At 35.0% G+C, this 144,179-nt stretch overlaps 4 protein-coding genes, 1 non-coding gene and 1 pseudogene across 6 annotated transcripts; 1 reads left to right on the forward strand and 5 right to left on the reverse strand.

Annotated features, from left to right (window-relative positions):
- Positions 1 to 2,173: 2,173 nt before the first annotated feature.
- Positions 2,174 to 26,148, reverse strand: LOC115992952. Its single transcript, XM_031117200.1, has 2 exons — positions 26,098 to 26,148; positions 2,174 to 2,847 (listed from the first exon to the last, which is right to left on the reverse strand). Exon 2 carries the CDS (start codon positions 2,796 to 2,798, stop codon positions 2,208 to 2,210), a length of 591 nt encoding a protein of 196 aa, XP_030973060.1. The 5' UTR covers positions 2,799 to 2,847; positions 26,098 to 26,148; the 3' UTR covers positions 2,174 to 2,207.
- Positions 13,000 to 13,881, reverse strand: LOC115989961. Its single transcript, XM_031113824.1, has one exon. It carries the CDS (start codon positions 13,879 to 13,881, stop codon positions 13,000 to 13,002), a length of 882 nt encoding a protein of 293 aa, XP_030969684.1.
- Positions 26,149 to 54,500: 28,352 nt separating the features above from the next.
- On the reverse strand, positions 54,501 to 95,301 carry LOC115989652 (protein ACCELERATED CELL DEATH 6-like). 2 transcript variants are annotated; one of them, XM_031113454.1, is made up of 5 exons: positions 95,153 to 95,301; positions 92,378 to 92,466; positions 79,210 to 80,018; positions 78,578 to 79,110; positions 54,501 to 55,496 (listed from the first exon to the last, which is right to left on the reverse strand). In XM_031113454.1, exons 3-5 carry the CDS (start codon positions 79,967 to 79,969, stop codon positions 54,768 to 54,770), a joined length of 2,022 nt encoding a protein of 673 aa, XP_030969314.1. In that variant the 5' UTR covers positions 79,970 to 80,018; positions 92,378 to 92,466; positions 95,153 to 95,301; the 3' UTR covers positions 54,501 to 54,767. The 2 variants fall into 2 exon arrangements, with proteins under 2 accessions (XP_030969314.1, XP_030969315.1); XM_031113455.1 differs by having other exon boundaries at positions 55,354 to 55,533.
- On the reverse strand, positions 91,192 to 91,893 carry LOC115989962. Its single transcript, XM_031113825.1, has one exon. It carries the CDS (start codon positions 91,891 to 91,893, stop codon positions 91,192 to 91,194), a length of 702 nt encoding a protein of 233 aa, XP_030969685.1.
- A 43,308-nt stretch (positions 95,302 to 138,609) lies between the features above and the next one.
- On the reverse strand, positions 138,610 to 138,718 carry LOC115993415. Its single transcript, XR_004092955.1, has one exon. It is a non-coding gene; the product is annotated as a small nucleolar RNA R71 (small nucleolar RNA).
- A 58-nt stretch (positions 138,719 to 138,776) lies between these two features.
- LOC115989963 lies at positions 138,777 to 143,609 on the forward strand (annotated as a pseudogene).
- Positions 143,610 to 144,179: the final 570 nt, after the last annotated feature.

Raw genomic sequence — 144,179 nt, forward strand, 5'->3', positions numbered from 1 at the left:
TATATATTACTATATATGAAAAGTATATCATATTTGGTATAGCATTTGGGGAAATGTATGGATTGCTGATCTGGAAAAATGAGCATCTTTTGTTTAATCTTTAATAAGTAAATCATGAACTTTATGGTATATTAGAAAATTCAAAGATGCTTATCTTAGCTTATGTGATTTGGGAATTTGATAGAAATCTCTTGACAAGAATGTAGTTGAAAACTTTACAAACTTTGTAGAAGTTAGATTATTTAAGATTTCTCTAAAACTACCTGGATATAAACTATGTGTTTCAAAGTAATGTAACCTATGAGTTTATGTGGTTTTAACACCATGCCATGTGTGATTACCTAGTGATCACCCAATTTGGTTTCAGTAGTCTTTATGACAACTGAATCAAATTCAGGTCAGTACCCTTTCACTTTGGATGACTCATTCTTTCCTGCTGTCTATGGGGGGAAGAGGTTCCTTGATTGTGTGTGGGTGAGGCTATTGCCCATGGGGCCAAGAGATCACATATAAGAGAGGTTCTATTTGACGCGCTCTCTTTGCTGCTCATGGGGGGAGAGAAAAATTTTAAGGGTATGAGTGAGACTGTTATCCATGGACCAAGAGTCTGCATACCAGAGAGGACAATATTATGCCAGTTGTGAATGGGTGGATCTCCTGACTGGTTTATGTGGTAGTGTGGTATATTTGTGATAATTTACCTTATGTTAGATATTATGGCCTTGGAAATTATATTGTTGATGCTCACAGATTATAGTATATAGTTTCAAGGTATTTACTTTGAGAAACTTTGTGTTTCATTATTTAATCATTCTTGTCATATTATTATTTTGAAGATGAAATTTGCATTTCCCCCACTCCCATTAAATATGTTACTTACTGGGCTCTGTCTTATTCCATTATTTTATAAACTTTTCAGAGTAGGTAACAATCTTTTGAGACAACATTTTGGTGGCTAATAGTAGTTAGATTAACTACTGGTAGAGGATGAACTTTGGTAATGGAGATATTAGATGTTGTATATCTTAGAATAGGCTTGACTCATTTTTTTTGTGTATTATAGTGGTTGTGACTTTATTCCCACTAATGGGATAAGCTGTTGATATGTAATTATTTATTCAGATCTCTATTCTTTTGTGGCCATTAGTCATTGTAATTATTGCTTAGAGCTTTGACTTACTCTGAATGTATATTCAATGGAATTATTATGATAATTCTTGATACTGGTATTGGATATGATTTATGTGGATTGGATTGTCAAAGGAAAGAAAAAAAAAATCTACAAGTACTTTGAGATGTCTTTCTCATGCTTTGGACCCTTTGGGGATTGGGGTGTGACAATTATAGCCAATAGCCTTACTTTATTCTAACATATATATACTCAATGAAATCAGGTACCACTGGTTAGATGCCATACCTGTCTTGCCATTGAATGGGTCTGAATCTGTAAAACAGTATCTCTAGCAGTCAATCCTTGCTTGTTTTTGCGTTTTAAGTCAACTCTCTTATCCCACGTGAGAGAACATAGGACCATGGGATGAAGGTTCATTGACGCTAAATGCAAAGCAGTATTTCCATTCTTGTCTTCAGCGTTTAAAAGCTCCTCAAGCTTTGAGTGTTTCGATATGCTTTTTACCACATTGTTTTTTCCTCTCTCAGCTGCCACATGAAGAATATTCTGACCCTTTTTGTTGAGCAATTCTAATGGATTGGGCCACTATTGTTCAAGCAGCTTCTCGACTATTTTTATGTGGCCTTTTTTGCTTGCAATGTGAATAGGAAAGTCCCCATTTGTACTCCTTTGGAGGGCTTGTTGTCCGAATTTGCTCAACAGGAACTGAAACCATCAGTGTAACCTTTAGATGCTGCAAAATGCAGTGGCGTCCTCCTCTTTTTGTCTCGTATGAGGAATAGTTTTGGACATTTCATGAATATTTCTTCTTCTAAAATATCTAAGTTCAATATATATATATATATATATATTAAAAAGTGAATAAAATGAATGAAACTGATATAATTAAATAGAGTGGAAACAAAATGGACGAAGTTAGGGGCCAGTAGTACCTTTTCTTTTCATTAAGATGGCAGCATAAACAGGCGATTCTTCTTGAGGCCTTCCAATTAACCCATTATATACACCGGGAACTTTGAACAGAAGTTCAAGAATTTCTTTCTTACCAGTTTCAATAGCGAGACGCAGTGGAGATTCACCCTTTCCATTCAAATAGCATGACACTTTTGGATTTGCCAAAAGCAGCCATGACAGCCTCATGCAGGGCAGTATTTCCAATGTGATTTTTCATTTGTGATAAAGTATCAATATCATTAGCAGGACTTAGTTTACAAGACTTATCTACGAGGACTTTGACTACATTCAACTTTCTAGCCTTGGTAGCCACATGAAGTGCAGTATCCCCTAAATTGTTTACCCTGTTAACAAGGAAGGGGAAGTGATCAATGATGAGTTCAGCTATTTCTACACTTCCACAACTTGCTGCCTTGTGAAGCAATGAATTTTCTGATATGGTCATTTGGTTTAAAATGGCATCCAAATTGAGTTCTTTATCCATTGAAACTTTTTCCAACGTATCAATGAAATTATTAACATCATCTTTTGCTACTGCTTCATATAAAGTAACATCCATCAATATATTTGTGTCATAGTCCTCCGTCCCCTGCAACATGGTATTTGTGGATTGGAGGTTTGGGAATTGTTTTGCCTTTAAGATCTCTAACCTCTCGTAGTTTCCTCTCCCTATCTGGGTAGCATAGTCTTCAATGGGTATCTCTAGAGCCATTAGTCCCACAAATGTCTCACCAAAAAATTACTGACCACTTCGAAAAGATCTACAAACAAACAAAGAGAACATCAAGATACTGGCTTATAAAGTTTCATCCCTAGTCCATCAAATTGAATTCCAGAAGCACTGTCGCATCACCGTCTTCCTTAGTTCAAGGTTCAAAGGCTTGTGATTCAGTGATATTGTCCAAGTTTTTTATTGAATAGAATTGGGTTCAAATCCCCACCCTATTTGTTTAAGCATTGAAAAAAAAAAAAAAAAAAAAAATTAAAGAGTTGGTCCCTGGATGTGAGGACCGAAGGTATCGTTACACACATCAAGAGACGGAACTAGCAAGGGGCTGAGGGGGGCCCCCCATTTTTTTTAAATTAAAAATAGTAATAGTATACGCATTTAATGTACAGTTTAACAATTGAGTCCAAAATAATTATTTTTGGCCCCCCTCCTCCCAATAAGTTACAAATTGGTCCATGAAATTGATAAAACCCAATTGGCAAACAACTATACTATAACATCTATGTTTTTGTGTTGGCTGTTTCTTACTCTTTCTTCTTAGATCCAAGCTATTTTTTTATAAGTGATAAGATTTACTATTTGAATTTTCGTGAAAAAGATATGACTATTTTTGCTGAAAAGAAAAAAAAGTGCACAAAGAAAAAAAGAAAAAAGATAGATGAATACAAATTACAAACCAAGTTAATGTACTTGTAGTAAGTGAAAGTGGGGTGGGTGGGTGGCCATTAATCAGTGTGTGGGGTGGGATGGCTATTAATTTTTAACTTAAATTATTGGTTGTTTATTAGTAAATTAGTTTAACTTTACGTGGGGTATTATATAATTGAATAGTTGCGTTGATAAATTGGTGCTAATGTGTAGTGTACCGTCATTAGTATTACAAATTTTATTATATAAATTTTATAAATTCATGTATCATTAATAAAAATAAAACTAGGATTGAAAGGGAGATTGTTGCAAAGTTTAGTACAAAATCAAATTTAGATGATTTTTGTTATTTAAAAGAATGTTGAATTCTATTTTTAAATTATTAATTTAAAATGTATTAATAAACGGTTATTTTGTTTCTCCCCTCTTTTGTTGATATTTTCTTAACATTAAATATATGTTAATTTGTATTTTAAAGATTTTTTTTTATTGAGGTTTTGGCAAATATATGTTACTTTGTATTTTAAAGATTTTTTTTTTTTTTTTTTTAATTGAGGTTTTGGCCCCCCCTAAATTTTGATCCTAGTTCCGTCCCTGCACACATCACGTTGCCCAAACTTGAATACTTGTGTATTTTGGTGCTTTAGAATAATGGTGATAATGTTAGAATGCAAAATGATATTTTTACTGGTTATTGTTTAGTATAAATGAGTTTGAGTTACAATTAATAATGAGTCAATTTCATGTTAACTTTTGTTAATATGCAATTAATCCGAAATGACTCAGTTCTTTATGCGTCAAGGAGTGTAGTATAGTTTTCGACACTTAACCTATGTAAAAAAGTATCATTTTTATCCAACAAATATTTAAATTTAAATATAGAATTAAATTGTAATTAATAGAATTTTAATGGTTGTATTTGTAAATTTTTCATTAAAAATTTAAGTTAACTTAAAATTTTATTGAAATTGTAAGGGTGGTTTTTGAGGCCCAGGCCCAGTAAGTAGGCGGTTCTGGCCCAAGAGACCCTAGACAATAAACTTGTAGAGAGTGGGTTACAGAACTAGGGCTGGACGAGGTGAACGTTAATTAGTTATAGGCCATGCAACAGTCTCAACGTGACAATGTTTCATTTATATTCATGGGATACTGGTCCGAGGAGACATATGAGTGCCTTTCTTGCCCTAATTACAGAATTCTTTAATCTCTCTCCTCTTTTTTTCTCTAAATTTTCTGATCCCCTTTTCAGGGGGACCTTCTTCTCTTATATAGCCCCCTTAAATTGATCAGAACCTTACACTTGTTTACCATCCGGACCTTCACTTGAGTGCCTGTCCCATCGGACACCCCTCTTATCTTTCTGTGAGTTGCATTGGCCAATGTAACACTGTTCGCTTATCTTCTCTATATTAATGCGGCTGGAAAAGTAGCTTCCTTGCATTTAATGCAGCAGTTGTGGTTGCCTCCTGGACGTCTAACATTTTCCCTATGCTTGGGATGGTTCCTCACTGTGGACAGGGCGTACGTTGGACTCCCATTTGGTGTGTCCGAGGAGACACTCCTCCTCGGACGTCCTTGAAATAAGTCTGGCCCAACAGGATTGGGCTGGAAGTCTTCTGGCCCCGTTTTCCCTTTTTGTCATGGCTGGACCCCGCGCGGGGCCCAAGGCCCATTGTTGACTTGTGAATTTTACCCCCACAATAGCCCCTCAAAATTTCGGCTCTTTCTCTTTTGTCCGAGGAGGAAAGACGGGATTTTGATACCCAGAGGATCATTTATTGGGGATTCCTACTTCATCCGTGCGGGGGTATGCTTCCCACGTGCCTCATTAATGCTGGAGGCATTTAATGACTTGGGAGGAGCTATTTGTTGCATTTGGCGTTTTATGCCCTTTTGATCCGACGGTTGGGGACCAGATCAACGGTTGATATTATTTTCTTTTCTCTAGGCAAGAGTGTGTCTGTCCAACTTCCCCTGGGTATATAAGATTTTGAAGGCATTCATTCCTCACTTTTTGACGAACACTCAAGTACTCAGAGCACTTCAACACCTTCTCCTTCAACACGCCCACGCCTTCGCAGTCATTCTCTTGAAGATTCCTGTCGAGTTTCCCACCCGTAAGTGCGCATTTCTTCTCCGTTACTCTCCCTTAAGTAAACCGTCTTCACGTTGTCTAGGATTAGGGGGGATGGGTAAGCTTGAAAAAATGGTAGACTCTCCGGCCAGTATGGCAGGCTTTAGGGCGAAGTATTGTATTCCATCGGAGATAGGTTTAGAGTATTGCTATCAGGAGGAAATTTTGATCAAGAGAAGGACAGGGCAGGTCGCCATTCCAATGATAGCCTTCGTGGAAGGAGGAATGATGATTCCAATGGGGAGAATAACTAGGGATTACCTGCTTGGTCATAGGTTGGCCCCTTACCAGTGCACTGCGAACGTGTTCTGGATCCTAGGATGCACAAACGCCCTGAATGATCAGATGAACCTCGGCCTTTCATGGCACGATATGGTTCATCTATATGAATGCCATAAGCTCGGCGACTCATATTACTTAAAGTCCAGGTCCGACAAGGTGACGTTGATATCCTGCCTTCCCAAGTCCAATAAAGGCTTGAAGGACGACCTTTTGATCGTCTCCGGACCATGGCACGACGGTATTCATTGTCCGACCAGGGCAGGAATGCCAGGTGGGGCATCGTAGAATTAGATTCCGTGGAGGGGACTTTAGTTTTGAGCTTCCCCCCCCCCCCCTTATTTTTTATTGGTTTGGTTTACTTGCCTCCTCGGACTAACGTAACCCCTTCTATGGGCTTTGCAAATAAGGAGCGAATGTCTTCTCGGCTGAGCTTGGTCAACGTCCCGGTGCTAAATTATCTCCTGAGATCTGAGATTTTTGTGAGCGAGGACGGACAATTGCGGGCCGCTCCTTTGATTTTGGACTACGTTCCCCTTTCGTGATCTTTGGTGGACGCTGGTTAAGCCATCAGGGCTGGTAGTTCAAGATTAGCACGCATTGACGTTTCCGTACCGGGATTTCTTGCCTCGAGAGACTTACCTCCCGTCCAGCTGCTTGCTCAGCGTGCCCTTCCTGCAGTAGTTGTCCCTGAGGAGTAGGTTGGTTCCTCGCAATCGTCCTTGGAGGATCAGATAGACCAGTTCCATTTTGCCGATGAGGGAGAGGTGTCGGCCAGGCTAGTAGAGCTCTCAGACTCTGATTCAGATTTAGACTGCGCTTCGACAGCCCCTGATATTGGTTTGGTAATTGCACAAGTCGATACCAGCCAAGAGACCGAGGAGGAAGGAATGGATCTGAAACCAAGGTCTGGTCTCAAGGGCCTCCTATCCAGCAGGAACAAAGGGCAATCCTCCAAGGATGTCCCTAAGGAACAGCCTACCTCTAAGGCTCCTACTCCTTTTCTTCCTTCCACATCGGATGCGGCACTACAGCCTATACCCAATTTGAGGCGAAAAAGGCCTGTAGAAGAATTGGAGGAGGGCGAGGTTGGCCGCAAAAAGGCCAAGCCCCAGAAAAAAGGCAAAGAGACTAAAGAGCCCAGGGAGAAGAGGACCAGGTCCGTCGATAGCCGAGACGAGGTGGCTATTCGGAGGGAACAGCGGACATGGTCGCCATGGCTCGAATTAGACAGTGCCCCAATTTCCTGGGATGCGACCCTGTGGGAATCCCAACGAAGGCAGGCGTCATTCTTAGCTGAGGCCCTGCAGCAGCCTCTTCTTTTACCTCACGATATGGAGGGTCTCCGGAGTACTCGGCAACTAGACCTCTTCATGTCGCTGAAGAGGGACATGGCTATGGTAAGTGGGACCTTCTATCTCGTTCTCTTATTACGTATCTACTTATTCATCATCATCTTTTAATTAGGCCTTTACTTTTCGGGCACAGGTTACTCAACAAATCTATGTTGCTGAGGAATGGGCCAAGAAGGCTCGTGAGGACCTACACAGTGAGGCTCAGTCCCGTTGTGCTGCCGAGAAGACTACTAGCGACCTCAGGCAGGACAATGATCGCCTGAGCAATGAAGTAAAGGAGGCGAAAAAGGGTCGTGTGAGTGCGGAGGCCGGCCTTAAAAACGCCACTAAGCAGGCTGATGATCTGCGCATACAGCTCCGCCGGTCTAAGGAAAAACTCGTGACAGAGGAGCAAGCGGTTTCAGATCTCAAGGCCGAGCTTGCGAAGGTCCAGGACGAGGCCTATCTGGCTAGGGAGGCGGCCGTGAAAGCGGTGGCAACCTCTTACGATCATGGAGTCAGGGACACTAAGATCAGGCTGACCGAGGAGGTGGCCGCTGTATGCAGGGATTACATCACCATGTCTTGGGGTGTAGCCTTGGATCGAGCAGCAGTCCCAACGGACTCCGATCTCTAGAAAGCTGAGAATATCTTTTTTTTGGAGGATATTCGTGAGATCCCTGACGAGGTTGCCCCTGAAGAGCCTCTCCCAACGAAGGCCTTGGCCTCGGATTCCTCCATGCCTGAAGCTGGGGATGCGCAGCCATCCGCGAAGGACAAGTTGCCTGAGGATAGCCTTTCAATCAGTGAGATTGTTACACAGGCTAAGGAGACTATTCCGAGACCCCAGGTAGCAAACTATCAGCCCGTTCCTACTCAGGGTTCAGACTTAGGAAAGTAGTGTAGGATTTTATTTGTTTTACCCTTGATATTTTGTTTTGTTAATGTTTGTAAAAAGGATCGCTTTTGGATTCTAATGAGAAGAGTTGTTTTCCTTTAAATGTCGTTGTTTCTCTCTTCTGTTTTCATCATGAATGGATGTCTATTCCGTCATTAACTGTTGAAAACCAAGCATAAGTGAATGAAAATGATAGTCGATAATTAGACAAAATGGTTGTGAGGTTAATTTCCCCCAAGTCTGTGGTCCGAAGAGCCAGGTAGGACTTAGGTTCTGTTTAACACGTAGCGAAAGTAGCTCCGAGGTTAATTTCCCCCAAGTCTGCGGTCCGAGGAGTCAGGCAATACTTGGGTTCTATTTAACACGTGGTGAAAATAGCGTCGAGATTAATTTCCCCCAAGTTTGTGGTCCAAGGAGCCAGGCAGGACTTGGGTTCTGTTTAACACTTAGTGAAAATAGCATCGAGGTTAATTTCCCCCAAGTCTGTGGTCCGAGGAGCCAGACAGGACTTGGGTTCTATTTAACACTTAGTGAAAGTAGCTTTAGGGTTAATTTCCCCCAAGTCTATGGTTCGAGGAGCCAGGCAGGACTTGGGTTCTGTTTAACACGTGGTGAAAATAGCATCGATGTTAATTTCTCCCAAGTCTGTGGTCCGAGGAGCCAGGCAGGACTTGGGTTCTATTTAACACTTAGTGAAAGCAGCTTCAGGGTTAATTTCCCCCAAGTCTGTGGTTCGAGGAGCCAGGCAGGACTTGGGTTCTGTTTAACACGTGGTGAAAATAGCATCGAGGTTAATTTCCCCCAAGTCTGTGGTTTGAGGAGCCAGGCAGGACTTGGGTTCTGTTTAACACTTAGTGAAAGTAGCTTTAGGGTTAATTTCCCCCAAGTCTGTGGTTCGAGTAGCCAGGCAGGACTTGGGTTCTGTTTAACACGTGGTGAAAATAGCATCGATGTTAATTTCCCCCAAGTCTGTGGTCCGAGGAGCCAGGCAGAACTTGGGTTCTATTTAACACTTAGTGAAAGCAGCTTTAGGGTTAATTTCCCCCAAGTCTGTGGTCTGAAGAGCCAGGCAGGACTTGGGTTCTGTTTAACACTTAGTGAAAGTAGCTTTAGGATTAATTTCCCCCAAGTCTGTGGTCCGAGGAGCCAGGCAGGACTTAGGTTCTGTTTAACACTTAGACCAAGTAGTTTCGAGGTTAATTTCCATCAAGTCTGTGGTCCGAAGAGCCAGGCAGGACTTGAGTTCTGTTTAACACTTAGACCAAGTAGCTTCGAGGTTAATTTCCCCCAAGTCTATAGTCCGAGGAGCCAGGCAGGACTTGGGTTCTGTTTAACACTTAGACCAAGTAGCTGCACAGTAATACGGCGTCAAGAATTATCTCTTTCATTAATAACAGTACCTTTTCAGGTTATTTACATTCCAAGGGCGTGGCACTACATGTTCATCCAAATCTTCCAAAAAGTAGGCTCCTATGCCGGCTACGGAAGTGATACGGTATGGGCCTTCCTAGTTTGGTTCGAGTTTTCCCCATGCAGGGTTCCTCGCGGTGCCCAAGACCTTCCTCAGTACTAGATCCCCTGGCGCCAATGGTCTCGACTTCACCTTGGCGTCGTAATCCTGTTTGAGCTTTTGCTGATAGTACGCTAGATGGACCATTGCACTTTCCCTTCTTTCGTCGATGAGGTCCAAGCTTTTTTCCAGAAGTTTGTCATTAGCAATGGGGCAGAAGGCAGTAGTCCTCTGTGTTAGGAAGTTTACCTCCAGCGGAATGACAGCCTCGGCTCCATAGGTCATTGAAAAGGGGGTTTCTCCCGTGGACCTACGAGGTGTGGTACTGTATGTCCACAAGACATGGGCTAACTCATCAACCCATCTTCCTTTCGTGTCGTCTAACCTCTTTTTCAGCCCATTCACTATGGTTTTATTGATGGCTTCCGCTTGTCCATTACCCTGTGGGTAAGCCGGTGTGGAGTATCGGTTGATAATTCCCAGCTCATTGCAGTATCTTCTGAAGGCTTTGCTGTCAAATTGGAGCCCGTTGTCCGATATCAAGGTGTGTGGGGTCCTGAACCTAGTGACAATATTTTTCCAAACAAACTTCTTGACATCGACGTCTCTAATGTTTGCCAGTGCCTCAGCTTCAACCCACTTCGTGAAGTAGTCGGTGCCAACAAGAAGAAATTTCTTGTTCCTTGCTGCTTTGGGGAATGGCCCTAGTATGTCTAGGCCCCATTGTGTGAATGGCCAGGGGCTAGACAGTGGGTTAAGCTCTCCGCCAGGCTGGTGTATGTTCGGGGCGAACCTTTGGCATTGGTCGCACTTCTTCACATATTCCAAGGCTTCTTTATGCATGCTCGGCCACCAGTAACCCAACGTTATGGCCCTGTGGGACAAGAACCTACCCCCCGTATGACTTCCGCAAATTCCTTCGTGTAACTCCTCCAGGATGAGTTCAGTAGCCTTTGGGTGCATACACAGCAGGTACGGCCCTGAGAACGAGCGTCTATAAAGCTTAGAGTCCTTGGACAACCAAAATTGAGTAGCTTTTCTCCTGATTTTGTTGACCTCAACCTTATCGTCTGGCAAGGTGTCGTGCTTTAAGAACAGCTCCAGAGGATCCATCCAGCTTGGTCCTGCCTTGACGCTATGTACCCAAATTCCGTTGGCCTTCTCCGTTATTGGATGAAAGAGATCTTCTACCAAAATGATCCGAGGAAGGGGCTGAGATGAGGAGGTAGCCAGCGTCGCGAGAGAATCAGCATGAGTGTTTCCACTTCTAGGTACATGCGTCAAACGGAAGTGATGGAAATGGGTCTGCAGGTGCTTAACCCGGACCAGATACTCTTACATTCTTTCATTCTTTGCCTCCAAGTCTCCATTTACTTGTCCCACAATGAGTCTCGAATTCGAGAACATGTTCACGGATTTTCCACCTATTTTCCGGATCATTGACATTCCCTCCAATAACGCCTCATACTCGGCTTCGTTATTCGTGACTGAAAATCCGAGCCTCAATGACTTTTCTATGGTTATCCCTTCGGGTGAGAGCAAAACGAGTCCCCCTGAGCCCTTTGGTTCGCTGCACCATCGATGTGTGCTTTCCACCAAGTGTGTTCATGTTGAGAAATTGTGCTGATTAGTTTCTCATCAACACTTAGTAATCCCAACACTTCCTTTCCTTCTAGTGTGGGCTCCGCAAATTCTGCTACTAGATTGGCGAGGACTTGGCCTTTTACAGCGGTGCGAGGCATGTATCTAATGTCGAAGGCGCCCAGAATCGTTCCCCATTTTGCAATTCTGCCTGTGTAATTGGCGTTGCGGAGGACGGATTTTAAGGGTAGTTGAGTAAGCACAACTACAGTATGTGCTTGAAAGTAGTGGGGGGGCTTTCGTGTGGCCTGTACGATGGCCAAGATAGCCTTCTCGAGGGGGAGATGATGGGTTTTTGCCTCTTGCAGTGATTTTCTCACATAATAGACTGGTCGCTGCGTGCCATTGTCCTCTCGGATTAGCACTAAGCTCACTGCATGAGAGGCTACTGCGATGTAGGTGAACAACACCTCGTCAGCATCGGGGTTGGACATAATTGGCGGTCGGGCGAGGTATTCCTTGAGCTGTTGGAAAGCTAAAGCACACTCCTTAGTCCACTCAAAACCCTTCCACTTGTGTAATAGGAGGAAGAATGGCTTGCATCTGTCTGCTGAGTGCGAGATGAAACGGTTTAAAGCAGCTATCATGCCAATGAGCTTCTGGACCTCTTTCGGATTCCGAGGAGGCTGCAGGCTATAGATGGCTCTTATTTGGTCAGGGTTAACTTCTATACCTTTGTGGGTCACCATATAACCCAAGAATTTTCCTGATCCCACCCCAAATGAACATTTGGACGCGTTCAATTGTAGCTTGTACTTTCTCAGTATTTGAAAAACGTCGTCGAGGTCTTTGATGTGGTCGGCCACCAACTTGCTTTTTACCACCATGTCATCTATATACACTTCAACGCTCTTACCCATCTGCTGTTCAAACATCCTAGTTATCATCCTTTGATAGGTCGACCTGACATTCTTCAAGCCAAAGGGCATCACCTTATAATGATAGTTTCCAACTGGGGTGACAAAGGCAGTCTTTTCTTAGTCTTCGGCAGCCAGGGGTATCTGATGGTAGCCTTGGAAGGTGTCCAAAAAACTCATTCGGGGGTGTCCGACAGTCGAATCTACCAATCGGTCTATCCGTGGCATAGGGAAGGGATCCTTCGAGCAGGCCTTGTTTAGGTTCATGAAGTCTACGCAGACCCGCCATTTCCCGTTCTTCTTTCTTACCACGATCGTGTTGGCTAACCATTCGGGGTAGAAGACCTCTTTGATAGCCCCTGCTTTCTTCAATTTTGCGACCTCTTCTCTCACAGCATCGGTATGTTCTTTTGATGGTTGCCGAGGAGCCTGCTTCTTAGGTGTTATAGCCAAGTTAACATTAAGGTGATGGCAGATGAAATCTGAGTCTTCCCCGGGGGCCTCATAGGAGTCCCAGGCGAATACATCTACATTCTATCGGAGAAAATCAATCAGTGTTGACTTCTCCTGGGTTGGTAATTCTGAACCGACCTGAAAAAACCTCTCAGGGTTTGATCCGATGAGTACTTTCTCTAGATCCTCACAGCTCACCTCCATGGCTGGTCCTCCACCACCTGCAGGTTGGACCGGGTTCATTAATTGCTATGAGCCGTTCTCAGCTGAAGTGGAAGGTTCACTATTTTGTCGTCGTGAGATTGCCGACACCATGCATTGCCTAGCCATTCCTTGGTTCCCTATTATTTCTTTGACTTGACCTCCTAACAGATACTTCACTTTTTGGTGTAGGGTTGATGGCACAGCCTCTAGTGCATGAAGCCACGGTTAGGCCATGATAGCTGTGTAGGGGGAGTACGCATCTACCACAACGAAGTTCACTTCTACCACGTCTGAGTCTATTTGCACAGGCAGTTTAATCATGTCTTTTAGGGTGACGGTTTTTCCTTCAAAGCTGACCAGAGAGGAATCGTACGGTGACAGGTCTTCTGGCTTCAAGTTCAACACCTTATTCAGGTCAGGGTACATTACCTCCACGGCGCTGCCTTGATCAACTAACATGCTTTTCACGTCATAACCTCCAATTCTGAGCGTGACGACTAGGGCATTATTGTGGGGTTGAAGGGTACCTTGCTTGTCCTCCTCTGAGAACCCGATCAACGGCATGGCACTCACTCTAGCTCTCTTGGATTCCCTGTCGTCCGGCTCAGTCAGGAACCTACTCATTGACATTACTTTAAAAGGGCTCGAACCGGTTCTTCCAAGTGCGGCGAGAATGACATTTATTGTGCCAATAGGTGGCTTCAATGTACTTTGTCTAGCTTCAAAATTCGACTGTTCCTGCCATCCTTCAGGGCGATGCAACAGATGCCTCAGCTTCCCTTCTCGAACAAGCCGATCTAAATGGTTTTTCAGATTCCTGCAATTATCGGTGGTGTGACTTGGCTCCTGGTGGTACGCACAATACAGATTCTGATTGCGTTTCGAGGGGTCACCTGCCATCTTGTTCAGCCATTGAAAGAAAGGTTCGCACTTCACCTTCTCTAGGATCTTGTGAAGCGGTTCTCGGAACACAGCATGAACTGCCTGAGCCCCAGTAGATCCTGACTGTTCCGCATAGTCTCTTCTTAGCTTGTTACTGCTGTTAAAGCGGTCCGACTTAAAGTCCCTCCTCTCCTGAGGGACAACCTTCGCTTTACCCTTCCCCATCTACTGGTCCTTCTCGACCCTTTTGTACTTGTCAATCCTATCCATGAGTTGGCGCACACTGGTGACTGGCTTCCCAGTAAGGGACTTTCTTAAGCCATGCTCTGTCGGCAGGCCCCTTTTGAACGAGCTAATGGCGACGTCATCGTAATTTCCTTCTGTCTCATTACACATTTCCCAGTACCTGTCTGAGTAGGCCTTCAGCGTCTCTCCTTCCCGCATGGACAAGGATAGGAGGGCATCTAGGGGCCGAGGGACTCTACTGCTGGTGATGAAGTGGGAACCAAAAGCCTGTGTCAACTGTTTAAAGGAATCTATGGAATTCGGCTGGAGGGCATCAAACCATCTCATCGTTATAGGTCCCAAGCTGGACGGAAACACCTTACACATTAACGCCTCATCCCTGGAATGGACGGCCATCCTCTGATTAAATTGGCTTACATGCTCTACTGGGTCAGTCCGACCATTGTATATGGCAAATGCGGGTTGATGGAACCGCCGAGGTAGCACTGCCCTCTCTATCTTACGCGTGAAAGGCGACTGGGAGATACGATCCAAGGCCTTACTCATGGCATCGTTGGCCAGGCCTTGGTAAGATGGGCTTTTGTGGTCGCGTTTGCGAGGCCGCTATTCTTCGTAGGAAAAAGTCTCGCTCGGAGAGGTTCTTGATCTTCACCTGTATTCGTTATCCTCATCATTGCTAGTATCCGAGCCGGGTGAAGAACGTTTTCGCTGCGCTCGGTGCAACTTCTTCTTTAAATCATCAATCTCTTACTGTAGAGCCATTCGATCGTTTTGCTTATGGGATGCATGACATTTCCCTTTTGAGCGGCTTCTACTCGTGTGAGAGGTGTTCACACTGCCCTCTCGTTGCTTATCTTGGTCCTTCTCTCATTCGAGATTCAAAAAATTGTCTTGCCGTTGGGAATCTGCATGTCCGGTTTGGCGCGGACCTGATCCTTCCATTTCTCACAGTTTCACTTGTCGAGACACAAGTTCTTCCCACAGACGGCGCCAATTATAAGGGCGGTTTTTAGGGCCCAGGCCCAGTAAGTAGGCGGTTCTGGCCCAAGAGACCCTAGACAATGAATTTGTAGAGAGTGGGTTACAGAACTAGGGCTGGACGAAGTGAACGTTAATTAGTTATAGGCCATGCAACAGTCTGAACGTGAGAATGTTTCATTTATATTCATGGGATACTGGTCTGAGGAGACATATGAGTGCCTTTCTTGCCCTAATTACAGAATTCTTTAATCTCTCTCCTCTTTTTTTCTCTAAATTTTCCAATCCCCTCTTCAGGGGGACCTTCTTCTCTTATATAGCCCCCTTAAATTGATCAGAGCCTTACACTTGTTTACCATCCGGACCTTCACTTGAGTGTCTGTCCCATCGAACACCCCTCTTATCTTTCTGTGAGTTGCATTGGCCAATGTAACACTGTTCGCCTGTCTTCTCTACATTAATGCGGCTGGAAAAGTAGCTTCCTTGCATTTAATGCGGCAGTTGTGGTTGCCTCCTGGACGTCTAATATTTTCCCTTTACTTGGGATGGTTCCTCACTGTGGACAGGGCATACGTTGGACTCCCATTTGGTGTGTCCGAGGAGACACTCCTCCTCGGACGTCCTTTAAATAAGTCTAGCCCAACAGGATTGGGCTGGAAGTCTTCTGGCCTTGTTTTCCCTTTTTGTCATGGCTAGACCCCGCGCGGGGCCCAAGGCCCATTGTTGACTTGTGAATTATTCCCCCACATAAGTATTGAAATGTTATTAGGCGGGTTATTTTACTTTTGAGAAAGCTATTAAGTATGGTAAGATGTATTGAATTTTAAGTAAAATGCTGAAGTTGCAATGTCTTATTAAATAGTGTAAAACATGAGTATTATACTTCATTCTTACCAAATTCGGACTTTTTATTTTTATTTTTTTCTATCATGATTGAAAAATAAGGGTTTTCTTTAAATTATATTTTTTTTTTTATTATTATATATATACATCTATATATAATCTTGAGTTGCATATTTTTATACATATAAATTGATTTTTATTATTTAAATTAATTAAAATTTTTATGTTTCATAAATTTTAAAATATTGGTATATAATCATAATTTATTTAATAAAAGCTTCAATCTAAAATGTTTGAAAAGTATTAACTGCAAATCATATAATTAGAAAATTCTAACATATAAGCTATTTTTTTATGTGCTATAATTACTTAATTTAAACACTTATTTAGGATATTTTCTTATTAAATATATATTTTATAATAACATATAACGACCCAAGATTGAAAATTCTTCCATTTATAAACTGACTTAAATTTTTTTAAGGTATATAAATACTAAGTTGATGTAATTATTTTTTTATATAATAATAAGATATATATATATATATATATATACACACAAACACAAGAATAGATTTTTAAATAGCTTTTATTTGAATAGTATGACAACATAAGTACTGAATTCACGTCTCTTTCTTATACTTTCCCTGCCTTTCACCAATACAAATATGCCAATCCAAATCTCTCTTCAGGAATAATTAAAATTTTAAATTTTCAACTCTTCTTAATACGTATTCAAATTTCAAGTTAATAGGTTTTTTTACAATTTATTTTATAAGTAAAATTCTTATTTGTAATTTTAAAATAAAAATTTTAAATATTTAATAAAAAAATCTATTGAGTTGTGTAAAGTTAATTGTACGGTCATGAATGAAAGGCCGGCCCAAGACCATGGCCTGCCCCCTAAAAATCGACCCGGCCCACCTCAATACCACACCGAACATTATTAAGCGTTACCAAGCATGACCTTAAAGTGAACATTGGGGAATGTTACTGAGCAATATCGTGAGCGAGAGATAATCCCTTGGGGTGATCTGCCTACCGAACACATTCCGATTTTTGGTGCAAGTTCTAAGAATGTCATCTCAAGAGTATGCATCGAGTCCCATCTGGTCAGTAATATAGAACAGAGATGGACCTACTAGCTTGGGGCAGGTCACCCCTCATGATGGCGAACCCACTAAGGGAAGGCTATAAAAGGAGAAGGAGGGATATGAAAAGGGGGTTGGAAAATTGGTGAAGAGAAACACGAGAGTAATAAGGAGAAACACGTCCTGGGGAGAAGGACATCCTGTTCGGATTTCATAAAAGCGATCAGTTACACAACTATCATCTTGGTGAGGATAGGATTACGAGAAAGAGAGCCTAAAACCTCTAGTTATTTCCTTCAAAAACCTGCAAAACCATCTTTGGAGCCTTCCATTGTAACACCCCAACCTTACCAAAAAAGAAAAGAAAAAGAAGTGAGGGTCAGATTTTAGACCCACACATGACACCCCCCTCCCCCCCACCTACACACTTATTCTCAACCATAAAATTCCACAAATGTCTCTGTCTTGGTTGGTCATCTAAGCTATCTCCTCTCTTCTTTTATTCTTCATTCTCACATGCCTGAACAAACTCGCACCCATCTCCCAAATGTACATCTCTCTCTCCCGAAGCTCTCTTCTTTCTTTTGGTCTCTAGGCTGCCACTAGATATCTGGTCACCAACTTACTCTACTCCATGATTTGTGCTCTTACCCAACAATAATCTAAGGTAAAATCTCCATGACCCACTTTTATATCCTTGGGGTTTATATCCTATCTTCTTTGGATTGCTCTTGATATTATGAGTTTTATTTTGGGGTTGTTTTATTGTGTTTCTTGAGACATTTAAGACTTGATTGGAGGTTTTTAATTTAATGAAGTGAAATGGGTGTATTGTTTGGCAATCATGTGAGTTGGGTTTCTTGAGAAAGTATGTGGGTTTTTGATTTATACAGGAGATTTGGGTTAATTTTTGAGAGGGTTTCCTTGCATTTTGAAATGACTTTGGCATATATGGGTGTGAGTGTAGTGATAACTATGAATTTATGCAAGTGATGGGTGAGCATGTGCATTTTGCCTATCAAGTGTTTGATAAATGTCTCCATAAGTTATGAGCTTAGGTTTCTTGATTTGTTGTTATGGTTATTGTTTATATGAGATTAAAGGTTTCATTCCTAGTTTTTAATATGCTTTAAGACATGCGGTTTTAATATGACTAAAGTCTCAAAGCATTTGAGTGAGTATTAAAACTCTAGCGATTTTCTTTTGGGATCCTAAAAATGTCATGGACAGATTTGAGTTAATTGCAATGCATGATTTTTAATAAATTATAGAAAAAACGTTTTGACCTGAATTTTTTATGGTATCTACTACACATATAAGAGCTTATCCTTATTTAATTTCAAGTTGATCAAATAAATTTTCTTGGACCAAATGAATTTTACAAAAGGGTTGACCTGCTGTGTAGTGAATCTGAAAGGATGATGAGTATGTTCGGATTTTATGGAATTTATTTGAGACCCTTGTTTAATGGAATGGCTTGTAAATTCATGTGTTTCCTTCGACATGTGTTTTACTTAGTCAATTTTAATAATGGTTTGGTTTAATCATTTGGTGCTCAAAAGGGAAACTCATGAGAGATGTTACCTCAATTTTGAAGTAATGCGTCTTATGTTATGTTTTTATATGCACATTTGCTTGTAGTAGAGAATTAAAATGCTTTAGCTTTGTGTTGTGGGACTATGAGTTCTTGTATGCTTGTTTGGTTCACGCTTGGGAAGGGATACTTGTCTTAGGGCTGACAAGTTGGGCTTTAGGGCCTTTGGTTGATTTTAGGGGATCATTTTGATTTATGGAGATAAGTGTGATGCTTCTTATTATTGATAGGCTTGATCATTGTGTTTCTAGGTTTCGATATTCTTGGTGATGGACCTAGTGACTAGATTGGTCAATTATGTGATGCCTAGTTTAGGTAATATTGGTTGGCCTTCCAAGGTAAGTGACTTCTTAATGATATTTTTGAAAATTTAGCATATTGCATTAAAATGTTGTTTCAGGTTAAACATGTAAAGTTGTAATTTATAACTATGTGTTTTGTTGGCTTTAATTCCGTACCAAATTTGATTATAATTTTATTCAATCTATTGTACCTTGTATTTATTGTGGGATTTAATTGTAAGGGTTGTGAGAAAAAGAGAGAGTGTGTGTGAAGACTCAAGCAATTGAAAACTAAAGAGTTTTTGTGGGTAGCTCGCGACTAAGCATCCCGTGAAATGATGCATGTGCTCTGCATATAACTGGAATGCGAAGAGTTAGGACAGATGGAGACAGTCCTGTTTCACGAGTAGCTCGTGGGTAAGACCTTCCCGCGAAACACTCGCGAAACATTCTGTTTTGCCAGATTGTTCTATTTGATACATACTTTCTATACCAACACTATATATATCCACATTTCCCACAAATGTTGAGGAGTGCTTCTGAGAGAAAAACCTAGCCACAAACCTTGAGAGTTGGAGATTGTTATACCCACATATCTCTACACATTTGCTTGTGGATTTCGTCAACTCCTACCTCTCCATTTCCATACCATTAAGAGGTTGATAGCCTAAACACTTACCACACCCTTTCAGAGTGTCAAGTGAGGATTTGGTGCTACTGCGAAGCATTGGAAGAAGCCAGGTTTTGGTGGATACAATCGGGCGTATTGCGGGATCCAAAGAGCTAGATAAGACACGGTTCTGAGAAACCTTGTTGGAGTAGGAGCTTGGAGGGCTTAAGTACAGTGGGTAGATTAGGCTCGGAGGGTCTTTTGCTAACCCATGTATCCCAACTGATTGTCTAGTGGATCGATTATCGCTTAGAGGACGGTAGAGAGGTTTTTCGTCGAGTTTTTCGGTTTCCTTTTCAATAACACATCGGTGTATTATCTTGTGTTTGCATTCTTCTTCCCTACTCTTTTACCTTCATTTTACTGCTATGTTATTATGAATATGGGTTAGAGTAGCTTGTTTGTTTATCCGCTCGCATTTACTCTTTTCCGCACTTAGTATAAGCTAGAGTAAAATCTATCGAGTTGTAATTTTAATTTGGGGGTCTAAATAGCTGTTGTGTTTTCACACATTTTAGAGCATTCAAAACACATTTTGGGAAATTTTTTATGGAAAGCTCTATCATATTTGATATTGCATATGAGGAAATATATAATTTGTTAGCATGGAAAAGATAAGTATCTTTGATATAATTCTTGGGAATGGATTTTATGGATTTATTGCATTATTTGAAAATTCCAAAGATGTTTTATCTTGACTTGTGATATTTGGGAAATCGATAGACAATCTTATTAACAAGAAATTATTTTGGAAAATTTGAGAACCTTGTGAATATATTGGGTATTTCAAAAGTTTTTGTGAAACTACTTGAAATTGAACCATGTTTTGATTTCATGTAAACTATGAGCTCTTTATATTTTTATCCTTGGGTTGTGATATGTGATTATCCGATGATTATCCAGCTAGATGTCGTAGTCCTGGTGATTACCCAGCCAGATGCTGTAGTCTTTGTGATTGATGTCTTTGTGGTAGAACTAATGTCTTCGTAGCATAACTGATGTCTTCATGGCATAGTTGATGTCTTTGTGACATACCTAACATCTTTATGACGGCTTATCATGTGGCCCTGGGTTGGATTTTCAGGTTTTGGGATATTGTTTTGATAGCTCACAATATATAGTGTGTAGTTTCATGCAGAAATATTTTGAGAAAGCTTTGTAATACATCATTTCAATCATTCTTGTCATTTTATCAATGAAAATGAATTTGCTGGATTTTCATGAAAATTCTCAAATTATAACATGTTTTGTAAAATGTTCATTATCATGAAACTTGCATTTCCCCCACCCCTATTAATTATGCTGCTTACTGGGTTTTAGCTCATCCCACTCTTTCATAGTCTTACAGATTAATTAGCTATACCTTAGGAATTTAGTTTGTCTTATTGGTGATTGTAAAGTTGTAATTTACAACTATGTTTTTGTTGGCTTTATTCTGTACCAAATTTGATTGTAATTATGTTCAACCTTTTATACCCTGTATTTCATGTGGGATTGATTTGTAAGGGTTGTGTGAAAGAGAGGGAGAGTGTGTGAAGACTTAAGGCATTGAAGACTAAAGTGTTTTTGTGGGTAGCTTGCGACTTAGCATCCTGCGAAGTGATGAATGTGTTCTGCACATAACTGAAATGCGAAGAGTCAGGACAGATGGAGACAGCTGTGTTTCGCGAGTGTCTCACAGGTAAAGCCTTCCTGTGAGATAATCACGAAACATTCTGTTTTGCCAGACTATCATTTCTGATACACACTTTTTGTACCTATACTATTTATACCCACATTACCCATATATGTTAAGGTGTGCTTCTAAGAGAAAACCCTAACCACAAACCTTGAGAGTTAGAGATTGTGATACCCACATTTCTCTACACAATTACTTGTGGATTTTCCTCAACTCCTACCTCTCCATTTTCATATCATTGAGAGGTTGATAGCCCAAACACTTACCACACCCTTTCAGAGTACTCAGTGATGTTTTGGTGCTACTCGGAAGTATTGAAAGAAGCCAGGCTTTGGCGGATGTAATCAGGTGGATTGCGAGATCCAAAGAGCTAGACAAGACACAGTTTTGAGAAGCTTTGTTGGAGTAGGAGATTGGAGGGCTTAGGTGCATCATGTAGATTAGGCTTGAAGGGTCTCTTGCTAACCCATGTATCCCAACTGATTGTCTAGTGGATTGATTACCGCTTGGAGGGCGGTAGAGAGGTTTTACACCGAGTACTTCAGTTTCCTCTTCGATAATACATCGGAGTGTTATCTTGTGTTTGCTTTCTTCTTCCCTACTCTTTTAGTTTTCATATTACTGCTTTGTTATATTGATTATGGCTTAGAGTAGTTTATTTGTTTATCCACTCGCATTTATTCTATTCCGCACTTAGTATAAGTTGGAGTAAAATCTATCGAACCGTAAGTTTAAATTGGGGCTCTAAATAGCTCTTGTGTTTTTTAACACATTTTCGAGCTTTCAGTGGTGATTGGAGTTTTATGTTGAATTGGGAAACTTACATAATTAATGGTTAGTGATTTTTTCTAGTTGTTTTTAAGGAAGTAGTGGTTAATTCTATTAGAGGTTAGGCTCTCTTGAGGTTTGTTAGCCCCAGAGTTTTGTTGGGGTTTCATATTTTTAAGCACATTGGAGTTTTATGTTAAATAATTTGGAGTTTGGAATATTCATGTAAATTTTGAAGGCACGTGATTTACAGTTAGTGATTGTTCGTAAATGTGTTATAGAGCTCTAACTTGTAATGTGGAGATTTCAGTATGATTATATATTCTTATTGTGGAAAATAAAAGAAAAGAAAAATCTCTTACAGTATCTCTTTCTTGATGGTTCTTTTCTCATGCTTTGGATCCTTTTGGGTTCGAGGCTTAACACCCATCGTGGGATATTCCTAATCCACAATACAAATAAATTGGAAACCTCAGCCTAAAGCTTTCACTCCATTGAGCTGAGCTACCACAATTGGCGTCATCTGTTAGAATCTCCTACTTAGTTGAAGGCCTAGAGTTGGTGTGGCTGTGTCCTGTATGGAAGGTCCACATGCAAATGAGGAGTTAGTAGGATTAGGGGGAAATTGGTCGAATGGCTCATCTTAGGCCCTCAGGACGAAGAAGGGAGCAAGATCTCAAGTAGGAAGGGCACAAGACTTGTCTAGATTTGGACGAAGCTTTCTCCCAAGGAGAAAAAACTATTTCGTATGTATCGAGCCTTCATACCATAGTGATTGTGACTAGGAGATAGAGAGTCTACGGAGGCAAGTTAGAGAATTAGAGCTGGAGATGAGAGGTCAACACTAAAGAAGGGACTACGAGGAATCATCCCACGATCACGAATCTATGAGTAACCACACAGAAAGGTCTTCTCACTAGAGCCATTCCCATTTGTTGAGGGATAAGTCAAATGAATCTAGAGGGGATCACTTAGAATCATTGAGAAGAGAAAGACGCGAGCATCCTAGTGCAGCACTAGATGCCATGAGCTAAACCTTACGAAGGGTGGCCTGATCACCATTCTCTGAAGAGATAGAGCATACTGAGATGCTTAGACATTTTACTCGTCCACCTTTTACTTGTTACAATGGTAAGACTAACCCAGTAGAGCACGTAAGTCATTATACTTAGCTCATGGCCCTCTATTCATGGAATGATGGACTTATCTATAAGGTATTCCCTTCTAGTCTTGGGCCCACGACAATAAGATGATTCAAAAATTTGAGGAAAGGGTTCATCTTCAGTTTCGATGAGCTAATTCAGGCGTTTGAGGCACGCTTTTTCACTTCTAGTTGGGTTCCCCAACCTATTGATGCCTTGTTAGTCATGAAAATGGGGAGTGGGTAGGTTCTTCGATCGTATGCAGACTAATACTGGGAGTTATATAATGAAATCAAGGGAGAGAAAGATGAGATTAATAAGGAGAAACACATCACGGGGATAAGGAAATCTTGTTCAAATTTCAAGAAGAGGGATCAATTACACGACTATCATCTCGGTGAGGATAGGATTATGAGAAAAAGAGCCTAAAACCTTTGGTTATTTCCTTCAAAAACGTGCAATACCATCTTTGGGGCCTCCTATCGTGAGATATTCCTAACTTACAATACAAGAAAATTGAGGACCTCAACCCAAAGCCTTCACTCCATTGGACTAAGCTACCACATTAATAAACATATTAGTGTAACTTAAACACAACTTATATCTATAAGTAGTGAATTCTTATAATTTTTGTGACAAAATATTTTACAGAGCATGATGGTGAGAGTAGCACACACCAAGAGAGGGATGGATAGATGGGTTCAAGTACACTAGTCACTCTATTTAATTTTTTTTTTTTTTTAAGTTCTTAATCACAATAAAATCTCACAACTTTTCAATACAAGTTTGAGATGACAACTCAAAATAGGTTAAAATAATTTGAAAAAATAAAAGAAGGAATTATAGCTAAACCCACCATAATTCAAAATAAGATTATTGTTATTGTAATTGTAAACTTTTTACCTTTTAAGAAAGCACAGTCCTTAAATTGGTACGTAGGCAAAGAGATTGTATTTCAATTGAAACCTTATGATGTTTCTGACTAAGGTTGTCCACAGACCTACTCCACCCAATCCACTTGACCAAACCTAATCCAACCATCAACTGATTTGATGATCACAGTGGTCGACAACAAGTGTCCACCTACAAAACCTGATGGTGGCCAGTCTCCTCCTCCAAGATCAAACTTGACTCGATCCAACTAAAAAAACTGCTCTTCGTTCAAATCTCCACTTGTATTGGTCTTTGACAAAAACTAGAGGAGATCTAATAGATGTTTAACCAGATTTGGTGGAGATCTCACTGTATTTGACAAGGTTTGTAAGGAATCTCTCTTTGTCATCATTTCTTCTTGTTTCACTTAACATGATCACCACCATTAGCCAAGGGTGTCAATTTCATACTAGAGGTCATTTTCAATTTGGCTAGGGGAACAACATATTTTGATATCAATTGATACTGTTGTATCATTTCAGAGTTACTGCTATTTATATATATTTCTATATACACACATGTGTTTGTATTTATTTGTGTGTATGTATTTTTTTATTAACATATTTTCTAAAATCCACATATTTATAAGCCTAAATATTAGTTTAAATACATTAACCCAATGTATTAGCTTAAATAACATGTTTTTTTAAACATTTATTATTATTCCAATTGAAACATTAATACTGGCCAAAACACCAAGAAAATCCCTAGTAGCTACTATGGCATGTACAAAACAATGTTTTATCTAGTACATTTTAGAGGAGTACCTACGCCTATCTAATGGCTGGTATGGTATATACTAATAGTACGGCCGACACTAGTACGGTATTGACTTCTTTGTTGTGGACACCCGACCTAGTGCTTGTCTACGATAGGGGTAGGACTTGTTTCCTACCACTTGACCCAACATGACTTGTGGACTCCCTTTTTTTCCAACCAAGACATTCGAAATTTAAATTCTCACAACATGTATTGTAACTAGTAAACAAATAAATAAATAAATTGTTAGGTAAGTAGAATCACTCCTTAATCCGTCCTATTAAATACCAAATTGTACACCATTTAAAAAAAAATAAAAAAAATAAAAAAATAAACAACAACAACAACAACAACTGTAGTATTTAGGGATGGCCATGGGTAGGTTATGGATCGGGTATACCTATACCCTACCCAAAATATTTGTCCATGGATACCCGAATACCAATACCCATTAATATCTATACCCGGTCTTTACCCGAATGTATTATCCATGGATATCCATACCCTACCCAAAACCCATTTAAAAAAATGGGTAGAATATCATACACCTACAGACCTACCAATCAATAAAGCAAAAAAATTTGATTTTTAAAATTAAAAAAAAAAAATCACGAATATACATATTATCAAAATTTTGCTGAAAAAAAAAAAAGAAAAAAAAAAAAGAAGAAGAAGAAGATACCATTGTATCTCACTCAGCTTGCTCAGCAAGACTAGCCAAGTAAACCAAATGTTCTCCCTTTCTCCATAGCTTCGTTTCTCAGCTCTCTCTCTCTTTTGGAAGCCTTGTGATTTCACCAATTGTTTTCTGTGAAATACGAAGCGGAGAACCAGATATGTCTCTCTCTCAACACCATGGCTTTGTGTCTTAAGAACCAGATGCCTAAACTGTAACCGCCATCAACAGCAGCTTTGCAGCAAGCTCGCGTAATGGAGAAAGCTGAGTTGAGTTTGATCGACCATGACCCACTCCAATCACCTTCTCTCACTGCTCAGGTACATCACAGAAAGCTCTGATCCTGTTCTCTCTCACGATTTTGAAGACTGACCTTCTCTCTCTTTGATTACATTCTCTCTCTCTAATCATGTTCTCTCTCATGACTGTTGATCTGGGTTGATTGAGGTTTTTTTTTTTTTGAATGGGTATGATCTGATTGTGTTTGTGTGTTTGAGGAGAGGCAGAGCCGCAGGGCTTTGAGAGAAAGAAATTTAGGTTTTTTTTTTTTTTTTTTTTTTTGGTACGGGTCGGGTTTGGGTAATATCCATACCCTACCCGTAAAATTCGGGTAATATCCAAACCCTACCCAATTATCTTTATCCATAAAAAATCGGGTATTATCCGGAACATTTGGATCGGGTAGGGTCGGATATCCATTACCTAATGGGTATGGCCATCCCTAGTAGTATTATTTCGGTTTTCGAAACTTTGACATCCGAGATTGGAATAAACATGCTTACCAGAAGGAATCCGGTGCTCGTCAAACGTGCTTTCAACAACTTGGCTTCTGCTTCCGCCTCGACCTTGCTTGTCTCTATTAATGAACAACCTTAAAAGAATGGAAGAAACAGAAAAGGATTAAATTTTCGTCTGAGAGCAAGAGAGAGGATGAGGCATTTTAAAAGAACAGAGAAGGATTAAATTTTAAGTTGTGAAATCTAAATAGCCTATAAAGATGCAAATAGTGGAAAATTTGTTCACTCAACTCGCAGACATGGAGACAGAAACACATTAGCACACACATATATTTGCTGACCATATAAAAAATCACTTACATCTTGCAAAAGAAAGATACTTAGCTTGCATCTAACAAAAAGGATTCTTGGCTTGATATGAAATGGAACCATATCTCGAACTTACGTTTTCTTTTACTTTATACTCTGCTTTATTCGAAGATAGACTCATAAACAACTTTGTTCGGCCCCAATTTCCCAAAAACAAGTCTTTGTCTCGACTCCAGGATGGGATCTGGATTTATATTACAACTTTCGAAAAACCGCTAGAGAGACATTGATAGTCCAGGCTTGCCTTAATCGGGTTAACCCCTAATTAATCTGGCCATGTTTTGAGCCAGCCCAAGTTGCCCAATGGTTTGATCATGTTTAGGATGAGTTTGGGATGAGCTTATTTCCTTTAACTTATTTAGTTTTTAGCTTTTTTTTAGTATTATTTATGTTTCTTATTGCACTTTTTGATACTATTATGGGCCTCATTGTACTATTCAGTTAACTTTTTTTTTTTTTTTTTACACTTTCAGTAAAAAGATTTCAGTTTCAGCTAAATAAATTATTCCCAAATGGACCGTTAATTAACCATAGCAAACACCCCATTCTACAACCTCTACTTAACATTGTCCAGAGTTGAATGGTAATTTCACATCCTAGGGGCAAAAATATAATTTGGACCATTTAGATCTTCAATTGCTTTACATAACATGAATATTGAAGTCTTAATGATTAAAATGAAGATGTAACAAAATCAAATTTTAATGACTAGTTTAAAATAATTATGCATATGTATTTATTGGATAAATCAAATTATTTAAGTATTAATAATTTTGAATAATTGTTAAATAAAACAATAATTTGAATAACAACCCTTTTCTCACTTGAAGTACTAATCACATTTGTGTTGTAACCCAAAAGGATTAGCCTAGTTACAATTGAGACTCCTTGTAGTTGTTAATAATGGATGTATTTATTGGATAAATCAGATTATTTAAGTATTAACAATTTTGAATAATTGTTAAATAAAACAATTATTTGAATAACAACCCTTTTCTTACTTGAAGTACTAATCATATTTGTACTATACCTCAAAAAGATTACTATAGTCATAATTGAGGCTCTTTATAATTGTTAATAAATCTCAAACCAACCTAATATGTGCTCAATGTAGAACTCAATATACACCCACACAAATGCACTCAAACAATATCCAGTGGATATGAGGCATCACAATCTCATCCCCAACTTTAAATCCCTTGCATTCTCATTAGGGCTTGCTTTGTAAGATAATGTCTCTAAGCCCACACAAGGTTATTGGGCCAACTCAATCAACATCTAAACAATCTATTATATGAGTAAACAGTAATACTTATTAGAACACACACAAAAATAGTAATACTAGTGTTTTAAACTGAGTTTATAATATATTACATAACCAGAGTATAACTACAAAATGAACTAATCTTTAATTTTACCATAAGGTGGATTTTATTTGAATTTATGTAATTTACAAATTAGTCGTGGTGATTAATTGTGTGGGCGTTCGTTTTCAATGCTATGTGCATTCTAGAGATTACAAATTTGTTATTTGGAACCAATTGGGATCATTAGAATGGTTGAACCAATTTTAGTTGTACAGTAACGATGTGCTTCTAAGGTCTAAACCATTTCATAATCTATAATGTTGGGTTATTCAAATTCTGAAATATTTTTTAGGTCATTTAAATTCATGTTGAAGAGATTGACAAGGATCTTGTTGTAAAATATTTTCTTACTCAATCTTAATCATTAAGATGATAAAATGACATATTTCATAACCCAAAGGAAGATTTTTCAAGTCAACACATGAATTCTTTTAAATAATGAATTTTAAGTAACATATGAATCTTGCTATATACATGATTTTTTTATCAAAAATTTATCTATAGTGCGAACAAGAGAATAAAAAATAAATTATAAGTCACGTCACACTTCCATTATTGCCTCACACTTTTTTTTTTCTATAAATATTTCACACTTAATTGTCTTTTAGTATTTACACCTTACTATCCATTTAACTGTCTTTTTTCGAGATTAAGATTAACAAATTACTAATATTTGTTGTCGAGCTTTGTTTTTTCTTTTTTCTCTTTTTCCATATTTTAGATTAAATTAGTTTGTTTCTGTTTTTTCTTTTTGTTTAAAAAAGTCAAGATGAAGGTTGGTGTTGAATTGATTTGTTATTAGGCTTCTTTTCAGGGGTTCAAAAAATTAAAAATAAATCTTAAAAAATATTATATGTAAAATAAAATAAAAACCTCTAGTCTTGGGTTCATTTGAAGCACTGAAGACAATAATGTGGCGCCGCCATTGAATTTGAGTATGCATGGCACTGTGTCCTAAAAGATTTTGCGGTATCAAAGATTGTCATGGAGTTCATATTGTAACTTGTGTTTTATGGATTGAGAGTTTGTTCGTGTAATTTAGGGAAATAGTGGGGATATTGTTTGCAGACGGAGCGGAATCTGGAAGAAAGTGAGCAGTTGTTCAATCACTGGAGGGATGGCTTACTTGTATTTGAAATTTTTTGTGATATGTGCATTACTTGCTCAATATGTGTTCATGCTCTTTATTTTGAATTTCATTAACAGGATCTGATTGCAATACAGAAGTTCTATATATTAAAGAACTTGCAAAGTACAGATGCTATATTTTGTTTAATGGACATGTAAATTGATTTGGGAAACAATGTTGAGTAAATAGTATCAATTTTTGCTTTAGTTTTAGTAGTCCTTTTTATCCTGCCATCATAATTACATACTTTGTCATTTTCATGTGAATTGATGATATGATCTTAGATGTGATTAAGTGTACTACTATTACCCTTCTTTGATGCCGACGGAATGCATTTAAGCCTAGAATGGAAATTAAGGCTCACCTTTTTTCCGAGCTTTTTCTTTACCTTTGTTTGTGTCTGTGAATTTGATTATCTAGTCTACTAGTGTCATTGCAGCATGCGTCTTACTTTGTGTGAAGTTGTGAATTTTTAAATTCTCAGGTTTTGTGCTGAAGTTTGAGAAGCAATTCTTTTTTTTTTTTTTTGGTCTGCTTTAGTAGAATTTTCGGAATAGATTTTTCAGCTAAAATTTTGTTTTCCTTATATTTAGTAGCCGTTTGGTATGATTAATTTTGCCAATTTATTTTACTATTCAACTTATTTTTGTTACATTTATTGGTCTCACTACATTTTTTGTACTATTCATGGGTTTCACTGCACTATTTCAACTAATTTTTATCTTTATCTATAGTACTTTCAGCAAAAAATTTTCAATTTTAACAAAATAAATGGATCCTAAACAAATTAGGGACGGAACCAGGATTTGAACCTGGGGGGGCCAAAGCTTAAAACAACTTTTTTTTTTTTTTTTTTTTTTTTTTTTTATGAAAATAAAAAACTAACACCTATTTCATATTCAACAAAATACTACATATAAAATAATTGTTTCTTAAACATTTGATATTATAAAAATGTCGACAAAGTATAACATACAAAGTTCATATTATCGTATATATACATATAATATTACTATATTAGCCACATCACACAAAGTCACAAAGACAATTTTTGATAAAACCAAAACAATTAACCAAAGACTTGATCAATTGATGATGGTCTCATAAAAAAGTCACTTATGACTTACCAAAGACTAATCTTCGGAAACGGATCCTCTCCATTTCCTTTGAAATGGAGAGGCCTCCAGTACACGGTCAGGATTTTTCTGAAAATGATCCACGCTCAAAAACTGGACACGTCATAAACTTAACCCACATAAACTTAACCCAAACCAAATGAACTTAACCCAAGGTTAGATCAGCCTATTCATTTCTCTCACCAACCCATCTGAAATTTCAAGGTTTAGACTCTCATCTCCAACTCTCATCTCCGAGGATTTTCTCTCATCTCCAACTCTCAAAGTTGTTTCTCTTCTTTTCCCTCCTAGGCCTTGCGCAATCTTTTTGAGAGTTGAGACATAGAGTAACATAGAGATTTTGGAAAGAGAAAAGAGAAGAAAAAAATGAATACTCCTTATGGCACCGATCCAAGCAGGAAGCATTGACGGCACCGTGTTCCGCTCCACCGCTAGCAGCTACCGTGTTCCGCTCCACCAATTTCGGCCGTAGTTCCGGTAAAGTTCCTCTGTCTCCCTCTTTGATTTTTCCTTCTTTTAATTTTCTCAACAAAAAAAAAAAAAAAGATTTTTTAATTTTTAGTATTGTATTAGGATTTCGTTTTCTTTTGATAAAGAAATTGAATTCCTATTGTACTTGGGAAAAAAATAATGTGGAATTTGTGTTATTGGATACAGATTGTTCTTGGCCGAGCTTCATCTTGCAACCGCACTACTACCGGTGGCGATGCATATAGACGGTGTTTACACCATTGGTGGCCGCTGGTACCCTTCTTTTTCTCTTTATTGTCTCTTCTCTTTTTATTTGCTTTTTAGGTTTTTGGGTACAGCCAAATGTGCTGTGATTGAAGGGAAAGTGGCCTGCTTGTAGTTGTTGTGTGTTGTTGTCTTTGACATCAGTAAAGTAATTGTGTTGCTTGGTCTATGCTAAAAAAATCATTATGAAATTTCTCTTTTTGTCCTAATTTTTCTTAGGTACCTGTTATTTTCCTAAATTGCAGATGGGTATTTTGCGTGTTGTAGTTCATTTTAAAGGTATAAAGTATAAACTGTGGCTCTTGATAGGCTAACTTGAGGGGAAAATTTTTGCTTGCTTGAATTGTTACCAATCATACTTAACAAGTTTAGCCCAAATTTTAAGTAGTCAATTTAGATTTTTATATGTTAAGGCCTCCCTCAAATATTCTGGGTTTTTGGTTCAACAGAATGTTTGAAAATTTGGTGATGTGTTTTTTCTTTTAATAAATCTTCAAATATTTCTAGATGAACTTTAATTCTTGGGCATTTCAATGCTATACAGATATGTTACTGATTTATGAACTCTAATTCTAATTGAGCATTTCTAAGTTATACAAATGTGGTACTGATCTATACAATAAAGCAGAAATTGCATTTAAATTTAGGCACAATTGAGCTTATGAACAAGAGTTTGTTTTATGAATTTTCCCCATTTATTGTGGCCAAAGCTTAGATGGATTAATAGCTATATGTCTCTTTGTTTTCTTGTTAACAGGATAAAATGTTTTGAAGCATTCCATGATCTAAGACACATTCAGAAAAGAGCATAGCAGCTAAGACACATTACATGACAGTGCTACATAAAGAAAAGGTTGACATAAAAATTGCTAAGAATATGTAGTGTTGGTACTCTGCCAGGAAAATAGTAGCTCTATCAAAGATGGCCTTCGGTTGTAACTTGTAACTGAATTTTTTCGAAGTAGAATGTGATGTCTGAAGAAAGAAGTGCACTGCTGAAAGGGAGAAGATTACGTGGAAGACTTGGCATTGTGGATAGCTATTGCCGTGGGTGGATAGCTATTGCATTTGAAATTCATATTTGGATTACTAAGGAGTTGCTATTGCATTCATATTTGAATTATGTTATTTAGATAAAGTTATACCTAATTTGGTACTTGTATTTGAGTTTCTAAGAAGTTGAGTCCCTTTTGGATTATCTGTTAGTATTTTGAATATTCATAGGAGTATCTATTGTTATTTGTTTGTTATTTGGATTTCTAAGGCTTGTATTTAACGTAGAATGCAATTAATAAAGCAGCAGAGAATTATTATCCCAATTTCCCTCTCTATTCTCTTATTCAGGAGACCGGTCATCTTGAATACAACCAAATAACTATCCATTCAGTTAGAAATTAAACCCAGTCATAACATAGAACCTGTTACAAGCACTCCATGATGTATTGAAGCCATATCTTGTTGTCCATAGGCTAATTATTTTTAGTATAACTGAAACATTAAATGTATTTTCTATTTTGATACCAGGTAGTTTCATTGTTCATTTGCAAAAACTTTTAAAAGGATTTAGAATACAAATCAAGAAAAATGCAACAAAATATAGTTACGTTGGTTTGAGTGTGTAATACAATGTACTTGATTGTGTGCCTTTTTATTTCTAATTTCTTGTAATGCTTCAAATTGAACAATTTTGATGTTGCCTATATGGTCATGAATTGATGCACGAGTTTGATCCAGTAATGAATAAAGTTAATAATGAACAAAACTTTATTGAAATGTACACTTTGATTACAAGGCTATTAGAACAAGAGCCCTAATTAAAAACACAGTCATGGGAAATGATTTATTTCACTCAAAAAGAACCTAAAATTTGCATTCACAAATTCTGTAAGGATGCAAGTTGAAGCTCAAGTGTAATAAATAAGATTATACCCAAGCAAAATACTTCCATTCAAAACAATTTTTGAATTATACAAGTGGTTGAAGTTTAGGTATCCACAAAAAAAATATATATATATATATATATATATTTGTACAATACTTCTTCTTAATGGTAGAACTTATACAAGTGTGAGAACATGTATTCTTCACTAACATAAAACAATCTAAACTTAGCACTAATCCCTCCAGCAGATGCCATTTCTCGCTCTTGGTGATCAAACAAAGAATAGCATTCCTTTTTTTTTTTTGACATCAAGAATAGCATTCCTTTAATCATGCCAATCAACCTGACAAAAGAACAAAGCATGATTTCAATGATAAACATAAATCAAAATTTCCAATTAACAGCAGGCACAAGTGAAGCCATAAAATCACTATCACTATTTACTACTAAATATGTAAGTTGTTGAGGGTTTAGCTTGGGAATTTCCATCTTAAGAACTCAGCTAAGGGACCAACATTAAAAGTGAAATACAAAGCAGATCATATAGTCTAAATGTTCATGAGATACATTTAATTCCTTTGTAATCAATTTGATATTCTTTTTTTATAGTGATAGTTATGTGTTTTGAAACTTAATAGCTATGTGCTTGGTAGTGGTTCTACTCACTTCATTCATTCTTCTCCAGTCAACTATGTATGTATGCACCTGTTAAGGATACTACTCAAGCAAAGGCACGACAATATGACATCGAAATTGCTAGAACTATTTCAAGAAGATGTTAGTACTATTTGTAGCATACTTATGAACTTCCTTATCTCATGCTGTGGAAAACAGAAACTCATTGCATAGAATTCTAACTTCAAAGAGATGAATTTTCCTCCAGCAGCATCAAGAGAACTCACTTAGCTACTGTCTATCTTGAGTAGAGTACTTTGTATATTCACCTAAATATTCTCTAGATTGAGGCATTGTAAAGCCTTGACAAATACAGGTCTCACTGCCCTTTCTTTAGTTTTGAATATTGATTAGAAGCTGTCTGATAAATTTATGTTCATGTGATGGAGTCCTCTGACTCTAAATACATGATTTCCTATCTATTGTCTAGGAAAGAGCATAAGTATAGAAGTATTATTAAACCTAATTAAATTTCAATGTGTTGGATGCTACCATTTTTAATTCTCACTTTTCTCCGATATATGGGAGAAAACTTGTAAAACTTGTTAATAGGTGGAAGGGCACAATCACCTCTGTGACAGCTGTAATGTATATCAGTGTAATGTATATCATAAATATCTCTTGAATACAAACCAAGAACACAATATCTGTACAGTGAAATCACAAAAAGAGTGAAATATCTAATTCTCTAATAGGAGATATCAAAAAGAGTGAAATATCAGTCTCAGGCTTGTAGTTTAGGACAAACACTGGAGCTGGGATTTGAGATGGAGCCTGCAAATGTTGCTATAGTAAGGAAACAGAAAAATGTTAAGTGTCCGTGGACCACATAAACATTCTTTTGAACCAAAAGCCCAGAATATTTGAGGGAGGCCTTAACATATAAAAATCTAAATTGACTACTTAAAATTTGGGCTAAACTTGTTAAGTATGATTGGTAACAATTCAAGCAAGCAAAAATTTTCCCCTCAAGTTAGCCTATCAAGAGCCACAGTTTATACTTTATACCTTTAAAATGAACTACAACACGCAAAATACCCATCTGCAATTTAGGAAAATAACAGGTACCTAAGAAAAATTAGGACAAAAAGAGAAATTTCATAATGATTTTTTTAGCATAGACCAAGCAACACAATTACTTTACTGATGTCAAAGACAACAACACACAACAACTACAAGCAGGCCACTTTCCCTTCAATCACAGCACATTTGGCTGTACCCAAAAACCTAAAAAGCAAATAAAAAGAGAAGAGACAATAAAGAGAAAAAGAAGGGTACCAGCGGCCACCAATGGTGTAAACACCGTCTATATGCACCGCCGCCGGCAGTAGTGCGGTTGCAAGATGAAGCTCGGCCAAGAACAATCTGTATCCAATAACACAAATTCCACATTATTTTTTTCCCAAGTACAACAGGAATTCAATTTCTTTATCAAAAGAAAACGAAATCCTAATACAATACGAAAAATTAAAAAATCTTTTTTTTTTTTGTTGAGAAAATTAAAAGAAGGAAAAATCAAAGAGGGAGACAGAGGAACTTTACCGAAACCACGGCCGAAATTGGTGGAGCGGAACACGGTGGCTGCTAGCGGTGGAGCGGAACACGGTGCCGTCAATGCTTCCTGCTTGGATCGGTGCCGTAAGGAGTATTCATTTTTTTCTTCACTTTTCTCTTTCCAAAATCTCTGTGTTACTCTATGTCTCAACTCTCAAAAAGATTGCGCAAGGCCTAGGAGGGAAAAGAAGAGAAACAACTTTGAGAGTTGGAGATGAGAGAAAATCCTCGGAGATGAGAGTTGGAGATGAGAGTCTGAACCTTGAAATTTCAGATGGGTTGGTGAGAGAAATGAATAGGCTGATCTAACCTGGGGTTAAGTTCATTTGGTTTGGGTTAAGTTTATGTGGGTTAAGTTTATGACGTGTCCAATTTTTGAGCGTGGATCATTTTCAGAAAAATCCTGACCGTGTACTGGAGGCCTCTACATTTCAAAGGAAATGGAGAGGATCCGTTTCAAAAAAATACTACCAAATACTACTCTCACAAATAAGATATTCACTATCACATACTCACATTCCACTGTATCTTGGTCCCACTTTATTTCTTTATAGTTAAAACTCAAAAAAAAAAAAAAAAAAAAAAGTTACAAACGAAGTTTGAAATTAGTTCTACGTCCACACAATCCAAAAAGCAAAAAGCAACAAACAATAAACAATTACACTTTACACATTGGTCAATACTCAAGTCTCAATCCAAAGCCACAAACACCAAGTCACCAACTAAGTCTACGGTCCACACAGACATGATGACAAGACACAACACAGTAAACACACCAGTCCAACAAAAGCCAGTAAACCACAATTCACAAATACTGAAATACTGAAATACAGTCAACACAGTTCATAAAAAAATGCAGTGGGCAGAGGGCTAACCCGGCAAGACAAAAAAACAAAAATCTAAACTTGAGAGAGGAGAGAAATTTCTTAGATTTACCGTGTGTGATTGTGATCAAGCATCTGATGAGGAGCAGCAGCAACAATAGACCAACAGTCCGGATCTGATCTGAGGAAAAGAACAGCAGCAACACTTAGCAGCAGTGATGGAGCCTGGAGGAGGCGTTGATACTTGATGAGGTTGAGTGGAGGAAGAGTGAGGTTAGGGTAAAAATTTGAGAATTGTAATTTAGGTTTTCAGATTTCGTTCCATATTTATTTTTTATTTTGTTGGTTATTTATTTTTTATTTTTATGAGAATTTGTCGGTGATTTTTTCAGATTTATTCATGTCAGTTTTTTTTTTTTTTTAATTTGGGGGGGGGGGGCTATTAGGACGAAAATTTAGTATTTTAGCTTTCTTTTTTTTGGGGGTGGTAATAACTTTTTTTTTTTTTTTGGGGTGGGGGGCAATGGCCCCCCCCTGCCCTACTGTAGGTCCGTCTTAAAACAAACCTTAGAATCACAGAGTTTTGAGTTTTTTTTTTTTTTTTTTTTTGCTGAATAGAGTTTTGAGTTTTCAGGCAACAAAAGTTTCCAAATTATTGGAAATTTGAAATAGATATTTTTAAAAAGAATCAAATTATTGTGACTATGTATTTGAGTTTACATTTAATTTTTTTTGACACCATTCAAATCTCAAATGTCTGACTGCTAGTTTAAAAGTTTTAGAGAAAAGACTTTTCAAGGGACTTGGACATCGTTAGGGTTTGCATCTGGTTTATTTAGCTATGTTTCAGTGGCCCTATACGCATGGACGGAGCCATTCATGGCCCTAATTTTTTTTTAAAAAAAAATATAATTTTATAACTATATATTATGTACTAATTTTAACAATTTCGTTCAACAAAATTATATTTTGTCCCCCTTATTATTCATTATAAGAGAAATGCTATAATTACAAACTTTTATACAACATTTTTTAGATTGTTGAGATAGCAAATTCTTACTGATTTATATATTGGTTCACCATTTACATCACTTTTTTTACTTACTAATAACCACTAATCACAACAAAAATTTGTAGATCTAGTATTTGTCTCCTTTTAAAGTCCATAAAAAAATTTATAAATCTAAAATCTAAAAAATATATATATATAAGCCCAAAATATTAGCCCAGTAACAAAAATTATCAATAGGCAACAACAAAGGCAAAAAATAAATAATTAAATAAATGAAACTAATTAACTAATTTTACCAAAAACAAACAATTTAGCCCTTTAAAAAAATTTAAACAAAATAATTTTGTCTCTACCAACAAAAGACACGCTCTACACACACATAAAAAAAATAATAATAAAAGAAAAATTTTGCTGGCTAAGCAATAGAGCCGAAAACCGAAGTCATTACATATAGCTGATAATAAAATTGTCCCCTAACTCTAAGTCCTAACTTTGTCCTTGCCTATACGTTGTTATCACTACTTAAGGTACTATAAACTTATTGATAAGTTAATTTTGCATGCTGAATATTGACTTTTTTACCAAACATGTTTCCGTAAAACCTTTCTGCTGTTTCAATCTAGCCACTACTTCCATAACATTATATCCTCATGATTTTGCAAGATTGTTCAGGTAGAAAATATGGTTACGCTTAAGATTAATTCACAAGAACAGTAGAATAACTGATGTTTCTTAAGGATATTTCTTACATACACTTGTTTCTGATTTCGAATTCAGATATTTTGCTCACATAAAACTTGCCTTGAGATAATATTTATTTATTGTTTTCTCCTTTCTTCGACCTCATTTGTGTGACATCAAGTCTGATTCAATTAAAAGTGGCTTTTGATAATCTGTTTGGCTTCTTCATTTAGGTCCACTTCCTGTCATTGCATTCTGTACAGCTCCCAAGTTCTAAAGTAAAGCCAGAGTTGATATATATGGCATCTCCATGAAATGAAGTCATGTGTTAATCCAGTTTTAAAAAGACTCTTTCGTTCCTTCTAATCTTCTCTCCAAATTGCTTCTATATATTATGTGCATCATGCTTGCAAGAGTTGACATTAAATCTTAGTTTTAAGAAAATTTATTATAGCACTCAGAGAATCTTTCATGATACCTTAAGAAGAGCCATACAGGCGTCTGTTGCCATGAAAGACTCATTCTCCCTGCACCTTACTAGTTTTAGAGAATAGTTTTACCAATTAAAAAAAAAAAAAAAAAAATTGATGTTTTGTAATTTTCTTATAAAAGGGTAACCTTATTTGGCTATGTTCTTCAGGATATTCTCAGGAAGAAATTGGCCTAAATCTTTCTCGGAACATCATTAAACAGTGAAAAACAAGGTTTCCTCGTACTCTCTATTTGCTTATGAAATTGATAAATATCATTTTAGGGCGAAGATTTGGTTTTCATATATCTAAATATGTATAATTAGTATTTAAGATCAGACCAATATGTACTAATTTAAATCTATCAAAAGTACATCTTAACCAAAAACTTGATTCTAATCTAATTCAATGGGGATGCAATATTGACGGCTTTGCCACGTCAAAACTATTTTAAACAAAAGAATAGGAAGCACTATATTGAATCACAACAATCTTGTTAAAAACCTTTGCTTTTTATATTTAAAGAATTGGTTGAAGAGGAAGGAACAGTAAGACCTTGCTAAGCGGGTTTGCTCCTCGATCGTATGTCCCTCTCCTAATTCCAGGTTTTGTGCTTTATTCTTTAGAATTTAAATTTAGATTCAAGGATCATATAAAGTAAAAAGACTTAGAAGGCATTTTTGAGGAGCATTGCCCCCTTGAGTGGTAGGTATATTCAATGCATGAGATTCATGAATCAATAATTTTTGAGTGTAGATATATCTGATGTATAAGATAATAATTGCTTGAGTAGGCCTATAAGTGTCACCACTAATGAATTTGGAGATCAGAGAGTTCATACATGTGGTTGCACCTAATTTCGTCTTGAGAAAATCTTTCAATTTACCCTCATTGCCTTGAGTAGACCTATAAGAATCACCTTACTATGGTGCAAAGGCATGAGATTCACAATAAAGGGTAAGGCTTGGCTCTAGCTACACAATTTGGATACATGGCAAAAATTGGACCCGTGTCCATATCGTTTGGCTCCAGTGCACCGGAGCACTAGAGGTAAGTTGAGTCCCTAAAAAGGATCTAGTGTATTATTAGTTGCCTAGTTGGAAATATTTGCAAGATAACATATAGTTTAAGGTATTACAAATGAATAGAACTAGTTAAACTAAGAAGAAACCTTTATTGCATTATCATTTTTTTTTTTGAATTAACCAAGTTTGGTTAACACAATAATATCCTCCTTTTTTAAATGCTTGAACCACGTTTGGATAACACAATCTCACAAAGCAATGACAACCCATCCATACCCCATGAGAACCATGCTGTTGGTGGGTTTGGATAGGTTAGTTTTGGCTCCTCCTTATGACATTCCTGCAAAGTAAAGAAAAAAAAAAAAAAACCACATAATGAGTGTTAGGTCATATGTGTTTCACTTGTTAGGAACATATGTCACTATTTTATGTAATTGACTAATCTTTTGACAAAACACATTTTATTTGTAATTGGGTAGATCTAGGATGTGTTTGATACTTTAAAAAGTCTTGTTCCAAGTTCAAGAATTAAAATCATGCAAGTATGTTCAAGATTAAAGTGCATAAAGAGAAAATCTTTGCATTTGAAAGATGTTGAAAGAGTGCACTTTTGTTTGGCAAAGGGAATTTGTCATCTGTTCATTAAAGCTCGACAGCTAGTCATCTATCGAGACTTGAAGAGTTATTCTATCCCGTGGCTCGATAGCAACTCGACAGATAGATATCTGTCGAGGTTTATGAAAAACAAAGTTTCAGTTTTGTTTTGACTCTAATCCGTGATTGTATATTTGGACTTTCTTTTCTTACAACCCTAGACATATAAAATGATGATTTTAAGGGTCGTCAAAGAAGACACAAGTTGCACAAGTGTTGAGCAAAGTTTTGTTCAAGTAAATTGTGACTAGAGACCTAATTTGCCCTAGTTCATCCTTCTTGTGAAGAAGCTGCTGTGTTTATGCATCGTCAGATTTTGTGACCAAGTATCTTCTCGATCTTCATCTTGTGATGAACTGAAAAACTGTAGCTAACAACTTTGTGACCAAGTATTTTTTTTTTAGTAGTTACAAGTAAAGAAAACCTACATGGCAAAAATTCTACCGAGTGATTGAAGTTGCGTACTGGGATCTGCACAATTGATTAGTCATGTACTGGGAGCTGTGCATTGAAAGGAGAGGTTGTCACTATAGAACAAGTCCAATTAGGTATTGGGATAAGGGTTTAACTGTAGGTTGGTATAAGGTATTTGGATTCCTTTACTTGTAACCGCTCGTTGTGATAATAGTAGATTCTCAGGAGTGGTGACCTTAAAATCACCCGGTAGGGTTTTTGCCATGTATATTTTCTCCATTTGTAGACAAATTACCGTGTCAATTTATTTTCCGCTGCATACTTTAGTTATTGGTGATTTGTTTATACTGCCACACATCTTGCACGTTAATTTGATTAATTAATAAACTTGGCTAATTAATCAATTAATTTTATCACAAGAGGTCAATACATTTTTGACCTATTAATGGGGTCTCAACTTCATTAAAATTGCTAGTTTATATTCTTATATCTAGAAATAAGCTATCATTAGAAGAAATGTCAATACTGTGGGGCTTAATCAAAATAACAAAGTTTAGCTATAAAATTGGATGTAACTTAAGGCTATAAACTGACTCAATAAAATAAAAATTACTACATATTTTGAAAATCTACCAATTTGATTGTATGTTTTTTATGTTCTTAATGCATATGTCAAATTTTATGTCAATCGGATATTATTTACTATATAATCTATAAGCTTATATTTTATATATAATTTTAAATTACAAAAACTTGCAATTTAAAAAAAAAAATTGTTGATGACATAGTTATAGATCTTTAATTTTCTTGAAATTATGCAAACAGAGAGAATATAAAAAGAAAATGTAATCTAATGGTGGATTTGTTAAAATTCAACTCAAATAAAAAGATATAAAGTAAGGTTATATTCTTAGGCTACAACCAATTTTTTAGTTAAATTTTGTCCTAATCAAAATGATATTTTATTGATTTGGTACAAAGTTTAGCTACAAAATTGGTTGTAACTTAAGGCTACAAACTCACTAAATAAAATAAATATTATTATATATTTTGAAAATCTAACCATTGAATTGCATGTTTTTTACGCTTTTAATACACATCTCAAATTTTGTGTCAATCAGATATTATTTACTATATAATCTACAAACTTATATTTTATGCATAAATTTAAATTACAAAAACATGCAATTTAAAAATTTATTGATAACATGACTATTGATATTTAATTTTCTTGAAATTTTGAAAGTATGAAGGATATAAAAAAGAATATGTAATCTAATGGAAGATTTGTCAAAATTCACTTTCAATAAAAAATTATTGAGTAAAGTTATAATTTAAAGTTATAACCAATTTTGTAACTAAACTTTGTTTATTGATCTGACGTGTTTATTAATATTATTATTATTATTAAGAATAATCTAGCGTGTTTATATGCATTGATGATTGAAAATTGTTATGTGCATCAAAATACCCAAGTTTGATCAAGATGGCATCGTATCACTTATAACAATTATACTTGTGTCAATTTGTTATTTGATTTGTCACATTTTGGCCCTATACTTTGTTTTTGTTAACGTGTATTATTAGGGTATGTGGGCTTTAGGCCCACCTTGTTTACTTGTATAGCACACTTACTTGTACTGCACACTCTGCCTCCTATATAAAGACACTTATGTATATTCTATTATTTAATGAAATACAATACAATTATTCTGTATTTCTGACATGGTATCAGAGCCACTGCTCTGATCCTTTGGTGTGCCACTCTTAAGCAGTCTTGTCTTCTTGGGTGTCCTCTGCAGCCGTTTTTGTGAGCAGCACCGCTACCTTCACCGCGACTCTAGTACATCAAAGACCACTGCCTTGCCGCCACCATCGCTTCCGCTTCTCCGATCAGACCACAGATAGCATCATTGGAAAGTAGTCTCTCCGATCTGCCTTTCTATGAAATTTCGTCTTCATCAGACCTTCCACGCATCTCCACCCGCCACCAGAATTCTCGGCGTCACTTACACGCGCCACCACACGCCGCCAAAACACGTCACACACCGCCACGCGCCTCCTGTATCAGTCACGCGCTACCACGCGCCGGAACCTATTCGCTGACGTCATCATCCTGACTGCTTACGTTAGCCCTAGCTGACGTCACCTGCTTACGTCAACGCCACATCATCTGCTGACGTAATCACCTGTCAACCTGCTGACGTCATCCGATGACTTTGACCAGGTTGACCGTTGGCTTTTGACTAGAGTTGACTTTTTGCAGTCCGGGTCCTCCTTACCCAATTTTTCGCGTAGATTTCATTTTTGCGCTCCCTTTTTGCATATTTTGCTTCTAAATGAGAAATAAGGACAGGTCTTCTTCTTGTTGCAATAATCGTCGCCAACAATCCAGCAAACGTCTTTGCAGTTTCTGCAAACGTTTTGCCCACAATATTGAGACTTGCTATCATTGCAACAAATCAGCTGTGTCTATATCTGCTGCTACTATTGCTAATACTGAGAGTATCCAACCAATGGCTCCCGTCTCTGCATAGTCTAAGTTTTCAGGACACATTTTCACCATATCCACAGATGACCTTAAAAACATCATCGCCAATGTCATTCGTATGGTTGGTAATGCATCTTATTCCTCTTCTCTCTCAGCTTTATCTGGTATGTCTCCTTTCTCTTGGCTTATGGATTCTACTTGTTGCAATCACATGACTCTCCACTCGTCCTTATTTTCTGAACTTAAATCTGCACCACACCCTCTTAATATTCACACAGCAAATGGTTCCACTATGTCTGGTCATAATATAGGTTCCGTTTCAACCGCCAATCTCTCGTTTCTTAGTGTCTTTATTGTTCCTGACCTTTCTTACAATTTATTTTCTGTGGGCCAATTAGTTGAGTTAGATTATCACATTATCTTTGATTATTTTGGGTGTATTGTACAAGATCCAAGGACGGGACAGGAGCTTGGGACCGGTCCCAGAGTTGGGCGTATATTTCTTGTGGACAACCTTCGTCTTCCACTTGTTACTCCTGTTTCTGTTGTTGCAGCTGCTGCAATTTCTTTTACTCCTTCCCTTACACTTGGGCATGCTCGACTTGGTTACGCATCTTCCTCTCGTGTACAACAATTAGTTTCTAGAGGTTTGTTAGGTTCAGTGTCTACAGAAAATTTTGATTGTGTTTCATGTCAGTTAGAAAAACAACCAGCTTTGCCTTTCAATACTAGTGAATAAATATCTACTGATATCTTTGACCTTATTCATTCTGATGTTTGGGGGCCTTCCTTTGTCTCTAGTATTGGTGGGTCTCGATATTTTGTTGTCTTTGTTGATGATTACTCTCGCTATAGCTGGATTTTTAATATGAAACATCGTTCTGAGTTATTGCAAGTATATTCTAATTTTGCAAAAATGGTTGAAACTCAATTTTCAAAACGTATCAAAATTTTCCGATCTGATAATGCTCTTGAGTACACTCAATATGCCTTCCAAGCCGTTTTGCATTCCTATGGCACTGTTCATCAACTAACTTATCCAGGTACCTCTCAGCAAAATTGTAGAGCCGAACGAAAATTTCGTCATATTCTTGACACTGTTCGTGCTCTTCTTCTCTCTACCAAAGTTCCTGCTCATTTTTGGGGCGAAGCTGCCCTTCATGGTGTTCATGCTATTAATCACATTCCAAGTCCTGTTATTCAAAATCAAACTCCATATGAGTGCCTTTTTGGGTCACCTCCAGACTACCACCACCTTCGCTCCTTCGGTTCTGCTTGTTTCGTTCTTCTTCAGCCACATGAGTATAATAAACTTGAGCCTTGGTCAAGGCTTTGTTGTTTTCTTGGCTATGGTGAAACTCAAAAGGGGTATCGATGTTATGATCCTGTCTCTCATCGTCTTCGTATCTCTCGCAATGTTGTCTTTTGGGAACATCGCTCCTTTGTTGAGCTCTCTCACTTCCGTACCTCTCTATCTTCCTTCTCTGTTTTAGATTTTTTTCCAAATGAGGCATATATTCCTTCTGTAACTGCTCCTGATCCTCCTATAGTTGCTCCAAATCAGCCTATAGACTTCTCTGTCCAACCACTAGATACCTTTGATCCATTTCTTAGTTCACCCTTTAATGAACAGGTTAAAGATGCACAGGTTGAAAACAAGCTACCCAACCCTGAGCTTGGGTCCCCTACTCCTGCTCCGCCTGAAGATCTTGCACAAGACATTTCACCTCGTCACTCAACTCAGATAAGATCCATTCCTACATATTTACTTGATTATCATTGTTACACTGCCCTTGTTACACTGCATGAGCCTCACACCTATCGTAAGGCTTCCACTGACCCTTTATGGCATATTGCAATGAAAGAGGAACTTGATGCATTATCTAAAAACCATACTTGGGATTTGGTGAATCTCCCCCCTGGGAAATCTGTAGTTGGTTGTAACTGGATCTACAAGATTAAGACTCGCTCTGATGGGTCCATTGAGCGCTACAAAACTCGTCTTGTTGCAAAAGGTTTTACACAGGAGTATGAGATTTTGATTATGAAGAGACCTTTGCTCCAACTGCTCGTATCTCATCTGTTCGAGCTCTCTTAGCTTTTGCTGCTGCCAGAAAATGGGACATTTTTCAGATGGATGTCAAAAATGCATTCCTTAATGGGGATTTAAGTGAAGAAGTTTATATGCAACCTCCTCCTGGTCTCTTTGTTGAATCAAATAAGATTTGTTACCTTTAGCGTGCTCTTTATGGCCTTAAACAAGCTCCACGAGCTTGGTTTGCCAAATTCATCTTTACCATCTCTCGCTTAGGTTACATGGCCAATCATTATGATTCTATCTTATTTCTTCGTCACACTGACAAAGGCACTATTTTACTTCTCCTGTATGTGGATAATATAATCATAACTGGTGATGACCTCAGTGGCATTCAAGAACTTAAGGATTTTCTCAGTTAGCAATTTGAGATGAATGATCTTGCCCATCTCAGCTACTTCTTGGGTCTTGAAATCACTCATTCTACAGATGGACTTTATATTACTCAAGCCAAGTATGCCTCTGAACTCTTGTCTCGAGCTGGACTCACTGATAGCAAGACTGTTGATACTCCAGTTGAGCTTAATGCGCATCTGACTCTGTCAGGGGGGAAACCATTGTCTAATCCCTCTCTTTACAGACGCTTGGTTGGCAGCCTAGTTTATCTCACTGTCACTTGTCTAGACATTTCCTATGCTGTTCATCAGGTGAGTCAGTATCTATCTGCTCCACGATCGACTCACTATGCTACTGTTCTGCGTATTCTTCGATACCTAAAGGACACTCTTCCATGGTCTTTTCTACTCTGCTCAGTCTCCTTTTGTTCTCCGTGCATCTTCTGATACTGATTGGGCAGGAGATCCCACTGATTGCAGGTCCACCACTGGTTATTGCTTTCTTCTTGGTTCTTCTCTGATTTCTTGGCGAAGCAAGAAACAAACTCATGTGGCCTGCTCCAGTACTGAAGCAGAATATCGTGCCCTTGCTGATCTCACATCTGAGCTCCTTTGGCTACGGTGGCTTCTCAAAGACTTAGGTGTGTCCACATCCTCCGCTACTCCTCTTTATTGTGACAACTAGAGTGCCATTCATATTACTCACAATGATGTCTTCCATGAACGGACTAAACACATCGAGATCAATTGTCATTTTATCCGTTATCATCTTGTCCATGGTGCTCTCAAGTTGATCTCTGTTTCTTCTAAAGATCAACTTGCAGATATCTTCACCAAGTCACATCCTAAGAGATGTCTTCGCACTTTGGTTGACAACCTCAAGTTGGTCTCACATCCACCTTGAGTTTGAGGGGGGCTGTTAACGTGTATTAGGGTATGTGGGCTTTAGGCCCACCTTGTTTACTTGTATAGCACACTTACTTGTACTGCACACTCTGCCTCCTATATAAAGGCACTTATGTATATTCTATTACTTAATGAAATACAATACAATTATTCTGTATTTCTGACAATTTTTAATATAAGGGAACATAACTTAATTTTAGTGTGTTGAAAGAGAGAGAATTATAATTAGGCAAACTGTTGATACAATACCTGATGTCATGTACCTTAGGTTCCCTTATGAAATTCAATCACATGAACAATGTTAAAACACATTTTATTTCATACTGTGTAAAAAACCAAGCCCTTTTTCTTTCCCTTCCATTGAACTCAAGAAGCAACTCTCTCAAACCCCTCCTCTTTTTTGCTAGAAATGAAGCACCAATACCCTCTTGAACAAAAATCAATACAATTTTGGTAGGATTGCTTGGTAATTCAAGTATTATAGCATACATACACATGCATGAGCATTCAAAAGCGCACACATGCGGGGGAGGGAAACCAATAACTTATTTTTTTTCCATTTTTTTTTTTTTTAAATTTTATGCTTTGATCAGAATAAATAGAATATGTTCCTACAATTTTTTTCCCCTTCCTGTTAAAGATGATGATGGTAAAGAATAATGTTATTTTACTGCTATATAACTGAATAAGGTTGTTATGATAACCGTTTTAAAGGGAAAATTCTTAAGTATCTTTAAAGTAGGTGACATGGTACTCTCTCTTCTCATATTCATGACAGACTCTACCATGAATTTAATTAGTAGGATCTATTATGAATGTAAAATAGGAGAACATTATATTGTTGTATTCAAGAGTACCTAAGAATTACTTTATTATAAAAATGATCTTGAAAATTTATTATTTGCTCATTCTAGTTTCTTGTCCCCTTCAAATTCCTTGAGGGGTGAAACTCAGGTTTCACTGTTAGCAATCAACCTGACTATTGATAATAGCTTCCAATTTGTATTTTTGAAAGTGACTCTAAACCTTTTGTTGAAGTGATCCATGATTTCCATTAGAGTCCCTTTCTGCGATTAACTATTTTCCAAGATCAAATATTATATTTGTGAATGGAAAATGGGATTAAATCACTAAACCCTTCCTCTCATTTGCCCTCTTAAATCTTAATATATGTAATCACAAAAACAAATTGTTCTTGTCGAATGAATATAATTTCATTGGAGGAGTAATGATGTGAAATGAGGAAGTCTAGAGACACAAAAATTTGACATAAAATTGGACACGACACTTGTTGATGTGTAAGATTATTACTTGTAGGTGAAAAAATAATGTCAATATTGGTTTTGATAAGAATCAATAAAAAACTTGATAACTCAACTTTTTTTTTTTTTTTTTTTATTTATTGGAGAAGAACTTGCTAACTTAAATAATGTAAAAAAATATCTTTATATATATATATATATATATATATTGTATATCTATAATTATTTATGACCAATACTCGTGAAATTGTTGTAAAAATAGAGAGGAAAAAAAAAAATGGCCGTTGAGCGGTGAAATTGGGCCGTTGACTGGTGTAGAGCTGCAGCTTCTTTTTTCTATCTCTCGTGTCCTTCACCACCCGCGCACACTAGCAGAACCCCTCGAATTCCGCTTATTCTACGCTGTCGAGTAACGCCCACAGAGAGATATGGAGCTTTACTCAGGAGGAGGAGGAGGAAACTGGGGTAAGATCCCATCCATCCCGACACACGGTAACACCTCTACGTCCTCCAATCAAGACCACCTATACCTCAGTCCCCAACAACCTCAACAATTTCAACTCCACAACAAAATAATCAGCACCAATCACTCGCTTCTCACTTCCACCTCGTACATTACATGTAACCCCATTCAAAACCTTAACCTTTAGTTACATAAACATGTATATCTATATATTTATTTATTTATTATTTTTTGGTTACAAAATGTTGGGTTACAGGTGGTGGAGAATTTAGCGGAAGTGATTCAGCATGGAACTAGGAACCAGCAATCAGATGCATTGGTATCATACTATTAGTATTATTTTAAAATTTACAATTTTTTTTTTTTTTTTTGGATGGGTTACAATTATATTTTCTAATAATTTGCAAAATCGTTTTTATTTTGGGTGTGTTTAATTAGTTAATGACTGTATGTTATTGTTTAATGAAAGGTGAGTGACTTGAACAACCACTTTGAGAAGTGCCAACCTTTGTTGAATTCGATAGCGGCTTCACTTAGCACCAAGGCCATAGTAATAATAATTCCCAACTCCTAATTAAAAAAAAAAAAAAAAAATCAAAGATAAATAAAATTTTATTTGCTTTATGTGAATTTATGCTATTTACGAATTAGTCATGGTGTTTAATTATATGGTGTTTTAAAACTTTTCAGTTTTAGGTGTTATGAGCATTTAGAGTTTACGAATTTGTTATTTAGAACCGATTGGGATCATAGAATGATTGAACTATGTTGAGTTGTTCATTTACAATTCGTTTATAAAATTCTGAACCATATTCATAATCTATAATGTGGGTTTATTAAACTTTTGTAATACATTTAAGGATGGCACTAAGTACACCTGTATCTGTGCTTAGTGTCATATTTTGTTCACAGCCAATCCCAAACCTAGGAAAAGGAGAGTTGTGGTAGGAGGATGGTATAGAATAAAATTTAGTCAGTTTATTAGGAATTATGATGAATTGAAGGATGGCACACTGTCCTAAAAGGTTTTGCATAATCAAAGATCGTCATGGAATTCATATTGTAACTTGTATTTTATTGATTGTTGAGAGGTTGTGTGATTCGGGGAAATTGTGGGGGTATTGTTTGCAGACAGTTGAGGGTCAGAGGCGGAAGCTGGAGGAAAGTGAGCAGTTGTTGAATCAGCGGAGGTTTGAGTTACTTGTATTTGAAATTTGTTGCAGTATGTGTTTTACCAGCTCTATAAGTGTTCGTTCTTTTTTTTTATTTTTATTTTTTGAATTTCATTACGAGGGATCTGATTGCAAAGTACAGAAGTTCTGTTGTAGAGCTTGTCAAGTCTGAACTATGAGGTCCATGACCATATCACCCTTCTGATAAGTGGACCTGTTAGTTGATTTGGGAAAGAATGCTGATAAATGGTATCAATTTTCACTTTAGTTTTAGTAGTTCTTTTTATCCTGCCATCATGATTCATAACTACCTACTTTGTCCTTTTCATTTTAGAATTTCTTCTTGTGGGGAAAAAAAGTTGAAACATAAATGAAAAAAGAAAACCATTTGGGGGAGGAGTTTCACTGTTTTGAGAATAAAGGTATTTTGTACAGCCTCTATCAGAGGTTGTTTGGTTGAGCTAGAAGATGTCAGTCACAAAGGATAATTGACAATATGATCTTCGATCTGAATAAGTGTACTACTATTATCTTCTTTGATGCAGAATGCATTTAGGCCTAGATTGTAAAGGCTCACCTTTTCGAGCTTTTTTCTTTTCCTTAGTTTGTGTCTGTGAATTTGATTGTCTAGTCTACTTGTGTATTGCAGGATGCATCTTGAAGTTTGATTTTTCAAATCCCCAATTTTGTGCTGAAGTTTGTGAAGAAATTCCTTCTTTTTTATTTGTTGGTCTGCTTTAGTAGAATTTTTCGGAATAGATTTTTCAGTTAATTTTTTTTTTCTTTATATTTAGAATAACAGAGTTTGAGTTTACAGCTAAAATTTCCAAATTATTGGAAATTTGGAGCAGATCTTTATTATAAAGAATCAAATTACTGTGAAAATGTATTTTGAGTCAACATTTAATTATTTAGACACTGTTCGTTGCTTGAATGTCCGACTGCTAGTTTAAAAGCTTTTAGATAAAAGACTTTTCAAGGGATGTCTTGGTCATTGTTAGGGTTAAAGCCTGGTTTATTTAGCTCTGTTTGAGAAGCCCCTTATGTTGTTATCACAACTTAGGGTACTATAATTTTTTTATTATTGGTAAGTTAATTCTACATTCTGAAATATTGACTTTTTTACCAAAAATGTTTCTGATAAAACCTTTCAGCTGTTTTAATCAAGCTACTTCTCCCATAACATCATATCCTCAGGATTTTGCAAGATTGTTCAGGTAGGAAAAATGGTTACAATTGGTGTCAAGGATTTAGAATTTCTGTCAATGAGTATCTATGCCTTAGTGATTAAATCACAAGAACAGTTTTACGATTGATGTTTCTTTACGATATTTCTTAGATACACTTGTTTCTGATTTCAAATTCAGATATATCTTTGCTCGCATAAAACTTGTCTTGAGATAATATTTATTGTTTTCTCCTCTCTTTGATTTCATGTGTGTGTGATAAAGTCTGATTCCATTGAAGTGGCTTTTGATAATTTGTTTGGCTTCTTCATTTTAGGTCTACTTCCTGTCATTGCATTCTGTACAGCTCCCAAGTTCTAAAATAAAGCCAGAGTTGACATATATGACTTCTCCAGGAAATGAAGTCATGCATTAATCTGGTTTGAAAAAGACTCTTTGATGCCTTCGAATCTTCTTGCAAAATTGCTTCTATTTGCTTATATTTATTATGTGCATCATGCTTGCAAGAGTTGACATTAAATTTTAGTTTTAAGAAAATTTATTATAGCACTCAGGGAATCTTTCATGATACCCTTTCTTTCCCTTTGTATTTTTCTCTCTGCCTTATGTTTTTCTGCATAAGGTAGTGTTCTTGAATATATATCTTTATTACTTATCAAAAATATATAAATCTTTCATGATACCTTAAGGAGAACTATGCAGGCCTTTGTTCGGATGAACGACTCATTCTCTCTAGTTTGGAAAAAAAAAAAGAGCACCTTCACACTAGTTTTAAAAAGTAGTTTACTAATGAAAAAAAATTACGTTTTGTAATTTTCTTATGAGAGGGTAACCTTATTTGGCTATGTTCTTCTGGATATTTTCCATAAGAAATCAGCCTAAATCTTTCTTGGAATATCAGCAGTGAAAAGAAAGGGGTTTCTTCGTACTCTCTATTTGCTTATGGAATTGATAAATATCATTTTAGGGTAAAGATTTAGTTTTCACATATATAAGTGTGGGACCTCCCTGTGCTTCTTGTTCTGACTAAAGTGATTTAGCCTTATTTTGTCCCTGTGTTTTGTTAGCTGGTTTGCAATGGTCTTGGTCTAGTGTCTGTATGAGTGTATGTATATCTGTTGGGTCTGTTTATACTTAGTTGTCTGTTGGTCTAGTTTTTAGTGTCTTTGTAGAGCCTGAGTGGCTCACCCTTTTTGTTTATGTGCGGTACAAAGTCTGTTTCTTTCAGTAGTGAATATCTTTTTATGAACAAAAAAAGAAAAAAAAAAAGAAAAAAGAAACAAAAAAAAAAAATGTATATAATGGTATCGTTCAACAACAACAACAACTACAACCACCAATCACTCGTGTCTCACTTCCACCTCTTACATGTAACCCCATTCAAAACCTTAACCTTTACTTACATACACATGTATATCTATATATTTATTTATTTATTATATTTTTGGTTACAAAATGTTGGGTTGCAGATGGTGGAGAATTTAGCTGAAGTGATTGAGCATGGAACTAGGGACCAGCAAGCAGATGCATTGGTATCATACTATTAGTATTATTTTAAAATTTACAAATTTTTTTGATGGATTGCAATTATATTTTCTAATAATTTTCAAAATCATTTTTATTTTAGGTCTGTTTAATTAGTTAATGACTATGTGACTGTTTGGATACGAATTATGTTCAGCGTTTGCGTTTTCCTTATTTATTTATTTATTTATTGAGAAGCTGGACTTTCATGTGGGTTGGTGTCTGTCAGTGGGTTCCATGCACTACGAATTATGTTCAGCGTTTGTGTTTTCCTTATTTATTTATTTATTTATTCATTGAGAAGCTGGACTTTCACATGGGTTGGTGTCTGTCAGTGGGTCCCATGCACTGTCAGTGGGTCCCATGCACTGTGCATGGGACCTATGCATGGGACCCACCAACTTTGACCAGCAAGCATTTTATGTGAGAATGGCACTGTTTAGTGGGTCCGTGCATTGTTTATGGGAACCACAAACTTCACTTTTTAACAACTTTTTCATTAAAAATGAATCTTACGGTACTATTCACATATTTAAAAACTATTTTGTTACAGTGTTTTCAGTTTTCAGCAAAATAAGTTGTATCCAAACGGATCATATATGTTATTGTTTACAATAATAGAGTTTTGAGTTTTCAGGCAACAAAAGTTTCCAAATTTTAGGAATTTTGAAACAGATATTTTAAAGAAGAATCAAATTATTGTGGCTATGTATTTGAGTCTACATTTACTTATTTAGACATTAATCGTGGCGCCGATGTCTGACTGCTAGCTTAAAAGCTTTCAGATAAATGACTTTTCAAAGGATGTCTTAGACATTGTTAGGGTTGAAAGTTAGAACCTGGTTTATTTAGCTCTCTTTCAGCACCCCATTATGTTGTTATAACTACTTAAAATACTATATTTTTATTATTCGTAAGTTAATTTTGCATGCTGAAATACTGACGTTTTTACCAAACATATATCCGATAAAACCTTTTAGCTATTTCAATCAAGCTACTCCTTCCATAACATTAGATTTTTCAGGTTGAAAATATGGTTACAATTGATGTCATGGACTTGATTTCTGTCGATTAAGTATCTATGCCTTTGTGATCAAATCAGAAGAACGGTAGAACACTTTTTTCTTGGGTTTTGATATCTGTTTGGCTTCTTTATTTTAGGTCTAGTTCCTATCATTCTATACAGCACCCAAGTTCTAAAGTAAAGCCAGAGTTGACATATATTATGACATCTCCATGAAATGAAGCCATTCGTTAATCAGTTTTAAAAAGACTCTTTGCTGCCTTAGAATCTTCTTCTCTCCAAATTGTTTCTATTTAATCTGTGCATCATGCTTGCAAGAGTTGACAAAAAAATTCTAAAATTTAAGAATATTTATTATAGCACTCGTAATCTTTCATTATACCGTAAGGAAAATTATACAGGCCTCTCTTGGATTAAAGACTCATTGTCACGGTTTGGAAGAAAAAAAAGGAGCAACTTCATACTGGTTTCAGAGAATAGTTTTACCAATGAAAGAATTTTCTCTTTTATAAATTTCTTATGAAAGGGTAATCTTATTTAGCTATGCCCTTCATGATATTCTCCAGAAGAAATTGGCCTAAATCTTTCTTGGAACTTCATTCGACAAACAATGTTTCTTTCATATAATTCAGTGTCACAGTACTCTCTATTTGCTTATGGAATTGATAAATATCATTTTCGGTGAAGATTTGGTTTTCATATATCTACTGATGTTTATAATGGTACTTAAGATCAGACCAATATGTACTAATTTAAATCTATCAAAATTACATCTTATCTATGACATGATTCTAATCTAATTCAATTGGGGGTGTACATATATCTGATATATAAATAGTAATTGCTCGAGCAGGCCTATAAATGTCACCACTAATGAAAATGGAGATTAGATAAATCATACTTGTGGTTGCACCTAATTTCGTCTTAAAAACATCTCTCAATTTAGTCCTGTGCAAATACATGACATTCTCTAAAAGGATTCAGTACATCAATGGTGGGAGGAGATAACATATAGGCAAAGGTATTGCAAATGAATAAAACAAGGTGTGGGTTCCAGTTAACTTAACTGGTAAAGTTTTTAATGGTTTTTTTATGGTTGTATAAGAGATCTGAGGTTCAATATATGTTTATACAAAAAAAAATGATTGGTAATTTGATCTAATAATAAAGAGCTGCCAGCCCACTTTTATGGTGAATAATTACACTAATGAACTTGAAATTGTCATATTAGGCATTAAATTATATCCTACTTAAAACTAATGAATTAATAATTTGAAAATTGTTGATAATATTTTAATATACAAAATGTCATTGAACATTGATAAACATTTTATTTAGGTGATTTCTTAATACTTTTTCTTTCTAAAATCAACGCATTACTTAGTTTTAGGGGAAAAAAAATAAAAGAGATGAAGAGTAAAAGTTGAATTTAAGTGTTGCCTTAGTAATTCTTATGTAAGAGATAGGAATTAAAATTCTCGCATTTCACGGTAAAGCTCATGTTCATGGAAATTACAATTCTAAAAAAATTTGTTAAACAAACAACTTACATATTTTTAAATGGATAGACTAGTGACATGATTATAGGGTTCATATGGACTAAAAATTGACCAAGTGGGACAGGCCACACCTTTAGATGTTGTTTTCGTGTTTTTTAATTTTAATTTTTTTTAATATTATTTAAATCTAAAGCCAATACGAAGCTCATAGCAAAGCTTTATTACTTTTTACCGAATGCATAGAAAGTTTAATTAAGGGGCTTATATTGGGGCTTGAATTTTTTATTGTTAAGACTCAAGCCTTAATTTCGTGAGTTTGTTCATCAAAAAAGAATTGCTTGAGCTTGGTTCGATTACAGCACAAGCCTCAAAGTACAGATTGAGCTTGGCTTATTTCTTGATAAAAGAATATAAACTAGCAGTTTTAATCAAGTTGAGTCTGGGTTGTTCATGGAAAGCTCGGTTTATTTACTACTGAATGTTGTTGCAATACACCCAAAATGCCAGCGTTTTAAATTTCTTATTTGCAAAAATGTTTTCTACAAGAACTCAAGAAGACAATCAACAACAGAATATTAAGGGGATATCATAGAAAACCACAAATTCCACACTAATCTTTGAACAAAGCAAAGAAACCGTGCACTGTTTACAATTCATAGGAAATGATGCTTGTTAATAATGTCCAAGCATCTAAAATACTAAGAATTGAATGGTTTATTACAATCACAAAGCTTCTATATAAATGGAGAAGTCTCACAAGCTTTTATATTTTGAGAAGTCTCTTGAGGTTGATCGCTATATGCACAAGCATCTGGTATATTTGAAGTGAGCTAGTCTTTCTTCTGTTGAAATTCCTCCTGTCTATCTTTGTTCCTTGGCTGAGACTCTTCATGCTTGTCTTTTTCCACTGGCAAAGAGTCAGAAGACTCCTGCTTTTGGTCATCTACTTTAAGAGGTTGGGTAAAATAAAGCATCGAAGGAATGACAACTTGACAAAGGTAATGGAATATAGGGTGGCGAATCCCAAATGGGAAAATCAACGCTATGAGAAGTACAACGAAACAGAAAAGGTAGAGAATTCCCATGACCAAAATAAGATATGCAACCCAAGAAATATTGCTCACGACTAAATATATAGCGGACATGAATGCCACGGACATTGCAAAAATAGCTGCTCCCACTAGTTTTAAAGCCCAAGAAATGGCACACTTAGCTACATCTCCAGCTATTAATGACCATATGAGGAGGAAAGCCCCTGTCATGGACCAATACATAGCCATGGAATCACAGACAATGAAAACCTGGAACGCCCGTTTATTTCCCAAGGTTGCCAGCCCTTGGCTTGTAGGTCCATTATCAGAGCTATTAAAACCACCCGGCACAGTTAAGCCAGCAGCAAAGGTCACCGTAGCCACTAGCACTGCTATCACCGAAATTAAGTCGACTCGGCCCTTAACTTGCTCCAAGTTTGGTGGCTCTCTTTCTTGTAGCAACTCAGTCTTCTTTCCCTTTTCACTCAAGGGTGTGCCAGCTGACGCTAAGGCCCAAACTGTTGTTAGCTGCATGGAGATTTGAATACTTCAAAATGTAAGAAATCTGCACGAATAACTGAATGTTATTTGATGATGCCAAAAAATCGTTAGTAAGTCACACGGCCAAATACCCTCCAAAGGTTAGATCAGAGAACTCTTTACAACTCTAGAGTGTGGGAGCTGAGGTAAATTATGTGTAAAAACTGTATGACTTACTGACGATTTTTTGACATCATTATTATTAATTTATAAATACAAAATGTCTAGAGAGACAATTTTTCTCACAAGTTTTGTTCACAACAATTACTAAGCTGCTAAACTGTGTACAATAAACAATTAAGTGGTTTTAATAGTTGAACCATATCAAAATCAACAAAGACTTGTAAATTCAATGATTGTAAAAAATATTGTGAAAAATATCGTGGCTAAGCATTACTCCCTAGGCAAATATGCCCAACACATATTCGGGCCAATTTTTTTTAATGCAATACTTATCTCACAACATCAATTCTCTCTTTTTATGTTCATTTTTTTTTTAAGATATGATAATATGAATATATGGCATCCTATCCATCATAATGGTTATTTACCATTAGGTCAATACATTAATGGATTTTTTTTTTTTTAATATACGGGAGTTTTGATCCAAAATCCTTTAAAATAAGATATTTTGACAGGTAACTTTGAACTCACAATTCTTTAATACTCAATAGGACCTCTCACAAAATTTTGTGCCTAAACTAAAAATAAAAAATTAATTCTAAAATTGTAGGTTTCAATTAGGTCAATTGGAAAATAATCCTCTTGTCAAAAGAAATGAAATAAAAGACCTGAATTCAATTTCAAATAACACCTAAAAAAAGAGAACATGTTCTTGTCTTAACTTGAAGATAAAAAGTAATCATAATGGAGCAAATGCCATATATTTCAAATCTTATTATATCTACCCAAAAAATAAAGACAACAAAAAACATTTTTTAATAGTTTAGGTACAAAAATAGGGACAACAAAAACTTTTTTTTAATAGTTTAGGGATGATTTTTATTTTTATTTTTTATTTTATAAAGTTTAAGAATATAAAGAGAAATATTTTCAATAGTTTAGGGATGAAAAATAGACTTTTCAATAGTTTAAAGATGAAAAATAAAATTTTAGTAAAGTTTAAAAACCAAAATAATATTTTAACCTTTAAAATATGGACACAACAATGCTTATGCAATAGAATTAAGTCATATGAAATGATGTAGTAGTCTACACCGTGATGGAACCCCTTTGGCACTACAAACAGGATGTTTCCTACACATATTCAGTTTTTTAAATTAATTTTTAAATTAACTAATTTAAATAAAAGACCTGAATTCAATTTCAATAACACCGAAAAAAAAAAAGAGAACATGTTTGTGTCTTAACTTGAAGATAAAAAGTAATCATAATGGAGCAAATGCCATATATTTCAAATCCTATTACATCTATCTAAAAAAAAAGGAACAACAAAAAAACTTTCTTTAATATTTTAGGTACAAAAATAAGGACAACAAAATTTTCTTTATAAAACAGTTTAGGAATGAAAAAAAAATGTTTTTTTTTTTTTTTTAAAGTTTAAGAATATAAAGTGAAACATTTTCAATAGTTTAAGAATGAAAAATGTCTTTTCAATAATTTAATGATGAAAAACATATTTTTAGTAAAATTTAAAAACAAAAAAAATATTTTAGCCTTTAAAATATGTACACAACAATGCTTATTGTAAGTTTTTAGACCCTTTAAAACACAACTAGATTAATCTAGTTAATTAGCCAAGTTATTACTTAGTCCAAATTCCAGATCTTGGTTATCATAATCAAACAATAATATCATGCATAGCAGTGGAAATATAAATAACACAATGATATGATGACCTAGGAAACCAAACCGGTAAAAACTTAGGGAGGATTTAACTCAGCTATCCTCAATGTAAATCTGAATCTACTATGAAAGAATAGAAGTTTTACAATAGGACTTAGACCACTAACATCCAATTGCTACACACCAGTAGAAACTTACTGATACGACCACGTGCAAGTTCTAAGACCACAGACTCCTTCTTTCTTGGATTCTTCAGCAAGTACAAGCACACCCGCTTGTGTTTCTTTAAGTTCTTATGGCAGCAACTAAATGATCATCAAGTTCTTGAATGAATCTCCTCTTGATAACCCTAAGATTGTGTAAAGAAAAGCTCCTCACAGATCTCACAAGAGATTTACACAAACCACAATCTGAGCAACTCCTAAAACGTGGCTAGGGTTTGCCTTATATACTTAGGGCATAAGCATAAAACCCTAAACGTTTTAAATGAACTAGGGTTGAGTTGGAATTCTGCAGAAAAATGCATTTTGCCCGATTTTCGATTGATCGAGTCTAAGCTTCGATCGATTGAACCAGGTCGAAATGCACTATCAATTCTGCAGCAGTTTGAGTCCAACTTTACATAAAAGACACAACTTTTAGCAAGTCTAAACACAACTAACAATTGTTTTGATCATGGTTTGCCAACATTATATATTAGAGTTCTCAATACATTAGTTCCTAAGTCTTTAGAATCTAACAAACTCCCCATTTGGCAATCCGTGACAAAACATAACTAAAAGCTCAAAGTTTACAAAGAAAAGCCCTTTACAAAAAAATGCTCATTAAAACAAATCCAATCCTAACTACTATCCATCAGTTGCAAGTGTAGACAGTAGCTCAATTGAATCAACCTATATATTTCCTAAAACACTTAAATAAAACACATAACTGCATGTGTGGAAAATACAAGTAAACAAAATAAATTCTTGATTTCACTCAACACAAAATAAAGACATATATCAATAAATAACTCATAAATATAAATCAATAAGCAGTGAAACAAGAAACATATGAAACAATAATTGTATCTCCCCCTAACATGAATAGCCCAACAAAAATACATCAAGAGCAAAAAAAAAAAAAAAAAAAACACAAAGTGAAGCACCTAGATTCAATCTAATCTCCACAATCTTCAACAAACAAAAAAATTCTACCCCTGAGAACAAAAATCTCTACAAGAGTCTCAAATCCTAAATGTATTTCCCCTTTTTGTGACAGAATGCCAAAGGGCAATCAGAATCCATCATCAAAAAGAGGTGGCGGTAAGGATCGTCGAAATTGTGCCAACTCTGCTTGCAAGGCATGAATCTTATTGAGTACGTCCACCAAAATCTGTCCATGAGCCGCCTGAACGGTCAAGACATAATCCAACGTACGTTAAATGTTTGAATCACCCGAAGTAATCGGTGGAGGAATATTAGTAGTATCAGCAACAGCACCACCAGACGCCTCAGCCATATCAGCACCTGTAGAAGAGGGAGGAGGGGGTACAACACCAGAAGACATACCTCTAGGACGCGTTGAGCCAACTCTCAAGTGAGCAGCCCTCTGCCTAAGGAAGGTGGCACCAATAGGAGCTATAACATGTATGGGCTCACCAGTAGGGAAATCACCTAGACTGAGAAACAACAAAATCTTATGAATGAAAATAGGATGAATAAGAGCATGAGCGACGGCAGAACTCCTATGAACTTCATTCAAAGAAGTAAGAAACAGATAAGGAAAACTAATAGACGCACTAGAAACAAAGGTGTACAAAAACACACATCGCTCAAGAGGGATGGTGTGGAGATGAGAAATAGGCCATAAAGAATGACACACTATCCTAAAGAAAAGATAGGTAGTCTTAGTAAACTCAACGGACGTGATCCTAGGATCAGAACCCCACTGGATAGGAGACCCAGTGATGTATGACATAACGTCATCAAGGGGTGGAGACTTCTCATAAGGATAGACAGGCTACCCAACAACCGGAACCCCAAGAACTTCAGCCACTATCTTAGGGATAATGGTGAACTCAACACCTCATATCCAACTCCTAACAAGGGTGTTGGAATCATAGATGTGGCAAGAGAGATTTGAGAAGAACTCTCTAATCAAGGCGGTTGGGGGTGGATGATCTACCTCCAACAAAGACAACCCGCCTCTACTCTCAAAGTTTGCCCTAATGGCAGAATCAACCTCATCTAACACAACAGAATGCTCAACCCAAATCTTTCTCTTACTATTCAACTTCTCATAAACCTCTCTGCTTTTGTCATTCCTAAACAACTCATTCCTAGAGGGAGACTCAAAGGAAGTGGAGGGTGTCCTATGGGCTCTAGTCTTCCTAGGCATGGTGCTAGGATAAGGACAAAGACACAAAGCAGAGCAAAACAAGAAAACAGAAAGAAAAAACCAAGGGCAGACTGCAAGTTAGCACAAAAAAAAAATAGAAAAAAAATATATATGATGCATAAACAGTTAAATGTCATGATGCATGCTCTAATGCAATGAAATTAAGTTCAAATTCACAAAATTATATTGAGCATAGAGTTTCTAACAAAAACCCCAAAAATTTTAAAGAATCACTTGTTCAATTTGAAAAAATTGATCAATTGATCATCACATACAATAGAATACAAAATATAATGATCAAATACATCAATCCAATAAGCCAATTTTATCAATTTGGACCTATTTGACCAAAATCCCCAATTCGGATACATACAAGCCCTAGAAATTTCAATTTCTCAAAATTCAGCAACTTGATCAAATTAAACCATCAAGATCAAGTTTATAACATCCTAGAACAAAAACCCATTGATCAATTTTAGAAAATTTGGCTTGAATCAACAAAACCCCTAAATTTTAATAGTTTCGAAAAAAATCAACAAAATGCATGAATATATACATGAAAACATGAAAATAAATGCAAAATGAAGGGTATAATGGACTTATCGGCTTAGAAGAGGAAAACCTTCCAAAAAGACTGGAGGAAAACGACAAAAAAATTGATGATGAGCCTTGTCCAAATTGGAGAGAGAGAAAAGTTTGAAAAACTTTTGAAAAGTGGGTTTGAACAAGTCAAACTTAGTTTTTAAAAAACCTGAATCACGATTTTCGATTGATCAAAATAGACAAAGGCTACCTTAAATTTTTTTTTAAACAATTTCGATTAATCGAAAAACAGTTTCGATCAATCGAAACAAACAGAGTCTCACAAAATTTTTGAGAAAAACACAGTTTAAAAAAAAAAAAAAAAAAAAAAAAAAAAAAAATTTTAGGAACACCTCAAAGCATTGAAATTGATGAACAAAATGCATGAGTATGTGATGAAATGTTTTTCAAAAACAACAGTTTTAAACCCAGTTTTCCCAAAATTAAGATTTTCAAACATTTTCCATAAGTTCTCAAGCATCAAATCTATTTTGCATAAAAACTCAAAGTATTTGCAAACTCGGTTGGTCAGACCAAAAACACATATAATAACATGTACAATGTTTAGTAAAGAGTAACTTGTGTAGTGTGTGCAACTATCACAAGCTTGAGATACATATGAGGTGATATGTGAATAGCAATCAACCACAAAGTCTACAAAATTCATCACATAGGATTTGAAAGAGACTATCACCAAAAGAGTTACATCATATAACTCCCACATCTCCTAGATCATAAGCTTGCAATCATGTAAGTTTCTTGATTTTGCCTCATATTGTACACACAAATTTTAATTGTTCAAAAACTTATTAAAATAGACGGGATAATGTACACACCAATTTTAGCATTTATTTGATTTAGTTTTAAGTCCAATAATGTATACATCAATTTTAGCATTTAAACCGAGGCTACACCTTATGATCTTTTTGTGCATGTGCTACATTTTCTAAAGTACAAAATCTTACGATATGCACTAAGGTGTTCATGATTGGCTAGTGAACAGTGATGAGATGGTTATGTATGCTTTTCTCAAAAGGTTCAAGTCTGGCAGTCAATGACATGTGACTTCAAGATCGAGACAAAGTAATCAAAACTATAAACATCTTTCCCACACAACATGCACTACAAAACTTCAACTAGTAAAGTGCAATAAGTAAGCTCATCAAAATTAAACAAGGTACAAAAGATATGTTATGTGAAAATAAATTGACCAACCTTGTTTTCAAAAACCAAGAAAATAGTGCAAAACACAACTTGCTTCCCTTTTCTTCCTTTTTTTTTTAAATTAAAAAAATAAACAAAAACAACCTAGAATGAAATGCATTAATGTTATGCAATGCAATTCCTAGAAAAAAAAAAAAAAAAAAAAAAAAAAAAAAAAAAAAAAAAAAACAATGGTCACAAAGAATATAGTAATAAAGCACAAGGACCATGTTAGAAGGACTCAATTAGATTGAGACTTTTGCATCCAAAACTTTTTAGATGTACCACAAGCATTGGAGTTCTTATTCACATGGGAATGATTTTCAATTCTAGGATTGGAATAAAGGTTTAGAACCTTTACCAATTCACCAATGAGCACCATAGGATCTTGTGCTTGAGGTACAGGTACTTTTGATTTGTTTGCTCTCTTAGCAACTTGCAGCTTGTAACAGTTTGAACAAATGTGTCTAGACTTTCCATAAAAATGACAAACCCATGCAGGCTTATCATGTGACTTATCCTTAAAAAGGGTAGACTGTTGAGGTTTAGACTCTTTCAAATCAATCCTAATCTTCCTAGGAGGTGTAACATCTAAGGAGTTGACAACCTCACTCACAGGGGGTTCAGAAGAAGATGAAGGAACAAAGATAGTGGAATTGGGTGCAGACACATTGATGCTTTTTATAAAACCTAACCCAGTTTTGTCAGAATGAGACTTTTGAACACTAAGCATATGATCAAGTTTAGAACTAGCAGACCTATTAGTTAGTTCTAAATTCTTAACTTTATCAAGCAAAAGCATGTTCTCAGTCTTCACATTATTCAAAAGTTCAGTAGCATCAAACAATTTAACAAGCAAATTATTCTTATCAAGCTCAAGAGATACAACTTTCTTCAAGCCTAATTCAACGTTCATAGCATCCTTTGCAGCAACTTTGCAAAGTTTATTGTAGGCTTCTTAAAGATTTGCATCCTCAAAGAGTTTCCCATCAGAAGGGTTCTCTTCTACAGATACACTTTCATTGATTACTGCAGTAGCAGTGAAAGCAATGAAGTTTCCATCCTCGTCACAACTAGACTCATCATCAGAAACTTCACCTTCACTAAGGGTTACAGCCATCGCCTTACCCTTAGACTTCAAGTAAGTAGGACATTCAAATTTCATGTGACCATACCCTTGACATCCAAAACACTGAGGACTTATAGAATTATTAGAAGATTAACCTACTTTTTCTCTAGGTTTATCAGTGTTGTTAACCTTAGTGGGATCATTCTTTCTAAAGTTTCTAGGTTCAGCAGTGTTCTTATCTCTTGCCCTTCTATTATTGTTTCTAAGGAAATTCTTAAAGTTTTTGGCAAGGTAAGCAATCTCTGTAATAGAGAGCTCATCATCAAATCCATCAAGATCAACATCATCAACTGACTTAAGAGCCTTGATTTGGATTTGCTAGTCTTAGGTAGGCCCAACTCATATGATTGAAGAGATCCTACAAGTTCATCAAGAAGGATGGAGTCCACATCCTTACTCTCAGTGATGGCAGTCACTTTGGGTCTAAAATCTTCAGTCAAAGATTTAAGAATCTTCCTAACAATTTTAGGTTGATCATAGATTTCACCCAAGTTATATGCAAAATTAATAATATCATTAAGTTTAGCATAAAATTCATCAAAAGAGTCATCATCAGATATCATAATGCTTTCAAATTTAGAAGTTAATTGCTACAATTTATTGATTTTAACAGCCTTTGTACCTTCATGCACAATCTGGAGGATATTCCAAGCAGTATGAGTAACCTCAACATTAGAGATTCTTTTAAATTTTTCCATAGAAACAGCGTTAAAGATAACATTCATAACTTTGCTATTGAACACGGCTGCTTCTTTTTAAGAAGTTTGCCACTCACTAACAAGAGTAATGAGCTTCTCCCATCCGTATTCGACGAAGTTCCAAACTCTCTCATCAATTGATTTCAAGAACGCTTTCATCCTTACTTTCAAATAAGCATAATTATTCCCATAAAAGTGAGGAAGAATAACAAGAAAATGTCTATGTTCCATGACAACAAGGGTCAAGGATCAGCTCAGAGATCAAAAGATCCACAATAGGAGAGCAACTTGCTCTAATACCACTTGAAAGTTTTTAGACCCCTTAAAACACAATTGGATTAACCTAGTTAATTAGCCAAGTTATTACTTAGTCCAAATTCCAGATCTAGACTATCACAATCAAATAATCATATCATGCATAGCAGTGAAAATATAAATAATACAGTAATATGATGACTCAAGAAACCAAACCAGTAAAAACCTGTGGAAGATTTAACCTAACTATCCTTAAGGTAAACTTGAATCCACTATGAAAGAATCGAAGTTTTACAATAGGACTTAGACCACTAACATCTTATTGCTACCTACCAGTAGAAACTTACTAACACGATCACGTGCAAGCTCTGAGACCACAGACTCCTTCTTTCTTGGATTCTCTAGCAAGTACAAGTACACCCGCTTATGTTTCTTTAAGTTCTTATGGCAGCAACTAAATGATCATCAAGTTCTTGAATGAATCTCCTCTTGATAACCCTAAGATTGTGTAAAAGAAAGCTCCTCATAGATCTCACAAGATATTTACACAAACCGCAATTTGAACAACTCTTAAAACGTGACTAGAGTTTGCCTTATATACCTAGGGCAAAAACATAAAACCCTAAACATTTTAAATGAACTAGAGCTGAGTTGGAATTCTGTAGAAAAACGCATTCTACTCGATTTTCGATTGATCGAGCCTAAGCTTCGATCGATCGAACCAGGCCGAAATGCACTATCAATTCTGCATAAGCTTGAATCTAACTTTACATAAAGGACACAATTTTGAGCAAGTCTAAGCACGACTAACAATTGTTTTGATCATAGTTTGCCAACATTACACATTAGAGTTCTAAATACATTAGTTCCTAAGTCTTTAGAACCTAACACTTATGAAATAGAATTAAGTCATATGAAACGATGAAGTAGTCTACACTGTGATGGAACCCCCTTGGCATTCCAAACAGGATGTTCCCTACACATATTCGGTTTTTTAAATTAATTAATTAATTAATTTAATAATAGCTAGGTAAGGCTAGTGTACCCGAACATATTCAATTTTTATTACAAGTATGCCATTCTTATGTCATAACATTTATTAAATTAGTAAAGTTTCTTTATTGATTAGAAACCTTTTTATTCAAATTCTACCTATACTAAAAGTCAGTTAGAGTTTTGGTACATTAATTAAAAAAACAATTATTATGGAACAAATGTTTTAAGTTCAAATCCTATCATATATATATATATATATATATATATGTATATATGTATATGTGTGTGTGTACACATGTTACATACTATACTATATAATAAAATTGGGTCCTAGAAGTCATGGTTATGCCAAGTGACTATATTTTCTTTGCAACAATACTTTCATTAATTATTATTAGTTTACCTCACTTGATCATATCAATTTTAATTTGAAAGATTGCTACTAACACCCTAGAAATTATTTAGACCCCAATCATCCAAATTTACAACTTAATCACTTTTACTCTCAACTAAAAATCAATACCCAATATAAGTGATTAACCAATTTCCATTGCATGCATATTCAAATAGCAATAAATGAATATAAACAATATAAAGTGTGGAAACAAAAGATATTGAAGAGGTAATGAGAGGCCCCGGCAAGAAAACCTCTTCGCGGCACCACAGCCTAATCTCCACTAGTGAATAGTTGTAGTACATGATTGAATAAAGACCCTCTAAGCCTACCCCCCCCCCCCCCCTGGTACTTGAGCCATCCAAGGTCCAGCTATCTACCGACATCCTGAAGTCCTTTACATAGTATCAAAGTCCATGCGTTGAGCGGCCAACGAGAAGCCACCAAGAGCTCTTGGATTTGTAGTGTTGCTCCAAATGGTTTCTAGCACCAACCATCTCTTTCACACTTAGATAAGGTGAAGGTAGTGATGGTTAAACTCCTTTCTCTTAGATTTCGAAATGGTGTGAAGGAAGGAGAAGAGAGAAAACAATAAGTATTTGGCTCTCTAAAAGGAAATCTCTCTCTCTCTCTCTCTCTCTGAAACAAATCTCAAAGTTAATTTCTGTCTCTCTTAGGTTTTATGTGAAGGAAAAAGAGATATATATGTGAGGAGTGAGTTGGCCAAAGGATAAGAGTGAAAGGCTAGAACTCTATCCTCGAGCAAGTTGCAACCGCTACTAGGTCATAAGTAGGTTACGACTTGCATAAATAAAAATCATTAATTTATAAGGGTGAACTTTGCTTTCAGTATGTCATCTATGTAATATAATTTTTCTTGAATTTTAGAGGGCATATGAGTTATGGAATGGAAAATGAACAAACCTTAATTATCTCAAAATGTGAGATTGTTTAACCGTTTATACGGTTGTGAATCCTAAGATGACTAATTTAGGATTAAGAGCTATAACATTAAGCTTCTGGTAGTTATCAATGGAGAAAGAGGAATGACGATGAATTAAGGTGGTTACTTTGAGGGAACCAGTCCTCCTAAAGAAGAAAGAGATAGAGATACGAAACTGGAAGTAAAACAAACATTGGTAATTTCAGTTATACTTTCAATATTCAATACAACTCTCTTTACACCCATCCAATGGTTAGTAGTTACGTTCAATTATTAATAACTTCCTACTAACTAATATAACTGCCTTACAACTGCCATATTTCAACTACCTAACAAATCACTATTACACTACACTAATGCTCCCAACAGATTGTACACAAAGTTTTAACATATTTTTCCCCATTCAAAACATCTTGCCCACAAGCTAAGGAAATGTGAGTACCAAAACTTCACTTATTGGTCCTTATTCTTAACTTCTTAGTTCTGGTATGCGACATAACTACTGGTTTTGGCATTAATTGTCTAGTTTCATCAAGAGATGGCAAAGTAGGAATTGGAGGTACATACTGCTCTAACTTTAGTTTTTGATAAGATAAATGAAAAACAGGATGGATCTTGCTATCAAAAGGAAGATACAATTTATAAGCCACCTCCTCCACCCTTTGAAGAACTTGAATAGGTCCATAAAATCTGGGAGATAACTTCCATTTCCCTTTATAAGCCAAGGATTTCTGCTTATAAGGTTGCAGCCTCAAATACACCCAATCCCCCCCACTTGAAATGACCTCTTGGACCTATGCTTATCAGCCTAAAGTTTCATTCTTTCATGTGCAAGAGATAAATTTAAGGGAAGCCAAAAGTTTGTCTCTGACTAAGAAGAGAATCAACTACCTCCACTCATGTAATACAAAGAATAGAGTTATGTAGCTTTTGTGGGGAGTGACCATATAATGCTTCAAAAGGAGTGACTTTAAGGGCTATGAGAAAATTGGTATTGAGCCAACATTCATCAAAGAGAAGCGGCTCAACCCACCTATGAGGTTTATCTCTAGCAAAGGCTCTCAAATATTGTTCCAAACTCTTGTTCACAATCTTAGTTTGACCATCAAAATTAGGGTGGTAGGCTTTTGACATAGCTAACTCCACACCCTACAGTTTGAACAATTTAGACCAAATGACATACGTTAAAGTGGCATCCCTATCATTGACTATGGTAGTTGGAAGGAAATGAAGCAACTTTAGAAGTTGTGTAAGGATGATTTGAAGGAGAGAAGTGCACATACTTTGTCAACTTGTCTATAACAGCCAAAATCACCTCATAACCATGAGACCTGGGCAATCCTTCCACAAAATCAAGACTCACATCAAACCAAGGCTTAGCTGGAATGGCTAATGGGTGCAATAACCTAGCTGGAGCTAAATTTCAAAATTTAATCATTTGACAAACATCACATTCTCTGATAAACTTCCCAAGGTCAACCTTCATACCCTTCAAATAGAATTCCTACTTAGCTTTCTTAAAAGACTTTAAATAACCAAAATGTCTAGCAATGGAACTACTATGCACATGAGCAAGGACCAATGGTTTAAGAGCACATTGAGAACCTAAATAGAACCTTCCCTTGTATAAAAGAAAACCATTTTGCCCAAAAAACCTTTTGAGAGGATTAACCCCTAAGTGAATGGACTAAAATAACTCCTAAATTTCTACATCATCTGATAACTAGCTTTGAGAAGATCCAAGCAAGTAGGGGCAGGGAAGGAAAACAAAAACAATCAACTAGACTTGCAACCCTCCTACAATAAACTGGAATTAGAGAAGAGAAAGAATTAGGTGCAACACTCTATAGACTAGGATCAAGTTTTCTAGAGCGAGCATCAACAACCTTTCTCTCAATGCCTTTTTTTACTCCACCACAAAGGTATACCCCATTAGCTTAGTAATCCACTTTTGTTGTGCTGGAGTGCCAATTCTTTGCTCCAACAAAAATCTTGGTGATTAGTCCTAACCACAAAAGGTTTTTTTAAGAAATATGGCCTTCAATGTTTTATTGTAACAACCAAAGCTAACAATTCCTTCTTGTAGGTTGACAAATGAAGTCTCTTACCTTTCAAAGTTTGATTGTGGAAGGCTATGGGCCTCTTATATAGCATCAAAATAGCTCCAAGCCCAAACCAAATGCATAACACTCAATGATGAATAGCAATGTAAAATCTGGTAAGGCAAAGACATGTGGTGTAGAGACTACGTCCTTTAGCCTATTGAAACCAACCGACTTTAGCATCCTAATGAAAGAATTCATTTTTAATTAAGTCAATAAGTGGTTAGGCAATTGACTATAAACCTAAATGAATTTTTTTGTTTTACCTAGACAAGCCTAAGAAACCCTTTAAAGCCTTGACAAATGTTAGGACAAAACATTGTTGTATAGCAACTATCTTACTGGGATTTGCTTTAACACTCTCCCCAGAAATAATGTGGTCCAAATACTGCATTTCACCACAACCAAAAACACACTTAGATTGTTTAGCATAAAGCTGGTGTTTAAGGAGCACTTCTAATATAACCCTTAAATGAATCACATGATCAATTAGATTCTTGCTAAAGGCCAATATGTAAATAAATAAATAAATAAAAATAATAAAAAATAAATAAAACCAACACAAGAGCCCTTAAAAATGGTTTGAAAACATAATTTATCAAAGCTTGACATGTAGAAGTTAAACCAAAAGACTTTACCAAAAACTCATAATACTCTCATGAGTCCTAAAGGCAGTCTTTGGAATACCAGTTTCAATCATTCAAATATTATGGTAACAAGATTTGAGATCCAACTTAGAAAATACAGTAGCCTTAGCCAACTCATCCAATAATTCATCAACAACAGATACATGAAATTTATCTTTAATTGTAGCCTTATTTAAAGCCCTATAATCAATACACATCCTCCAACTTCCATCATCATTTCTAACTAACAACACATGGGATGAAAATGGGCTTTGGCTTGGCCTAATGGATCCTATTTCCAACAATTTTTTAACAAATTTTTCAATCTCAGACTTTTGATAATAAGAATACCTATAGGGTCTTTTACATATTGACTAGACTCCTTCCTTCAAGAGAATGTTGTGCTCATGACCTCTGGAAGGAGGCCAGCCCATTGGAACCTAAAAAACTTTGGCGTACTCCTTTAATAAGTCACTTAAGCAAGTAGGAAGTTGATCTAGAGTGGAAGTAGTAGAGGCAATAGGATAGATTTGTAAGATAAAACCTTTCCTAATAGTGCCTTCAAAACATCTGCTCACCAACCAATATAGAAGTACATGATTGCATCAAACAATGTAACATCACAAGCTTTTGCCGATACTAGAATTTCAAAGTTAACAACTTGAAATCCCATAAAATTTCACCCTAGGTACTTAACCAACTAGTTCCACGACCACATCATAGCCCCCTAAAGAGAGCACATGGAGATCAACCACAAGATGTAAGTTTCAGAACACACACCCATAGTTCAAGTAGCCTCACCATTGGCCACCTTTACTTACAAAATTCTAGAAGTATAAACCTTCAATTTCAACTTCAACACCAAAGCAAGATCAATGAAATTGTGTGTACTCCCTGAATCAATAAGAGAGACTATTCCCAAATCTTTGATTCTTTAAAGGTCCTCATAGTATTAGGGGAAGGACAACCCACTAAAGCATAGAGATTAATATCTGCTTCCCCATGATTGTGCTCCAAATTCTAATCATCAGGAACTTCCACTGCAGTCTCATTTAACTGCACAATACCTTTGAAAGTTGATCATTTTTCAATGGGGATCCCTCCAAGAGAAATACCTTAGCCCCCTTACATTGATGACCAAATTGATACTTCTCATCACAGTTGAAACAAAGATCTTTTTTCCTTTTGCCATCCATTTGAGCAGGAGTTAATCCCTCACTTTTTGTTCTTCCTTCACTTCTACCTTTGAAAGTCGATCACTTTCCAATGGGGATCCCTCCAAAAGAAATACCTTAGCCCTCGTACATTGATGACCAAACTAATACTTCGTATTATAGTTGAAACAAAGATCTTTTTCCTTTTGTCATCCATTTGAGCAGGAGTTAATCTTCTCAAAGGTAGCTTCTATTGTTGTTCTTCCTTCACTTCTACCATAGGAGGTAGCACAAGAATAGAAGATTTTCCAGAATATTAAAAAAATTTGGATCCTTTTCTACTATTAAATATAAATTCCTCCTGAATCTTGGCTAAACTAAAGGTTGTATTCATGTTCTGTGAAACAAACATCCTCACTAGTAGTCTCACTTCCTTCTTTAATCCATTCAAGAAACAACTATGTTTATGGGATTCAAAAAGCCCTTTGATTCTGTTAGAGAGAGCATCAAATTGACTCTTATATGCAATTACACTTGTGGTCTGCCTAAACCTAGTCAGAGCTTCCAAATCAAACTTGTAAAGCTTTAACAAAGGCTTCCTAATCTCCAAAAAGGCTTGTCTCTTCACCAGCTTAAAACCAAACCAGGACTTTCCCTTCCATATGAAAAGAAGCCATAACCAAAATTTCAAGATTTGAAGTCTTGTATAAATTGAAGTACTGATTGGTTTTGTATACCCAAGCAGTAGGGTCTTCACCCCTGAATTTGGGAAACTCAAGCTTGAGGGACTTAGAAAGAGATAGAGCTAAGGTATTATTTGATGCAAAGTGATCACTAGATTGTGGTGGATGGGGCTGTTGCTTCTCAATTTATGAATTGGAAAGCTTCTGCAATATAGCACTGAGTTGTTGAATTTCTTGGAAATGGTGATAATGCCGATCTTTAATTTGATGGATCTCGTGAAAAATTAACATATAAAAAGTGTCTTTGTATGTAACATGAAAAATTCGAGGGCATGTAAATTATTAGACTTAAGGTCTAATATAATTTTGGAATCAAGAGACGTTAAAATTTGTTGAGAATAAATTATGTCATGATTCCATAGATGCATCGATACCTACTTAAACATAAGTTGTTGACTCCAATTCTAATATTGCACTAAAAGAATTAATGGTGGTTCACCAAGTCAACAAAGGAGTAGTCAAAGAGTGAGGAAAAGAAAAGGACTTTGGTTGGGATTTCATTTCCTATCAAGCTCATGTTTACCTTGTTGAAGGTAATAGAGATGTAAGAGATGCATGCAGTTTCATGTAGCCATGGAGGATATGCTCTCCTTTCCCACATTCTGTAAGCCTTTTATTTTGCAATAACATGCATTCAGGCTTCATAGGTGAACAACATAAATATATAAAAACTAGAGTTTTTGTTTTCTTATGACCATACTTGTCCACCATTTGAGACATTTTTACTCCTTTCTAGTTTAATGAACTTGAAATCTTTGTTAATATTTTGTGATCCTCCATCGCCATTACCATCGCCATAGTGCCTTTCACGATTAGCCTTGCATTATACAATGAATCCAATGTATGGTATATGCAAGAGTACATTAGATATATTATGATAACCCTAAAACCACGATAGCTCTATTAGAAATTAATTTATAATTTTAATAAAGAAATTTCTAGATGGCGGATGTTAGTATTTCAGGGTGATAAATTGTTGGTGTTTCTAAGTGTCAATTATTTGTATCTAGAAGTCTAGAAGGCTCTTTCAAGTATAAATAAGTGCTATTGTCCTGCTTTAGGTAGATCAGAAAAAAAAGAAAAAAAAAAAAATTATCAGTCTAGCATTGTGTAGGAGCAGCAACTCTGCATCACAAAAACTTTGTAATCCATTGCACTTTATCTATAAAAATTCTGCATATGCCAACAAATTTTGGTATCAGATCCAGCCTATACAGCATCTATACATCACCTGATTTTTCTTTCTTCACCAACTTTTAAACCTCTCTTTAGTTAATCTCCACGGATGCCAAATCTGGAGATCTGTTGTTTTCCTATTCAACAAACCAGATTCCTATTTTCAATGGAGAACACTATACTAATGGAGCTCTCAATTGATGACCATTTTCATTTCCCAAGATCTATGGGATTTAGTTGAAGATGGTTTTCAAGACCCACCAACAACAAAAATTTCAACCTAGACTAATGCAAATCAAAAGGAGTACAAGGAGAAATTGAAGAAAAATGCTATTGCCTTGAGGATCATTCATCAAGGGGCAAGCAAGTCTATCTATCCCAGAATTTTTGGTGATATAAAAGCAAAACATGCATGGGAGATTTTGCAAAAGGAGTTTCAAGGCTCAAATAAAGCCATCTCTGTTAAGCTTCAAAACTTGTGGAGAGACTTTGATAATTTAACAAGGAAAGAAACTGAATCTGTCAAAGATTTCAATTCAAGAGTTGCTAAGATTGTTAATCAAATCAAGAGCTATGGAGATACTATGCAAGGGAAGAAACTAGTTGAGAAGATACTCCAGAGTTTGCCTAAAAAGTTTGACCATGTAGTAGCAACAATAGAAGAATCTAAAGGCCTATCAATTTTTACCATGTATGAATTGATGGGGTCTCTTGAAGCACATGAAGGAAGGAAAAGTATATTTTCAAGCCAACCATTGGAGCATGCATTTCAATCAAAGCCGAATGTCTCTCATAATGGGTTTTCCAAAAGAACAAGGGAAAAGAGGAGGCAATTATCAAAAGAAGGGTCAATATGGAAAAGGCTTAGGCAACTTCAAAGAAGAGCATAACAGAGGACGAGGAAAGAATGAAGAAAAATACTAGCAAAAACTAGGTACCTCTAGTGGCCAATGTTTAATTGCAAGAAACTTGGTCATGAGTCAAATGAATGTTGTTTCAGATGCACTAGATGCAAAATTCCTAATCACTCTACAAGGGATTGTTGGTACCGAGATAAATAAGAGAAAAAATATGTGAATTTTGTAAAAGACCGTCAGGAAAATCAATTATTTTATTCTTACTTGAATGCTCAACATGAAACACAAGATACATGGTTTCTGGCTAGTAAATACAGCAGTCATATGACAATAATTCCAAGTCTTTTGTGGAACTTGATTGTAGCTATACTTCTATAGTTAAGCTTGGAGATGGGAAGCTAAAGAAAGTTGAAGGAAAAGGAACCATTGTTGTCCACACCAAAGAAGGTAACCAAAAACTTATTCATGTTCTTTATGTGCCAAGCTTATCTCAAAACCTTCTTAGTGTTGGTTAGTTGCTTAGAAAATGTTATTCCTTACACTTTGATGATGGTGTGTGCACTGTATATGATAAGAAAAACAAATTGACAGTGGCCAAGGTTGGAATGTCACAAAATAATGTTTTTACTCTTAGCATGCCATTAAATGAGAAAACTGCTTTGAGAAGTGAGACTATTGATGAATTATCAAGGCCTTCAATAGCTGAAGCAAAAAAAAAAAATGGTAGTTGGTCTTCCTTCAATCTAGAACAATGACAACATTTGTGAAGGTTGTATATATGACAAGATGCATCGTCTTGCATTTCCAAAGATAGCCTGAAGAGCTTGTGCTCCTCTAAAACTTATACATGCACATATGCGGGCCAACTAGAACGCCATCATTAATCAACAAAAGATATTTTCTTTTGTTTGTTGATGATTACACAAGGACGATGTAGATTTATTTTCTTGATAAAAAGTTAGAAGCATTCTCATTTTTTCTTTAGTTTGAAGTTCTTTTTGAAAGGCAAAGTGGCCATCAAATAAAGACCTTGAGAATTGATCATGGTAGAGAGTTTATCTATAAGCCATTTATGCAATATTGTAAAGAAAATAACATTCAAAGGCCACTCACAGTTCGAAGAACTCAACTAAACAGAGTAGCTGAAAAGAAGAATTGAACAAGGGATTAAGGGTAAGGGATTACCCAACATGCTATGAGCAGAAGTTGTCAACACAGCTGCATATATTCTAAATTGGTCTCCTACAAAAGTAGTTAGAGACAAGACTCTGTTTGAAGCCTGGCATAAGCAAAAACCTATGGTGAATCAGCTTAAAGTCTTTGGTTGCATTGCATATACTCATATTCCTTCACAAGAAAAAGAGAATTTTGATGAAAAGGGAGAAAATTTTATTTTCATTGGCTATAATGATGAGTCTAAGGGATTTTGCCTTTTGAATTCTAAGACAAACAAGTTGGTGATTTTAATTGATGTTATTTTTGACGAGTTGGTAGCATGGCAATGGGAGGAAAATGTCCAAAAATGCAAAAACTTGGAAGTTCATGTTTTTCTTGATTTTCAAGACAAGTCTAATTCATTTCCAAGCATGAATTTTAAAGAAGCCCTAAGAGCAACATCATCTCCAACTAGATCTTCAAGCACTGCCTTGCCAAATTTAGATTGTTATAATTCAAATAGCCCTCCAAGAAAGTTTCGCTCATTGTCATATGTATATCAATCTTGTGAATTTGCATTATTTGCTAGTGAGCCACAAACTTTTGAAGATGCTGCAAAGGAGAATGTGTGGGCAAAAGCCCTGGATGAAGAAATTGCTAGCATTGAGAGAAATCACACATGGAAGCTTGTGGACTTGCCTAATGGAAGAGATGTGACTGACTTAAAATGGATTTACAAAATGAAGTAAATGAAGATGGCTTAATTCAAAAGCATAAGGCACATTTGGTCACAAAAGGCTATGCACAACAAAATGGAGTGGATTTCCATGAAATAATTGCACTAGTTGTTCGCATGGAAACTATTAGAACTTTATTAGCTCTTGCTGCACAAATGGAGCTTCAAGTATTTTAGTTTGATGTTAAGTCAACATTTTTAAATGGCGACTTAGAAGAAGAAGTGTACGTAGAGCAACCAAAGGGATACATGAAGAAAGGAAAAAAAGACAAAGTCTATTGTCTTCGAAAGGAATTATGTTTGTTCTGTTTAGACCCCTTAAAACCATATTAGTTTAACCTCATAAATTAGCCAAGTAGTTACTTGGGTTAATTATGAGATTTAGGATAAACACATGTAAACATATTACTTAGTGCGGAAAATTAAAGAAGACAGTAATATGATGACCCCAGGAAAACCAATAAAACCAATCGTTTCAAGATAAAAAAAACCTAGGGAGGATTTAACCTAACTATCCTCAAGGTAAACAAATCCAGTATGATAGAATGGAAATCTAAAATAGATTTAAACCCTAAATCTAAAACTACATCTTGTAGAATTTACTAACACAACCACGTGCAGCTCTGATTCCACGGATTCTTCTATCTTGAATATGTTGAATACAAACTTCCACGTTTGTGACTTTGAGATCCTACTCAAAGGTTTCATATCACCATTAGTAGTTGATTTTTATGCAGCAACTTTCCACCAATTCTTGATTGTAGATCTTTTGTTTTGGCAAATACTTGTTGAGTTAGAAAGTACAGAAACTTCACAAATCTCACAAGAGTAACTCACAAGACTTCTAAGAACTTGTAAAATGTAGTTAGGGTTTTCCATTTATACTTGGTAGTGTTTCACTTAATCCCTAAACATTTTCGCAAGCTTTGGGTTTGATTTAAAATCTATTGTCTGCAATTTTTGATTGGTCAAGCTTGATTTTGATCAATCGAGCTTTATAGAAACTGAACTCCTCTTTTAGCAGCTTGCATGTTCTTTGATCTTGACTTAAACCATCATGAGCAATGTCTAACACCTAATCTAGACCAATTTCGATTTCAGTTTGCCAACATACAAAATTTAGAAATCTAAACATTAAATCCTAAATATTTAGAACCTAACACATTTTATGGCCTAAAGCAAGCTCCAAGAGCTTGGAATAGCAAAATTGACTACTACTTTTGCCGAAATAATTTTCAAAGGAGCAAATGTGAGCCATTGCCTTATGTCAAGCATGAAGGTACTAGAGATTTTCTAGTAATTTGCTTATATGTTGATGATTTGATCTATATGGGCACAAATATGAAGACGGTTGAAGATTTTAAATAGGCCATGATGAAAGAATTTGAGATGATTGATTTGGGTTTGATGAAATACTTTCTTGGTTTTCAAGTGCAACAATCTAAAGGTGAAGCTTTTATTTGCCAAGAAAAGTACATTGAGGATTTGTTTAAAAAAATTCACATAGCAGCATGTAAAGCGGTGTCCACACCTATGTCTTCTAATGAGAAATTGTAGCAAAAAGATGTAGTGGAAAAGGCAAATGCAAAGACATATCGAAGCCTTGCTGGTTCTTTGATTTGTCTCACAAATACAAGGCTAGATATTGTTCATTCAGTTAGCCTTATATTAAGGTTCATGAATCAGCCCAACAAGCTACATTTTGCAAAAGAAAAAAGAATTCTTCGCTACCTGCAAGGCACCAAGAAGCTAGACATTTTGTACAAAAGGAGAATTTCAACAATCTTGTTGATTTCACTAACAGTGATTAGGTTGGATCACTTGATGACAGAAAAAGCACGTCAGGCTACATTTTTTGCTTGGGATCAAATGTGATAGCTTTGAGTTCAAAGAAGCAAAAGGCAATTGCATGCCTTCTTCAATAGAAGTTGAATATATTGCAGCAACTGATGTAGCATGTGAAGCTATTTGGCTAAGGAGATTACTTTCAGATTTGTAGCAAAAAATTGAAGAACCTATGGTTATTTGGTATGACATTATGTCTACGATTGCAATGACTAGGAATCCTATTTTTCATGCAAGGACAAAGCACATTGAGCTTAGGCACCATTTTATTTTAGACTTGGTTAGTGAAGGAGAAATCCAACTGGAATTCATTAGTACCAATGATCAACTAGTAGATGTTCTCACCAAAGCAGTTAAAGTTGACAAAATGGAGTGGTTCAAGAAGAACTTAAAGATTACAAAAAGGGTGTTAGAAATTAATTTGTAATTTTAATAAAGAAATTTCTAGGTGATAACTTTTAGTATTCCAAGGTGATAAACTGTTGGTGTTCCTAAAAGTTAGTTATTTGTATCTAGAAGTCTAGAAGGCTCTTTCAAGTATAAATAAGTGCTATTGTACTGCTTTATGCATATTAGAAAAAATCAATCTAGTATTATGCAGGAGCAGCAGTTTTGCATCACAAAAAACTTTGTAATCTATTGCACTTTATTAGTAAAAATTCTGCATATACCAACAAGCTCAGGGTATTACAAAACAACCATAGTCCATGGTCCTAATATATTTGAATACAAGTCTTTTGTACCACTTTTTGTGTTCCACTTTATTTTCCACTATTTTCATGTATTTGTTTAATTTTCCTTACAAACTAGCCAAAGTTAAAAATGAAAAAAAAAATTAAAAAAAAAAAAAAAGAAAAAAAAACATGACAAGTTGCAATTGGTGGAATATAAAATGAAACACAAAATGGTACAGAAGATTTATATTTAAGGACAAAATTTAGCAATAAAATTAGTTGTAACCTTAGGCTACAACCTTACTCAATATTATTTTATTGGAGAAGAATTTTAACAAATCTACCATTATATGACATCTTCTTCTTCTATTCCCTATACTTGCAATATTTCAAAAAAATTAAAAATTAATAGCTATATCATCATTAAAATTTTTAAATTGCAAATTTTTGTAATTTAAAATTATATATAGAAAATAAACTTATAAATCATATAGTAAATAATATCCAATTGACACAAAATTTGACATGTGTATTAAGAACGAAAAAACATGAAATTCAACAGTTAGATTTTTAAAATATGCAGTAATGTTTATTTTATTGAGGAAAGTTGTAACTTTAGGTTACAACCAATTTCGTACCTAACTTTGTCCTATATTTAATATATTCTAACTTCCACCCCTCAGACTAAGGTGGTAGGGCTTGATAAAAACTTGAATTTGGAATGAAAGTCTTCATGTAAGGAAGGTCTTTAATGCCCATCGACTAAATCAGGAACTACCAATAAATACCTAAAACAAGAAAGATCACCATTGAAGAGGAAGAAGCCCGTAAAGCTTGCGATGCACGTGAAAGTCCATCTTGCTGAGGGTGTGCTAAAGCGGTCACAAAGAGTGTTTTTTGTGTTGCTTAGGTAGATAAAAGCATCGAGAAAGCTCTTGAAACTGAGACTTGGCCTAATGGCAGAAAGAGCTCTAGCACGAGACCACAAGTGGGCATGTCTCCAACACGTGTTGTGTAGAGGAAGGACCTATGGAAGTTAGGCGCGTTGCCAGTATGAAACTGGCATGTACGTAGGGGCTCTAAACACATGGAGAGTGTCTTTAGAGTAGGAAGTGGTTTGTGTGGCCACAAGGATGTCAATGATAGGGACTACGACTCTGCATGAGAACTTGAGTGACATTGAAACAACAATTCTAACAAGACCCAGATAAATATTTAAGAAGTATAGATGGAATTCCCATGGATCTAGAACTTGAGTGCTGGCTATGATGTTAACAAGAGAATGCCTTTGTCTCTCCAGGGACGTGTAGCAATGGTCTCAAAAGGTATTTGGTGTCCTGGTTGGGCAGAGAAAACACTTGAATACAAAATCTAGACATAATGGTAGAAAGAGGCTGCAAAAGGCCACATATTCGTGGCTCTAATACCATGTTAGAATAGGAGGAAGATAAAATAAAATGATGGAGAGAGAGGGGAAGCTAAAGAAATAGAACTATTGTGCACGGTTCGGCCTCACATCCATGGTAGAAACTCAAAAATGACTATATTTTTCCTATTTTGAATTGTATTTTTCAATGAACCATGATAGCCAAAATTCCTAGTATATTCTAACATACCTTTCTAATCCACGAATATGTCCGAATCCCAATAGCAATATCAATAGCAGTCAAGCCTTTCTTGTTTTTGCGCTTTAAATCAACTCGATTATCCCACGTGAGAGAACATAGGACTAAGGCATGAAGGTTCATTGACGCCAAATGCAAAGCTGTATTTCCGTTCTTGTCCCCTGCGTTTAAAAGCTCCTCAAGCTTTGAGCATTCCAATATGGTTTTTACTACAGTGTTTTCTCCACTCTTAGCTGCAACATGAAGAATATTTTGTCCCTCTTTGTTGAGTAATTCTATTGGATTAGGCCACTTTTGTTCAAGCAACTTCTTGACTACCTCTATGTGGCCTTTTTTGCATGCAATGTGAATAGGAAAGTCACCATTTGTACTGCTTTCGAGGGCTTGTAGTCCAAATTTGCTCAACAGGAACTCAACACCTTCAGTGTAACCTTTGGATGCTGCAAAATACAGTGGCGTCTTCCTCTTTTTGTCTCGTATGTGGAATAGTATTGGATTCTTCTTGCATATTTCTTCTAAAATATCTAAGTTCAAAAAAAAAAAAATTTTAAAAAGTGAATAAAATTAAAGAAACTGATTTAAATAGTGGAAACTAAATTGATGAAGTTTGGGACCAGTAGTACCTTTTCTTTCCATTAAGATGGCAGCATAAACAGGTGACTCTTCTTGAGGCCCTCCAACTAACTCATCATATACACTGGGAGCTTCGAACAGACGTTCAAGAATTTCTTTGTCACCAGTTTCAATAGCGAGACGCAATGGAGATTCACCATTTTCATTCAAATAGTATGACACTTTTGGATTTGCCGAAAACAAACAACTGACGGCATCAGGAAAAAGAGCTTTGACAGCCTCATGCAGGGCAGTATTTCCAATGTCATTTTTCATTTGTGATAAAGTATCATTATCATTAGCAGGACATAGTTTACTAGACTTTTCTATGAGGACTTCGACTACCCTCAACTTTTTAGCCTTGGTAGCAACATGAAGTGCAGTATCGCCTAAATTCTTTTTCCTGTTAAGAAGGAAGGGGAAGTGATCAATGACGAGTTCAGCTATATTTACACTTCCAAAACTTGCTGCCTTGTGAAGCAATGAATTCCCTGATATCGACATTTGATCTAAAATGGCATCCAAACGGAGTTCTTTATCCATTGAAACTTTTTCCAATGTAGCAATGAAATTATTAACATCATCTTTTGCTACTGCTTCATATAAAGTATCATCCATCAATATATTTGTGTCAGAGTCCTCCGTCCCCTGCAACATGGTATTTGTGGATTGGAGCTTTGGGAATTGTTTTGCCTTTAAGATCTCTAACCTCTCGTAGTTTCCTCTCCCTATCTGGGAAGCATAGTCTTCCATGGGTATCTCTAGAGCCATTAGTCCCACAAATGTCTGACCAAAAAATTACTTACCACTTCGAAAAGATCTAAAAACAAACAAAGAGGATATCAAGGTACTGGCTTATAAAGTTTCATCCCTAGTCCATCAAATTGAATTCCAAAAGCACTGTCACATCACCGTTTTCCTTAGTTCAAGGTTCAAAGGCTTGTGATTCAGTGATATTGTCGAAGTTTTTTATTGAATAGAATTGGGTTCAAATCCCCACCCTATTTGTTTAAACATGAAAAAAAAACAAATAAAAATTCAAGAGTTGGTCCCTGGACGTGAGGACCGAAGGGTATCGTTACAGACATCACATTGCCCAACCTTGAATACTTGTGTATTTTGGTGCTTTAGAATAAGGGTGATGATAATGTTAGAATGCAACACGATTATTTTACTGATTATTATTTAGTATAAATGAGTTTGTGTTACATTTAATAATGAGTCAATTTCTTGTTAACAAAGTCAACATGCAATTAATCCGAAATGACTCAGTTCTTTATGTGTCAAGAAGTGTAGTAAAGTTTTTGACACTTAACCTATTTAAAAATAGTCCGATTAATATATGCCCTAAACCATCTATTTTTAGAAACATTTTCTCAGAAATTGAAAAAGCTATTAGTACTTTTTCAATTCCCAAGAAAATATTTTCAAAAATAATTAATTATTGTATGTCCTTGGGCATTAGCAAAATCTATCTAAAAAAGTATCATTTTTATCCAACAAAAATTTAAATTTAAATATAGAATTGTAATTAATAGAAATTTAATGGTTGTATTTGTAAATTTTTCATTAAAATTTTAAGTTCCTAACCCTTTTATCTAAATAATTATTAAAAAAAAAAAAAATTCTCATTACAGTTTGTCTTTCTTTCATTCGGTTGATTTGAAATAAATATTTTTAGATTGTATACTATGGTTACTATAATTAATGTTTAACTATTTACAATCCCATAAACTGTGGGTTTTGAATCCATAGGGCTAGGTTAGCCACCAATGATCAATCCATTGAGAATCATCAAACCTATCAGGCAAAATCTTGACCTATCAAAATTCGTGCAGAACTTATTCCAAGTTTACTTCTATTAGTTTTCATGAAGATAGAGTTTTGTGACTTTCAAGTTAAGGTATTAAAGCAACCATAGGGCACATTATTTGAGATGTTTTGAGAGGTGTGTGGTGTACACAAAGTATTAGGAGATTTCTAAGCTCTAAAGCACAACGAATATCCAATAACAAAGAATTGTTGTAGTGAAACTTCAAGTGGTTTCTTGAAGGTGTGAGTGGCATTCACATGCAACGAAATTTGTTAGTGGAAGAGTTTGTGGATTCAGAGTTGCATATGATCACATCAATAAGTACTATGGGATGTAGCAGATTAGTGTGGAGTTATTCTATTTGCAAAACTTCAATTCTACGTAGTTGATTTGTTTTCCTTTGGGTTAGTGGTTAAGTCCTCACCGTGGTTATTACTTCGGGAACAATTGTTCCATTGGTTTTCCTTGTGTAACCACATTGCATGTTCCTCTTAACTTTTTTGTTTGCGCAATATTGTGCATGATCATACTAACCAAGCCTTGATTATAGTTGGGTTAATTAAAAACTTGTTTCTAAATTGGTATTTTGGCACAAATGGGGGCTGAATTAAGGGCTGAATTCCCCAAGTGGGAATTGAGATATCCTAAGATTTTCAAACTATCTCATTTAGGCTCTGTTTGGTTTGGAGGATGGAAAAATAAGATAATATAAATCATTTGGAGGATAGAAAAGTGGGAAGGTAGAAGATATTTTTATTTTCAACTATGTATGTTTGATACAGAGGATAAAAAAGTGGAATGATGGAAAATAAATTTAAAATTCATTTATTTGGTTAAGAAGAAAAATGAGATGATAGATATTGGAATTTATCTGAATTACACTTTAATACCCATATTATGTCCATAAAAGCAATTAATTCATCCTATTTTGTTTTTTGAAAAAAAATTAATAATAAGTAGGGTTGGCGACTTAAGTTGACATTTTTCACTTGGATAGGGCCAAAATGGGCAAATGCCCTTTTCGCGCAAATTATACAACCTTCTCCCCCCTTTTCAAAACTAATTAGGAAAATGTCCTTCTTTTGTAACTTGATTTTCTAAAAATCGAGTTTCAACTTAAAATTCGATTTTTGGACAATCAAGTTATAACAAATTAAAAAAAAAAAAAAAAAAAATTGCTCGAACTTGATCTCCATGAACTTGAGTTCCATGCAATTTTTTAAAGCCCTATAATGGCATTTTAAAACATGCAAGTTTTTTTCTTAAGTATGATCACTCTATAGGGAGTCCTATAGTGGCGTTTTAACATGTAAGTTTTTTTCTTAAGTCTAATCGCTCCATTAAGGAGCCCTATAGTGGCGTTTTAATTACCTATAGTGGCATTTTTTATGGAACTCGAGCTCCATGAACTCGAGTTCCATGCAATTTTTTTTATTTTTTTTAAGTTTTACCTATAAATACGTTTCATGGAGGCCTATAGTAACGTTTAATTTATGGAACTTAAGTTCCATGCAATTCTTATTTATTTATTTTTTTTTTAAGTTTGATTGCCCCATACCTTTTTTTTTTTTTTTTTTTTTAGTTTGATCACCCCATACTTGATTTTCTACAAATCAAGTTTTATATTGAAACTCAATTTTGAGAAAATCGAGTTATAAAAGAGGAGCATTTCTCCAATTAGTTTGGGAAAGGGGGCAGAAAGTTGTATAATTTGCTCGAAAAGGGCATTTGCTCAGATTCCCCATAATCATAGTGACACTTTACGTGTTGAACCTGGGCTTACAAGAATAGAGGATTTAAATGAGCCATAGCTATACACTCAAGTCCATCAAGGACACTAGTGAGCATGAGCCAAGGGCATGAAGTTATTTCTCAAGCACTTCTCATTGTAGGATTCGAACTTGCAACCTCTACCTCCCAAACCCTTAGGAGTAAGCCCATGACCGCTAGACCAACTACTCCTGGTGGTAAAGCAATCAATTCATCTAATAATCAATAATTAACTAATTTAATAACAATTAATATAATACTATTTTTTGATAGCTAATCTACCCTCTGACCACGCAAGAAAGGTCTATAATAAAAAGAAACCCCAAAGCAAAGATGGGGCACGGCAAAATAAAGTTGATAGTGAGGCAAAGCAAAGTTGAGCAACGCAAACGAGTGGAGGACGGCTGAATACAGATTGCACGAATGAAGTAATGCGACAGCGGACAACAATAAAAATCGAACTGGTTGTGGTCTGAAGAAGTCACCGGCTGCAAGTGAAGGACTATGCCACTAATGTAGGAAGAAAATGGTCCTGAATCAGCTGTTTTTACCACTCCAATCCTAACATATCATATTATCTTATCACATATTTACTATTTAAGAATAAGTATTACCACACCCAATCAATTTTAATACACATATATAAGTATTGAAATGTTATTAGGTATAGTAGAATGTATTGAATTTTAAGTAAAATGCTGAAGTGGCAATGTCTTATCAAATAGTGTAAAACATAAGTATTACTCCCCATCCTTACCAAATTTGGACTTTTTTTTTATATCATGATTGAAAAATTAGGGTTTTCTTAATAAGAAAATTTCTCTGTTTCGTCTTTAATTTTTGGCGTACCAAAATATCCTCATACAAATTCTAAAATAACATACGTTTGAGTTTAATTTTTTTTTTTTTCCTACAAAAAAGCAAAAAAGGTTAAAACAGTAATACTATCTTACGAAGAAAAGAAAAAAAAAAAAAACCGTTATTCTCACCACCCATTTGTATTAAATGTCTGATTCATATTTGTATTTGTTATCATTTGAATTCAAATACTTCAATTATCTTTATAAAAATACAAAATTACTTCGAAAAAAAAAAAAAAAAAAAAAAAAAAAAAAAAAACCCACTACCTCACATAAAAACTACTCATTTCTATCCCAAAAATTTCTATGGTTTTTTTTTTTTAATTCTTTAAAATATTTCAAAATTTTTGTTATCCAAATTTTATACAGTTATCACAGATCCTCACCATTCACACTGACATATATTATCTTTCTTTTGTTCAAATATCAAAATTTTTGGACAAATTACAACTTACTTACATATAGTTTGACTAAAATTTAAGTTGCCTACATATGGTTTGAAATTAGGCACTTTACCAACCCAAGGTTAATTCAGTTAGATTTTCTTAACCCCAAAATTTTTTTTATCCAAATTCTATACAATTATCACAAATCTCCATCCATCCACACTAACATACATCATCTTTCTTTTGTTCAAATCTCAAAATTTTTGGGCAAATTACAACTTACCCACTTGTGGTTTAGCCGAAATTTAAGTTGTCTATTTGTGGTTTAAAATTTGAAATTTTACCCACTTGAGGTTAGTTTAGTTAGATTTCTTTAGCCCACTTCTGTTAAAAACATGGCTAAATATGTGATTTTGCTTCACTTTTATGTTTCTCTCTTCCAAAAACACCAAAAAATTAAAAAAAAAAAAAAACATAAAAATACAAGATTAAATAAAATAAAATAAAATCCAATAGAACATCTGCATCATGTGATTTCAAACCATAAGTAGGTAACTTAAATTTTGGTCAAACTTCAGATGGGTAGGCAACTTAAATTTCAACCAAACTACAGGTGGGTAAGTTGTAATTTGCCCATTTTTTTTAACTTATTACAATCCTTATCTCAATCAAAAAATTCAAATGTCTCGTTGGGTTTCAACTTACCTTACCTCCTTCTTTAAAATAAATAAATAAATAAATATACGCGGTTATTTATATATCACTTTTAAGTATTATAACACTAAATCAAAAAATAAAAAAATAAATAAAGGCATTGTTTCGTGAGCAAAGCGCATGTGATGAGTCTAGTATATATATTATCTTGAATTGCATATTTTTATCCATATAAATTTATTTTTATTATTTAAAATAATTAAAATTTTGTGCTTCATAATTTTTTTAAATATTAATATATAATCCTAATTTATTTAATAAAAGCCTCAATCTAAAATGTTTGAAAAGTATTAACCGCAAATCATACAATTTGAAAATTCTGACACATACACTACTTTTTTATGTGCTATACTTACTTAATTAAAACATTGATTTAGGATATTTTCTTATTTAATATAAAAAAAAAATATATATATATATATATATATATATATATATAATCGAAGACTTTGACCTCTCCACATTTTTACACATTAGTATTAGTTAAATAAATATTTTAATCTATCTATCTATCTATCTATCTATATAGATAGATAGATAGATAGATAGATCACGTCTACTTTTGAGAATTTTAGTCCATAACAAACTCTACTATTAGAAACCTCCTAATTTTACACATCATCTAATTATTTATTATTTTTTATGCATATTGTCTTTTCTTTTTTTATTAATTAATTTATTCTTATTTTTTGCCGATGGTACCCACTTCTTTTTCTTCCTCTCCTCTTTTTAATCTCTCAAATCTGATTGTCTCTCTTCAAGCCAGAAGTCTCCACCTATGTCATTCTCTTTCTCTAAGCATTTATATGGCATCATCCCGTATAAAACCACAAAAAGTTATATACTTATCATTTGTCCGGCGGATAAATCACAGCCCCAGTAGAGTATAGTATGTATAGATCAAAAGATCGCAAATTTTACCACCGAGCGCATTGGTCAACTGGTAAGGGGTTGTCCTAGCTTAACCAAGGTCTCGTGTTCGAGCCTTGGGCATGCAGCTGCATTAAAACTCGATTGGGAGAGCTTTGCCGTCCTTGTGGTCCTACCCGGTTCGAATCTGGATTTAGTTGGAGCCCCTGTGGTTCCGAATACCGGGTGGTTTAACAAAAAAAAAAAAAAAAAGATCGCAAATTTCTAAATTCAACTAACAATTTTTTTACTTTTTATGGATGTTTATGTCCGTCCATTTTTTTTTTTTTTCCTAGTTATGTCTATCTATTGAATCTACAAGTAAGTCTACTACTCTAAACCTACTGAACTTAAAAGTAATGTAAAATACCAATCTCTCACCCAAAGAGAGGTCTAAAGCCACTGATAGATTCACCCCTTTTTTCACTAATATTTTATATATTTTTTTTTTCAAATATTAAACTATTCAATATTCAACTATTTGGGATAATTTACATAAATAATATGTTTAGTGGTTGATATATACATACATATATATATATATATATATATAACTGAAGTTTTTGACTTTTTGTTAACCTCTCTGGAGCTTACCACATCATTATTATTTTATAATTTTTTAACAAATTTGTATTTTATAATTTTTTTTTTAGTCTTATATTTTTCTCCTATAATTTCTAAGTTGATAAAAAACTTAATTTGATTACAACCCAAATTCTTCTACTACAATTTATTTGTTCATATCCTATCAAATTCCTTTTTTTTTTCTTTTTTTTTTCGATAAATAATAAAACAAAAGCAGCCACCGCCTACCATTACGGTCTTTTTTTATTATTTAAAATATGCATCCTACTTGGTTGATACTTATACAATACCTATGAGAAACTATTTTAAATTATAAAATAATTTTTCTGTTAACTTTTAATTAATAGTTTTTTTCATATAGGACTCTCTATTTGTTTTTTTAAAACATATGTGATTTTAAATTTAACTATTTCGTGTATCGCACGGGTTAGCGACTAGTAGTATATAACGACCCAAGATTGAAAATTCTTCCATTTTATAAATTGACTTAATTTTTTTAAGGTATGTAAACACTAAGTTGATGTAATTCTTTTTTTTATTATTATAATAAAATAATATATATATACACACACATAAGTATAAAATTTTAAATAGCTTTTATTTGAGTAGTATGACAAGATAAGTGCTGGATTCACGTTCTCTTTCTTATGCTTCCCCTGCCTTTCACTGATACAAACACGCCAATCCAAATCTTTCTCTTCTTGAATAATTAAAATTTTAAATTTTCAACTCTTCTTAATACGTACTTCAAATTTCAAGTTAATAGGTTTTTTTACAATTCATTTTATAAGTAAATTTTTTATTTGTAATTTTAAAATAAAAATTGTAAATATTTAATAAAAAATCTATTGAGTTGTGTAAAGTTAACAATTATATTAGTGTAATTTAAACTCAACCTATATCTATAAGTAGTGAATTCTTATAATTTTTGTGACAAAATATTTTACAAAGCGTGATGGTGAGAGTAGCACACACCGAGAGAAGGTTGGATAGATGGGTTCAAGTACATTGGTCACTCTATTATAAAAATTTAAAATAAAAAGTTTTTAATCACAATAAAATCTCACAACTTTACAATACAAGTTTGAGATGCCAATTCAAAATAGGTTAAAATAATTTGAAAAAAAAGGGATTATAGCTAAACCCACCACAATTCAAAATAAAAGTGTTGTAAAATTTTGTTGTAATTGTAGACTTTTTTTTTTCCTTTTAAGAGAAGCACAGTCCTTGAATTGGTACATAGGCAAAGAGATTGTATTTCAATTGAAACCGCATGATGTTTTTGACTAGGGTTGTCCACAGACATACTCCACCCAACCCACCTGACCAGGCCTAATCCAACCATCAACTAATTTGATGATCATAGTGGTCGACAACAAGTGTCCACCAGCAAAACCTAATGATGGCATGTCTCCTCCTCCAAGATCAAACTTGACCCGATCCAACTAAAAAAACTGCTCTTTGTTTAAATCTTCACTTGAATTGGTCTTTGACAAAAACTAGAGGAGATCTCACAATGTTTGACAAGGTTTGTAGGGAATCTCTCTTTGTCACCGTCTCTTCTTGTTTCACTTAACATGATCACCACCGTTAGCCAAGGGTGTCAATTTTGTACTAGATCCCATTTTCAATTTGACTAGGAGAACAAAATATTTTGTTATCAGTTGATATCTATTTATATATATTTCTATATACACACATGTTTGTATTCATTTATGTGTGTATGTATTTTTTATTAACATATTATCTAAAATGCACATATTTATAAGCTTAAATATTAGTTTAAATACATTAACCAAAATGTATCAACTTAAATAGCATGTTTTTTCTAAGCATTTATTATTATTCAGACTAAAACATTAATACTGGCCAAAACACCAGGAAAATCCCTAGTAGCTACTATGGCATATACAAACTAGTGTTTTATTTAGTACATTTTAGAAGAGTACCTACGCCTATTTAATGACCGGTATGATATATACTAATAATATGGCCTACACTAGTGGACACCCGATCTAATACTTCTCTACAAACGGGGGCGGGTCTCGTTTCCTGCCATTGGCCCAACACAACTTGACTTGTGGACTCTTTTTTTTTTTTTTTTTAATCTTTCGAAGTCTACAACTTGTTTGGTTTAAAAAAAATATCACTTATCACTCAGTTTTCATCATCCATCACTCATCACTCATCACTCATCATATAAAACTCTGTTTTTTCACACATTCAAAATAAAACTGGTTTGGTTTCATATATTGGGTCCGTTTGGATTGAGCTTATTTTTGCTGAAACTAAAAACTGAAACTGAAAACACTGTAGCAAAATAATTTTTAAATGTGTAAATAGTGCCGTGAGACCCATTTTTAATGAAAAAGTTACTGAAAAGTGGAATTTATGGGTCTGTAAACAGTGCACAGATGCACTGTTCATAGTAAAAAAGTCAACAAATGCGGACTGAACTAAAAAAAAAAAAAAGAAAACCACAGAACAAAAATGCAGACGCCACAATAATTTGAATCCAAACGGGCACATTGTATTTATAACTCAGAATTTTGCATAAGACCTATTTACTGTGTTGAGTCAGAATGGATAAGATGGTAGGACTCATTTACTGTGTTGAGTCAGAATGGATAAGATGGTAGGACCCATTTACTGTGTTGGGTTAGAATGGGTAGTTTCCTACCGACGTGCCCCTTCTCTTTCTTCCTTCTCTTTCTATAATTTCTTCATTCCAAGTAAGGGTCATCAAATAGCCCATGACCCATGGTCTGGCCCAGTAGCCCGCTAGCCCACCAGGCATATGGGCAGCCCAACCCGATAATATTGAAACCCGTGGGCAGCCCAGTAGCCCAATGGGACAGGCTATGGGTTGGTTTCTTTACCCATAGGTGCCTAGTGGGCCGGCCCGTTAGCCCAGCCCAGTAGCCGACTCGTTAGCTTGACTCATTGCCCAAAATTTATAACAAAATAATTTGAGGGTTGGGTAGGTGAGGGATTGAACTTTAGACATTATAAAAATTTTAAGATCACACACCTAACCACTAAATACTTGGAATGATTGTGATACAATATGCATAATGAATATATATTTTGGTATTAGTCTAGTAGTTTTGATTTTTAAAACAAAGTTACTAAGATAATTGTTGCCCTACCTCTGTGCCTCTGGAAAGAAAGTCATTCTTTCTTTTGATAAATTTCAATTCTTTCCTTACAAGTTACAATTATAGAAGAAATTCCTTAAAAAATAAAAAAAAATAATTAAAAACTTACCATTAGTTGGAAGAAATTCTTTCCTTATTGAGTTGATATTTGATTCTTCATATATTTCCTTTAAGAATTGATATTTGATTCTTCATATATTTCCTTTAAGAATTGATATTTTATTCTTCAAATATTTCCTTTAAGAGTTAATATTTAATTCAATGTACTTATTTATTATTATCAATAAAAGTTAATTAATCTTATTTTAGTACCTTTTAAGAGGTATGTCTTAGTATTTTTTTTTAATAGAATCTTTTTAGTAGATTTAATTGTTTAATTTGATAATTTGTAATAATATATAATTATAATTTTTTTGGTTAAATTTTTATAACCCCATTGAAGACCTGTTAAAAATGCTCATGGGTAGCCCATTAAACTCACCTCACTAGCCCAGCTTGCTAAAGCCAAATGGGTATTGCCCATGGATAAGGCCATGGGCTAGGGTTTTTCCATCCAGTCCGGCCCGACTCAGCCCATTGACTAGTCAACAGCCCATTAAGCCCAGCTCATTAGACCCATGGGCCAAGTAAAAATGGATCGGGCCGGCCCATTGACGAGGCCTAATTCCAAGCCTCTTTCATTTCTTCAGTTCTTACTTTCTTTTCTTCCATTTTTGTACGGATTTTCCGAAAGAAAACCCAAACTCACAATCAAAACAAAGAAACCTACCAACAATGACTAAAACCCAAAAGCAACCCACCAATAAAGAAACCCAAAAGCAAGCTCCAGCCATGGCCCCAAATCTGGAAACACCAAACCCAAATCAAATCCCATTTTGAAATAAACCCTAAAACCCAAAACAAAAATCTTTTATTTAGAAACACCAAACCCAAATCAAACTTCATTTTTCAAACCCCAAACCCAGATCTTAATCTTTTCTTTCTGCTCTTCGCTGGTGATTGGTGGTGATGGTGGGCAGATGGGGACAGCTTTGGAGGGTCCGTGGGTAGCTGTGGTGGTGATGGCAGAATCGGCCACCATCAACAGCAAACCCAGCAGAATCGGCTACCATCAACAACACCACCACCAACGGCCAAACACACCAACATCCATACAAACCCACCTCCATCACAGCCCAAGCCTCAAACCACAACCACAACCACAACCACAACCACAACCAAAATTCAAACCCATCAACACAGATAGAAAACTCATAATTGCGACTCCCTTACCAACACCGAAAACTTAAACCCACAAACATAGCAAATCCAAACTCATAAATCTTTAGATCAGAGACCCGTTGGTTCAATTGATGGCGAAGGAAGATTTTAGGATTTCGACCCTTCCTTGGTTGAGCTTGAACTGAGAGATTTGTGGTGGTGGCTTGTGGTAGCGGCAACTGGTGGTTTGCGGAGGAGCAGTGGAGGTTCGGTGGAGAGCTAGAAGAAACTGAGTTAGAGTGATTGGTGGAGGCTTTGTGTAGAAGAAAAAATGAAGACTGAGGAGATGAGGAGAATAGAAAGAAAGAATACTAAAAAGAAAGAACGCTTACCAAAAAAAGAGTCTATGAGCAAGAGAGAGCCGTTGGGTGCAAGTTTTTTTTTTGATAGTCAACACAAATAGCTTTCATTAACTTGAACAATTGTTCATCAAAAGAACATCTCTATGCACTTGGCATTGAATCATTGGTGGGGTGTCTTCCACCCACACTACACAATCATTAGTAAATTTGGCATTTTGAGCCAATACATGAGCAGCCTAGTTTCCTGTTCTGCGGACAAAACTAACTTCCCAATCTGGAACCCACTGCTTCCAGCGGCTTGCACCAGAAATCATCATTTTTATTGAGCTTGGCGGCAAGCACTTACCCAGCAAGGCATTTGCAACAAGCTGAGCATCCCCTTCCAGAATAATCTTCTTCAAACCGAGGTCCCCTGCTAGCAAAAGGCCTTCTTCAAACGCTTTTGCTTCAACTTCCACAGCTCCTAAGGGAAAATTCAGCTTCTTACTCATTGCTCCCATGATTTGGCCTTGGTCATTTCTAATCACAACACCAATACCACAGCTGCTAGACTCCTTAAACACAGCCCCATCCACATTAGCTTTATACCACCCCTCCCTAGGCGCCATCCAAGCTTGAGATCTCAGCACCACAGGAAGCTTTTCCCTTGAATTCCCAATTCTGAATTCCTCCACTAGCCGCTCAGCCTCCTTAACAATCACCTTTCCTGCCTTGCCCCTTCCTTCAAATTTTAATGAGTTCCTATTTTTCCAAATGCACCAAGCCGTAGTCGCAAAACACTCCCAATCCACCTCCCTGCTGCCTTCCCAAAACTTCCACACAATCTCCATGAAATCACGATGAGCACATCTGAATTTCGGCAGCAGCAGATTGGACTCTCTCCACACAGCCCCCGCCACCTCACAGTCCCATAAAGCATGCCCTGATGACTCTACCATTCCACATACCCCACACGCCTCCTCAATAGGACATGACAAGACAAAGCTGTAGGTTCCCTAAGTTGAATGAAATTACTATATTGTCACTGAGTTTCAATTTTCTAGTTTTAAAAACACTCAAAATCTGTTTTCATTTTCCATCACCCACGTCCTTTTTTTTGAGTATTTGAGTCACAAAAATAGTGATCCAAAACTAAACCAAACAGATGCTCACCCGTGAGATCCACTCGGCTTGGATGATGAATCACTTTGTTTTCATCCTATCCAAATAAGCTCTTAAATTCTCACCTCATATATTGGAAGTTTGTAACTAGTAAATAAATAATAAATAAAAAAGTTGTTACATAAGTGGAATCGCTCCTTAATCCTTCCTAGTAAAATACCAAATTGTACACCATAATAATAAAAAATAATAAATAAAAACTGTAGTATTATTTCGGTTTTCTAAACTTTAACATCTGAGGATTGGAATAAACATGCTTACCAGAAGGAATCCGGTGCTTGTCAAACGTGCTTTCAACAACTTGGTTTCTGCTACCGCCTCGACCTTGTCTGTCTCTATTAATGAACAACCTTAAAAGAATGGAAGAAACAGAAAATGTGAGGATTGCGTCCGAGAGCAAGAGAGATGATGAGACATTTTAAAAGAACAGAGAAAGATTAAATTTTAAGTTATGAAATCTAAATAGCCTATAAAGATGCAACTAGAAAATTTGTTCGCTCACACTCGCGGACATGGAGACAGAAACACATCCGCACACACATATATTTGCTGACCATATACAAAATCACTTACATCTAGCAAAAGAAAGATGCTTAGCTTGCATCTAACAAAAAAGATTCTTGGCTTGATATGAAATGGAACCATATCCCGAACTTAAGTTTTCTTTTACTTTATACTAGGCTTGATCCGAAGATAAAGTCATAAACATTTATACCAGAGAATGCTTTACGTTGTCATTTCTAACACCACACTGGAGCAAGATGTTTTTAAAAAAAAAAAAATTTTATTACTTTCTAACTTTTACTACCCATTTTTCCTTTTGTTTAATTTATTTTCCCTCTTTGATTCTAACGCCAAGTCTAGGGCTCTAGTCCCTCCCCCGCTCCCCTTCTCCCTCTCACCCAATCCCTTCCTTCTCCATCTAAAACTGAACCCAGGCCAAAGCTTCATGGCCATCTCTTCTTCATGGCTCCATCGCTGCTGCCATCACTCGTGGTGGAAGAGAAAGGTTTCTGTTTTTCCTTTTTCTTTTTTTTAATGGTGGTGGAAGAGCGAGGAACCGGGTTTTGTGATGGTGGTGGAAGAGGACTTGGCTGGGTTGTGAGAGTGGGTGGCTGCGGTAGTTTTTTGTGGGTCTTGCGGTGGTTCAGTTGATTGGATTTATGGTGGTTGTGGTATGAGTGGTGGGTTTTTGGTGGGTGGGTGGGTTTATGTGGTGGGTTTGTGGTGGTTGTGGTATGAGTGGTGAGTTTTTGGTGGTTGTAGTATAGGTGGTGGGTTTTTGGTGAGTGATTGGGGTTTGTGAACTGGTGGGTTTGTGCTATGGATGGTGAGTTTTTTTTGGTGGGTGGATGGGTTTGTGTGGTGGGTAGTGGTGGCAAGTGGTTGTTCATATTGCTTCCAAGAATAGAGAGAGACGGAAATGATGAGAAAGAAAGAAATGAAGAGAAAGGAAAAGAAAAAGATGATTAATAAAAAAAATAATAATAAAGGATGAATATTTTAAAGAAGTGATAAAAAATAATTTTTTTTTTTTAGAATGAAAAAAATGAAATTTTTAATCTGAGGGTGTGTTTGGATAGAACTTATTTTGTTGAAAACTGAAAACTGAAAATACTATAGCAAAATAATTTTTAAATGTGTAAATAATACCGTAGGACTCATTTTTAATGAAAAAATTGATAAAAAATGAAATTTGTGGGTCTATAAACAGTGCACAAATGCACTGTTCAGGGAAAATTGGTCAAATGTTGCGGTTACTATTCATGTACAGTACATAAACAGTAGCAACTTGTGAGGGGGAAAACACGTGAGAAAAAAAAAAAAAAAAAAAGAGAGAAAATGCAGAAATGGAAAACGCAACGCAGAGACGTGAACCCAAACACACACTGAGTGAAATATAAAATGATATGTTAAATTAAATAAAGTAATATTTTAAGTTGATAAATTTTATATTTTTTTAGCATTTATGATATGGGTGCTCTAAGTAAATAGTATCAAAATTCGCTTTGGTTTTAGTAGTCTTTTATCCTGCCATCGTAATTACCTGCTTTTTATTTTCATGATTTTAAAATATCTTCTCAGGGGAAAAAGAAACCGAAACAGAATGAAGAAAGAAAACCTTTTGGGGGAGGAAGTTTCATTTTGTTTTGAGAATAAAGGTACATACTCTAACAGACGTCGTTTGGTTGAGCTAGAAGATATCAGTCACAAAGGATAATTGATGATAAGATCTTCGATCTGAATAAGTATACTATACTACTACCTTCTTTGATGCAGAATGCATTTAGGCCTAGATTGTAAAGGCTCACTTTTTCGTGCTTTTTCTTTTCCTTTGTTTGTGTTTGTGAAAGACACTAAAGTTTAATTTGGTACACGAGTTCAAATAATATATATTTAATTTTTAAATAATATTATACATTTTTTTATATATTTTTTTATTTAAATATATTTTTAAAAAAAAAAAATTATTATTTAAATACAGATACCAAACGATCCTAAAGCTCTCTATCCCCTAATTAAAAAAATACAATAGTCCTTTTTTTGGGGAAAAAAAACATAGTACCCTAGTCTAATTCTCCAAAAGCAGAATAAAAAAGAGGGGTTTTGTTTTCGAAAAAGAAAAATGAATCTGTAAGGGAAAAAACAAAATCACAAAGTTCCATGCTTCCCAACCAGCATTGAAGGGATGAGACTTGTACACGTGACAAGGCGAGAAACTTTTCAAACCACCTTTTTAGAATTAAAGATCCCCCAAAGGAGAAGAAGATTTGAATTCTCTTTACAAGATTTTTGACAGATGATGAGAATTATTGGTAAAAGACCCATGAAATTTAAGGTTTGAGAGAGAGGAAATTGCTAGCGCTCATTACGGTTTTGGAGAAGTAATAGCTAGCATTACTTTAAAAGTTTTAAGGACGAAAAAAGAAAGAAAAAAAAAATCTTTTTATAATAGTTCGTGAATGAAAAACAAACCTTTTAAATTGAAAATTGATGAACTTAACACCTAAGGCTTTGCAAAAAAAAAATGCTCACCAGAGGTAATCCAGTTCTTGTCAAATGGTTCTTCAGACGTTTTCCTTTTTGGGCTCAGAAATTAAATCTTCAAAACTTAGATCAACATTGTAGAATGCCCGAAGAACTTGACTCCTGAAATATCTGCATTGACCTTGCTCTCCTAAAACCATCGATGAGTTTCTCAAAAAAAAAAAAAAAACCATCGATGAACAACCTTTAAAAAAAACGTGACGATTGTGATTGACGGCAAGAGAGAAACAGGATGAAACATTTAAATAGAGTGGATAAGATAAGGTTTTAAATTGTGGATCAAAATAGCCGAAGAGGATGGTACAACGTGTACAACTTTATTCCCTCACACTTGCACGTATGGCCCAAAAAAAAAAAAAAAAAAAAAAAGAAGAGAGAGAGAAAATTAAGTACTTCCAAAACACATTAAACACGAGAATAACTTTAACCGTATTGTTTAACCAAAAAAAAAAAAACTTAACCGTATTGTAATCATTTATAGCAAAAGCAGGGAGTCTAATAAGCGGTACAAGGACAAGTTCTTCATTCTTGTCCTTTCTTAGGAAGAGAAGGAAGCAGGAGACAAAAAGACGGTGTAAGAGGAAGAAAAATGCTATAACTATCATAAAGTTTATCACAAAATGTTAACAACCTAAGGGCATCCACAACCGAAAATGTCATCCTATCCTATTTTATTATCTCAAAAAATTACTTTATTAATTATATCATATCATTTTATAATACATTTAATATCTCAAAATTCTATTTATTTTCCCATTTTATTTAAATATTCTTTTTTAATCCTTTTTTTACGATTTCTCTTTTTCTCTTCCTTTTCCTCTCTTTCTCCCTCAACCTCTAGCACTAGCCTTAACCTCTAGCAAACCCATACCTAGCAAAATCACAACAAAAAATCACCCAAAGCCACATCGATCTCGCCACCACAACAACTACCAAACAACCACTGACCCAGTCTTCAAGCCATTGCTGCCGCCATCGTCGCCACCCAAATCCGACCCAAACATCGGAAATCCATGCTCAACTGCGATCTCCACATCCCACGCCCAACGCTAATCACCACACCTAACGCCGATCTCCACCCCACACCCAAACACTGATCTTTGCGCCAAACCCCAAACGCCGATCTCCATGCCACCACACTGATCTACAAGGAGAGAGAGAAGAGAAATAATGAGTGTGTGGTGGCTTACCATGGTTGGTGATAGTGGGTTAGGCCATGGTGTGGTGGCTATGGGGTTTTGAGTCTGACGAGAGGAGAGCAAAATGAGAGAAAGAAGGAAGTTAGAGAAAAGAAAAGAAATAATGAGAGAGAGAGGAGAGAGAAAGTTGGTCGGAGTTTTTTATAAAAAGTATGAGAGACACAATTAAAAAATAATTTTTAGAAATACAATTGTGCTACAGTAGCATCTTATTAATAAGATGCTACTGTAGCACCATTGTAAAAAATTTTACAATTCTGAATGTTTACAAGTCCAAATGCTGGGTGATTTTTGGCTCCTAATGCTAAATAATCCTTACATTTCCCATTTGGCATTCCCACTGGAGATGCTCTAATAGATTAAATATTTAAATTACTTTCTTATGGCGAGTAATACCATTTATGTGAGAGAAAAGAGTGGTATGTTATTAATTATTATACATAGGGAGTACTTTATTGTTCATGTGAGATAAGGAAGTAGTATGGTTTACTCAGGAGCATCTAATAATTGTACTCCCTTCTCTCATATAATAGGGGGTATGTAAGGGAAAGACACTTAAAGGTAACTGCAATTAAGTAGTTAATAATATAATATATAAGGATCAATACAACTTAACCCAAAAGTTTAACTCTATGAGTTGGGGCTCAACTATCTTATATTCATCATTTTTTCTCATTATTATTCAATTTATGACTTCACTCAAACAAATATACCTAATAGTCTTCCCTCACATTTGAGTCATCCAGGGGAACAAGACTTACACTTCCATGTTGATGAGAAGTGCACCGTTGACAATATTACTTTGTTGGGACTTTCACCAAGATCATCTATGTGTAAGTTGGATGGGCCTGCTTTGTGCAATGCACAGTTTGTGTTGGCTCCAAATATATGTAATCTCTCCCTGCTCTAATTGCAAAAGAGACCTCATTAATTATATCATATACAAGCCACAATTAATTAATTTATGTTACTGTACCGATGGAAGAACCTAATAATTTTATCAAGAGTAAATATATATATATATATGTGTGTGTGTGTGTGTGGGGGGGGGGGGGGAACTTTCCTTAAATGGATTGTAAATAGGGATGACAATGGGGTGGGGTGGGGCCGAAGGATGAGATCTTCAGCCCCGCCCCTCATGGATTTTTCTTGCCCCATCCCTGCTCCACCCCGCATGACAGGAAAAATTTCTTGCCCCATCCTCGCCCTTTAAGGCCCTATGAAGACCCGCGAAGCCCCGTCCTACACCGTAAAACTTTATTTCTTGTTAATTTTCCCTACAACTATTACCATTTTTTCAAATAAAATGACATGTTTCAATAATAAAAATATGCTTGAAATTATAAATAAATTTATCCTATCAAATCAAACTAATTTTTAGCAAAAATTGAATAATATTATCTAAATGTTTAACAAGACAATGTCACAACAAAAATCTCATAGTATGACAAAATAAAATAATCCAAACTCCTAATACATAACAAAATAAAAATTGCCTAGTTCTTCAAAAAGAGTCTCCACTTTCTTCCATCATTGTGACACCACTTTCTTCTTCATCATCATAATCATCCAAGATATTTTGGAATTTATCTTCAATTCCATCTATGGTACGATAAAATTATAATTTAACCCTTATTAATGCTGGGCGGGGTGGGGTGGGTCTAAAAAGTGTAAGCCCATCCTAGCCCCGCCCCGTGGTGCAGGTCTAAAATCTCACCCCATCCCCACCCCACCACTTTCGCGGGGTGGGGAAAACCCTCACGGGGCGAAGCGGGGAGGGGCGGGTCACGCGGGGTGGGGAAAAATTGCCATCCCTAATTGTAAACCATTATCTTAAGAGCACTCGTTAGCATGACCCTATATATATACACGCCATAAAAACTACTTTTGTCTAGAAGCACAGTATATATATATCTGCAAGGGTCAATTGATCGAGAGACAGACTCGACTGATCAAGAATTGATTTCTGCAGAATTTTATTCAGGACCAAAGCCCGCGAAAACGTTTAGGATTTGTGTCAAACACTACCTAGTGTAAAAGGAAAACTCTAAATACATTTCAGAAGTTTTTGGAAGTCTTATGAGTTACTCTTGTGAGATTTATGAGGTTTCTAACCTTCTAACTCAATAAGCATCTACCAGAAAGAAGATCTATATTCAAGAATTGGTGGAATAAGTTGCTGCATACAAGATCAATAACTGCTGATGATCTAAACCTTTAAGTGGAATCTCAAAGTCACAAAAGGGGGTATTTATGTGCGAAAAATTCAGATAGAAGAGTTCATGAATTCAGAACTGCGTGTGGTCACGTGAGTTAGTACTACAAAAGGTAGCTTTAGATTTAGGGAAAAATCTATTGTAAAACTTCCATTCTATCATAGTAAATTCGTTGCCTTGAGGATGGTTTATGTTAATTCCTCCCTAGGTTTTTACCTTGAAACTGGATGGTTTCATTGGTTTTCCTAGGTCATCATTTGCTTGTCTTCTTTATTTTTCTAAATTGAGTAATATGATTGTTTGTGCTTAACCTAGGTCTGAATGATATATCTAAATATCAACTTTGTTAACTAATTATGTTAAACAATCTAAGTGTTCAAAGGTCTAAACAAACTAACATAGTTTAGTAACTTTAGTTAATAAAGTGGATTCATAGTAGTTTAAAAAAGTGGGCAAAACTTAGGTACAATATTTATGTGTTATTTATTAGATTTTCTTTTTAAAATTCAACCATGTAGCTATTTAACTAAAAATTCAATTCCATTCTATCATGGTAAATTTGTTGCCTTGAGGATGGTTTATGTCAAATTCTCCCTAGGTTTTTACCTTGAAACTGGACGGTTTCATTGGTTTTCCTAGGTCATCATTTGCTTGTATTGGAGCATTTTAATATTAAATAATTAAAATAAGTAAATATTATAACATAAATATAAAGATGTGGGAGTGAATATGAAAGATGAAGAGTTGTGAAAATGTTTAATCCCACATTGAAAAGGAGAGAGACTTTTTTATTCTTTTTAATTGTGGTGATTAATGGGCTAACATGAATTGTCTCAGATATTGGGCTAGATACGTGCGCAAGGGGGAGGTGAAGAGTGGAGGTATCAAAAATGGAAATGAATCAGCCCCTTGGATCCTCCTACTTGACAGCCCATTCAGAGTAATTATCATATCCGTTGATGAGTAAATGGCCCGAATTAATACTTCATTTTTATTATGGACAATGAAGAGCCATTAACCCACTTAATGGACTATCCGTCTGGGCCTATTCATTCTTCAGAAACTCCTTATCTCACCATTAATTGTGTAACTCCAGCCCATCAGATTAATATCCAACAATTAATCTTGTAACACCCACTACATCAAAATAATTGGACCTAATTAATCAGAATAAATTGGGTGGTAATTTCATAAGGCCCATTGAGCCTATAAATAGACTCATTCAGACCTAATCCATGTTACTGAAATTTACAATACACACCCAAAAAAAAAAAAAAAATAGAGAGATTATTGGCAAGGAAGGGTGTTCTTTCTGGTGGAGCTTTGGGCTTGAACACTTTGTGCAGAGGTTGTTCTAGCCATACGACACTTGTTGGGCTGTTGTGTCCTGGGGGATACAAGTCAGAGAAGGTCTGCATCGGTTACAAGAGTTAGCCAACCAAGAGCTTGAATCTCCTTAAAGAGAGCGAGTGTCGCGCCTTAGTCTAAATAGTGTTGTGTATTTCCTTTCTTTATATTAATAATATTCAGAAGTATTATTCAGTTTCTCTTTGTGCATTATTTCCATTATTATTGTGTTTGCACCAACAATTTTAAGGAGATTCAATACATGGAGCCTACACAAGAGAAACCAAATGAGCTTGTTGGAGATCTCAACAAGCCCTTTCGCTTTAAGGGAGCCCATTTCAAGAGGTGGAAAGGAAAGGTCCTCTTCTACTTGAGTCTTCTCAAAGTCTCCTACATCCTCACTGACAAGAATCCGTCAAAAGTTCCTACCGATGAAATGAGTGAGGAAGAATATATTCTCCATCAAGAAAAAATAGATAAGTATACAAAAGATGAATATAATTGTCGCTCTTATCTATTGAATTGTCTTGCCGATCATTTCTATGATTATTATGATACAACTTACAATTCTGTTAAGAAAATTTGGAAAGCTTTACAAAGCAAGTATGATACCGAGGAGGCAAGTGCAAAGAAGTATGCTGCCAGTAAATTTTTCCGTTACCAAATGGTGGATGGAAAATCGGTGGTGGATCAAGCACAAGACTTCCAAATGATTGTGGCAGAATTGAGATCCGAAGGCATAAAGATTGGAGACAATTTGGTGGTAGCTGGCATAATTAATAAACTACCACAATCTTGGAGGGAGTTCCAAAAGACTTTGCGGCACAAACAAAAGGAGACATCCTTGGAGACTTTGATCACACGCATACGTGTGGAGGAGGAGGCTAGAGGACAAGATGCACTCATGACACAAGAGAGCAATGATAATTCCACCATAAAGGTAAACCTTATTTCATCCAATAATAATATGTCCAAAAATCATTTTCCTAGAAATGTTCAATTGAAGCCTAAAAAAAGAGCCTTTAAAAATAATAATAGACCTCAAGGAAGGGGAAACCCAAATAAAAATTACAATAAGAACCAAGGACCCCCTTCACAAGATCAATTTAATAGATCCTGTTTTGTCTGTGGCAAGAGTGGGCATATCAGGCTAACGTAACCGAAGAGCCTTTAGTGGCTATGATTACAGACATCAATATGGTGCAATATGTTGAAGGGTGGTGGGCAGATTCTGGTGCTAATAGGCATGTCTGCTATGATAAGAATTGGTTCAAATTGTACACTCCTTTTGAAGATGAAAAAACTGTTATGCTTGATGACTCTAGTAAAACCAAGGTTCTTGGGAGTAGTGAGGTTGAATTGAAATTCACTTTTGGACGTGTGCTAACATTGAAAGATGTACTTTACACTCCGTCCATGAGGAAGAATTTGATGTCAAGTTTTTTACTTAACAAGGCTGACTTCAAGCAAACTATGGAATCTGATAATTATGTAATCACAAAAAAGGGATTATTTGTGGGCAAAGGTTATGCTTGTGATGAAATGTTTAAATTGAATATTGAGAATAATAAAGCATCTACCAGTTCAATTTATATGCTTTCTTCTATTAATTTTTGGCATGCTCGTTTGTGTCATATAAATAGTAGATATGTGGGAATCATGAGTAGTTTAGGATTAATTCCAAGACTGTCAAAAGATTTTGAAAAATGTGAAACTTGTAGTCAAGCTGAGATTACAAAAAGGCCTCATAAAAATGTTGTAAGAAATACCGAATTGCTTGAGTTAATTCATTCCGATTTATGTGAATTTGAGGGAATTTTGACTCGTGGAGGAAATAGATATATTATCACTTTTATTGATGATTTCTCAAAATATACAACTATTTATTTGTTGAAAAATAAAAGTGATGCTTTTGAAAAATTTCAAGATTTTTTAAAAGAAGTTGAAAATCAATTCGGTAGAAAAATAAAAAGAATAAGAAGTGATAGAGGCCGTGAGTATGAATCAAGTGCATTCAACTCATTTGCTCAGTCCTTGGGAATTATCCATGAAACTACTGCACCATATTCACTTGCTTCTAATGGTGTGGCTGAAAGAAAAAATAGAACCTTAATTGAGTTAACAAATGCCATGTTAATTGAATCTGGTGCACCTATACATTTTTGGGGTGAAACTATTTTAACTGCATGTCATGTTTTGAATAGGGTGCCACATAAAAAGTCACACACCACACCTTTTGAGATGTGAAAAGGACATAAGCCAAATTTGGGATATTTGAGAGTATGGGGTTGTCTTGCTTATGTAAGGCTTACTGACCCTAAAATACCTAAATTAGGTATAAGAGCTACTAACTGTGCTTTTCTTGGTTATGCGATTAATAGTGCAGCCTATAGATTTTTTGATCTTGAAAACAAAATAATTTTTGAATCTGGTGATGCAATTTTTCATGAAGAAAAATTTCCTTTTAAATTGAAAAATAGGGGGGGTGAAGAAAATATTTTGTCACAACCTAGTTCTTCTACTTCACATTTACAAAATCAAGAAAATTTTGAAATGGAACCTAGGAGTAAAAGAGCTAGAGTTGAAAAGGATTTTGGTCCTGATTATTATGTTTTTAACATTGAGGAAAATCCCCAAAATTTAAAAAAGGCTTTAAACAAAAGGCTGATCTTGATTTCTCTGATACATTTTCTCCGGTAACAAGAATTACATCTATTAGATTGTTAATTGCCATTGCTGCAATTTTTGATTTGAAAGTTCATCAAATGGATGCAAAAACTGCTTTTCTTAATGGGGACCTAGAGGAAGAGATTTATATGGACCAACCTGAAGGCTTTGTAGAGTCTGGACAAGAAAGCAAGGTATGTAAGCTAACTAAATCCCTATATGGCTTAAAACAAGCACCTAAGCAATGGCATGAAAAGTTTGATTCCTGCATGATTGAGAATGGTTATAAATCAAATGAATGTGATAAATGTATTTATTCTAAATCATGGAATAATTTACATGTTATTATTAGCCTCTATGTGGATGATATGTTGATTTTTGGCTCAAATATGCATGTTATAAATGAAACAAAAAATATGCTTAAAAGCCATTTTGATATGAAAGATCTTGGTGAGGCTAATTTTATTTTGGGCATGAAAATTACAAAAACATGTGATGGAATATATCTTGATCAATCACATTATGTTGAGAAAATATTGAGAAAATATAATTTTCATGATCACAAAAGTGTAGCTACTCCTTTTGATTCTAGTGTTCATTTATTTCCTGTGAATAACGATGATGAGATTTTTAATCAAAAGGATTATGCTAGTATCATTGGTAGTTTGCGTTATGCTACTAATTGTACTAAACCTGACATTGCATATGCAGTAGGAGTGCTAAGCAGATTTACTAGCAAGCCTAGTAAAGATCATTGGCTAGCTATTGAGCGAGTTATAAGATATCTAATTGGTACCAAAAATTATGGCCTATTTTATAAAAAGTACCCTGCTGTGATTGAAGCTTTTAGTGATGCCAATTGGAATACTTTGTCAGGTGATTCTTTCTCTACCACTGGTTATATTTTTACTTTAGGTAGTGGTGCTATTTGTTAGAAATCTAAAAAGCAAACGATAATTGCTAATTCAACAATGGAAGCTGAACTAATAGCATTAGCTTCAGCTAGTGAAGAGGCAAATTGGCTTAGAGATTTGTTATATGAAATTCCACTTTGGAAAAAGCCAATTCCACCTATATTAATTCATTGTGATAGCACTGCTGCAATTGGTAGAGTTAAAAACCGTTACTACAACGATAAATCCAGACCTATAAGAAGAAAACACAGTACCGTGCAATTTTATTTGAGTAGTGGCATTATAACTGTGGATTATATTAAATCTAATGATAATCTTGCAGATCCATTTACCAAGGCCTTGGCAAAAGATAGAGTCTGGAATACATCGAGGGGGATAGGACTAAAGTCCATAGAATCATGAGCCATGTATGAGGATACCCAACCCAAGGACCAGAGATCCTGAGAATTTGGTTAAATGGGAAAAACGAATCATATGATGGTCGTAAGAAATGCACTATTTATTTTTTTTAATTATTTATTCTGTAAATAATTTTTTAATTGTTCATCCTTATGATGTAAGTGCATTTATCCTGTAATGTGGAGAGGTGGAGTAAAAAACTCTTAATGAAATTTGTAGCTCGTATGAGTAGGGTGTCAGAATTACAAGAGCACCCTTGACAAATTTCACCTATGTGAGTGTGGGGGTGGGGCCGCTTCCTATGAGATTTGGACTTAATCTCAAATACACTCATGAAACCAGGATCAGCACATGGCCGTAAAGTGCTAGCTATAAAAGCTCATGTCAACACCTGGGTTGTTATATGTAAGCAGTGATGCTTAATTTCCCTAAAATAGTCCTAGTTCAAGTCGGAGACCACTACGACTCTGGAGTTGAGATCGTTGTTTTACTAAGTGAAGGTTCAATGCAGAGCACACCTTCATGATGCATAGTGACCCATCTTTATCTGGTAATCTCTCTTTAACTAAAATTTAATATTAAAATGAGTAGGGGATTGTTGGAGCATTTTAATATTAAATAATTAAAATAAGTAAATATTATAACATAAATATAAAGATGTGGGAGTGAATATGAAAGATGAAGAGTTGTGAAAATGTTTAATCCCACATTGAAAAGGAGAGAGACTTTTTTATTCTTTTTAATTGTGGTGATTAATGGGCTAACATGAATTGTCTCAGATATTGGGCTAGATACGTGCGCAAGGGGGAGGTGAAGAGTGGAGGTATCAAAAATGGAAATGAATCAGCCCCTTGGATCCTCCTACTTGACAGCCCATTCAGAGTAATTACCATATCCGTTGGTGAGTAAATGGCCCGAATTAATACTTCATTTTTATTATGGACAATGAAGAGTCATTAACCCACTTAATGGACTATCTGTTTGGGCCTATTCATTCTTCAGAAACTCCTTATCTCACCATTAATTGTGTAACTCCAGCCCATCAGATTAATATCCAACAATTAATCTTGTAACACCCACTACATCAAAATAATTGGACCTAATTAATCAGAATAAATTGAGTAGTAATTTCGTAAGGCCCATTGAGCCTATAAATAGACTCATTCAGACCTAATCCATGTTACTAAAATTTACAATACACACCCAAAAAAAAAAAAAAATAGAGAGATAATTGGCAAGGAATGGTGTTCTTTCTGGTGGAGCTTTGGGCTTGAACACTTTGTGCAGAGGTTGTTCTAGCCATACGACACTTGTTGGGCTGTTGTATCCTGGGAGAGACAAGTCAGAGAAGATCTGCACCGGTTACAAGAGTTAGCCAACCAAGGGCTTGAATCTCCTTAAAGAGAGCGAGTGCCGCGCCTCAGTCCAAATAGTGTTGTGTATTTTCTTTCTTTATATTAATAATATTCAGAAGTACTATTCAGTTTCTCTTTGTGCATTATTTCCATTATTATTGTGTTTGCACCAATAGCTTGTCTTCTTTATTTTTCTAAATCGAGTAATATGATTGTTTGTACTTAACCTAAGTCTGAATAATATATCTAAGTATCAACTTGGTTAACTAATTATGTTAAACAATCTAAGTGTTCAGAGGTCTAAACAAACTAACATAGTTTAGTAACTTTAGTTGATAAAGTGGATTCTGGCTATTTTGACCTAAAATTTAGAAAATGAATTTTGCATTTTAGCCATTTTGACCTAAAATATTTTAGGTCAAAACAAACGGAGCAGTACTAAGTGAATGTTTGAAATATGTTTTCATGATTGCTGCTACATTAATTTATATATTTCATTTAGTCAAATATTTGTAGCAACTCATTTTAGGTCAAAATGGCATGAGCCGTACTAAGTGAATGTTTGAAATGTGTTTTCATAATTGCTGCTACATTAAATTATATATTTCATTTAGTCAAATATTTGTAGCAACTCCAATATTTACTCTCTTTTTTAATGGTTCTTAAACATTTCTAGTTAGCATAATATATAGCGTCATGCTAATGTTAATCTCACGTATGAATAAGATGGTAACTATCAATTCATTGGTTGCTAAAAAGAAAAACCTAGCAATTCGTTGGTTGTGAATCCATTTTTTGTTATTTAAATATGGGTCATGCTAACGGGTGCCCTTAGGGCAATGGTTAAGAATCCATTTTAAGAAAGTTTTGACACTACTTTTATGAGAAATGGAAAACCCGTCAAAACATAAATTGTTTTTTTTTTTTCTTTTCCTATTAAAACTTTCTTTAAATAAATTATTAATCATATTCTAAGGACATCCGTTAGCATTTCCCTTTATATATTTATACTGAATGGTATAAATGTTACATTTAATAACAACGACTAATGGGACAGGGGACAATAACTTTGAAGATTAATTACCCACCAACCAGTTTTTCCTCACCGAGAGATATGTATTATGTATATCATATTGTCTCTCTTTTTAATTAATTAATTAATTTTAAATAACCAAACAAACAAATAACATGAAAAATAGACTCATGGCATTTACCTCTTTTTTATTTTATTTTTCCTACCGGAAAATATTAGAAGATTTTTTTTTTTTTCCCTATTAGCTTAACTAGTAAAGTCATCGTCGAATAAGAGATTAGAAATTGAATTTTGTCTACACAAAAAATCAATTGGCATGTGAATACTCCTTTGAATGGCCACGTCAAATCTATTTCAAATATTAGAATATGGAGCATTATATTTAATTACAACAATCTAGTACCATTTGCCTTCTTTATTGTAGTCCTTGAGCTCCCATATGAGTACATTTTCTTTTTTTGGATTATCCAAAGCCTAAATTATCCTCAGGCAGCCGTTCCGACGGCAAGACCATCAAAACTTCCATGGGATAGGTTTTATTTTACAGGATGTTCAAAGAAACGGCAACATGTGTTGTTGAATGGATCAAACTTGACATGCTCTGGGCAAGCGAAGAGACTCGGATGGTTTCTGATGATAATATATGTACCTTTTTTCAATGGCAGCTCTAGGAATTGTTTTGAGAATGTTCATTAAGAAACTTAACTTATACGAAATCTAATAAAAAAAGACCTTCATATATTGACAACAAAACACACACACACACACACACACACACACACACACACACACACACACACACACACACAAAAACACATAAAATCTTACAATTTCCTTCTACAAATTTTCATATTTTGAAATTTTTACATGATAGTCTTATTATCAATCTTCTCAAAAAAAAAAAAAAAAAAAAGTCTCGTTATCAATGTTACAAGCTACATATCTTTAAAATTTTAGTTGAATAAAATTTTTCTTGAACTTTTTCTTTTTATTTGTAAGGACCCTAATATATTTGTGAGAGACTGCGCCCATGACCCCCTTTTTTGAGTGTTGGTCCAAACCCACGTGAATGGGTGAGTCGTGTTATTGCCTCAAAAAATGAAGGTTCAATTAATTATATTTTCCTCTTTAGATTAAGGGTTTTATAATGTAGTCGCCACTTATTTAATTATTGGAATAAATAAGAAAACCAAAATTAAAAAATTCCTCATTTTATTGATTTCCAAATGAATTTACATTGATCATAAGAAATTACATGACTTTGGTCTTAGATACAATCTAAGATAAAGTACATGACTTTGTTTCCTAGTTAAAATCTGGAAATTGAGATTACATGGAAAAAACATTGATCTATCAACCCTTGATCTAAGCTTAAAAGCTATGTGATAAGGTGGAAAGGTGTTAGACACCCACCTTGCCCGGTCAAACTGATCTTCTAGACTATGGTGGCCAACATTCATATCATGTCATCTAATATGTTATCAATCAATTTGCATGTTGAATTTAATGTGTGTACAAGTGATAAATTCTAATTCAATTTATTAAGTATTGCATTTGGATTGAAAAATAAATTCAAGTGAATGTGTGTGGATGGTGATATCCTAGATTCAAGGATTTAAAAGAATTATGAAACAAACATGTTTTTCATATTTTTTTTTTGTGAATTTAGGATTAAAACTAGTGTTATGCATGAACATGTGATGAACAATCAAGAACATATAAAAAACAAATAAGAATATTCAAACATATTCAAGGGAATTTAAATAATTATTATCATGCTTTAATCTTAAATTCTTATCATGGCAATATAAAAAAATAAGTTAGGGAAAGTAATTATACCTTCATGCAAGATCCATACGGTGGAGGAGGAAACTCTTGGTCAAAGTCCCAAGGGTGGAGGAAAAGAAGAGTTAGGAGAGGGAGAGTGAGTCTCATTCAATACCTTGAGTCTTAAGAAGACCAAGATATGACAAGATTACTCAACTTCATTAGAACTCAAAAGAGGAGAAGAGAGGGGGTTTTGTGTGTGTTTTGGAATGGAGAGGGGATTTATATAGTAGTGGTGGAGAAAATATGAATGGAATGTCATTTAATAAGGGATGAGAAAGAATCATGAACCTAGATCTTATTTTAGCCTTTGGAGAAATCGGGTGTATTAAATGTAAAGATTGGTGGGAGTGAAGAGCAAGCAAAATTCAGTTTTCCCGCAACTACCATAACAATCTGTAGAACCAACTTCAAAAAATCATATCTTACTTAACTCTAATTGGAATTGTCTCATTCTTATGCTCAAATTAAAGCCCTGAATGTCTAGTTTCTGGGAAAATTAACTTCATTCACAAATTCAAAATATTCTAAGAGATATCAAGGAAATGGTGAGCAGAGCTCATTTGTTAAAAAATAATTTCAGCACAATTAACGTTAATAGGTCTCAAATTAGTTTCCAATTAACATTAATAGACTCCAATCACTCCTATTTTAGACTTAATTAGTTCCAAATTTACCCTAGTTAAAAGATAATTACACCAATTACTCATTAAATAATTAATATTTAACTATCTAATTAATAAGGTGTGTGCAACCTTACTATAAAATGTAGCTCTAACCAATCAAATTATGACATATCAATAATCTCAAATTGATTATAACTAAACCAATTGGAATCAATTGTTCATAATCACATATAGTCAGACTCAATTTGTGATAGTGAATCTCAACCATTAAAACTTGATTTGATGATAACTTTCAATTTGATGGTTCGATTAGGGTTTATGACCAATCGATTTGATTGTTACAACATCAAGATCATTTTGGTGAAATGAAATTAAGGATTTAGTGATCAGAATCAAGATGCATATTTTTAAGGCGAAATTACCCTTTTACTCTTTATGTGAGGTTAAATGCGGGTTGCAAAATGGAATGTCAACAATATTGTTAAGGGGATTAAAGTTTGAGAACGAAGTTTAAGAATAAATTTTGGTTACAAACTTAGTTGTAACCTAAGGCTACAACTCTCACTAAACAAATTAACATTACCAAATACTTTGAAAATGTAATAATTAAATTGCATGTTCTCTATGTTCTTAAAACACATGCCAAATTTCATGCCAATTGAATATTATTTACTATTCAATTCATAAATTTATTTTTTATGTATAATTTTAGACTACAAGATTTCAAAATTTAAATATTTGATTGACAACATAGTTATTGATATTTAATCTTCTTGAAATTTTGTAGGTATGAGAGATATAAGAAGAAAATGGAATTAAATGTTGAATTTGTTAAAATTCACATCCAATAAAAAAAATATTGAATGGAGTTGTAGCCTCAGTCTATAACCAAGCTTGTTGCCAAATTTTGTCCAAAGTTTAATTATGTTGGACCTAAAAAACATTTAGAATGGTCACAAAGTTTTTTTGAGGGTAAAAAAATTATAAATTTTTAAAATTTATACATAAATTTCTTTTTCCTGGGTCAAGGAGGTCCTGTGACCACCCTAGACTCTATGTAAAGTCACCCCTGCCTTTCTTTCCTCCCATTTGTAGCTTCCATCAAGTGTAACAATGTGCACCACCCTGTAACTAAGCTGCCTATGATTCTTGTCATAGTGATAGAAGGACAAAACATTCACTTCCAAGAGATGTATAGGGTTCAAATCTCTCATTCTCCGTTATAACTATCAAATTATCAAAAAATAAAAATATTTTACTTTGGTTTGAAACCAAGTAAAGAATAATTTTTCAGAATATTTATGGCTGATTAATGATAAGTGTGTATTAATTATCACTAAATATTTTTCTTCGACAACCTTAAATAAAAAATGGAAGAAACAGAAAATGTGAGGATTGTGTCTGACGGTCTGAGAGCAAGAGAGAGGGTGAGGCATATTAGATTTTAAGTTGTGAAATCTAAAAAAACCTATAAAAATGCAGTAAGTGGAAAACTTTCTTTCACACTGTCAACTCAATTAGTGATAAGACTAGGCAAACAAATCAGGAAGATTGGATTTGGATTCGACTTGACCGGCTTTGGGTTAGATCAAGTTCGGGTTAATTCTAGTGGCGTTACCTTCCTTAACCGTCCTTTCTTTCCAAAAATATAGTGAAATATTATTATTATTATTATTATTATTAAATTGAATGTTATTCTAGCTTTGAACACAAAGGCTGGGTTTGGATTGTAATGAAAGGTGTGTTTGGATATCGTTTATTGCAGAAAATTAAAAATTAAAAACACTGTAGTAAAATAATAATAATAATAATAATAATAATAATAATAATAATAATAATCCAGTTTAAAAAAAAAAGTTGCTGAATATAGTATTTGTGGGTCTTGTGAACAGTGCATGAGATCCACATAAAAAACATTTACATTGGAAAACGCACAATACGCGCTTCCTAAACGAAGGTGAAAAGCAACAAAACATGCGTCTGCAGTTTTTTCTGTGGAAGTGTGCTATTCACGGGATCCGCAAGTACGGATTTCAGCACATTTTTCTTTAAAATTGGGTCCTATGACACTATTCACACATTTAAAAATTATTTTGCTATAGTTTTTTCAGTTTTTAGCAATAAGTAGTATCCAAACAGACATGAAGGGTATTACTTTTTCTCCATCATGGTTCTCCTCTCTGTCTCTAAGCTAGCCCAGGCCTTATGTGCTAACCAGCCAGATCTTTATAGAATGTCTCCTATTGTGGGTTTGAATAATTTAATTGGACTTTTTATTTGCTATTTTATAAGTTCAATCCTAAAAGTTTTTATTTTGGTATGGTATGGAATTTTTTTGGCCCATCAACTTGGAACCAATACTGGAAATGGAATCAAATTCCGCAATGGATGTATAATTTTATTATTCTCAATATTTTAGCATACTTTTTCCACTAGAAACAACAACCATTCTCTCCCGCAGCACTTCTTTGCTTCTATTAAGCCCTATACTTAGCATCTTCTCTTTCCAGTCATATCAATTTATATGTATTAACAACATTTCTATGATTTTTAAATCCTAAAGTTTCATTATTTTTTGAGATTAATTATTGTTGTATTTTCCTATTTTTCAATTTATTTTGATTCACATAAGTTTCATAGTCATTTGGTGCCCTTTTCGGTCAAATCAACCATGATGATGATGATGATGATGATGATTATTGTAGGGATAAAAGGCCCGAGAGTATGTATTGGGCTGTGGGCCTTGTCAGAGGATGATTAATGGTCTGAGGACAGCTAGACAATAGGGAAGACGTAAGAATCAGAGAGCCATGAACAAACTATGACTGAGAAGGTTTGGGAAGGTAGTCCAGGAGGAATGCCTCTTCGGCTAAGCAAAGCAGAGGTCAGAAGGATTGGTCCGCCCTTAAGGGCGACACTTCGAAAGGTTTTATTGATAAGGATAAACATTAGGAAAACATAGGACAAAGGGAAGCTAAGAAATATCTAAGAGAAAGTTGCTACCACTACATTGAATGCTCTGTAGCTAACTCTTTGACTGCATTAATGTGGAGGTGATACCTGAATAGTGGCAAGCAGCCTTATAGCTACTCCCAAAAACTTCAGGAAGGTGCTTATGGGACAAGAGCCAAAGCCAACAACTTTACCTACACATGGACGATGGAGATGAACAAGAGAGGGGTATATAATAGAGAGAGAGGCCCCACGGTAGGGGGGATTAGAGAATTGAGGGAAAAACACTGTAATAACAGGAACTAGACTTGTAATCAAATCCAAAAGAAACATATACAAGAACTAATCTCCTCGGATTGTACTGAGAACAATTTTCTTTGGGAAAAACTAGTTTTTCTTTGCTTTCTTGTCATCTGGATCAATTATAATTTCCATCTAACTCACTAGAGCCTAGTTTTCTGACTCATTTTCTACAAATTCATTGTATTGGGCTCTTTTGGCCTAGATCCTATTACCTTTTGGGTTTAGGAACCAAATTGTTGCCTTACAATTATTATTATTATTATTATTATTATTATTATTATTATTACTACTACTATTATTATTATTAATTCCAACCTATCTAAACTATTGGTTACGAAAAAGTTTGTAGCCAAATATTTATTATTTTCGGTTTAATTTTCTATTTTTATTTATTTCTTTTCCTTACATTAACCTGCTATGCATTATAATAACCTCACATTTGAACAATACATTTATAAACAAACTATCCATACAATCCAAAAGTAAATAAATCAAATATTAGATTCAATCCAACCATACAAGTTGTTTGCAACACAATTCTAACAAAAGATGTTTTATAACAATATAAAAATATTAAATGAGTATAAATAGTGCCAAAAGAAGATATATTAAAACATCTTCAAGTAGTGCCAAAATAAAATACCCAAAAAGCCACCAATATTTCGTCACAATGTGTATTGTAGGATAGATCTCCAAATTAATTTATGTAATTTGTTATTTTTGGTATTTTTATGTATTTTTTGTTATTTTAGGTTTAGAATTATTATTTCCTTTCTTAATACTTGTTAGGTCAAATTTGGTTCCTATTATGGTTAGGAGATTAAATTCTATAAGTATGTAGTGTAAAACCTATGTTTTACCCCTCCAATCCCAACATGCTATATCATCTTATCACATATTTAAGAATATACATAATCACACTCAATCAATTCTAATCCCCATATATAAATCCAACCAAATTGGGAATCTATTGAGATGTTATTAGGTGTGGTAAGATGTATTGAATTTTAAGTAAAATGCTGATGTGACAATCACTTATTGGATGATGTAAAGTATGAGTTTTACACCCCATCCTTATAGAATTTAATCTCTATGGTAAGATTTTTATTGGGATGATTTTTAGAATATGTTTTCTTGTCTATCAAGTTTTACGAAACTTTTAAATAGACCTCTAATTCTATAAACGTTTTTGGAGAGATTATTATCAATAAAAATTCAGATTTTGTCTATTTCTTTTTATGGTGGATTCTATGAAATTATCACATTATAGATTTAAGGAACCCCTCGTGGATTCGAGGTTTACTACCAGAAAATAAAAGTTTAGCTTCTACTCCATCAAAAGAGAATTGTTTATGCTTTCTTCAGGTTTCTGCGACATTAGTGTGTTAGTTTTTGGTGTCGAAAAAAATATTTCCACACTAAATTTCCCTACTAAATTTCATCACCAAATATGCAAATTGTAAGGGACTACATGAAATGTAAAATGTTGAAATGAAAATAATCCCAAACTTTAGGGCCAAAAGTGTAATTTAGGAAAAAAATAGTAATATATATCAAGAACCATTGGTTGGAAATTTTGGGACCAATTGAGATGATTAGGTGTATCAATGGGTGGGAGAAATCTTGCTTGTTTATAACCGTCGCATTGACTCAATACTTGTGGTGTATGATAAAAACAGTAAGATTATCACATCTGAAAAGCATGGAGGTCTTGGAGGCAATTAAACAATTGATATTAGTTCAAGATTTAGTTTTTTTATCCCCTTAACTCATATCCCTATTTGGATCCCATGTTGATAGTTTTAGGGTTTTTTTTTTTTTTTTTTTTTTTCGGTGGGGGTGTGGGGTGGGGGGGGGGGGGGGGGGGAGGGGAGAAAGTAGTAATTGGCCTATGAATGAGCCTTATTCAACCAAAATACCGACCCAAAGTTAGGATTTAAATTCTCTAGAGTTGTTAGAAGAACACAACTACAGAGTTTTAAAATCTTGACTATTCATTGACAAATGAGTGATTTAAATTCGTTACATCAACATCATAGTATATTAAAATAGTCATCAAAGCATTGACAATAAATGTTTGTTTAAATATTGATGGGAAGCAAAATTTAAATCATTTATTAATAAAGTTACCATAAAAACTCTAGAGGATCTTGATATTTTTTTTTTTTTTTTTTTGAGAAACAGGTAAGTCAATTTTATTGAAGTGAATCAGCCTGAAATACATAAATTAAATCTTGTGGAAGTTCTTCTATCCACACATCTGTATCAGCAGATAAAACTGCTCTCCTAGCAAGGGAGTGGGCTAAATTATTGCCCCCCCTGTATACATGACAGAAGCTACAGGATGGGAACCAAGAGCTAGCTTTTTTAATATCTTCAATAACATGGCCCCACTGTGTCTTATTCGGTTGAGGATTGTTGATAGCTGTGATGACTTTTAATGAGTCTCCCTCCACTTCCACGTGACCAAGACAGAGCTCCTGGGCAAAGAGCAGAGCTCTCCGAGCAGCCAAGGCTTCGACAAAGTCCACAGAACTAGGGAGTGGAATGATTTGGCTCAGTGCAGCGATAATCATGCCATCCGCATCCCTCACTGCCACTCCCAGTCCCGCATGCGAAGATTCCTCAAAGATAGCCCCGTCGAAGTTGAGCTTGTAAGCACCTAGACCCGGCGGCTTCCATTTCCGTCTCAAGCACTGAACGGAAGTCCGAGGTGGCCTGTCATGAACGTCTCGGAATTCCTGCAGAAGTTCCCATGCCCGTCGCACCGTTTCCCCTACTCCCCAAACCGGTTGCTTCTCTCTCAATTTATTCCGTCGAACCCAAACAGACCATGCAACCATTGAAAACAGAGCAGCAACGTTTGGACTTGTCTCTGCCATCACAGATTCGACAAGCTCACCAAAGGTTCTGAAAACTTTTGACCGTAGGAAGCTAAAACCAGGGTCCGAAAGCCAAATGCCTTTGACTCCTTCACACAGCCATAAACAGTGAATGGTGTCTTCATGATGTTCTTTGCAGAGATTACAAATTTTGTCCGGTAGAACATGCCGTGAAAACAGATTCAGTTTGGTGGGCAGTGACTCCCTTGAAGCTCTCCACAAAAAATGCTTCACTTTGTTGGGTACTTGCAACTTCCAAATTCCATTCCAAAAAAGCTTACAACCCTCTGCTTCTGATGAACTAGGCAGAGCAGCCCTGCTTTCGGAAGACAACAACTGGTATGCGCTTTTTACCGAATAATTCCCATCAGTGGTGAGTGGCCAAATTAGCATGTCATCCATTGGAAAATGACTCACCGGGATACTTTGAATACGCTCGGCTTCCCATGGTAAAAAATTCTGCTCAATTAGCTCCTTATTCCATGCTATAGTACCAGGGATGAAAAGATCATTGACTGTGGACAGAGCCGGATTAAGCTTGGGAGATACAATCTTGCCTCCCCCTGTAAAATCCAGCCACCTATGATTCCAAATATTTATGGATGACCCATCCCCTACTCTCCACCGTGCACCTTTGCCAATGACCTCTCTTGCATTTAAAATACTTTTCCATGCAAAAGAACTTCGCTGGCTAAAGTCTGCTTCCAGAATGTTGCCAGATGGGAAATATTTCGGTTTTAACACCTTATACAGCAGCGTCTCCCTCTCATGCAAGAGTCTCCATACTTGTTTTCCGAGGAGGGCATCATTAAACTGTCGGAGATCCCGGAATCCCATGCCTCCTAGAGACTTGGGAGAACAAAGAGTATCCCACTTCACCCACTGCATTCTTCTTTTGTTATCTTGGTTGCCCCACCAAAATTTGCGGATCATCGCCTCAATATCTTTTATTAAACCCAAAGGTAGCCGGAATACACTCATCGAGTAAGTGGGAATCGATTGAATCACCGCCTTGATCATGACCTCCTTCCCGGCTTGAGAAAGTAACTTTTCCTTCCAACCTTGCATCTTTGCCCAAATCCTCTCTTTAATTTGATTGAAACATGCCCTTTTTTGTCTACCCACAAATGAAGGCAAACCCAGATATTTTTCATAATGTTTGATAGCCGGCACCCCTAGCAAGACCTGAATGTCATGTTGAATCTCCTCCGGTGTGTTACGACTAAAAAAGAGAGTGGTTTTAGTCTTATTCACCAATTGACCCGATGCACCCTCATACCAATCAAGTAATTGCTGAATTTTAAGACACTCAGATCTATTAGCCCTGCAAAAAAGGAGGCAATCATCTGCAAAAAAGAGGTGAGTAATCTTAGGGCCCTGACGGCATAAAGATAAACCCCTAATTTCCCCATTGTCGGCTGCTTTGTTGAGAAGAGCATTTAGTCCCTCCGCACAAAACAAGAAAAGAAAAGGGGACAGAGGATCACCCTGCCTCAACCCCCTAGAAGGTCGGATGAATCCTTTTGGTTCACCATTCAAGAGTATGGAATAGGTCACGGTGGTAACACATTGCATGATCAAAGCCACCCAGGAATCTTGGAACCCCATTTTCAACATGATTTTTTCAAGAAAACTCCACTCCACTCTGTCATATGCCTTACTCATATCGAGCTTCAAGGCCATAAAACCTTCCTTGCCCGAGCTAGAGGTTTTCATATGATGCAATGACTCAAAAGCAATTAAAATATTATCTGTGATAAGTCTATCAGCTATAAATGCACTTTGTGCTTCAGAGACTATAGAATTTAACAAAGGTTTCAGGCGGTTAGCAATAACTTTGCTGATAATCTTGTAAAGCACATTGCACAAACTGATAGGTCTAAATTCTGAGACACTTTCAGGATTACTCACTTTTGGAATAAGAGTAATGAAAGTATGATTAATAGATTTAAGGAGATTACCAGAGTTTAGACTAGAAAGAACAGCTTCGGACACCTCTGGACCAATATGTTGCCAAAAGGATTGATAAAAGAGAGGAGGCATTCCATCTGGCCCTGGGGCTTTTAAAGGAGCCATTTGCTTAATGGCAGTGTCAATTTCTATCATAGTGTACGGCTTCATCAACTCCACATTCATTTCCTCAGTGACTACCCTCTTCACTCCTTCAAGGACACGGTCAAGATCATGGGGTTGTGATTGTGTGAACAATCTAGTGAAAAACTCCACAAAAATGCTAGATACAACACCTTCATCATACTGCCAAGTTCCTTCAGAATCCTGTATACCTTTAATGAAGTTTCTTCTTTTCCTTTGGGTAGCCACTCCATGAAAATATTTGGTATTTTTATCTCCCTTTGCCACCCACTGTACTCTAGCTCTCTGCCTCCACATTCTACTCTCTTTGTCCAGCAAGATATTCAGTTCCCTTCTAAGATGGGTCACATTCCCATAATTCCCACCTCTGGCTGCATCCTCTTCCGCTTTCCATAACAATTCCTTCGTCTTGGCTATTTGTCTCTTAACACTGCCAAAGTGATCTTTGCTCCATGACTTGAGCATTCTTTTGCATTTCCTGAGCTTCTTGGATACTTTAAACATAGGACTCCCATCTTGTTGAACTTCCCAAGCTCTTAAGACAATGTCCTTACAACCCCTATCTGCCAGCCACATCTCTTCAAATCGGAAAGGACGCCGGAACCAACGTTGTGATTCGCTATTGGGATCAAGAACCAGCTTTATGGGTCGATGATCAGATGAAAAACAATGGAGATGACGAACTGAAGCTGCTGGAAATTTTGCTAGCCAATCGTAGTTAGCTACTCCCCTGTCTAACCGTTCCCATATTAGGTGACCATATCTTCGGCTGTGCCACGTAAACTCAGGTCCAGAGAAACCAAGATCCACCAAACCACAATCGTCTAACACATCCCGGAAAGCTTGCATCTGGTCATGCGCTCTAATTCTGCCTCCTCTCTTCTCTTCCGTCTGGAGTATCTCGTTAAAATCTCCCATACAACACCATGGCAAGTGCGGTTTGGATCGCAACATCCGTAACATACTCCAAGCTTCCTCCCTGTAGTTTGTATTCGGTTCGCCATAGAAACCGGTAAAACGCCATGCCTCTGCCGTCATTCCGTTCACCACAGCATCTATATGAAATTTTGAGAAACTATCCACCCACACCGTAAATTCCGATTTCCAGAGGAGAGCCAAACCTCCGCCTCTACCTTGACTAGGAACGGTAAAAACACCCGCATATTTGATCTTGCACCGAATCTTCTCTAACTGTTTTCTTCCAGACCATGTTTCTGACAAGAAAACCATCACGGGATCTTGAGCTCGAATAATTTCTACAAGCTCGTCCTCTGCCAGTGGGTTCCCAAGCCCACGGCAGTTCCAGGCTAGGCAACTCATGGCTCTCGGCGGGGCTGTCCCGCAGCCTCCGCCGTTTGGTCAAAAATGGTGTCCATGGCACAGAACTTTTTCCCCATCACTTCAACTTCAATGTCATCTTCTTCGTCACGAACCTGGCGTTTTCTCTGTAATGGCGTGCTCTGCATGGTGTTGTTTTGGATGCCAACATGGGCTCTTTCAATGACTAATCTTTTCCAACCACGGGGCTTATTTTCACTTGCAAGTGGGCTATTCTTTTGAATCAAATCTGCATCACCGTTTGTAGCCAAGCCCACTGGACCCTGCGGAATTAATTGACTTTGGGCCTTTCCAAGGCCCATGGTAGAGGCAGAAGCATTAGAGTCAGAGTCCACGTTAACGTTATCATATTTTGAAATTTCGGCGTCTAAACCGCGTAACGTATCCTCAAAATCCATTACTACCCGAGAATCTCGCCCTGCATTAACTTCAGCCCCTGAGATCACGGAAACTGGATCATCGACGGTTTCCTTTCTAGGAACTACCTGTTCACGGCTTTCCTTCCTCTGATGGCAGTTTCCGGCGTGTTCAAATCTGTTACCAATCACACTATGACTCCCTGTAACTCCGCCATTATCTCCGTCGTCCTCCCCTTCTGCAACATCGTTATTATCCTCAACAACACCCCCCACCCGAATAGCTGAACATTTTCTAGTATTGAAAAAAGGAGCGCGGAGCCACGCACCAAATTGTCTATCGCTTTCCGACAGAGTTCCATTACTCTTAATCCATAATTCACAGTCCTTGTCGCTGTGAGATAATCTTCCACACCAATAGCATAAGATCGGCAACCTTTCATATTTGAAACGTATCCAACCAATCTCCCCATCCTCTCTGCGAAGTTTCCGGCCGCGACATAAGGGTTTTGAAGTATCAACCTGGACCCTAATCCTCATGAATGTACTACCATCTTGATTACCCCATTCACGGATGCCCGGTAGAACCTTCCCACAGACCCTACCAATCTCCGCTGCTGCTTCCGGCGTCATATCACAGACCGGTATGTCATGAAGCTGCACCCAGAAGACCGTTTTGTTGAATACAAGGTCTTTAACAGCACCATTCTTCTCTAACCTGCACAAAGACACTAGATATTTATCATAACTCCAAGGCTCGCCTAGCAGAATCTTGTCCGCATCAGTTTTTTCAGAGAACACAAAGAGAACAACATGGTTGCCCATGTCTTTAACTTCAAAACCCTTCTTCGTGGACCATAGCTGTTTGAAGGTTCGAGCAACGGCCTCCATATTAAGGGCTCGACGTGTATAAAACTTGGCGGCAATGACTTTTCCGCCTAGTATTTCTGGTGATTTGCCACTGTACTCGTTCCCTTCCTCTTCTGACAAGGAAAGTTTTTTCCACATTACGGAAAGATCCTCCATCTTGACTGACTAAGCTTTGGGAAAGTAAAGAACAAACAGTAGGGAAGACGATATGTCACTACGTAATTGAGAATCAAACAAAGGCGGAAAAACTGAATAGCCTATACCCTAGGGTGAGGCACGACCTTCTACTGAGCGGCTAGGGTTTGGGAGCCCTTGCCAGACTTCAGAGAAACTTTGGATCTTGATATTATTGGTAGTTGTAAATTGAAAACCTTTTTATTATTTTCTATTGATGATTTTTTTAAAAGTTTTTATATTATTTTCTATTGATGATTTTTTTAAAAGTTTTTATAAATAATAAAAGAACCTTTAATTTTCAAAATCATATATGTACTAGAAAACAACAATACTATTAGTTATAATAATTTGGAAAAATATATTTACAAAAAGGGTGTAACAAATTGGATCTATATTTTCAAAAGTAAACAAAGTAAATCATATAATAAGTTATAATATAAGATTTAAGGAATCCACAAACTCATAAGTTTCTATGGATGACAAATGGAAGTCCAAATTTACTTATTCAGAATGAGAATATATTTTAGTATTAGACCATGCAAAATACTTTTGTAAGTCAAAATCAAATTCACAACCTCACTTTGTTTAAAAACATATATCACTTGAATACAAAAAGTCAATACTCAAAACTCATTTTTAAAATAAAATATAATAATTTAATGAGTGTTAGAACTAGAAATAGAGCTGAGGATTATGGTCAAAAGAATAGTCAATTGACACTGAGATCATAATCAAGTTGGGTTATTTGCAAATATTATGGATTGAACAAAGCATATATACACACACAAATATATATATATATATATATATATAGTAATTTTCTCAAAGAGTAGGAGAAAGTTTTTTTTTTTTTTTGGGGGGGGGGGGGGGGGGGGGGGGGGGGGGGCGGGAATGTGTGTTATTGGTTGCTTAATTCAAGAGTAGAATAAGTCATACGAAGCAAACATCAATTATTGTATTAAATTTAGCCCTAGAGAGGGGTTGAGCCTGACATGAACATAATTGACATTACAATAAATGTAGGGACCCTTATCTCTAGGCCCAAATGCACGGTTATTAATATCACACCAACTTGTTTTTTTGTGTGAATATAAAGAAAAACTATGACATTGTTGAGAATATCTAGCACGAGCAATGATATATAATAGTTTTCACAATAAAATTTGGGGTAAATTACAAATTACACCCCTAAAGTTTAGGGATGATTGGATTTTACACCCTAAAGTTTCAGAATTTGGATTTTACCCTTGAAGTTTGGTGATGTTTGGATTTTACACCCTGACATTTCAAAATTTGAATTTTACCCCCTATATTTTAGGAGTGTATGGATTTTACTCCCTAAAGTTTTGAGGTGTTTGGATTTTACATCCTAAAGTTTTAGAATTTGGGAGTGTAAAATCCAAACAATCCTAAACTTTAGGGGGTCAAATCCAAGTTCTAAAATGTCAGGGTGTAAAATCCACAAACCTCAAATTTCAGGACTTAAAATCCAAATTTTGAAATTTCAGGGTATAAAATCCAATCACTTCAAACTTTAGGAGTGTAATTTGCAATTCATCCAAAATTTTATACTTATTGAGTTGACATATTCTTATTAATTCTTACATAAGCTAACTATTAACACTATTTTATTATTTATCATTAACAACTTACTACCTCATACATGTGTGAAATTTGTTGTTAATTTTGATGTGTTTTAGACTTATTATATTGCTAGGTAGATTTGGGAACTTTCTCCATACGTCAATTTTTTTTTTTTTTTTTTAATTTTGTGTTATAAAAAAAAGAGAGAGAGAAAATTTAATTGAATTTGTTGAATCCAATACAAGAATAGATCAAATGAAACAAACATCAATTATTGAATTGACAATCGCTCTAGAGTTGGGCTTAGCGTACATGTATATAATTGAATTTTCCATTTTGTCACTATCAACTCAATTAGTAATAAGACTTGGCAAATGAATTGGGTGGATTGGATTTGGATTTGACTTGTCTGGATTTGGGTTAGATCAAGTTCGGATCAGAAAAGAAGTCATCCTAAATAGTTTATCAAGCTTATGAATCTAGTGAAATATTACTCATGAGGATAAAAATCTAAATCATTTACTAATAAATAGTCGAGATTTGATGAACTCTACAATAAAATTACCTTAGTAAGTCTAGAGGATTTTGATAGCTTTGATAGCCGTAAATTGAAAGCCTTTTTATTATTTTCTATTATTATTATTTTTTTATAAATAATAGAAGAACCTTTAATCTTATAAATCATGTATAGGAAACAACAATACTATAATACTAGTTATAGTTTGGAAAAGTTATATTTACACCTCATAATTTAAATGGTGTAACAAATTGGAGCTATAGTTTCAAAAGTTAAAAATTAAATTTTTTAATAAGTATAATATAAGATTTTAAAAATCCACAAACCCATAAGTTTCTACGGATTACAAAATATTTGCTTCTGGTAAAAGAGAATATAATTTAGTACCAAACCATGCAAATTACTTCATAGGTCAAAATCAAATTTACAACTTCTCTTTGTTAAAAACATATACCACTTTAATACAAAACAAAAGTCAATACTCAAAACTCATTTTTAAAATAAAATATAATAATTTAATGTGTGATAGAATTAGATATAGAGTTGAGGATTGCGTGCCAATTAGCTTTCGAGAACATATTCTTTAATATGTACTAGTGTATAACCTCATGCATATATACAAGTACATTTAAAAACAATCATAATTACACACATATATGAGTTCAAATTATACATAATGAAAAAACTTAGACACTTTTTAAGCCATGATTTTCGAAAATATGTAATGGAGAGAGAAATGTGCAGTGGAGGAGAAAGAGAGAGAGAGTCATATTCCTTTTTTTAGGTTTAGAGATAGGTATGGAATGTAATAAATAGGAGATAATTAATGAGTTCATAATCAGAATATTAGCATTAATGAGTGTCTTTTTTGACCGTTTGATCTACTTAAATCCAATGGTTTAGAAAATATGTAACTTGAACCCATATATATATATAATTTAGAATTTAATTGAATTTAGACTCTTTTATTTTTGCACAAAAATTTAAAAAATTAGATATGACACATGGCACAAAATTGAACTCCAATTGAAATCCAATTTAGAATCTAATTGGATTTAGATACTTCGATTTTTGTATCTAATTATTCACTTGACACAAAAATTTAAAAATTAGATGAAACACGTGGCATAAAATTGGACTCCATTTTAGAATCTAATTGGATTTTCTCTAAGTTTTGACTTTAACTATACTAGTGTATAATTGTATGCATATGTACGGATACAATTAAAAACAATCACAATTAGATGGTTCAATTTATATCTTTTTTTGAGAAGATGTTCAAATTATACATGATATTAGTTTACAACTTTTTTAAACCATACATTTTTAAAATAGGTAATGGTTTCTTATATTATATATATATATATATATATATACACTATATAATAAAAGTTGGGCTTAGAAGCCGTGCTTGCACCAAGTGGCTTTACCAAATTGCAGAAATGTTTTTAGATTTTTTTTTATAAAATAGATATAATTTTTTTGTGCTTATCTTCTTCTCCTATAATTTTTAAGTTGATAAAAATCTTAATTTGATTACAATCCTCATCTTTACTATTATAATTTAGAAGTTGATAAAAAATCTTAATGGATAAAAAACTGCTACACATACTACTTAAATTCTTCTTATCTTTTTTTGATAAAAATTATTCTTATCAATTAATACACTTCTTTTTCTAGCCTTAAGTTTCTCTTCTTATCAATCCTTATCTTATTATTTTTAAATTAATTAAAAATCTTAATCTCATTATAATTTAAAGTTCTACATTAGTTAAGCCTCTTTCTAGTTGATATATTATCTTCTTTTTTTTTTTTTTTTTTTTTTTTTTTTTTTTGGAGAAGAGAAACTCACGTGAATATATAAAAGTCCCCTAATCCCTGGCTTCTCAATCTCACACTTAACCTTATGATTTCTTGGAATTTTTACTTTCAACCTAGTGAGCAAAGTAAGAAGAGAAAGAAGTTTGGTTTGGTACCAAGTTTTAGATATATGAAAGCTAGGGTTTTTACTTTAGTTAGAGAATAATAACAAACCGTATAATAACTCCATTTAAAAAAAAAAAAAAAATCTATCATATTTCCTTACAAGTTACAGCACTCAATCATGTTTTCTTTTCTTTCTTTTTTCTCTTTAATTTTTTTTTTTTTTTTTTTTTTTTTTTAATGTTAACATTGATTAGAAATTATAATTTCAATAGGATTTAAACTCTATAATTATATCATAGGTTTTAAACACTATAATTATATCAAATGAGACTCTACAAATATTGCGCATGATGTAACTACTAATACTTCTAGAACAAAAAATAAAAAGGAGAAGATGAATCTAAGATAACAGAAGTTATGTCATCACCAAAGGTACCTACTATCTAAATGCAATTTGTGATATTAAGATGGAAAGGAAAGGAAATTTGTGTGTATTAAGATAAATAGGTTTGATCTATCAGCATATCACAATCTCAATCCAACAATAAACAACAAAGGTTAGTGATTCTCAAATTTTTTCTTTTTTTTTGAAGAGAAATTAAAAGCTAATTCTTAGTAGTTTGGAAAGAATGTTTTTTTTCGTTATCGAATCAAATCCCTCAAAGGATCTATGAAATACATTTGCTTTCTTTTATATAGTTTTAGATCTATTATTTATTTTAATTTTAGTTTTTAAATGCAATTTGTGATATTAAGATGGGAAAGTAAGGAAATTTGTGTGTATTTAAGATGAATAGGTTCTATTTATCACCATATCACAATCTCATTCCAACAATAAACAACAAAGGTTAGTGATTTTTTTTTTTTTTTTTTTTTTTTTTTTTTTTTTTTTTTTTTATGGAATCAAATCTCTCAAAGGATCGATGAAATACATGTTTCATTTGCGCTTTTTTATTTTATTTTATTATATATATATTTTAGATTTATTATTTATTTTAATTTTAGTTTTTTAAATTCAATTTGTGATATTAAGATGGGAAGGTAAGGAAATTTATGTGTATTAAGATGAATAGGTTTGATTCATCACCATATCACAATCTCATTTGTTTTTCTAAGAGAAATTGAAAGCTAATTCTTAGTAATTTGGAAATAATGTTGTTTTTCATTATGGAATCAGATCTCTCAAAGGATTGATGAAATACATGCTTCATTTGCTTTCTTTTGGATAGTTTTAGATCTATTATTTATTTTAATTTTAGTTTTTTCATAGGAAACTCTTAAATTGACATTAAATTTAAAGGTTGTATAATATACAAGCAATTCTATTTTTAATTTAATTTTAATTTTCTTTCTTGATTAATATTATCAATTTTAGCTATTGGTATATGTTCATTCCATTTGTTATATGTAGTAATAGTTTTATTTTTTTAATTTATTTTTTATCTGTTCATAGGCAATTCCAAGCAAGCATCCTATAAAATTGTTAAAGACTCCTAAATTGACATACAAGTCAAAGGTTGCAATCTATGTAATTCTATTTTTTAACTTAGATTTTAATTTCTTTCTTATTTGTATTTTCAATTTTAGTTATTGCTATATGTTATTTTATATTTATTTTTTCTTTCCTTTTTCAGTGTTGTTGTAAGAGATTCTTGTTGAAGACTATCGACATTCAGGGTCCGTTTGGATTGAGCTTATTGTTGCTAAAACTGAAAACTGAAAACCGAAAACATTGTAGCAAAATAATTTTTAAATATGTAAATAGTACCGTGGGACCCATTTTTAATATTTTTTAATGCGTGAACAGTGTCAGTACAGTGCATGAACAGTGTATTTACTGTTCATAACAGTAAAATTTGCCCCCCCAAAGTCAACAAATGCGGGCCAAAAAAAAAGAAAAAAAAAAAGGAGAAAACGTGACACTAGAAACGTGGACGCAGGATTCATCTGAATCGAAACACCCTCTCAATTCCAAGGATGTGTAGACTTTCAAAGTAGATTACAATTTTATCTCGATTTCATTTTTAACTCAATTTTATTTTTCTTCCTTTTAATTATTGGTGTAGTTTTTGAGGTAGATTCCCATTTTATTTCACTGGGTTTAATAGAATGCATTGAGTTATTCTATTTTATTTTTTTGCTTTGTGACAAGTGTTTAAACTATCTGTTTATTATAAATTAAACACTATTACCAATAATTTACTCTATATAAAACTCTATCATCTAAGATATAAATTCTCTTCAACTATAATCATATTACTAAAAGTTTGTGGTAGTTTAAAGTTAATTTAATGTAATTTTAATTATATATCATAATTATATATATATATATATATATTTTTTTTTTTGAGGATAACATAATCATAAATTTAATATAATAAAATTTACATACTATATACAATACTTGCACGAAGTGACTCAATGCATGTATAAACACATATTGTAAATTAATACATTTTTATCATATTACTTATTGTAGGGATAAAGGACCAGGATAATATGTTGGGCCTTGGGCTTTTGTCTGAGGATGCTGAATGGTCCGAGGAGGGGCAAATAGTCATTTAGGGTCCCAATTTAAAGTCTTATGAGTAAGGAACGAATAAAAGGTCGTCTGAGGAGGAATTATTCCTCGGATGTGGCGTGTGCAACTCAAATATGTATTCCAGCAAGTAAAATGACCCTCCAAGAAGTTGCAATGATAGGAACAGGCTTCATGAACATACAAGAAGGAAGGAAGGAAGCCTAAAAATATCTAGGGGAAAGCTGCTGTCACCGCATTAAATGCATGACAGCTACTTTTTTGGTCACATTTATGTGGAGAAGACCTCTGAACAGTGTTACCTTGGCTACCACAACTCATAGAAAGTCAGAGAGGGTGTCCGATGGGACAGGTATTCAAGTGGAGGCTCAGATGATCAACAAGTGTAGAATCAAGATGTTCTAAAGGAAGCTATATAATGTGAGAGACCCTCCCTAAAAAGAAAAAAAGGAGAGAAGAGGAAGGGAGAAACATGCTCTTGTTTAGTTTCGGTTTAAATACCAGCTATACTGGAGCCATTTCGGACATACTGGGATAAATATCGGCTTCGGCCGGAAAATAGATACCGGGCGAAACAAAAAAACCTCAGAAAACTCCCCAAATTTCAAGATCCACCTCCTCACTCTTACCTTGGCTTTTCCTCCTCTTCTTCGTATTTTTCTCTGCTATGCATTTCTCCTTCTTTTCTTTTGTTTCGCCAGCCTCTGTTTCTACAGCCCCTTCATCTTCTTCATTTACTTCTCAATGTGTTTCTGTCTCTGTTTTTAGTTTTGGTACACTCACTTGAAAGACTAACTACAAGACTTCAAAGCAAATGACAAGACTTCAAAGCAAAACGTGTGGAGGTGAAAAAAGGAATGAAAAAAAAAAAAAAATTCCTAATGTGTTAGGACTTCCAGTAGTTGACTGGCTAGGTGTAGGACTTGGAAAGTTGGAAACTCTAAGCATTTAAAAAAAAAAAGAAAATTTATTGGTTAACGTAAATCATTTCAATTTTTTTAAAGGTTCAATTTTTTTTTTTTTTTTTTGTCCGAAAAGTATTTCAATCTATCAATCCTATCAGTTAGTCTTTAAATATTTATGAGCTTTTAATATATCAATTATTAAAGGAGAGAGGGTAGTGAGTTAAGGAGAATAAAAGAGGGCTAAAAAAAGATATTGACAAGGTAGAAGAGATATGAGTAAAAAAAAAATATTAATATTTGTTTTAGCAACTTATTATAATTTTTAAAATAAAATTTTTAAAAATTTTAGCTATGACTCCACTATTGTAACATGCATTTTTTTGTTTTGGTGAAGCTAAAATAGCTATATAGGTATTTAGTTTCACTGTTGCTAATGCTCTAACTCCACCAAAAAAATATAAAAAGTTGCCAAAATGATATATTGAGTTATTAGAATTATAACTTTGTATACTGTATAAAGTAGTAAAAAATTGTGGTCAACCCGAAATGGTACACCGATATTGACCGGTATCCGAAATATGTCGTATCGCTAGCCAAAGCGATACAGCCTCTGATACGGTATTGACTTCCTTGATATATACAAGTGTGACCTCGGACTGAAAGTCTATTGATATCAAAATCTCTTATTTTTTGTTTGATTGTCATTCAATTTAGTACTAGCCGTTATTCAACTCATTAGAACCTAGGTTTTCGACTCACTCTCTACAAATTTATTGTATTGGGCTCATTGGGCCAATATCTCAATGTTTTGGACTTGGACTGTAAATCGAGACCCTACACTCACTTATTATCAATATGATTTTAATTCATTTACATATAAATTTTAAGCCGCATCACCCAAGTATAATATAAGGGAGAATTTTGACTACATCGTCGAGCAAGAGTTGTGAAGGTCATTCAATTCTCTTATCTTTAAAATATATATATATATATATATATATGTAAAATTGAAAACAATTTTTTTTTAATGTTTATACATTTGGATAGCTTATAATTTGTGAATTTTATGTCGATACTAATTTAATGCTTAGATATTAATTTACATGGACATATTATTTTGCTAAATGTTGATATTAATTTTTGATGTTTAGTTTTATTAGACAATTGGTAGGTTGAGGAGAATTCAGAAGTTATACAATAATTTTTTTATTAAGAAATAATATTTCGTTAACTTATTATTTCTCAAATGTATCATATATTGTATTTAATAAGTTCTTGACTGAAACTGTGCAACGCGCAGGTATTTAACTAGTATATATATGATTTATAATTTAATTGAATTTAGATTTTTCTGTTTTTACACCCAATAATTCATTTATCATGAAAATTAAAAAATTGGATAGATATATGGTACAAAATTAGACTACAATTGAAATATAACTTATAATTTAATTAAATTTGAACTCTTCAATTTTTACACTTAATAATTCACTTGGTACAAAATTTTAAAATTAAATGAAATATGTGGCGCAAAATTAAGAATCCAGTTGAAATCTAACTAGATTTTCTATGAGTTTTGGCTTATATATATATTTATATAACAATTGTACAACCATTTATATTCCATCAGTCACCAAACAAATAATTGAAAACGAAAAATATTTCCCCTCAAAGAAGAAAAGGAACAATGTTTTTCCTATTTTAACATCGTCAAACCTCAAGTCATCAACACACTTCTTCTATAAAAAAATAGTCCTCAACACACTAGGGGTGTATACAAATTTAATTTTTTTAAAATTCTTTTCAATAATTCCCTTTAACAAAAACCATGCTATATATATATATATATATATATATATATTTTAAATGTATTCCAGATTAAGTTGCCATAGGTAGACTTCTTATTCGGTGTGAGTGGCTATTACATCGTGCAGCCAATTTGTTTATTTATTTTCTTTTTTGATGAATGCGCAGCCCAATTTTTTGATCACTCACTTTCAAGAGCAATAAATGGGCCTTTGGGCCATTAAGAATCGGAGAAGAAATAGAATTGCTTTTTAATGAATTGAGACCTAATCGTGGGCTTGAATGAAAGTGGTTGGTACATAGACGGAATTGGGTTTTATTTATCCATTGTCCAAACAACAAAAGTCTTCCAATTGGGTTTAGAAAAGTCTTAAAAGACTCACCAGCTTCAAAATCCTCGGCCTCCAAAGATGGTGAAATCAGAGCTCAGTCCAAAAATGCTGGTGTAATATTAATAGCGCTTCATGATACTGTATTCTAAGTCAACCACTTTCATATGCATAAAAATCAAATGCAAAGTAATAATTTTCACTAACATGAAAAATTACTCAGTGCTCTAGTAGAATGATAACGTTGTACTCCTCATACAAAGGTGAAATAGGGGGTCGATCGATGGCAATTTCTCTCTGGTCCCACCAAATCTCCCCCCCTGATTTGATATAGATTGTAATTTTTATATTTTGTTAATTCTCTATATATGTGAAATTTCATTGAAAAAATAGAAAGGAAATCTTTCTAATGATCTTAATGTTTTTTAAGGTTCAAAAGTTATAATTGAAAAAATAAAGATAAAATAAAGGAAAATAAAGAAGCAAAAATCACATTTGAAGCGATTTTTTTATTTTTATTTTTATTATTGCATGTCAAAAGTGATAAGGACTCAAATTCTTTATATAATAATTCATTGTTTTTCATAAAAATTGGTGTATTGTAATTAAACTTGAAAATAATAACTTGATATTATTTTCAAGTTAAACTTTTTGGTTTTAGATGCACAAATAGTTATTATATTTTTTAAAACATTTTGAAATTAATCATTTTATTGGTTTAACAAAAGTAAAAATAAATTATATTTGACATTTATAATTAATAACTTAAGATTATTATATGAGAATTACAAGTGTAATTGGCTTATATATAAATATAAAATATCCTATCAAATAAACTCATTATAATATATAAACTATCTTTTTTGGTGAGTTCTTTTACATTTTAAGTTGTACATGTGTTATGTGTGTGCACAAAGTATGTGTAGGTATGAATGACTACAAGTGTCCGAAGATATATATGCTCCCCCCCCTCCCCCCACTTTAAAAGTAAAATTTTGGCTTTCTTTCACATGAGTAACGAATTCTACCATAAATTTAATTAATAGGACTAATCGTCCATGTTAGAGGAAGGAGCAATAGATTCCTTCAACTCTCAATATCTATTATAAATATTTTTGTTTACGTGAGAAAATATCATATATCATATGTTAAATCAAAATTACAAACATTTTATGTATCAGTAATACTTTTTTTATTATGTATTTTTAGTTTGGCTCCCATGAAAATATTTTATGGCTTCGCCATTGTATAACTACCTAGTCAGGGCTGCAATATCTAATTCAAGCTCCATAGACTTCATTGTGAGCAGAATGCTTTGACATTGTCTAATTCATCTCAGTTGCCATACCTTGGCTTCTTTCATGAGCCATCTATATAGAGCCAAAGGCCAAAATTGGGAATTAACCATGGTTGCCCAACTATATAGTTAGTAGGCATTGTTTACAAACTATATTTTTTACTAACATCTCGAGTTTAAAAGACTCGATTTAGGGCCTATAAATCGAGTCTGAAAGACTTGGTTTCTATGTTCTAATCACATTTGCTTTGGCATTTTTTCCACATGGCATCCACTTGGAAATCGAGTCTTTAAGACTCGATTTATATCTCGACAATTAGAAGCTTGGTTTATATGTGACGTGGTTGGTGGTTGATCCAAGTGGAATCCACCTGGAAACCGAGTCTCTAAGACTCGATTTCCTATAGGGCTTTTTCAAAATTAAATGCCTCTCCGCTCGTTGCTCTCTACTCTCACTCACCCTCAGACTCTCACATGATCCTATCCACTCTCACGCCTCTCTCACTCACCCTCTCACTCTCATTCTCACGCCTATTTCAGTCACTCTCTCCACCCTCACATAGACACCCTCTCATGCTCGCACCTCTCTCACTCTCAGGCCTCTCTTACTCACCCTCTCCACTCTCACTCAGTCTCCACTCTCAAGCACCCTTTCCACTCCCACTCAGTTCTCTCAGGTATGATTTTCTTATTGTGTGATTTTTTATGTGGGTTTGTTGTTTTTGTTCCAAAATTATGATTGATTTAATTGTTGACTGTACTATTTTAGAACTTGTTTCATGTGTTACTCTATTTGGTTCCCAAGAAAATGCGAGAAAAATTTTCCATTTTGTGCTGAGATTGTCGTGTTTGAGAAAATTTAACACGAGGAAACTAAGAGGCATGAGAAATAGTAGTCAGAACTTGATTTGATTTGATTTTTGTTGTTGTTGTTTCTTGCTATTTAGATGGATATGCAGAGGTTTAGGGTTTTTGTTCCATAATTATGATTGTTGACTGTACTATTTTAGAACCTTTTTTTTTTTTTTTTTTTTTTTTTTTTTTTTGTGTTACTCTCTAATTGGTTCCCCAGAAAATCCAGGAAAATACTAGGAAATGACAAGAAAGTTTTCCATTTAATGATGGTATTGGTGTGGTTGAGAAAATTTAAAATGAGGAAATTGAGAAATTTTTAGGAATAGCCAATTGTTTTGTGTGTTACTCTTTGTTTGAGTTTTATGCGTCGGCTGAAACTTAAATACAACTATTTGGGTGCAGTACATTAAGTTTACGAACTAAATTTAAAATGCTATGACCCATACATGAGATACATGGTTGCATCAGAAAAACTAAGGGCATGTTCAATACACTGATAATGATCACTTAGGAATAGGAGTAAGTATATATATATAAAAAAAAGAATTTGTAATGGAATTACTATTCCTTTGCATCTGTTTTGGTGGTAAACATGAATAGAACCATGAATCTGTAATTCACAATATGGTATAACATGATTTACTCATTGTGGGTCTTGTTTATTGTGTATACTTTAAATTAATACCATTGACCTTTGTTCAAAATTCCTGTCTCCATAACTGCTAAAATTAAAAACTGACAGCTTGTCCCCTAGATATTAAATTCTAATGAACGATAAATTTACACACTTGAATAAAATGATGAAATATAAAAAAGTTCAACTTTAAAAAAAAAAAAGAAATAATACTTGTTTCACAAGTTAATACATAGCTATTTTTGAATTCTGTTGCTGTCTCCATCTTTGTGCTTGTTTCTCTCAAGCATGATTATATGTTTAATGCATGAATTAATGTTGGTGTCAGATCAAACATTGCTTTTATGCCTTGCATAATCAATTTGGGCATGTCTTGCATATATAGGCTAGAATCTGATATTCCTGCTAGATCTGCATTGCTGTACTATTGATTTTACCAATAAGGCTAATTCTTTCACTTCTATGATATTGATACCATTTCTACATGTATGGGAAATTTTATGTAATTTTCTTGTCATAAAATTTCTTGAGTAATATATATTTCTTAGAATTGAATGCTAAGTAATGGGTTGCATCATTATAGCTGTATGTATCATATATGTTATCTTATATATGACATTTATATTTGGCAACCCAATGGTGATTGGGTGCTTTCTAGAGCAATTGCCAAGGCTCTTCTAGGCATTTTTCAATAATGTTTACAATTCCATTAAAATGTGAATCCTTCTGAAAAGTAACATGGTTTCTGGTGATTACTTGCCATATTTTTATGATTAATCTGGAGAATATGACCTTTTGTTCTAGTTTCCTGGTGATAAGTTGAGTAAAGTGTATTTTTCCTTGAATGGTTGTCTTCCTAGCCTATGTAACCTCATAGGAACTGAGTTTTCTCTTTAGGCATATGGTTTGATAAAGACACTGTATTGCTCATTTGCTCTAAGACTTTATGTTTTACATAGAAGAAATAAAGTCAATTTCAGTGAGAAGGGAAGTGAGAATTGTGCAAGTTGGTTAACAATTTGTTTATGTTATTGCACACGAATCAATTGACTGAATGAGTCCATTAGTGGTAATTTAATATTGACTTATTTCCAACGTATATTCCAGATGTACTCTTGAGATTTTAGAGTTTGTTCAACCTATAATTTACTCTCTCTCTCTCTCTTTCTCTCTCTCTCTCTCTCTCTCTCTCTCTCTCATGCACCCACACATAAACAATCAATTTGAGACTAGGAAATGATCAATTTGAGTCCAGGTGGGATTTTCCTGATTATAGGTTCTGGAATAGGTCATCAAACCTAATTAATTTGCAGCTAGGTAGAATAAAGATGCACTTGATGCTTGACTACCACTTTGTTGAATTTTTTGTTTTTTGAGAATCTTTGTAGATTGTTTTTGTTTTTGTTTTCAATAACGTCTATTACATGCTAATTGTTTATCATTCTTATGCCGTATGGCTGCTGCAAATACTGGACAGATTGACCATGCGCAGCCTGGCCCCATTGACGAGCCGATGTTGACTTTGTAGGCCGACCATCGGTCAGAAGCTATTTGGAATAGGCAGGTAAAACACAACACTAAAGATTTAACCAATTTAGAGTTAAAACCTATGGCCAGTGGCATGTACATGCTTACTTCACATGTCAACTTTTAAAATGTTTTCTATCTATGGATTGCACTTGGTTTGATTTTGTATTCTAATGGAAGCTACTTAAAACGGTGATTAGAAAACGGTGATTTTAATATTTAAGTATTCTTCTGCTTTGATGTGGTAATGAATTTTGTCATTCATCCAATCTAAATAAATTAATTCATAATTTATTTAGTAAAAAAAAAAATTATTAATTCATCCAAGCCAAATAAAATACATATCTGTTCACAATGCCATAATTCACAATGGAAAGATTTGTTTTGAAACTGATCTGGTGCAAACTATATTGTATATGTTGTTAGATATAGGCTCTTTCGGTTTAGAAATATTAGAAATTCTATCCAATATAGGACCTTGTGCAACTTGTGGAAGTTTCCTTTCTTTGTTTTTAATAACTTCCTTAATTAGTTTTCTTTGATAGTTTGTAGCCTTCTGCTGCCTGTGATTTGTAATACTGTTGTAAAGTGGTTTGTTGAATAAAAATTTTCTAATTTATTTAAAAAAAAAAAAAAAAACTTTGTAATGGCAGCCCTATCAATAGAAGGTCAGTGTATTTGTGACAAATACTGCAAGGTGAAGCTCAACTGGATTAGTATTTTAATTTACCTATTGGCTTTAGATTGAGTTCATGTAGTATTTACCTGGCTTATTTTAACTCATAATCCGATAACAAATGGCAGCAATCACAAAAATAAAAAGAAAATCTTCTCTTTATTCTATCTTTCATGCACGTTAATTGTGAGTTTTTTGCATTAGGTACAACTTTTATATGCTCATTAAGATTAAGGCTTGGTCAAGTTGTGTATGCACTTTATGCATGGAGTTTATTTACTTTGCACTGCTTTCTGCTTCTTTATGTTTTCCTTTTCCATTTGCTTGATATTTTGGAATGTGTTGTTTTGAATTGCATCCTTCTTCTGGTACCCTATTTAATTCATAAATGTACACACACCTGCTGTGATATATTAATCCATGGTTTTGTTGTGTGCAGGATTTAGGGGCCCTTACCTACCACAGCCACAGTGAAGAGTTCTACAAGCTAGAGCCAATGGCGAACGACCGAGTCGTTGACATCATTAAGGGACTTGGTTTGAAGGGACTCCTTAGGACCCCGGGTAGAGAGATTGATCATGGCCTGATAACGGCCTTAGTGGAGCGATGACCTGAGACTCACACCTTCCATATGCCACATGGTGAGGTCACCAGCACATTGCAAGATGTTGAGGCCATAATAGGGAGCATGTAGAAAGTATGGCAGGATGTGTACCGGGACTTCGTTGGCTTTGTTCCTATAAATGATGACACAAAGCAACTCACTATCCAGAGGATTGTCATTAAACGGCTTTTGGAGCAAGTTGCTAGTCCATTGCCGCCTAATGTTGAAGAGGATTAGCTCCATAAGTACACACGATACTACATCCTAGCGCTATTGGGGGACATGATCTTTAAGGACAAATTCGGCGATAGGGTGCATCTAATGTAGGTGTAGCAGTTGGAGGACCTTCGCAACCCACGAAAGTACAGTTGGGGAAGTGCTTGCCTTGTATGGTTGTATAAAGAATTATGCAGGGCAAGCGATAAGACAACCAGTTAGATTGGTGGGTGCTTGCTATTGGTCTAGTATTGGGTATGGGCCAGGTTTCCATATTTGTGTCCGACAGTTGAGCGTGGCTCGCCAGTGGGTGCTTATGGTCCTCTAGTGTGTGGTCCACTATCCCTGAAGTAAGTCTCTACCTCATACATGTCATGTAACTTGGATTCATTTATTTATTTTAAAGGCTTCTAGGAATTATTTAAGTCAATATTAAACAATTTTAAACAGAGGTTCAATATATATGATTAGGTTAATATATTCTAATTTTGTGTCAAATTTCCTAAATTATATGATTAGGTTAATATATATGCTACTTCTTCTTAATTTTTTATTTTATAAGTATATAAAAGCTACTTAGTTAACCAAGCTTCAGTCTACTAGATTAACTATCTTATAAGAAAACATACTCTAAATGCAGCATAAAAAAGTATGTTTGTAATGATTAGTTGAAAAACAAGTGGGCGGGCTAAGGTTATAAATACTTTATTTAAAATTATTGTGTACATTAACCAAGCTCTACCCAATAACATGTTATATTTAGCCGTAATGACCATGATTTGGAACTTAGAGAGTCTATATGCAAAATTTTCCTACAACTTCATTACATTAACTTGACCATCCATATATTGATTAAATTATTGTTTTAATCATATGATTTTCTTAATGGGAAAGTTGGACAAAGTTAATGAACCCTTGTTCTTGATTGTAGGTGGTTATGGGTCCCAAAAAGAAAAACAGGCCCGCCCACATCTTCCTGAAAAGGTATCGTGAGCAAATAGTTTCAATGTTGCCAGGCCAGATATGAAAATGCCTTGTTTTACATGTTTAGGAACAAGATATACGTTTGGTGAACTTTGAAATATAAACATTGTTGACTAATGTGTTGTGTACTTTTTTTTTGGTTGTTGTAGGTGGTGTGGCAACTGTATGAAGCTGAATTAGAAGACCTTCCGCTGTGGTGCGTTGCAGGGAGGGCTGTGTGGATGGCAATGGTGCCGCTTGTATGTTTCCACCTAGTAGAGAAACATACATTGGGTCATGTCGTTCGTCAATTTGGAATGATCCAAGAAATTCCTCGTGCTATTGACACTAATACAGTGCTTCATGACATTGATTTAAGGGGGAAGGTCGGTGTTGATTGGATGCAGAAACATGCTAGGCATATCATGGAGTAGGGTAATAGTGTTCAACGGAGTTGTGAAGCAGTGCTTGGTGATATGCCTCCACAGCATGAGTACCTCGACTGGTTCACAAGGGCAACTCAGAGGTTCATCGATCGCCTTGGTGCTAAATTGATTCTAATGGTAACTTCTCCATGTCTTCTACGTCTTACCATACTTCTTAGCATGAAACCACTGTTTAGCGAACATAATATATGTGGTCCAATGTCTTCTTAGCATCAAACCTCTCTTTTAAAGCTGTTGTCTGCTTAAGATTCCTTATAGAGAATGATGTGCATGAAATATATATAATAAAGTACTCACATATCTACATATTTAGCCTTACTTTTATGTTATTTTGTGACTGATTATGTAATATCTTTGTGTTGTAGGTAACAAGGGCTTTACATGCAAAGTGGGGCTAGGCCAATTGAATCAGGCCAACTTACATCCAGCCAGGCATGAATTCAAGAAAAGACCAACCAAATTAAATTTAAGTCTAATTGGAGTAAGGAATCAAAGGAAATTTGCGCCAAATCCAAGTCCAATTCGGATTAGGATTTCAGACTGCACATCAGTTAGTATTTTTGGCATAATTTTCGGCTCAAATGTCCAATCGAGATGATTCAAGTTGGGCTGAAAAGTTGACTTAAAGGGCTACAACTTTGTAGTTTACCAAAAGTCCAAATTCTGAAGTTAAATGGGCCAAAACTCTCGGTTAAATGAAGCCTAAAAGTCTGAGATTTTCTCTAAACGGGAATTCAACTTGTAATAGGATTCCTTGACCTATTTAAAGGCTCTTTAGGGCAAAATTCAGGGAGGCTAGTGCTAGGGCTAAGGGGACTGAACATATAGAGGCTGCGGTTAGGATTGGTGTGTAGGAGTAGAACGTGTTCTTTTTGTCTATGGCTTTTCTCTAGCACTGTGACTATTCCTTTCTCTATTTTATTTGTTTAGTTTAATGTTTAGTATTTTATTTTTATGTTTTCTTTCAATTACCATGAGTAGCTAAATTTATAATTAGGGTTGAGGATGAAACCTTGTTAAGGATTATCAGTAATATTTATGTGATTTGATTTTTCCCATAATAATTGTTCTTTAATGATTTAAATTGTTCTTGCTTCATATCAATTGACTAAGATGAGATTCTAGATATGAGTTCAATCATGTTTTTCTCATGATTTAGGATTTGTCTTAATTAATTGAATGCTTGGTTTATTAATTTTTGATTATAAAATTAGATATCTCTGATGATTTGTCTGTCAATGGATCCAATTTATGATTTGATTTTTAGAATTGGATATATCTTGTGATTTGTTTGGCTACGGATACAATTGATGATTTGGTTTTATGCTTAAGAAGAGAAGAAGAACATGCTTTAGATTTTTAAACATAAGTTTTAATGATGATAATTTCCATGATAGCAAGATTGATTTCTAGATTATCATGCAGTGGTTGGGAAAAATTAATGATCATAAATATATATTGATATGATTTACAAGGCGGATTCCAAAACCTTAATTCTTTTCTCTTAATTGTTTACATCTTTTTATTGCTTTATATCTTTTGCTTAGTTTAACTATTTGCTTAATTTTATTATTTGCTTAGTTTATTTTATTGCAACCAACCAATTTTTATTTAAACTAGATTAGGATTAATTTGGTTAAGGTTTAATTAATTTTCCTCCATTCATACAAGTCCTTGCGGGTTCGACCTCGTTCTTGTCCAACTATACTTCGGTAATGTTCGTACACTTACGAGTATTTTAAAATTTCACAACAAGTTTTTGGTGCCGTTGCCGGGGACTTGGTTAGGAAAATAAATTAGGTCTTAATTGAATTTTTCCTTCTACTAGTTGTAGTTAATTTTTATTTTTATTTTTTAAAAAAAATACCAAAACAAAAAAAAAAAAAAAATTTTTTTTTCTTCTTTGTGCTTGGTGTATGAGAACTTGGATACGTGATAAAGAAAATCGTCTAGTTAGTTTTGATTATTCATCCATAATGGGAGAAACAGGAGATGATTCAAAAACACTTCATGGGAACTGTTGGTCACAAAATTCCTCTCTAAATTTTTCCCAATGGCCAAGACCAATGCTTTGAGGAGAGAAATTGCAGATTTTTATCAGGATGAACAAGAGAAATTTTATGAGAGTTAGGAAAGAATTAAGGACTTGATCTTAAAGTGTCTTCATCATGGCTTTGAAACATGGAGACTAGTACAATATTTTTATAATGGTTTGACTCAAACAAATTGTAACATGATCGAGTCCATGAATGGTGGTGGATTTTTGAGTCTTGTAGATGATGAGGCATACAAATTTCTTGAGAATTTTTCTGAAAGTTCACAACAATGGGATTTTTCCAATCATAAAGAGAGATGTGCCCCTGTAATTAAGAAAGGAGGATTGTATGAAGTCAGTGAAGATTTAGACATAAAAGCTAGGTTGGACAATCTCACTCGTAAGGTTGAGGCTTTAGCTTTAGGTAGAGGGATGAATTTTGTCAATCAAGTTCAAAGTGAAACATGCTCTATTTGTGCTAGTCCTATGCATACAACACAAATGTGTCATTTTGCAGCTGGGTACCCTGATTTTTATGCTGAGCAAGCAAATACACTGAATAATTATGGAAAACCATTTGCTAGTCCATTTTCAGAGACATACAATCCAAATTGGAGGAACCATCCTAATTTCTCATGGAGGCAAAATCAGCCTCCCACAAATGTAAGTGGACAACAAGTGCATCAACAAAGTCAATTTCGTCCACCTACTCAAGCATATCCTCCCATTCCTCAATCAACACCTCAGTTTGTAGCACCACCAAGACAACAACCATTTTTGGAGGAGTCTCTCAAAACTTTCATGCAGTCAACTAGCCAAGCCATTCAAGAGATGAAAAATTCCACCCATTTGAATACTCAAGCTATTTCAAAGTTGGAAAATCAAGTTGGCCAATTAGCAACCCAAGTTGGAGAAAGGGAAAAAGGAAAGTTTCCTAGTCAACCTATACCTAACCCAAAAGGACAGTATGCCATCAATGGTTCTTCTAGTTCTACTCATGGATAAGAACATGTTCAGTCTATTACTACCCTTAGGTTTGGTAAGCAAGTTGATAATCAAGTGAAAATGCCAGAAGTGGAGGATGATGAAAATATTGTGTTAAAGGAAAAAGGAACTCATAGTTCACATGATGATCATAGAGAAAAGAAGGACAACCCACTCGCCACTCCAATTCAGGATCTTAATTCCCCCCTTGATAAGAGGTTTGTTCCTAAAGCTCCATTTCCTCAAAGGTTAATCAGTCCTCAGAAAAGTGCACAATTTGGAGACATTTTAGAGGTTTTTAAGCAAGTGCAAATAAACATTCCATTTCTTGATGCAATTCAGCAAGTTCCTGTTTATGCCAAATTTCTAAAAGATCTTGTGACAATGAAGAGAAAGACAAATGTCCCTAAAAAGGCATTTTTGACAGAGCCAGTTAGTTCAATCATTCAGAATAAATATCCAGTGAAATCTAAGGACCCTGGATCTCCTACAATTTTGTGTAGGATTGGGGATCATCTCATTGAGCGAGCTTTGCTAGATTTGGGGGCAAGTGTGAACCTATTGCCATATTCAGTATACTTACAGCTAGGTTTAGGGGATTTAAAACCAACAACCATGACACTTCAATTAGCTGATAGGTTTGTGAAAATCCCTAGAGGTATTATTGAGGATGTGTTGATTAAGGTGGACCCATTTTATTTTCCTGTTGATTTTGTTGTGTTAGACACTGAACCTACTCTAAATGCCAATACACAAATCCATGTCATTTTTGGTTGCCCTTTCTTAGCCACATCCAATGCTTTAATCAATTGTCGGAGTGGTGTAATGAAGATTTCATTTGGAAATATGACTGTTGAGCTTAATATCTTCCATATAAGTAAACAAGTGCTAGACAATGAGGATATTTGTAAGGTTGACATGATTGAGAGTCTAGTCCATGATACTTTCCTACAATCGAGTTATGAGGATCCTCTAGAGGCTTGCTTAAATCTTTTTGGTTGCAATTTTGATGTTGAACACTCAATTGAAGAGGTCAATGCATTGTTAGATTCTGTTCCTCTCTTAAGTATTGATAGTTGGCAAACAAAAGTGATCCCTCTTCCACTTTCTTCATCCCTATCCCCATCTGCTGTGGAACCACCAAAGTTGGAGTTGAAACCATTACCTGACACACTTAAGTATGCCTTTTTAGGTTCTTCTGAGACCTTACCTATCATTATAGCTTCAGATTTGGATGACCTTAGGGAGCGCCAATTGATAAGTGTACTTCAAGAGCATAAGGAAGCTATAGGTTGGTCAATTGCTAATATCAAGGGTATTAGTCCATCTGTGGTTATGCATAGAATTCACTTGGAAGAGAATGCTAAAACTTCACGTGAACCGCAGAGACGTCTAAACCCTATTATGCAAGAGGTCGTGAGAGCTGAAGTTTTAAAGCTTTTGGATGTGGGTATTATTTACCCAATTTCTGATAGTAATTGGGTGAGTCCAGTTTAAGTTGTACCAAAGAAATCCGGCATAACAGTTGTTAAGAATGAGGATGATCAGTTAGTCCCAACTCGTGTGCAAACAGGATGGAGAGTATGCATTGATTACCGTAAGTTGAATGCCATGACAAGAAAATATCATTTTCCTCTTCCATTTATAGACCAAATGTTGGAAAGGTTAGCTGGTCATGCTTGTTGTTGTTTTCTTGATGGATATTCTGGATATAATCAAATTCCCATTGCACCAGAAGATCAAGAAAAGACTACCTTCACATGCCCCTTTGGGACATTTGCCTACCGTCGCATGCCGTTTGGTTTATGTAATGCTCCTGGTACATTTCAGAGGTGCATGATTAGTATTTTTCTGATATGGTGGGACGATTTTTGGAGGTATTTATGGATGACTTTTCAGTATTTGGATCCACTTTTGAAGAATGTTTGCACCACCTATCCTTAGTGTTAGTGCGGTGTGAGGAGAAGAATCTTGTCCTTAATTGGGAGAAATGTCATTTTATGGTGAGGAGGGGAATTGTTCTTGGGCATGTCATATCAGAAAGTGGTATTGAGGTTGATAAGGCCAAAATAGATTTGATTTCTAATCTTCCACCTCCTCGATCTGTTAAGGAAATTAGATCATTTTTGGGTCATGCAGATGTTCTATCGAACGTTCATCAAGGATTTTAGTAAAATCTCAAGGCCATTATGCAACTTACTTGCCAAAGATGCTCCATTTGTGTTTGATGATGAATGTCTCCATGCATTTAAGAGACTAAAAACTGAGTTGACTTCTGCACCTATCATTCAAACACCTGATTGGAAAGTGCCTTTTGAGATTATGTGTGATGCCTCTGATTATGCAATTGGTGTTATTTTAGGACAGCGGGTTGGAAAGGTTCCCCATGTGATTTATTATGCTAGTAAGACTCTAAATGATGCTCAAATGAATTACTCTACAACAGAAAAGGAGTTGTTAGCAATTGTCTTTGCCTTGGATAAATTTCGGTCCTATTTGTTGGGGTCCAAGGTCTTAATTTATTCGGATCATGCTGCACTGAAATATCTTTTCTCCAAAAAAGATGCTAAAGCTCAACTTATCCGATGGATTTTATTGTTACAAGAATTTGATCTTGAGATTCGAGACAAGAAGGGAACCGAAAATGTAGTAGCTGACCATTTGTCTAGATTAATCATTGAGCACACTGATGATAGTTTACCTATTTTTGAATCTTTCTTTGATAAGCAGTTGTTGCATGTATCCCAGAGACCTTGGTATGCTGATATTGCAAATTATCTTGTCACTAATCAAATGCCTTCGCATTGGACTAAACAAGATAGGTCTAAATTTCTAGCTGAGGTTAAGTATTTCTTTTGGGATGATCCATACTTGTTTAAGTACTGTTCTGATCAAATAATTAGAAGATGCATATCTGAGAGTTACCAACAAAATGTTATATCTTTCAGTCATGATCATGCTTGTGGAGGCCACTTTAGTTCCAGAAAGACTACTGCCAAGATTTTGCAATGTGGATTTTATTGGCCTTCCATTTTTTGTGATTCCCATGCATATTGTTCAGCCTGTGAGAGATGCCAAAAGTTGGGGAGTATTGGAAAAAGAAATATGATGCCATTGAACCCTATTTTGATTGTTGAGGTATTTGATGTTTGGGGTATTGATTTCATGGGTCCTTTTCCTAATTCTTTTGGTAACTTATACATCCTTGTTGCTGTTGATTATGTTTCTAAGTGGGTTGAGGCCATTGCATGTAGAACTAATGATCACAAGGTTGTAGTCAAGTTTTTGAGAGAGAATGTGTTTGCACGGTTTGGTACACCACGTGCCATTATTAGTGATGGAGGAAAGCACTTTTACAATAGAGTTTTTGAGCAACTAATGAAGAAATATGGCATCACTCATAAAGTTTCAACACCTTATCACCCACAGACAAGTGGTCAAGTGGAGATATCTAATAGGGAAATCAAGAGAATATTGGAGAAAACATTTAACCCTACTCAGAAAGATTGGTCTTTAAGACTCAATGATGCATTATGGGCATACCGTACAGCATTTAAGACTCCCATTGGAATGTCTCCCTATCGAATTCTGTATGGTAAGGCTTGTCACCTCCCTGTTGAGTTAGAGCATAGAGCTTATTGGGCTATTAAGCGGTTGAATTTTGATCTTGACAAAGCAGGTGCTAAAAGGAAACTCCAAATCAATGAGTTGGAGGAAATTCGCAATGATGCATACAATTGTGCAAAATCCTATAAGGATCGAATGAAAAGGGTTCATGATAAAAACATCTTGAGAAAATCATTTGAACCTGGTCAGAAAGTTCTTCTTTATAATTCTCGTTTGCATCTCTTCCCAGGTGAGTTACGATCTCGATGGACTGGTCCATTCATAGTTCGCATTGTTTATCCCCATGGTGCTATTGAGATTGAGAATCCTAAAAATGGTGATCTGTTTAAAGTTAATGGCCAATGTTTGAAACCATTTTTAGAACTTGAGCCTCCAGAAGTTGAAGAAGTCCTCTTCGACGATCCTATTTATCAGGATTGATCCTAGTTGTGTTTATCAGGTTTGCATTTTTTTTTCTTTCTTCTTTTCTTTTTCTCTTTTTTTATTTTCTACTTCTAGATTAGACTTTATGTTTATTTTCTTGTTTAGTTTTATTTTCTTTTGTTCTAGCTGATATGTGACAGAAATTAAAATTTATAACAATCAGCTTGATCAAGGTACGTCTCCTCTTTCTCCTTACCTCACTTTTCCTAATTGATTTTCTGATGTTGCATATTCATATTTTGCTCTCTTTTCATTCAAGACATATATTTGAGAGTATCATTTTTAACATTGAGGACAATGTTTGGTTTAGGTTTGGGGGGGATTTATATAGATTTCTATCTTTTGGTTTTGTTTTGTTTAGTTGTGTTAAAAAAAAAAGAAAAAATTTTGCCTAGCTTGAGGTTTATGTTTTGAGTTCATTATACTAATCCTGCTTAAAGAGTTTCATTGCTTTCATGCTCAATTCACTGCACATGCACATAGCCACTCAAACACAACTTGTTGTTGAAGGATAAAAATGATTAGAAAATCTTGATGATAGCAATGTGTAGACTATAACCCCTGTGA

Source organism: Quercus lobata, chromosome 5 (genome assembly GCF_001633185.2).
Source record: "Quercus lobata isolate SW786 chromosome 5, ValleyOak3.0 Primary Assembly, whole genome shotgun sequence".
Taxonomy (NCBI): Eukaryota; Viridiplantae; Streptophyta; class Magnoliopsida; order Fagales; family Fagaceae; genus Quercus; species Quercus lobata.

Excerpts from the sequence above, each read along its gene's own strand:
- LOC115992952 (XM_031117200.1), bottom strand. The coding sequence starts at position 2,798 with ATGGCTCTAGAGATACCCATTGAAGACTATGCTACCCAGATAGGGAGA.
- LOC115989961 (XM_031113824.1), bottom strand. The coding sequence starts at position 13,881 with ATGGGGAAGGGTAAAGCGAAGGTTGTCCCTCAGGAGAGGAGGGACTTT.
- LOC115989652 (XM_031113454.1), bottom strand. The coding sequence starts at position 79,969 with ATGGCTCTAGAGATACCCATGGAAGACTATGCTTCCCAGATAGGGAGA. Across the intron at positions 79,111-79,209 it reads CATCTTAATGGAAAGAAAAG|ATATTTTAGAAGAAATATGC; the intron begins GTACTACTGGTC and ends TTTTGAACTTAG. Across the intron at positions 55,497-78,577 it reads CATATTCGTGGATTAGAAAG|CTAACAACAGTTTGGGCCTT; the intron begins GTATGTTAGAAT and ends ATCTCCATGCAG.
- LOC115989962 (XM_031113825.1), bottom strand. The coding sequence starts at position 91,893 with ATGGTAGAGTCATCAGGGCATGCTTTATGGGACTGTGAGGTGGCGGGG.